This window comes from Quercus lobata, chromosome 7 (genome assembly GCF_001633185.2).
Source record: "Quercus lobata isolate SW786 chromosome 7, ValleyOak3.0 Primary Assembly, whole genome shotgun sequence".
NCBI classification, from domain to species: domain Eukaryota; kingdom Viridiplantae; phylum Streptophyta; class Magnoliopsida; order Fagales; family Fagaceae; genus Quercus; species Quercus lobata.
Genome location: NC_044910.1, coordinates 8,352,644 through 8,478,047, shown reverse-complemented (window position 1 = coordinate 8,478,047; position 125,404 = coordinate 8,352,644). Strand labels below are relative to the sequence as shown.

General features: G+C 34.9%; 8 protein-coding genes across 10 annotated transcripts; 4 read left to right on the top strand and 4 right to left on the bottom strand.

Moving 5' to 3' along the window:
* Positions 1–6,507: 6,507 nt before the first annotated feature.
* On the bottom strand, positions 6,508–7,129 carry LOC115954113 (18.1 kDa class I heat shock protein-like). The gene has a single exon (XM_031071991.1). The coding sequence runs from the start codon at positions 7,115–7,117 to the stop codon at positions 6,665–6,667; it is 453 nt and encodes a 150-aa protein (XP_030927851.1). The 5' UTR covers positions 7,118–7,129; the 3' UTR covers positions 6,508–6,664.
* A 5,666-nt stretch (positions 7,130–12,795) lies between these two features.
* LOC115953786 (putative methyltransferase DDB_G0268948) lies at positions 12,796–15,419 on the top strand. Its single transcript, XM_031071582.1, has 2 exons — positions 12,796–13,006; positions 14,586–15,419. Exons 1-2 carry the CDS (start codon positions 12,857–12,859, stop codon positions 15,225–15,227), a joined length of 792 nt encoding a protein of 263 aa, XP_030927442.1. The 5' UTR covers positions 12,796–12,856; the 3' UTR covers positions 15,228–15,419.
* Positions 15,420–18,486: 3,067 nt separating this feature from the next.
* Positions 18,487–20,523, top strand: LOC115953785 (putative methyltransferase DDB_G0268948). The gene is made up of 2 exons (XM_031071581.1): positions 18,487–18,734; positions 19,791–20,523. The coding sequence occupies exons 1-2, from the start codon at positions 18,585–18,587 to the stop codon at positions 20,430–20,432; spliced, it is 792 nt and encodes a 263-aa protein (XP_030927441.1). The 5' UTR covers positions 18,487–18,584; the 3' UTR covers positions 20,433–20,523.
* Positions 20,524–21,651: 1,128 nt separating this feature from the next.
* On the top strand, positions 21,652–22,488 carry LOC115951513 (subtilisin-like protease SBT3). The gene has a single exon (XM_031068696.1). The coding sequence runs from the start codon at positions 21,652–21,654 to the stop codon at positions 22,486–22,488; it is 837 nt and encodes a 278-aa protein (XP_030924556.1).
* An 11,862-nt stretch (positions 22,489–34,350) lies between these two features.
* LOC115953065 (mitochondrial fission 1 protein A) lies at positions 34,351–40,695 on the top strand. Its single transcript, XM_031070544.1, has 5 exons — positions 34,351–34,540; positions 35,993–36,125; positions 39,483–39,607; positions 40,154–40,217; positions 40,309–40,695. Exons 1-5 carry the CDS (start codon positions 34,448–34,450, stop codon positions 40,392–40,394), a joined length of 501 nt encoding a protein of 166 aa, XP_030926404.1. The 5' UTR covers positions 34,351–34,447; the 3' UTR covers positions 40,395–40,695.
* Positions 40,696–44,584: 3,889 nt separating this feature from the next.
* LOC115951318 (AUGMIN subunit 1-like) lies at positions 44,585–50,200 on the bottom strand. 2 transcript variants are annotated; one of them, XM_031068510.1, is made up of 7 exons: positions 50,105–50,200; positions 49,748–50,006; positions 48,699–48,831; positions 48,469–48,603; positions 48,185–48,308; positions 45,042–45,179; positions 44,585–44,936 (listed from the first exon to the last, which is right to left on the bottom strand). In XM_031068510.1, exons 2-7 carry the CDS (start codon positions 49,980–49,982, stop codon positions 44,829–44,831), a joined length of 873 nt encoding a protein of 290 aa, XP_030924370.1. In that variant the 5' UTR covers positions 49,983–50,006; positions 50,105–50,200; the 3' UTR covers positions 44,585–44,828. The 2 variants fall into 2 exon arrangements, with proteins under 2 accessions (XP_030924370.1, XP_030924371.1); XM_031068511.1 differs by lacking the exons at positions 49,748–50,006; positions 50,105–50,200 and having other exon boundaries at positions 44,595–44,936; positions 48,703–48,784.
* A 431-nt stretch (positions 50,201–50,631) lies between these two features.
* Positions 50,632–51,285, bottom strand: LOC115951512. Its single transcript, XM_031068695.1, has one exon. The coding sequence runs from the start codon at positions 51,283–51,285 to the stop codon at positions 50,632–50,634; it is 654 nt and encodes a 217-aa protein (XP_030924555.1).
* LOC115954227 (DNA-directed RNA polymerase V subunit 5A-like) lies at positions 51,220–61,666 on the bottom strand. 2 transcript variants are annotated; one of them, XM_031072138.1, is made up of 4 exons: positions 61,325–61,666; positions 59,479–59,655; positions 58,784–58,897; positions 51,220–51,308 (listed from the first exon to the last, which is right to left on the bottom strand). In XM_031072138.1, the coding sequence occupies exons 1-4, from the start codon at positions 61,568–61,570 to the stop codon at positions 51,303–51,305; spliced, it is 543 nt and encodes a 180-aa protein (XP_030927998.1). In that variant the 5' UTR covers positions 61,571–61,666; the 3' UTR covers positions 51,220–51,302. The 2 variants fall into 2 exon arrangements, with proteins under 2 accessions (XP_030927998.1, XP_030927997.1); XM_031072137.1 differs by lacking the exon at positions 51,220–51,308 and adding an exon at positions 56,138–56,537.
* Positions 61,667–125,404: the final 63,738 nt, after the last annotated feature.

Genomic DNA, 125,404 nt, shown 5'->3' with positions numbered 1-125,404 from the left:
TATAGGGAGGATGGAAAATATAGGAGGGAAAATGGGGTGGAAAACTCAGTTTTCCACCGTTTGGGAATGGAAGGAAAATCAGAGGAGTGGAAAACCGGGAGAAACTTTTCTCTCCCGGGCCCACAAAATTTTTCCTCCCAAATCGGGAGGAAAATCAGTGAGGGGAAACAGGCATGATTGGTATTTTACCAAAATACCCACCCACCAACCCTCATTCATACGCCTCACCTACCCAGCTGAAGACTTTTGCCCACAAACCCACTTTCTCTCATTTTCTCATCTCAGCTTCAAACGTCCAGTGCTCCAGGTTCTGCTCTCTTTTCTTTTCTTTTTGCAACGTGATCTATTGGTGACAAACGGATTTATAGCGTATTGAAGAGATGACAACTACTTGACAACGGATTATATTATTGAAGAGATTACAAAAGTTGGCTTTGTCCTATTCAAGCTCAAGGATGGCCAATGGCTCTAAGGTGCCGTGATGTTTGGCTTGCCATTGTCCATGTTAATGCCCAGCCAATTCTTTGTAAAGGGTGTAATGTTTGGCTGAAACGTGTGAAAAAAAAAATGCTGAAATCTGGAAAAAAGAAAAAAGAAAAAAGATTATAATGTAATTTTTACATTATAATAATAAAAATGTAAATATAAATTTATATATATGATGTGGTAGATTTTATATTATTTAATGAGTATAAATAAAATTACTTCTAATATATTATGTAACAAGGGTATAATAGTCAATTTATATAAATTATATTTTCCATCCTTCCATTTTTCTCTCCAACCAAACAAAAGAGTTTTCCACTCTCCCACTTTTCCACCCCTCCAACCAAACACATAAGAGGGAAAACTAAATATTTTCCATCTTCCCACTTTTCCATCCCCCCACAATTTTCAATCCTCCCACTTTTCCACTCCCCCATCCAAACAAAGCCTTATAGTAATTAGTAACGTTGTTTAAATGTTATGAAAATGTGTGAGTAAAAAAGTATTATAGAAATACGTGATATTATTTAAATAATGAAAACTGTTGTTCAAACAATATAATCAAACAAGTCCTAGACTTTGAGAATCGCTTTTTTTTTTTTTGTTAAGTAGCTCAAGTTGGCTTATTTTCAAAAATGCTGAAACTTAAATTATATTTAAAATAAAATTGCGATAAAAAGTAATATGAAATTCAGTAACGAGTTGAGAAATTTTTTTATAAGGAGTACAAGCTAAAATGTAACAATTCTTAAATAAAAAGAGAACTATTATATAAATTAACTTTTTACTCAACAAAAGTCGTGTTCTATTGGTACTAAATTCATTTATAATTCATCTTAAAACAAAAGAATTATTATATAAATTAACTTTAACTCAATAAAAGTTGTATTCTATTGGTACTAAATTCATTTATAATTGATCTTAAAACAAATCTTTTAGCAATCACTTTTTCTATATTTACTGGTTATACTATCCTCAAAAACTAAGTCTCATATTGGTCATTGTAATCTAGGAACGCAATATCTATTTTTTTAAGTTCACATCTTTGAGCTCTTATAAGAGTTCAAAATCTGAAGTTTTTAGTATTTGGAATAGACAATTATGCAATAGACTTCAAATTTTGAACATTTTTCTCTTGAACTATGCATCAATTGATGATGGTTTCTCCCATTAAACTACTCCCACTTAAAAAAAAATGAATATTGAATTTTACAAACTAATTATATATCTAGATTTAAATAAAAGTGTAAAAGATTGATTATATCTATGTGAAACAAGTAAAAGCAAACAATACCACTAATATGAATATACATAAAATAAAAAATAAAAAACAAATATCAATAACATAATTTAATTACGAAAACCACCATCAAGAAAACAGAAATTCCATCAGATTTTTTTTTTTTTTAGAAACTCAATCAGATGGTAAATCACTGTTAATAAATTTAAATAGTAGAAGAATATTGAAAAAGTGCAAGCTGTAAACCATAATTTTTATACATATTAGTCTCTAAGCACGTGCGTAAGTGCTCAAAGGCTCTTCTATTTTTTTTGTAAAAATTAATAATTTGCATCCATTATAAATTATGTTACTACATTTTTTAATCACAAAAATACTTAAAGGTGTGATACGTAATCTAAATTATAATGGATGTAGATTATTCACCAAACCCATATAGCTAACAATACTAATAATATCAACAAAGTGCACAAAGAAATAAACTCCAAAAAAAATTCAATTATGTCACCATGTTTATTACTAAATCCTTTAATTAGTGAACAAAATTTGTAAAGTATTAAGCATTAATTTGACTTACAAAAGGTTCCCATCAGAAAGGCATTTCCTATCAAATGAAAAAAAAAAAAAAAAAAAAAAAAAAGAAAGCCGTTAGTACAGCTCAAAGATTTTAAAAAAACTATATGAAAACCCATCAAAGTGAGAGCCAAACTAATAATTTCAACACACATTTCGCCGAAGCAAGTCTGCAAAACGTACTTCACAAATTATATGATATGGTTTTAAAAACCGAACCAATCAAATAACCGGAAAATGACTGGTTACTAATTTTATGATCTAATCAGTATTAAATTAGTGGTTGAACCGATGATCTTATAATAATTTTTAAATTATAAAATAAATAATAATTTTTTTATATATATTTAGTAAATAAGTTTAGTTAAAAAAATATATAACATCATTTTAAAGAATTTGTGTACACTTTTAGATTTTTACATCTTATATTTACAAAATAAAAATAACAAAAAATACTAAATAATAACATATTAACATTACAAAATAATCACAATTACAAAATAGGCTTTCAACAAAACCAAATAAAGAAAAATTCATTACCTCTAATAACAAATAAGTTTTAAATAAAGAACTATATATTAAGTTTTAATGTTCATTTGATAACTAAGAGTATTAGCATTAGGTGTGTCAAATGCTAAATTTTTAGCATTTGGCACATCGAACACCAAAAATCAAACTCAGATGTGTCAAAATTCTTTTTTTTTTTTTTACAACATGCTATGATACCTTTCTACTAGTAGAAGGGTATTATAGCATGTTGCAAAAAAAACATTAACCATATTTTATTCTCTCTTCTCTACTCTCTCACATCTCTCAGAGTTCATTGTTCTCTCTCGTTCCCCTCTCTCTTTTCTCTTTTCTTTCTTCTATCTTCCCCCTCTAAAAAATCTCTCCTCTTTCTCACCCCCCATCTCTCTTGTCCTTCGCCATGGTTGTGGTTTTTTTTTTTAATAGTTTGAGATCGGCTTTGTGGCGGTGGTGGGGTTGAGATCGGTGGTTGTGAGTCTTGATGTGGTTGTGGGTTTGTAATGTGGGATGTGGGTTGAAGTGAAAGTGAATTGGTGAAGCACACTGGTGAAGCCACCATCTTCTCTCTCTTCTATCTATTTCTCTTATTTTATTTTTATTTTGATGTTCTTGTTTTTTCTCATCTATGACTGAATCTCTCTCTGTTTATTGATTTCAATGGTGGTGGTGGAGGGTTGTGGGGGTGATGGATAGTAGTGGTAGTATGAGGGGTGATGGATTGTTTTGCTTGTTTTTTTTTTTTTTTTATAAATTTTTTTAATACAATTGAGTTTTTTTAGATTATTTTAATGTAGTGTAATGTTAAAATAGAATATATGATACAAAGTGTATTGTAGAATATTGTGCTAAAATTGAAAAAGTAAGTTTTGGTGTGTTAAAATGGCATTTGGCATAACACAGCTAATGATGCTGATGCTCTAAGGCTTAATATGGAATTCAAGTGCGTTTAATAACTATCATTTATCTATATTTATTCTATATTACTATTTAAGAAGCTTTCCCTATTTGAGATGAACAATTATGTGGTTCAAAAATACCTCTACACTCTACCCTTAAAAATGGACAAAACTTGAGGAAAACCTGATAAAAATATATATCTAACTCCACATAAAAAAACTAACTACAAAATAAAACCATTGTCCCATTAACCCATATCTTCAAAACTTCCCGTCCACTAAACCACGGCCAAAATTCAAATTTACAACAATCATCCCTATCAAAACACTGTAACCTACACTCTCTTTTTTTCCCCTTTAAATCTCTTTTGCAAGGTAGAAACCCACTTAAATTTTGTTTTTCATACTTACCTTCTTAAAACAAAAACAATTTATGTTCATTTCAATGAATGGTATTTGGAAAAGAAACAACTTTATCTAAACATGGATGGTTTAGACTTTAGAGCATTCACATTGCTGCTCTTAAATTACTAAAATGTTAATTTTAACAATACACACCACAAAAAACATGCTATTTCAATAATGCTATTCTTAAAATTTTTGCAAATGAGTTACAATAAATTGTCATCTATGCCAAGTCCATTGTAGCTCACAAGTTATAACAAATAATAATTTTTAATTCTATTATCTAATTAAATATTCTCTCTCTCTCCCCCCCCCCCCCACCATTCTTTCTTTTTCTTTCTCTTTCTTCTTTCTCCTCTTTTCTCTATCTCTCCATCTTTGTGGGTTAAGTGGTGGTGGTGGTTGTGATTGATTTTGGTAGTGGCTATGGGTTTCGTGGGCTTGGCTAAGTTTAGTGGTGGTGGTTGATTTCAATGTGGGTTTCTTGGATTTTGGCAATGGTGATGGTTGAGTATGCTGGTGGTTGGGTATGCGTATGGGTTTCGTGGATTTTGGTTATGCTTGTGATGGTGGTAGTCATTAATTTTGAATGTAGTTGTGGGTTTCATGGTGATGGGTTGTGGTTTGTTTGTTTTTTTTTCTTTGGTGGGTTATGGTTGCAAGTGGTTGTGGCTAGTGGTAGAGGTGGTCATGGCTGTTCTTGTGGTAGTTTTTTTTTTTTTTTTTTTTTATAATAAGTTTCTTATATTATTATAAAGAGAAGTGTTATGTCTACAATATTTTCACAACAAATTATAGGTGATTTGTTAGTATTAGTTATAATTTAAATCTATCATTAAAACTATTTTTTTAACCCACCAGTTACAGCTTACCAATAATAACCTATCATTTATAATTTGTTATGAAGACATAAAAAAAAAAAAAAAAAAAAAAAGGAACATTTTTGAGGTGTTAAAAACTAAGGCTATGTTTGGTAACTGTTTTTGTTTTTCTATTTTTAATTTCTTGTTTTTAAAGAAAAAAGCAAAAAACAATTTTCTTATATTTTTAAAGTGGAAAACATGTCTGGTTAGTTGAAAAGAAAAAAATTTTTGCTTTTTTTTTTTTCCCGAATTACATTCTCTCATTACATTCCTTTTGGAAGCACCTTCTTAAGAGCTTCAATAAAATTTACAAGACAAAATAGAGGGATCAAAACAACGCAAAATTCAACCCAAAAAAAAAAAAAAAAAAAAACAGAATTCAAATGAAATTTATTCTGGTAGTTGTGGTGTAACTCGTTAAAATGAGATCGAGCCAAGAAGCTTGAAGAGATTCCCCATAATAGAATCATATTATGTGTTATTGTAATACCATGGAAATAGATCAATATGCCCACCACTACTTCCATTCCATATATTATAAAATTACTGTTTCACAATAAAAATTATTAATAGAACCAATCCCAAACACAAGTCCTGCAATTAATTAGAATACTGATTTAGTGTTGTTTCTTACATGGGTTTCAATTGATACACTTGAGGTATTACGTAATATTCTTGTATAATTTTAAAAAAAAAGTTATGAAGTTTGAACAAATGTGAAATACTTGCAGATCTGCTTGATAGATGTGTGTCTCTGATTGATGGGCACCCAAAATATGATTCCAGAAAAATAGAAATTTGAAATTAGGGAGGTAGAGAGAAAGGAAGGGAATGATTTTGGCATGAAGAAGACGAATACCAATCTGAAAAAGATGTAGAAGAAGAACAAGAAATCTGAAATTATGAGAGGAGAGAGAGAAAGGGAATGGGTCTACGGGAAAAGAGAAAAAATATTGTAGGTAAAAATAAAAAAATGTTTAGTTGCACGGTTAGAACTAGAGCTGGTTCATTAAAGTGGTAATAGAAACTATTCTCTCCGTGTTTTCACAAGCATGAAAAAAATACAACACTGAAAATAGCCCTTTGGCTGTTTTCATTTTTCTTTATAAATTGAAAACAAAAACTATTTTATGTTTTTTTTTTATGTTTTCAGCTTACCAAAACAAGTTTTTTGCTATTTGAAATAGAAAATAGTCATTGAAAACAGAAAACTGAAAAAAAAAAAAAACAATTATCAAACATACCTTAAATTTTTTTAACACTGCTCTTAGATTCCAAAGTTGTTTACTCAAAAATTCCTCAGATTTTAACATTAAACTAACCAACCCATTTTGTCAAATCATCTTCCTAGCAAAAAAAAAACTTGTTTTCTTCACCATTCTGCCCATCGATTACAATCGGAAATAAAATAAAGCAATTTAGAATTATACACAGAACAAGTAAATAACTAATGCAAAATTAGAAAACTACTCATTCACATAAGAAGTTCTTCCAGATCACAAACCAAACACCGATTTTCACCTTAAAAAAACTAACAACCAAACAAAAAGCCACTGTTTTTTGAGAAGGAACAAAAAGCCATTGTTTACCATATCAATCAGACCTTCAAAAAAAAAAAAAAATTAAAAACACAGCAGTGACAAAGAGCTAGACAGAGAGAATCCTAAAAATTCCTAACCAGAAATCTGAATGGCCCTAACGTCAGGCTTCTTGACTTCCTCTTTGGGCACAGTGACAGTAAGCACACCATTCTCCATAGCAGCCTTAACCTCCTCGACCTTAGCGTTTTCCGGCAGCGTAAACCTCCTCAAAAACCTTCCTCTACTCCGCTCCACTTGGTGCCACGTGTCAGTGTCACTCTTCTCTTCCTGCTCTTGACTCCTCTCCCCACTTATCTGGAGAACTCGACCTTCCTCGATCTCCACCTTCACTTCCTCTTTCTTCAGCCCAGGCACGTCGGCTTTGAACACGTGCGCATTCTGGGTCTCCCTCCAGTCCACTTTAGCTGTAGTGAACGAAGACGTTTCGGAGGGGAATATGGAGTGAGAGAATTGTGGCATGTCGAGCTCTGAGAATGGGTCGAAGACGTTGGATCGGCGGTTGAGGAATTGTGGAATCGGCCACATTTTTTTTGTGAATGTGATAGTGATATGTTTTTTATTTATTTATTTCAAGCGAATTAGGGTTTTGTACGTGTAGTGGATAAATCTTGATGGTTCAGTAGAATACTATGGGGAGTAAAAATAATGAATATTTTAAACAGAGATAAAAAGTAAATAGTGTTTGGGTTATCTAGAGAGCTTAATATTTCATACGATGTTTCCAAACTAGCAAGAGTGAAGAGTCCCACCTTATAATCACAAAAGCCACACACGTCCAAAGCAATGCTATTCGACTCGGGGTAAGTGGGTAACCTTTCTCTGGCAAACTTCTTCTTCTTCTTCTTCTCAAGTATTTAATGTAGGGTCAACAACTCCAAATGCAGTAGAAATACTCCGGCAAATTCGTTGATGAGAATTTCTTTCTTTGTGGGCTTGTGGAGTAGAATAGAAAAAATATTTGCATGGCTTTACTATTTTTACTATTTAATATTTGCATGGCTTTACTATTTAGCAAAAAAAAAAAAAAATTGCATGGCTTTATTAGGAAAATATCATGCTTCAAACTCTGATACCAATGAAGCAAACTTAACATAGAACTTTTAATTAGTAAAAATAAATAAATATCTTAAACATATAATTAAAGAAAAGTACTATGTCCACAACATTTTCACAAAATTTTCACTACAAATTATAAGTGGTTACTAGTTAATTGTTATTGGTTCAAATTTGAACATACCACTAAGATTACTTTTTTACCCCAACAATAACAATCATAAATAATAACTTGCCACTTATAATTTGCTGTGAAAGTGTTGTGAAAATATTGTATACATAACATTTTTCATAATTATGGTGGTTTTTTCACTCTAAAGGATTTGTATGTAGTTGTCTTTTCTAGAGAGCTTAAGTGGAATATATATATATATATATATATATATATATGTTAGAGAAAATAAAGTGAGATATTTAAAGACCCACAAAAGTTGCCGACGTTCATTTTGATTTTAGTTCTTATAAATTAGGAAATTAACATTAAAGTCTCTATTTTTTATTTAAACTTTAAAATCATCTCTCTTGAGTTGAAAAAAAAAAACCCTTATCCTTATCCCATCGTTCATGTATTATTTTTGAGAAATGATATGTCTACAACATTTCTACAATATTTTTACAACAAATCCAAAGTGGTAAGTTGTTACTGGTTGTTATTGTTAGGGCAAAAAAGTAATATTCGTGTTAGTTTCAAATTTGAACCAATAAAAACTAACCACTTGTAATTTGTTGTAAAAATATTGTAGACGTAGCATCTCTCATTATTTTTATGACATTATCCCATATAGTTAAAAGAATTTCTAACTATCCACTACTCTTTTCACTTATCTAAATAAAATTATTAATTTTTTAAACCCTAAATTTCAGGTTATAAAATAATTTTTTTTCTTATAAACAAAAAACCCACGTTAAGTTAGATTTTAATGCTAAATTAAAGTTGAAAAAAAAAAAACCCTTATCCTCATCCCATCATCCATATATTATTTTTTTTTATGAGATTATTCTATATCATCCATGTATAATTTTTTTTTTTAATGAGATTATTCTATGTAGGTAAAAGAATTTCCAGTTATCCACCACTTTTTTTCACTTATTTAAGAAAAATTATTAAGTTTTTAAAATATCCTAAATTTTAGGTTATAATTTTATTTTTGCCAAATCATCTAGTGCAGTTACAACTTAAAAGAATAATCACCACACTTCTTCAATTATATTTTGTTTATAATCCAAACTTTAGATTCAAAGAATGAAGGTTAAGCCACAAAACATACCTTTACCTTTCTTCCTCTCTCAATTTCTCACTGGAGAATTTTGTAGAACAAGATTTGTACTACACCATTTTTTTTAGGTACCTTTTTTCATTTCATAAATAAAATCTCCACACTTCATATTATTTTTACTTTAGATTAATTACTTCAAACTGTTGCTACTATTTCAAACTGTTGCTACTATTGTTATTATCTATCTATTGCTCATCACATTTAATTTTCGATTAACTCTTATTTTGCCTTATTTTGTGGTCCATTCGAGCGAGCATATGAATCTTTCAAAAGATGAGATATCATATAAATGCATTCTACCAACTAGCAAGTACCACTGGCTTTATTTTACCATGTTTAATATCATTTGTTTTCTTATTTTTATTTGCTTTGATTTGATGGGAAAACTCTAAATTTTAGTTTTTGGTTTTGCGATAGGGATTATCATAAATTTATTCAAAACTATATATTTCTTTAGGCGTAATTAAGATACTCTTTTGTATATTTATTGTTAATTTTTCATACATATTCGATTTTAGTTTTGAAACATTTTTCCCTTTTGGTTATCAGGTTTGCTTTTTGGGAAAAAATAAAATTGGCACAAGACTTTTTCCTCCTCTAATTATAGTTTTTACAATTTTTTCCCCTTAGGTCGTGTTTGGTTCCCGTAAAATATTTTCCAAAAAATAAATATTTTCCGGAAATGCTATTTTCAGGAAAGGAAAATATTTTCAAGTGTTTGGTCGCATTATGAAAATTGTTCTAGAAAATATTTTCTGGTGTTTGGTTGTATTCTTGAAAATAATAGAGAAAACACATTTTCTACTTGATGCTCACATTTTCTCACATTTTCTCAGCTTCCAAACAAAACCCAACCAAAAAAATTCATCAATGGCATGATCTGAGTGAAAGAAAACCCATTCGTCGGAGTGGTGGGTTTGACGAATGGGTTCGTCGGAGTGGTAGGTTCGTCGGCGCGGTTCGATCTGGTGCGATCGGCGCGGTGCGAGTGGGTTCGTCGGCAATCTGGTGCAAGTGGGTTCGAGAACGATGGCGAGACGATCTCGCCGGTGGTGCGATGATCTCTCTACTCTCTCTTCTTTCTCTCTCTGTCTCTCTTTTGCGCGTGGTCCGGAAATGGTGAGACAATCTCGATGATCGGTGACTGGGTTCGACGAGGGTGGGTTTGAACGATTGGAGCGGTGCGATCGTCTTGCTCCGATGCAATCTGGTTGTATTCTTGCTCCGACAAGGCGATCTTCTTGCTCTTTCTCTCTCTCTCTCTCTTCTATTTTCCAAGGCCGGAAATCATTTGAAGTGAAAATGAAAACAGAAATCATTTTCCACCGTTTTGGCTATATTTTACGGTCAACCCGGAAATACTTTTCAGTTTGAACCAATTTGAAGTAACAACCAAACACCCACTTTTCCGAAAAATCATTTTCGGAATCAGTTTGAAGCCAAAACAAACACAGCCTTAGTGATGGCACTTCCACGGTATGCTGCTCCATCACTGAGGAGGGAACCAAGTTTCCTTTGGGATGGTAAAATGTATCTACTCTATCCATTCACGTATGGTGATTATATTATTGTTTTTTTACATAATCATCTTTATATTAGCTTTTTATGGCACTTTAAAAAAAAAAATTACAAAAGTTCATTCCTTCTTTATCATATATATATATATATATATATATAAATAAAGAGGGAAATTTTTTATTTTCCAATTCCTAATCTTATATCTATGCTTTATTTCATCCTTGCACGTTTATTTTGAAAATTTTGACTTTTGCATATGTATGATGGGTGAATTTTTTTTTAACAGGATTTTATGCTACTGATGTTCTTGAACAAATTAACAAGGAGCCCTCATTCTTCTGGATTCTACATATTAATTTTTATATTGCTCCATGCCTGCAATGAATTGTTCTTTCAGGGTTTCTTTTTACAGGGTAACTTTTGTTAGCAAGTTGGGCCACATTAACGGAGAGATTTTAAAATGAAGCAGATGACAATGTTAAATTTTTGTTGCTTTCCTTATCTTCAGTTGCAGATCAATGGAAACTTAAATATTTAAAGAAGTGGGAATTGGAGAAGTTTGGTAATTTAGTCCTGAGATAAGAGTACAAATGGAATTTGTGATGTACATGATATTGAAATATAATGCGGTATTATCATCCTTAATTTTACATTTGTACGAACATTCTTTTATTGCTTTGATCAATGGTTTGCTTTTGTGTATATATATATATATATATATATATATATATATATATAAAAGAAAAGGATTTAGCATTAATTCAAGGATTTTTTTAAGTAAGTCTTCATTAGTATTGATAAATGTAAAATTTTTCGGTTGTGTGTTTGATACAAATATATAATTTTATATCTCACAAATTCCTAAACTTTGTGCTTAAATGTATAACATGCAAGAAATATAATTAAATAAGGTGTCCTCAATAATGTGTCTTATAGGTTCACCTCTATGAGGAGTTATTTTTTATGTACTAATTTTTCGCCATTTAACAATTATTTTAAACCGGGTTTATAATACATTATTTAATCAAAGTACAACTATAAAAAGGTTTAACTTTTGTTGTTGTAGACTGGGGTTGTAAACAACGGACACTAGACACACACAACCCATGTAGGATAAACATCATTTTTTTTAGCAAACAGTTATTAGAACACATACGAAAATAGTAATATTAGTATTTTAAACCAGGTTTATAATATATTATTTAATCAGAGTACAACTATAAAAAGACTGGAGTTATAAATAACGGACACTAGACACACATAACCAATGTGAGATAAACATCTTTTTTTTTTAGTAAACAGTTATACTTACTAGTGTCCGTTGTTTATAACCTCAATCTACAACTACAAAAGTTAAGTCTTTTTGTAGTTGTACTCTAATTAAATAATGTATTATAAACCCGGTTTAAAACACTAATATTACTATTTTCGTGTGTGTTCTAATAAGTATTACTGTTTACTAAAAAAAAACAAATATTTTAATTGGGGGCAAGGGAAAACTGGGTTCATTTAGATAAAATTAAAATTAGAAACTTACCAAATCATTTCTCAAGTCATCAACTCATTCAACTACAATGACGGCTGTTCTTTTATAAATCATTACGAATTTAGCTTTCATATTGCTACATTTAGCTTAGTAAGAGAGTATAATTAAGGGTGTGTGTTTAACAGTTAGTTTGTTTCTAAAAAAAATATTGCTACATTTTAGCAAATATATAAATCTCATTAGACAAATACGTAGAAAGTGTTCAATTAGATACTAGCATCTGAACACACACTTGTTTAGAGGCTTTTTTTTCCCCTAACGTTTTATAATTTTCATTCATCATAATTCGAAGTGTGATGAAATTGAGTAATGTTGGTGACTAGTGCCACATAAAATGGCACAATTTGTGCCGTAACTCGCTATGGCGAGTTGTAAGTGGTAGAGGTGTGTCCCCCACATGAATTCACCATCACACTTCTACCACTTATAACTCGCCACATGAGTGAGTTGTGACACAAATTATATCATTTTATATGGTACTTGATGAAATTTATACATTTGTAAATGAAATAATTTTTTTATTTTATATAAATCTCATCACATCTTTAAATATATTTATGATTGAAAAATATAGTAATTTTTTTTAGAATAAAATTTCCTAAAAAAAAACTTTTAGAGAAAAAAAAAAAAGAAAAAAAAAAGCCTCTAAAGTCTAAACACGGGCGGTGCTGATAGGCTAGTATGAAATAAACAAAAACTAAGGACCAAAAATGAAAAGAAAAAAGAAAACTATGTGGCTGCTATAGTGCCATTTAGGTTTGTTTAATATATATATATATATATATATATATAAATTAAAAAAGAAGAAGCTAAGATTAAATAGATCCGATCTGAAGACTTGGAGAGAGAGAGAGAGAGAGAGAGAGAGAGATGGCAGAATTGTTCATTAAGCAGGCAGAGCAGTACGCAGAGGGTCGGCCTAGTTATCCTCAACAATTGTTTGAATTCATTGCTTCCAAGACATCTTCTCACGATCTTGCATGGGACGTCGGCACCGGAAGCGGCCAAGCCGCCCGATCTGTGAGTTCCTTTTCCCTTTTTTTTTTTTTTTTTTTTTTTTTTTACAGTCAATAGAGTTAAACGAGTTTGGATACAGCGTTTCTCTCCCAAGGTGGCGTTTGCGTTTTTTAGTAACCCACAATACTGTTCATAGAGCCGCAACTCGTAAAAAATGCACTATCAAAATTTGCACGGTATCCTGAGCCATACAGCTGGCCTACCCCTTTTGTTATTTTGTTCATTTTCCGGTCGAAAAAAAAAGTTTGCTTGCACCTTTTGTACTTTTGTGCATTTAAATATACCTATTCTACCTTTCTTTTTTCCGGTCAAAAAAAGTTTCCTACAAATTATATCTATACAGTATTTTTAACAATAAATTTTTAATTTTTAACAAAATAAACCTTATTTAAATATGTTCAGAAACCACTTAGAAAAATGTTTAACATGCATAAAATTATATTAAGAATATTATGTAAGAGCTATAATTTGTAGTAGTAGACATTATAAGTTAAAACTTTATTTAAAAAAAACATTTATTTTAGATCTCAAAAAAAAAAAAAAGTTATTAGACAGTCCCTGATACGTAGCCTACTTACATGATCCACATACTGTGAATGCCTACCTTTATACCTTAATAATAAGTGCTTTGATTGCTCCACTGGCGGCGCCAAGGGTTAATCAGGGTCCATGAATTTTTTTTTTTAATATAACTTAATAGATTGTGAGTTTTAAATTAACATGGGTCTTTTAGCCCCTATGAAAAAAAAAAAAAAATTGAGCATCCTAAAAAAAAACACTTGAACACCCTTAAACAATTGAGCCCATTAAAAATAAAATTCAACCTCTCCAAAAATTTTGTCCATTAGAATGTTGAAAAAAAGAGGTAAGAAATGTTATGTTCACAATATTTTTACAATATTTTCGTAATAAATCCTAAATAACAGGTTATTACTAATGAATATAAAATAATTTTAGTGATAAGTTCAAATTAGAACCAGTAAATACTTACAACTTAGGTTTTGTTGTGAAAGTGTTGCAAAAATGTTATAGACATAACACTTCTCAAAAATTGCTTAAACAAACATATTAGCCTAAAATCTCAAATCAAACGTTTAATTGTGATTTTTTAAATTGTGTTTCAACTAGCATATTTTAAAATTGCTATTTTTTTATATAAAAAAATGCACACTTTTCAAATAACTAGTTTGTTAGTATTTGCTTTAGCCAAATTTGTTGGATTTATGTGATAGATTTTTTCAAAAAAATAATGTATTTTTTTATATTAGTATTTATTAAGCAATATGTTAGTAATTGAATAAGAGATTAGTAACTTAATAATTGTTTAGTTGTGTATATTGAAAAAGACGTAGTTGATAATACTAATAGTGAAACTATCATATCACACAACAATTTTAAAATATGAAAACTTGTGAAAGAAAATTTTAAAACTTTATATATTTGAATATGTTTTTATTTCGTGATGTTAATATATTGAAGTTTTATTATTAATAATTTTTTAAAATTAAGTGTTTTTAATGATACCATGACAAAACTTTCTGGAGGCTCTACTGGATTGCTCAATTACAATTTCATTTTTCAGCTAGCTGGGATCTACAAGAATGTCATAGCCACAGACACGAGCCCAAAACAGCTTTCATTCGCGCCAAGGCTACCCAATGTCAGATACCAACTTACACCTCCCACCATGTCTAGTGCCGAGCTTGAACGCAATGTTGCACCTCAATCAAGCATTGATGTTGTAACTGTTGCTCAAGCCCTCCATTGGTTTGACCTCCCTAATTTCTACCAACAAGTGAAGTGGGTACTCAAAAAACCTCATGGTGTCATAGCTGCATGGTGCTACACCCCGCCAAAAATTAATGATTCAGTCGAAGCTCTCTTCAAAACCTTTCATTTCGTTTCTGTGGACCCTTATTGGGATGCATCACATAAATTGATGGACGACATGTATAGGAACATTGATTTTCCATTTGAGCCCGTGGAGGGAGCTGATCATACTGGGCCATTTGAATTTGTAACAGAAAGATTGATGGATTTAGATGATTATTTTACATTCTTTAGATCGAGGTCAGCATATCAAATTGCGAGGGAGAAGGGTGTAGAGCAATTGAGCAATGATGTGATTGAGGAATTTAAGCATGCTTGGAATGAAGATGGATTGGACAAGAAGGTTGTTAAATTTCCAGTTTATCTGAGGATTGGAAGAGTGGGGAATTTGTAAATCAAAACGCTAGTTTAGATCTTATAGGAAATTGAAATAAACCATTCTGTTTCAAAGGAGTGATAGTCTTGAATCTTGATGGATCCATTTCCTTTATCAATAAAATTGGGAGCAATAAATTAGTTGTGTTTATCACATTGCCATTGTATACAATCTAATTCTGCTTTTGAATGCTATTGATTAGAAAGTAAATGATGGCTACCGAATATAATTGTTAAGGTTGTGATTTTGTTTATGAAGCTTCTGAGAGAATTGCTCTTGATTTAGAGAGCCTTTATAAGATTTAATTTGGTGGCAGAGTTGCTGTATCCTGTATGTGCTAGTTAAACTGGATATGTTATGTCGCAAGTGCCAGTGTGCTTACCAAGGGAAAATGGAATTGGTCGAAAGTGTGTTCAACTGTTCAAGAAGAACCAGAGATCTTATCAAATCTTCAACGACACAGCAACAAACCTCTTGGTTCCTCTAAAGTTGTTTATAGTATACTGCAAAAAAAACATTTTGACTGCTGTAACTCTACAACTATAGCATTCTCAGTGGGGAAGAAGAACTAGGATTAGTGGGCATGAGAGGGATTTTTCATCTTGCTTGTGGAGGGAAATCTAAACTTGGGATTGACATTGTATTGGTACAATTTGAATTGTTGTGTCTCGTTTCTCGTTAATTATAATCCTTTTCTTAAAATGGCTTCATTTTTCTTCTAATCCAAAACTGACATGGATTAGTGGATTACACACCGATGGAAATCATCTCTTTACACAAATCCTTCCAACCACAATTCCTCAGAGTCCATGGTTTTCAACTTTGAATTTATGTTATGCTTGACGAAATTAGAGTCACCTAAAAGATGGAAAACTAGTCAAACTAAGGTAAAACATAACTTTTCTTTCTCCCATTCTTTACCAAACGATAAGGAAGTAAAATAAGGAAGCAATGTCATAGAAAAAAAAAAAACTGGAAAGGGAGTACATGTGTTTAAACAAAAGTTTTCGCTGTTTAAACACTAAAACAAATATTTTTACAATACTTTTTACATATGTATTTCCACAACGTTTAAACAAACAATACTAGAAATCTCTAACGAAACAAGCCCAAAATTTCAGGTAATCGATCATAATTTTTAAAGTTTTGAAGAGACAGAGACAGAGAGAGTTTGTTCTATGTTTTAGTGCTTTGAAGAGACAGAGACAGAAAGAGAGAAAGTTTGTTCTATGTTTTAGTGCTTGTAGGAGACTCAAAAATTAGTCTAAAGTTCAAACGCATATGAAGACTTTTAACCGTCTAAAAGAGAATAGTCAGATAGGATGCACGCCTAAGATAGAGATTGTCATGTAGTGGCTAAAGTGGTGTTGAGGCGGCTTAAGATTTGTTGCTGCGGAAGTTTTGTAATAATAATAACTTAGCACTCATGAAGAAAGTATTTTCCAGCATAAATACTTTGTAATAAATCTAAAAAAAAATTTTAATTGATACTTAAACATTATACACACATTGCTACACACACCACTCTTCACCATTTCACTCTTACTTTCTTATTTCTTTATACTTACTTGCTATCTCACTACACTTCTTGAATTACTTTCTCACTTATTTGGATGATTTGATATAATTCGTAAAAAGGCCTTACATAGAAGAAAATACATGGTATTTCTGGTGCATGCATCTTCCCTCTTATATGAGGTGCATGCATCTTCCCTCTCACCATATACCACCTAACATAGAAGAATAAGTACTACACACTACACAGGAGACAACGTCCTTAATTCACTCACCTAAGTAATTGAAATTGTAGAAAAACATGGCCAAAAAAAAAGTCAACAAAGGAAGCATCTCTTTTTTTTTTTTGGTTAAACAAAGGAAGCATCTCTTCATCCTGAACTCCTCTTCCCCAATCTTAAGCTATTTAGTCCCTAAGATGCAAACACGTGCAAAACATTTTAAGAAGTTATCACTTTAGAGCAGTGACGGTTTCAGGAATTTTGTTCAGAGTGTTTCTTAAGAAGCATAAATTACACAATCTTATTTCATTTTAGACTTTAGGTAATTAGATTTGATTCAATGTTATTAATTCCATTCTGTTCAAGCCATAACGACCGGAAAATATCGTGCCAGTAAACAAACCGGAATAGTAACCCACCCTATTCCACTTCGGAAAAATTTTTGAGTCATTCTGGTCTATTTCGAATGTTTTGGGCTGTTTCAGTAAATATCGGCCGAAATTCAAGATTCAGCTGGCATGAAGTTTGTGCTTAAAAAAAAAAAAAAAAAAATTTCTTAAAACCAAAACAAATTTGCATTATGTAAACCAAAAAACCTCAAAAGGAAAAAAAATGAAAATAAAAGAAATGAACAAAGGTACCTATACAGCTAAAAAAAAAATTGTATTGAGAAATTTGAGACTCAAAACTTGAGAAGAGGTACTGCCGCACTGGTACTGGTAAAAGATACAGAAGTTACGAACAAGGAGGAAGACAAAACGTAGATGTAAAAGTGTAGATGAAAATGTGATAAAATTTAAAAATATGAAGTGTAAAAATTGAAGAGACAGAAGACGCACAGAAGTTATGAACAAGGAGGAAGGCAAAACGTAGATATAAAAGTGTAGATGAAGATGTGATAAAATTTAAAAGTATAAAGTGTAAAAATCGAGAAGACAGAAGACGTGTGTGGTTAAGAATAAACAAGAAAAAATAATTAAAAATGAGAAGTAAGTAATATATGTCTGGTGAGGAAAAATGATATTGTAATAAAAAATAATAAAAGGTTGAAAATTGTGCTGTGTTGAGCAGTGTGTTTAGTCAAAGGAATCAAGTCAATACCAAATCTGTAGTAGTTTTATTTTATATATATATATATATATATATTTTTTTTTTTTTTTTCTTTTTAGATTTTAGTTTTTTTTTTTTTAGTTTTTCCTTTTTACTTGAAAGACTCCAATATATTGTTATTAAGTAGCTAAAATTATGAACCAAAATTTAATTTTATTGACATAAAAAAATTCAAGATGGTCCCAAAAAAATTTTTAAAGGTAAATAAATATAAAATTTTAAATTATTATATATAATTTATTTTTTAGATCAGGATGGTCTTAGGACCACCCAGCTATAAGGTGGCGCCGCCACTGCTCTGGAGTCTACATAATTATTATTCCTATATTTAATAAGCCAAAATTTTCTATTGCCGTTTTCAAAGATTTTACTGGATGGCACTTCCTTTTTTTTTTTTTTTTTTTTTTTAATTTAAAAATTTACCAACTTTGATTTGGATTTATTTATTTGAACTTATAAATGGTAGCCAAGATAAGATAAGGCTGAATAGATCCGACCTGGAAACTTGAAGAGAGAGAGAGAGAGAGAGATGGCAGAGTTGTACATCAAGCAGGCAGAGCAGTATGCAGAGGGCCGGCCTTGTTATCCTCCGGAAATGTTTGATTTCATTGCTTCCAAGACACCATGTCACGATCTTGCATGGGACGTCGGCACCGGAAGCGGCCAAGCTGCCCGATCTGTGAGTTTCTTTCCCCCTTCCGTAACTTTAAATTGTATGATCAAAAAAAGAAGTTAAACTTTATTTGGAATCTCTCTTTGACACAATGACACCTACTCTTTAAGGTAATAATAATGAGATACAGGGTTGGTGTTGTGGTAGGAAACATATAAGCAATTCAGTTATCATGAGACAAAGATGTATGCTATATTAGAATTTCAATGACAAGATTTACCAGTTAAGCTAACTAAAATCCACATGACTTAAACGATTGTAAAATTAATTAGGAAAACATTGAAAATACAGTTTATTTACTACAAATTAACATGATAATAAATAGATTTTGTAATTTCCTTTTTGTTATGTTCGAAAGTTAATACAATAGTTTGTAAGACTTGTACTTCTGTTGGCTATTCTATGTATTAGCCCCTCGTTATGGAGGGAGGTACTAATGACATTCCAAACATCACTAACTAAATTAAGTTAACAACCCCTCCTAACATTCAAGCGTGTACAGCAAAGGAATCATTGTCATACTATGCCTAAAATCTTAACATATTGACTATAAATAGTCTACTTTGCTTTTTATCATGACTTGCTATAGGGTTCAAAACAAATTCAAGGTCTCACAACAAATAAGTTTCACATCACATAAACTTGAAGATATAATTTACAAATGTAAATTACACAATTCCAGTCATAGTATTTAGAAATACAAATATTTATCCATACATACAAATTTAAATAAGTTCAAGTTGTCTCACAAGTTTTTCATATAACAAATAGTCAATGTTTCCATACAATATCCTCATCAAATATTTATAGAATATCAACATATTTATAAAATATCAACATATTTCTTTTTTATAAGCATAGTTTGATAGTCAAAACTGTTTTTGGGAAAACCCCCAAATTAGTAAACACCACTTTTGGTTCTCTACACCCTTTATACCTTAATATTAAGTGCTTTGGTTTCTTCTTGTTATTGAGTAGAGACACACCTAATTCCATCTTAAACATTTGTTTTTTTATAGACTTTTTTTCTTTCTTTCTTTCTAAGACAACCTTATTTTTCAGTTAGCTGGTATTTTCAAGAATGTCATAGCCACGGATACAAGCTCAAAGCAGCTTTCATTCGCGCCAAGGCTACCCAATGTTAGATACCAACATACTCCTCCCACCATGTCTAGTGCCGAGCTTGAATGCAATGTTGCACCCCAATCAAGCATTGATGTTGTAACTATTGGACAAGCCCTCCACTGGTTTGACCTCCCAAATTTCTACGAACAAGTGAAGTGGGTACTCAAAAAACCTCATGGTGTCATAGCTACATGGTGCTACACTCTGCCACAAGTTAATGAATCAGTCGACGCACTCTTCCAACCTTTTCATTACGTTTCCGTGGACCCCCATTGGGATGCAGCACATAAATTTATTTTCGACATGTATAGGACCATCGATTTTCCATTTGAGCCAGTGGATGGAGCTGATCATACTGGACCATTTCAGTTTGTAACAGAAAGATTAATGGATTTAGATGATTATTTTACATACTTTAGATCAAGGTCAGCATATCAAATAGCAAGGGAGAAGGGTGTGGAGCATTTGAGCGATGATGTGATTGAGGAATTTAAGAATGCTTGGACTGAAGATGGTTTAGACAAGAAGGTTGTTAAGTTTCCAATTTATCTGAGGATTGGAAAAGTGGGGAATTTGTAAATCAAAAGACTAGTTTAGATAAATTGTGGTGCATCTATAGGAATTTGAAATAAACCATTTTGTTTCAATGGAGTGATAGTCTTGATGGATTCTTATCCTTTGTCAATAAAATTGGGAGCAATAAATCAGTTGCATATCACATTGCCTTTTTATACAATCAAATTATGCTTTCGAATGCTATTGATTAGGAAGTAAATGATGGCTGCTGAATATAATCGTTAAGGTTGTGATTTTGTTTATCAAGCTTCGGAGATAAGAGTGGCTGTGCTGTATGTACTATAGTTCAACTAGAAATGTTATGGTGCAAGGGCAAGTGTGCTTTACCAATGGCAAATGGAATTAGCCCAAAAAGGGGTACAAGAAGAACTAGAGATCTCATCAACTTTTTAAAATGGCAAAGCAACAAACTTCTTTGGTTCCTCTAAAGTTGTATATACTGCAACTTCTTGGAATGCTGTAACTCACAGGTATAGCATTCTCAGTGGGGAAGAACTAGAAGTTGCAGGCGTGAGAGAGGTTTATTCGTCTCACATATTGCTTAGTTACAAAACTAGTGGAAACCATCCAGGCAATGTTGAAGGAAATCTAAACTTGGGATTGACATAGTTTTGGTACAGTTCGAATTATTGTGTCTTGTTTTGTCACGAATTATAGTTGTTTTCTTAAAATGACTTTCTTTTGCTTCTAATCCGAAACTGGCATGGATTACACAATGATGGATATAATAATCTCTTTACACAAATCCTTCCAAACCCCAACTCTTCATTGTCCAAGGTTTTCATCATTGAATTAATGTTATGCTTGATGCAATTCAAGTTACCTCAAAGACTTGTCAAACTAAAGCTTTATTAAAGAAGAATTGATGCGTATTTTCTAACTTATTTCTACAACCACCCCTTCCTATGACCTTTAACTATTAAAAAAAAGGCAAGATATTTTTTTAGATTGAAGTGACCGAATGTTTCAGTTTGTTGTACCTTACACAAGTGAAAGTCTTAGTTTTATATTTCAAACAATAACCACAAAATTTTCATTAAATTTTATAGATTCTATATTTTTGAATGTTTAACTCATGCTTTTGTTCCTATATAAATAACTTATTGCCACTTTCATCTCAAAGCAAAAATGTTTAGAGAAAAAATTATGAGAAACATTCCTCTAATTCCATCACTTTTCTTTCTTATGCGTTTCGTTGGCTTTTGGTGCTAAATCAATATTGATGCCAAAGAGGTCCACATCTATTGTCTACATAGATACATTTCTTATGCCTAAGGCATTTTCTGGCCACCACTATTGGTATTTGTCCATTATTGATTCCTTCAAGTTCACAAACCTTGAATCACCACATACCAGTCTATCCTCACCATTACTTTTATACACTAACGATAATGCTTATCATGGTTTTGGCGCTGTTTTATCTTTGGATGAACTAGAGACTCTAAATAAGTCCTTAGGCTTCATTTCAGCTTGTGCTGATAAGCCTTTCAAGCTTGCTACCACCTATTGCCCAGAATTCCTCTCCCTTAAAGCCTCCACTGGTTTATGGCCTGCCTCAAATTATGGTAAAGACATTATAATTGGTATTATAGATTCTGCTATTTGGCCTGAACATCCAAGCTTTGAAGACCATGGCAGGCCTGCTGGTAAGGTTTCATCTAAGTGGAAGGGAAAGTGTGAAGGAGGACAACAGTTTAATTCGTCAATGTGTAACTCCAAACTCATTGGAGTTAGGTACTTTAATGCAGCATTGAAAAGAAAATTTAGGTCTTCTATTGTAGACTCTGCTAGGGACACTACAGGCCACGGGACCTATGTGTCTTCAGTAGTTGCTGGGAATTTCTTAACATGGGCGTCTTTTGATGGCTATGCTGAGGGAACAACAAAAGGTGTAGCACCATATGCTAGGATTTCCATGTATAAAGTTGTTTGGGATGGAGGCATTAGATGTTATGTCGTTGCTGGTATGGATCAAGCCATTGCTGATGGTGTTGATGTGATTGCATTGCCATGGGATACAAGCAAACAACAGAAAAGCTATCATTGGAACCTATCGTAAAAGCTTCATTCTCTGCCATTGAGAAGGGCATACCTGTCACAACGGCTGCAGGAAATACTGGACCACATCTTGGAAGTTTATCAAATGGATGCCATGGGTCTTAACAGTTACAGCCGGTACCATGGATCGATTGCTTGGCGCGACTCTAACTACAAGCAATGGGCTAAAAATTATTGGAGGGTCAATGTTCTTAGGTGCAACCGTGCTAGAAAATTTTGTTGAGTTAGCGGTAACTCTGACACTAGATTATTGAACAAAACACTGAACAAGATAACTTTTATTTAAAACTTGACTCTTTAAATTACAACACTTTACAAACACTGATACTTGACTCACTAACACTAGTGCACATGCAGCACCTTTCTTTCACTGCACACACGGCACTTACCCACCAAATACACTTGCACACACCTCACGACACCTACACACACTAGCTCTTAACTCTGTTTCACTCTACACCCTTGCTACCTATGGCACACACTTCACAACTTCATATAACTTTACACATCTCTCACTTGGTGCTTTATGACACACTTCACTTACCACGTCTCTCACTCACCTCATTACATCTATTTATACTAGATGTATGTTGGTTAGGAAACCAACTTGAAGCTTCTAGCTTCTTCCTCTTTATTGGCATTAAATTAATGCCTTTCTCCAACCTTCTAGACACCTTATAAATTTGTGGCTGAAATTCACTAGTGTAGGGAAGCTTCTAGAGAAAATATGAAAACTATCTTGGAGATAATTCCAGAAAAAGAGCAAGAGAGAAATGTTCGGAATTAGAGAGAAATTTCTAGAAAAAGAGTGAGATTGTGTGAGAAGTTCTAGAAGTTTCTAGAGAGAGGCAGTATTGATTTTTAACAAATTTACCGCTAGTGTACAATAAAACCTTATCAAGGTGTGATTCTTATTCTTTGTTACATGCAGTGCCTAATGGCACTGTCCTATTATGTGACATTGGGAGGTTAGAGTTGCAAGCAAAGTCTATTGTCAGTTCAAATATAACCGGAGCAATACTTATCTCAAATGATCCTATCAATCTGTCAATCATTATAGATATTCGTTGTCCATGTATTGTAGTTCATTCAAGGAAAGCAAGGGATTTGCTCTCTTATGCAAAATCTAGGCCCATTTGGTAATGTTGTTCTAATAACGTTATTTATATGTTGTGAAAATACGTGTGAATGAAAAAATGTTGTGAAAATAAGTATTGTGTTATTTAAACAACAAAAACTGTTGTTTAAATAACGTTACCAAATAGGAGTTATCAGCCTTTGGGAAGCATGGAGTTCCGACAGACATTTACAAAATCAAAGCCTGCACCAGTTGTGCCTCCTTTTGCTTCAAGAGGACCATCATTGAGTTTTCCATGGGTCTTGAAGCCAGATTTAATGGCATCGGGTTATTTAATTTTAGGGGCTACAATCTCGCCAAATGGTATTTCTGAAAGTTACTTTCAAGTTTCAATTGACATTTGGGACATCAGTTGCTTGCGCTCACGCTGCAGGTGTGGTTGCACTTCTAAAAGTTGCACACACAGAATGGAGCCCAGCTGCTATAACGTCTGCCATTATCACCACTGCAAACCCACTTGACAACACTCTAAACCCAATTAAAGAGAAGAATGGAGCCGAAATCGAATATTCATCACCTCTAGGTATGGGAGCAGGCCAAATTGATCCCAATAAAGCACTTGACCCAAGTTTGATTTATGAGGCGACTCCACAAGATTATGTCAATCAATTATGCCATTTTATGTACAAGAGTGATACTGATATTCTTACTAGATCAAGAAGCTACAGTTGCTTAAACCCATCATATGATCTTAATTATCCATCTTTCATAAGTTTCTCCAAAAATGGGGTAATGAATCCTCAAAAGTTTAAGAGAATGGTCACTAATGTTGCAAAAGGTTCTGCAAAATACAAGGTTTTGGTGAAAGTGACGAAGAGCTATGAGGTAGCAATCTCACCAAAGACGTTGGTGTTTTCTAAGAAGCATGAGAGACAGACATACGATGTCACTATGAAGTATAAAGGGGGGGGCCATCCTAAATTTGCATTTGGTGCACTTGAATGGGTTGGGGAAAACGGTCACCACAATGTTAGGAGCCCTATTGTGCTGGTTCCTCATACGAGTGATTCAAATGTTGTTTGTTCTGTTGCTGAGTTGTAGTGTTTTGCTCTGGCTGAATTGTAGTGTTTTTCTATGCTGCTTCCTGTTCCTTTTAATAAAATTTATCCTTTAATTTTAAAAAAAAAAAAAAAAAAGAAAAAAGAAAAGTAGTGGTTCAAATGTTTGACCCGAATATCAAGCAAAATTATTATAGGCTTTTATTCCCACCTCCACTTTTTTACATCAATGTTTTTTACATCCACTTTTTTATGTTTGAATTGTAGGCATTTTTTTTATGTTTATTTTTTTGCATCAGTTATGGATATGTGTGTGAAATAATGAATGTAAATGAGTGTGAGAGAATATTTTGCTAATTATTATCATTGTATTTTATGTTTCCTGAATGTGTTGTTTGAATATTACCTCTATTGGAAGCTATAATTATCTTGTTCCCCGTTCTAATGTGATAAACTGGCAACTAGCTAGCTTATTAATGTTTTTTTGTTTTAGAAATTGAATTATTTTCATATTGAGTTCGGCTTTGATCAGTGGTGGCGCCACCTTATGGTTCAAGGTGGTCCTGGAACCACCTTGACCTGGAAACTTTTTTATATATATAATAATTTAAAATTTTATATTTATTTACCTTCAAAAATTTATTTGGGACCATCCTAAATTTTTTTATGCCAATAAAATTAAATTTTAGTTCATAATTTGAGCAACTTAAGAATATATTGGGGTTTTTCAAGTAAAAAGGAAAAACTCAAAAAAAAAAATTTTGAACTAAAAAAAAAAAACTACTAAAGGCTGGGCAGTGACTTGATTCCTTGACCAAGTACACTGCCCAATACAACACAATTGCCAACCTTTTATTATTTTTTATTATTATTTTTTCTCACTAGACATATATTACTTCTCATTTTTAATTTTTTTTTCTTGTTTATTCTTAACCACACACGCCTTCTGTCTCCTCGATTTCCACACTTCGTGTGTGTTTGGATAAATTATTTTTAGTCAGTTTATTTTACTATTCAGCTTATTTTTACTACTATTCATGAGCTATATTGTACTTTTTAGTACTATTCATGGACCATACTATACCATTTCAACTAACTTTTGCCTTTATTTACAGTATTTTGAGCAAAAAATTTTCAGTTTTAGCAAAATAAGTAGTTCCTAGACACTTTTACATCTACGTTTTAAATTTTATTACATCTTCATCTACACTTTTACATCTACGTTTTGTCTTCCTCATTGTTCGTAACTTTTGTGTCTTCTACCAGTACCAGTGCGACAGTGTCTTTTCTCAAGTTTTGAATTTCAAATTTCTCAATATGATTTTTTTTAGCTGTACCTTTGTTCATTTCTTTTCTTTTCATTTTTTTTTTTTCCTTTTGAGATTTTTCGGTGTACAGAATGCAAATTTGTTTTGGTTTTGAGAACAATTATTATTATTTTTTTTAAGCACAAACTTCATGACGGTGTTTACCGAAACGTCCTGAAACACCTGAAATAGACCAGAATGACCCAAAAAATTTTCAAAGTGGAATAGAGTGGGTTACTATTCCGGTTTGTTTACCAGCAATGTATTTTCTGGCCGTTTCAGTCGGAACGGAACGAAATTAATAATATTGAATCAAATCTAATTACCTAAACGCTAAAAGGAAATAAGATTATGTAATTTATGCTTTTTAAGGAACACACTGGACAAAATTTCTAGAGCCAGCACCACTGGCTTTGATCAGAGGTCTTCCTAAGTCCAATTTGAGTGATTTTGGTGTCATCATCATAGAGCTCTTGAACTCTTCTTTCAAATACGAATAGACTTGCATCATTTCAACCATTGGCTAAAATTCCTTCTATTTTAAGAAAGCCGCATCTTTTTGGATCTATTTTTCGAGGTATAAAGCACATTTGTGAGCAAATGTTGTCCCAAAATTAGTTTACGCGCCCAAAGTCCAAGTGGCAAAGTATTCTAAATTTTTTGGCCATTTTCTATTGACTCTGCAACATCCTACTTGTTAGAGCATTAGCATTGGGGAATGCTAATGCCATATCTAAGAGGAATTTGACATTTTAAACCTAAAAACCTCCTGCATCAGAGAATGTTAAACAGCAGTATTGCAAATTTTTTTGCAATTCTGCTACAGTACAATTCTAAACATAGAATTGTACTGTTCACAGAATTGCAAAAAAAAAAATAATTTTTTATTCTCCTATTTACCCCGGAATTTCTCTCTCATCCCTCTCATTTTTCTGTGCTCTTCTCACTCTTCCTTCTCTTTCTCCATCTGCTCTCTCCTCTCTGAAACTTCATCGCCAAAATTTCTCACCCATCTTCGAAATTTCTCACCCATCTCACACGGCCACTCTCTCATCTCTCATCGCACGGCCTCTCATCTCTCATCGCACGGCTTCTCTCTCATTGCACCAGTGCTAGGTTTTGGATTTTTGAGGTTGGAGGTTGGATCAGCGTGGATCAGCGAGCTGGGTTTGGATCATTGGGTTTGGATCGGTTGATCGGTGGGTTTGAAATGGTGGATCCTTTGATCGGTGGGTGGATCGTTTGGGTTGATCATCGGTAGCTCCGGTGATGATTTTTGGGTATTTTCGACGGCCTGGGTTTCAAATCGGCGGCATGGGTTTGTTGATCGGTGGCTTGGGTTTGCTGATCGGTGGCTTGGGTGGTGGGTGTGGTGGCCGTTGTTAGCTCCAACTAGTCTGATGGTTTGTGTGTGTGTGTGTGGCTCTGTTGATGGTTTGTGTTTGTGTGTGTGTGGCTTTGTTGTGGTTGGGTTGTGGCTGAAGTGGCTGGTTATTCTGGGTTTCCGATGGGTTTTTTTTTTTTTTCCTTCTGTTGTGACGCTGGGTTTTTTTTTTTTTTAATATGGGTTTTTGTTCCGGTGGGATTTTGGTGAGCAGTGGGCAGTGGGCAGTGGTGGCTTGGGTTTTTCTGGGTTTTTGTTCCGATGGGTCTATGTGTGTCACACAGGTGTTGAGGGAGAAAGAGAGGAAGGCTCTGTGTGTTGAACCGGTGTTGAGGGAGAAAGAGAGGAAAAAAAAGACTGTTGGAAAGCCTAGGAAAACAAAAGTTTCGGTTAGAAAAAAAATAATAAAGAAAGACTAAAAGATAATATTTTAATAAAAATAGAAGTTTGGGATGTGGAGGTATTGTAAAATAAGATGGTATAAATGATAAAGTGGTTTTTAGAATTGTAAAATAGAATAGCATTAGCATTTTCCAATGCTAATGCTCTAGCTCTAATTCCTATCCATGGACAGTTGATTCAAAAGTTTTTCCATGCTCTTTAAAATGGCAACAAGTTTGCTTCTACCGAACAGTCAGATTTCAATTAAAACTCAAGCAAACCTTGGTTAAATTTATCCAAATTTGGTCAAACTTGGTCTACCAAACTTGACCTGTAATTTGATTGACCAGATAGTTCTTTTTAACTGGAACCTGTTTTTTATATAAACCCGATTGACCCGACACTTCACCCATTAGCTAGGTCTAAATATAAGTTTGAAAGAAACCTTTTAACCAAAAAATTTGTCAAAATAAATTATTTAGCAAAAACAGTAAATGAACCATGCGTGAGTTGCTCCATTTGACTTCCTCAAAAGACCCTTGGGTGACAAATAATACAATTGTTGTATTGACTACGGTATAATGTGTACATCTCTCTTAAGAACAATGCTAATTACATGAATATATTTCATTCTTTCTTACCTAAAACAAATTATCCTTGAAAGTTACCACTTATCTCAAAAATTAAGGTTTAAAAAAAAAAAACAAAATTAATACTTGTAGTATTATATTTTAAAATAGAGGACACTATCACATATAATAATATTCATCAAAAAAAAAAAAATTCGCATATAATAATATGATAAAATGTTTAAAGTAGAATTTTATTTTCTCATTAAAAAAAGTAGTATTTATTTAAACTCTTTTACCAACGTTTGGGGGGTGGGGGGTTTGGAGGTTTTATAATCTATTTTAAATTATTTGGTCCTATACTTTTAAAAAAGAAAATAAAAACTACAATAACAAGTTGTGCATCCGTTGTTACTAAATTTTAAGAATTTTAAAATACTTTTTTTTAATAATTAAAACTCTATTATCAAAAGGTTTCAAAAGATTTATTAAAAAAAAAAGAGTTTAATCATTTATTTTAAATTATTTTGGTCATATACTATATATTTTTTATTTAAAAGAAAAAAGTTAGTTTATTTTAGTATTAGTCTTTTGTATTAAATTCTAATTTTTTTTTTCTACGAACTTTTTTTTTACATAGGAATAATACTATAAAGTTTATCAAAAAAGAGAAAATGTAATGTGTAGGGACAAAGTTTGGAGCCCAAGCCCAAGTGTATGGAATCCTGGTCCAATAAGCCCAATACAATGAATTTTGTAAAGTATGGGTCAAAGAACTAGGTCTAGATGAATTGGACAACGGCTAGCATGGAGTTAAGAATCAACCAAACACGAATAAAAGCTATTATGACTAGAGGACCTTTCGTCCGAGGAGACCATACATATATATAGATCACAATATTAGGATTGTTTAGTATGCTACAGTATTCTCTCTCACTCTTTTTTTGCCTCCCCATTTCATGGGGGCTCTTCTACATTATATAGGTCTTTCCTGATCATCTGGATCTTACACTTGTTGATTACCTGGATCCCTACTTGAGTACTCATCCCATCAGACACCCCTTTCAACCCTTTATGGGTTAATGTAGCCAGAAAAGTAGCTGTAGTGCATTTAATGTAGTGGTGGCAGCTTTTCCTTAGATATTTTGAGTTTTCTTCTCTCTCATGTGTTCAAGGGGTGCACTTCAACTGCTTGAGTATACATTTGGTCTACGTTTGTCGTGTACGAGGAGGAGCTCCTCCTCGGACCTTCTTCCCTTTGTCTCCCACTGATGAGACTTGCAACGTAGATCATCTAAGTCGTGTTTCTCTCCTCGGACTTGTTAGTGTCCTCAAACAAGGCCTAAGGCCCAATACATTATTTGGGCCCTAGCCCCCACATAATGTTATAAAGACAGTAATTTTCAGTTTTTCACAATTACAATTTTGTAAATTTTTACTAGTTTTTAAATATTTTAATATATTTCTAGACTTATTTTATTTTATTTTATTTTTTTAAGGTTTTACTAATATATGCCCTTAAGGTATATGTTAGTAAACTATTTTAGAATTTTTTTTAATAAAAAAGTGAAAAAAATAATTAACTTTTTAAACAAAATTTTCAATTTCTTATAAAATATTTCTTAAAATGAATTATTAATCGGACTATTTTTTAAATGCAATGTGCAAGCAAATGTGTAGCTACTAGAATCTAGAAATGTCATTTTTTTTTCATCATAATAAAAATAAATCATATTATATATAATAAAAGTTGGCTTAGACGCCATGGGTGCGCCATGTGACTTCACAAAATTGCATAAATTTTATCTAATTTTTAAATTTTTAAAGAACTAAAAAAGAATAGTATACTACAAGGGCTCTAATTTATTCTTATCATTAAATAAAATTAGATTGACATTATTTTTTATTTGTTAGGATATATTTCTTAAATTAATAGATAATATTTAACATACAAAAATTTAATCTAGATAATGTAGGGATAAAGGCCCAAAATGACATGTTGGGCCTTGGGCCTTTGTCTAGAACAACTGAATTGTCCGAGGAGAAACAAGTCGTTATCAGGATTTCCCATTGAGAGACATACAAATGAGGGACGAACGGAATATGATCCGAGGAGAGGTTCCTCCTTGGATATGATAAAGACAGCTCAAACACATATTCTAGCAACTTAGGCAACCCTTCAAGAAACTCCAGTAATAGGAACGTGTCTCATGAACGTGCAAGAAGGAAGGGAACTCAAAAATATCTAAGAGAAAACTGCTACTATCACATTAAATGCACTACAGCTACTTTTCTGACCACATTTATGTAGAGAAGACCTCTAAACAGTGTTATCTCAACGAACGCAACTCATAGAAAGCCAAAGAGGGTGGCTGATAGGACAGGTACTCAAGTAAGGGCTTAGATGAATAACAAGTGTAGAATCAAGATGATCCAAGAGGGCTATATAACGTGAAAGACCCTCCATGGGAAAAGGGACGGAAAAAACTGTAAACAAATCTGTAATAGAGTTTTAAGCAGAAAATATTTAAGAATCAACGTCCTCGAACCAATCCGAGAGCATTATTCCTTAACAAGCTTCTGTTATCTTTCTCTTTTTAGCATTAAAATATGTTTTTCAGTTACCTGGTTCATGCGAGCCCAGTTTCCCAATCCACTCTCTACAAATTTATTGTTTTTGGCTGTTTTGGGTTTAAGCCCATACATCCGTGGGGCTAGAAGCCTAAAGCTAGTCTATATAGATAATATTTATCATCTAATTAACATTATTTTTTTATTTGTTAGGATATATTTCTTAAATTAAGGGATAATATTTAACATATAAAAATTTAATTTAGATAGTATTTATCATCTAAATTTTCAAAATTTAATATTACTGAATTAATATTATTTTATCAGAATATCAAGCTACAAAACTTGATTATTAAGGGATAAGCACAATCCAACCTCTTCAAGAGGTGATTAATATAAATCTATCCCAAAAAACAGTATATATCTCCAATAATTTAATAATCTCTATCTATCCCAAAAAACAATATATATTTCCATTAATTTAATAATTTCTACGTTGATGCAACCACGTTCTCTTTCTCTTTTTTTTTTTTTATTTTTTTTTATTTTTTTTATTTTTATGTTACGTTATGTTGAATCAACTCTCTCTTTTTTTCATTCTATTCATATGACCTTTTTATAATTCCAATTTTTATGGGATAAAAACAAACACATTGATTAGATATCTTTAATTTCAATAAGATTTAAATGAATTATATTTCGAATGGAACTCTACCAATATATATAACCCTATATATCCTTTTTGGAATGAAAATTATTTCAATATGTAAATGCCAAAATCCCATGACAATTAGGGGTGTGCGCAGAGATGCCATCACCGATCCAACCGACCGGCGCCGATTGTCCCACATCGTCGCTGCCATTGACCAATAGAGCCGATGCCCACGATTGAAGCTCGAATGGACTTCCGATGTCGGTGCAATGCATTCATCGGATCAGAGAGCCTAAAACCGAGCCCCTGCCGAACCGAACCGATATGTTTGAAGCATGTCTTTCAGAGGTTTGGTCCGCTCTTCATACGACGCCGTTTCGAGTATGTCTTTTAATTTTTTTTAACAAAATGGTGTTGTATTGGGTGTCGTAAAAAAATAACAAACAAACAAAAGTACAAAACAATGTCGTATTTTCTATTTTGCTAGGTTTCCAAATTTTTCCCTCACTATATATTCTTTCTTTCACCCTCAGAGCCTCAAAGGTCCTTAACTCTCTCTCTCTCACTCTCGCCTCTTGCCTCTCACCGGCCTTAGTAGGTGCTCACCAATCATTGCCGCTCATCAAGGAAAACCACCGGTAAGGTTTATCCGTTTGAGTTGGTTTATCTGTTTATAGCCATAGGTCCATTGTATTTTGTATGTTTATACAGTTATACTAACATTGTTTCAGCGTTTTGTATTTGGTTTATATGAAAAGTGGACAAACTATTTTATATTTGGTTTATACTAAGTTACTAACACTGTTATGGGTTACCTATTTGTATTTGGTTTATACTAATACTAATACTGTTACTAAGTTTATAGTTTATACTAAGTTCCATTCCCCCCTGTTACTGTTACCTATTTGTATTTGGTTTATAAATGCTCTGTTTTTTTTTTTTTTTTTTTTTTTTTTTTTTTTTTATTAATGTTTTTAGTTAATGAAATGATAGTATCCACTAAAATGTGATATATAATAAGTAGTAACAATTTATATGATTTGGGTTTTGGTTAATAGTTTATACTGTTTGGATTTTGGATCATTACTGTTTGGGTGAACATATTTTTTTTATAAAGATTTTGTTGAATAGATTTTTTTATAGATTGAACAAAATTTTTTTTTTTATAAAAATAAAAAATAAAAACAAATTGTTAATGTTTCAAATCAAACCGACCAAACTGATTAAATTGAGCCGATCAAATCGCATCGCTATAGGTCGGAAAACTGACCCTAATTGGTTTGCATCAGTTTTAATTATTACAAAATCAATCCCTATCGATTCAGTAACAAATTTGAAAAAAAATCGAGCCAACTGAACCACGCACACTCCTAATGACAATGCAAGTATGCATTCTTTCTTCTTTTATTATTATTATTTTCATTTTGTTTATTGTCTTTAGTGTTATTATTGTTGTGGGGCCCAATAATCCGTGGGCCAGGCCCATTTACTTGTTGGGGTCCAAAGGCCTAAGTCGAGGAAGGTGATGGTCCAAGCTCGGCAATACAAATACGAAGTAGCCTTGGGACACAGCCGAGGACGACTCAGTCCTCGGCATAACCGAGATCTCACAAGAGGAAATGGCAAAAATGATATAAAAATAACTTTGGAAAAAATCTAAAATATCTATGACATTTAGAAAAGGGTACGCTGGGAAATATAACGACCCAGGAAAGCTGCTCTTATTGCCATTCAATGCTCTGCACCTGACAGAGCCGTACTCTTCAGCTTTTACAACCACCCCCAACCACTCTAGGTATGGGCTGATGGGACAAGTATCAGTCTTGGAATGCCGATCCTACACGTGGACGAGGGATAATGAACACAGGCTAGTATAAAAGGAAAAGTAAGCAATTCATAGAAGGGGGGCGGGAAAAATGGCCAAAAACCAGAGCCTCCCAGCCCGCCTCCAGGAGAAAGACTCCTAAGGCGAAGACGACTTAACCATGTATGTATATCACGTAAAACCCACCGTTTGGCGACCAAGGCCTAACCTCTCAAACCCACGCTCTACAAATGATGTTGTTTGGGCCTTTTTACGTGCGAACCCAACACTGTTACGGTCCGTCACGAATCGTGTCCTTACAATTGTTTTTTTTTTCTTCATGTGATTTTAATTAATGAATTTAAAACATTTGAAAACATTGTCAAGTTTCTAAAGGCTCCTTCTTTGTTTTTGTACTTTGTTTTTATTAAATTGATTAGATTTTGTGTATTGGTTGTTTTTTATTTAAACTAATTTTCTTAACTTTGATCTAATTTATATGCTTAGGGTTATGGTCTTAGAAATAATGATTAAATATGGTTAGAATTAATAGATTAATTTTAACAATTTTCTTATTTGATTTTTATGTTACATCAAATTATCAAGATATTCTACACATGTATTCTTGAATTATCAACTTTAATTTTAATTTATATATGATTCAGATTATATTAATTTTAGATTTATCAATTGTTTAGTACTTTTTTAAAATAATTATCAATTTAAAATTTAATTTGAAATTATCAATTTAATTTAATTTTAGGAAGAAATCTTACTCCTTATTTTAGTGAGTTAATTATTTACGCTTAATAATTTTATCTTTATTGAATCTATTAAATTATATATAATTATTTATACATTTATCTTATAAACTTTTTTATAAAACCGAGCAACACTATAACTAATAAATAAATAAAAACTAGAAATGTCATGCCACGTGGACCAGGTCCTTTACACTTCTGAGTCTGACACGTGTTAATGTAATATCCCGAAAAAATAAAATAAAAAAAAAAACTGAGAAAATTAAAAAATAAATAAATTTTTTGTTTCTTCCAATTCACCGAATTGAATAGGCAAAAACATAAAATCAAGATATTTAAAAGGTACTGAGAATTTTTTATTTGTAACCAAAACTCTTAGCAAAGAAGCAAACACTATGGAGGCCAAGATCGGCAAGTTCTTCGATTCCGTTGGCTCCTTCTTCAGCGGCGGCGATCAGATCCCTTGGTGCGACCGCGACATCATCGTCGTAAGCTTTCTTTTTTCCTTTTACGGGTTTTGGGTCACAGATATATTGGGTTTCAAATTTTACCGGGTTGTTCTATTTTGCTTCTTTATATAGTCTTTCTTTATCTGAGAAAGAAAAAAAAGCATTATTAGTTTGATATTTACTTGAATTCATGTATGAGTTTTCCTTATTGGGTCCTCACTTTTAAGTGTAAAAGATTTAATTTGATAACATGTAAGTGTTCATTTTGGATTTGAGGTCTGAAGTGGCTGAGTTTTGATGAGATCATTGTTATTTTCAGCCAAGAATACTGAATTTTGGGTCTGTTTTCTATTTAAACTTTTTTATTCTGTATGCATGGATCAGTCCTTCCATTCCATTAGTTTAGGCCTTTGTGTGTTTGAAGTTTTACTAACCAAATTAAATCTAGATTTGAATTGTGATTGTTAGAATATTGGTTAAGTGATTAAATTCACGGTTTCCAATCCGCTTATGCTTTTGGGAAAATTGGGTAAGTTATTGGTGATGTTGGATTAATGAACAAATGGGGTTTGTTGAAATTGACATTTTGTAAGGTTTTCATTTGGTTTTTCAAGCAGTCATGAATCGTTTGCATCCATGTTATTTGTGTTTCATGTGATGCAATGTGTATAATGGGAAATTTTATGTGGATATATGGTGCCCTGATTTTGTTGAGTAGTTAAAGGATAGTTAACCCTAGAAGGGTGTTCAAGCCCTTCATGAGAGACAGGGTGTCCAGTTAGTTTCTCTTCCTAGCAATACATCTGTAGAAATACCTATAAATAAAAAATAAAAAAGAAGAAGCAATACATCTGTAGAAATGACTACATGCTTGCTGGAGATTCTTTATCTTGTTGCTGCAATCAAAAGAGACATGCTGTGGAAGAGGGTGGGTTGGGATGAAAGCAATGCTAGAGTTGTGGACGTTAATCGATTTTCTCTACTTCTTTCAATCTTATGGTGATGGCTATTTATTTGCTTCCCCGTGAGCAACTTCTTGATGCTATGGTAAGTTTCTTTGAACTGTGATTTCATTGGTGGATCCCAAATTGGTTTTTCTAGGCATAAGTGCATAACTGCAAAGTAGGGATTTACAAAGTTGGTGCAGCCCTTTTTGGCTTAACTGCAAAATAGGGAATCACAATGTGGAGTTGGAACTTCCTATTCCAATATATTTTTCCCACTTGTGTCATGTCAAATTTTCATGTGAGAGACGTGAAATATGTTAGGGGAAAAATATATGTATTAATAAATTTTGGTGATTATAATGGAATTGGCCTTTAACATTTAAGTGTAATCTATGCCGCTCAAAGTCAGTTTCCGTGTTTTAAGGATATAAGAAGCAATCATTTGATGTTTACTTTAGTCTTCATACTGCCATAGTCACATTATTTAAATCCTTTTCCATTTTTTCATCTATTCTTTGGTTAAAACTCTACTGTGTCTTGGCAGGGCTGTGAGAGAGAAGTTGCAGAGGCTGGTGACTCAGATGAACGTAAGAGTGATAGCATTATGAGGTTGTCATGGGCTCTTGTTCATTCAAGGCAGCCAGAAGATGTGCAGCGTGGGATAGCCATGCTTGAAGGTACATAAATCACTAAAGTAGTTAATGTTCTTTGTGCCAAGAGTCCTGTGACGCAATGGCACTGCCCGGTTCTTCCCATGGGGAGAACCTAAGTTCAAAGTCCCCCCTCCCCAAAAAAAAAAAGTTCTTTTCTTTCTTGGTTCAAGGTTTTCTAATGTTTGCGTCCTTGATCATTTTTTTAGAATGTTTGTCTCATTCTGGTTCCATTTATGGTCTTTATAGGCTTCCCCGGTGTTGGCATTCTTCCTTTTACACACCCATAAAGTCTTAAGTTTTATATGTATGTGTGTGTTGCATGTTTGTTTATTTATTTTTATTTTTCCCTAGTATATTAGGGTTACTCAATTGCTTCTCCTATGATTATTTCTTTGATCTTCTCTGTTCATATAGACATCTTCTCAACATCCTCTCCTTGGCTACAGTTTTCTTGGAAATATGTGAGAGAGTTATACACACATGTAAGACTAATGGGTCTAAAATCTTTAACATTCATGAAGAGCAATAAATGTAGCATTCAAGCCCTTTTCAAACAGATTGCTTTTATGGAAATACTTGAGGAAAGTTACTAAAACTTCCCTTATGACGCTCCAGAATACTTGGGAAAAAGCCATGCTATAGCCATCTAGGCCCAGTGCCTTGTCCCCATTCAGACTTTTGAGGGCCTGAAAAATTTCTTCTTCAACTTGCAGTTGTCTAACATATATATAAAACTTGCAGTTGTCTAATATGATTGTATCATCGGTGTGAAATGGCAATTTGATAAAAGAATTTGGTATTGCAATCACATTTCTTTTTCCAAATTGATCGTATTTTTAATTTTTGTCTCCAAATTATTTCTTCCATCAGAATGAGTTTTTCAGACTCTGCCTTAGCAGAATCTAGTTTCTCTTCTCAACAGAGAGTGGCCTATCGTCCCCCTATTAATCAGATCTAATGATAACATCCATGAAGAATTTTTTTTTTTTTTTTTTCCTTCACATCACCAAACGCCTCCTTATTCCACTGCATCAAATCTTGCCTCAAAAGTTTAGAGTTTTCTTGCCAAAATGAAATTGGGGTTGCCTTGGAAATTATAAGTGGCCGTCCATCGTTTAACCTCCTCCTCAAATCCTTCAGCCTTAAGTCACATGTTCTTGAATTTAAAAGACGCACTACCTCTTGTAATACCATTATCATTAAGTATGGTAGGGAGTGATTAGACAAAAATCTAGGCAGTAGTCTTTACAAAAGACTACTGAATTGCTCCTCCCATTCCAAGGAAACCAAAAATCTATCTAAGCGTGATAACGAGGATCATGATTATTAGACCACATATATGAACATCCTTCCAAGGGTAGGTCAACCAAGTTTAGCTCAGAAATAAAATATGAGAAATCCCACATTGCAGATTTGTCTCTAGCAGATCCCACTATCTCGCTTTGGAATATGGTTACATTGAAATCCCCCTTTTACACCCTGAGATCCCCACCAATTGTGCACCCTTGCTAACTCCTCCCACAGTATCTCGTCCTGCGTCCTCATTGGCTTTATAACACCACAGAATGCCTAATAGAAATCATCAAGTACATTTTTTAATCTGCATGATACGGAAAAAATCACCAATAGCTTCGTCAACTTTAGTGACTACCCTTGTGTCCCATGGTACCGAAACACATCCTGAAGCTTCCCCAGATGCTTCTTTTTTCTTTCTTCTTTTTTAATGAAAGCTCCAGATGACTGCATCTAATTTCCATTCCTTCAGTAAATTTCAAATCCTCTCATGTCTCTCCCACACATTCATACCATGTAATATCATGACGCTATTTTAGCTACATGATGGTAGCAACAGGCTTTTCCCTTTTCATATGGATCTCCCAATTCTTCTTGTGATTTTAGAATCATGGTTTAATGAGCCAAAATGAGGTTCTGCCCAAGAATTTGATCCTTGGAGTCACCATTAGCCCCTTCTTCTCGTATATCCTTGGATTCCATTCCAGAATCTGTGGAGTTTGTCTTTGCTTACCTTATATACCACGACCGCATAAAATGGATATACTGCCTGCCCTGATCTCCCGCTGGATTTAATTGCCCTCTTTCTACTGGTTTGTGTCCTTGTGGTTCCTCCTCTTATCTGGTATCTAGCAGTTGTGAATTTTTTTGTTTTGTCCCCAGTCTTGTTTGGTTCATTGTAACTGTTGCTGGTTGGTCAGGTGCTTTCAGATTGGCATAACACTGTGGCTCTAGCAGTTTCCGCACTTCTATTCCAAAATTTATCCATCCTGAGTTGCCTTCCAGGATAACCACCATCCCTTCCATACTTTGTTTTGGTTATGAAATTGTCAAATGTGTTGGTACGTTGTTGGACCATGAGGAGGCCTCACAATTGCTCCTCAAGAAAACCTTAGAGCTTTTTTCTTGTGTAAGTTCAATGAATGTATTGATAAGCCACCTCGCACTGTCTCGTCGCATGAACACTGAGCATAGGAAATATTTCCCTCTTTAATGAATTCTTAATGTGAAAATGTTAAACACCCACCCCCCCCCTTCTTTTTTTTTTTTTTTTTTTTTTTTTCCTCCAATACAATTTCAAACGACTGGGATTCAATTTGGATGAGTTTGAGCCCCCCATGACCTTTTTCTATGGGGAACAACCCTGAGTGACTACCACCCCTCCTCCCTTAGGACCTCCAGTTTTTCCCTTTTGCCAACAGCAGATGAAGTCCTGTGGAAGTGCTGGTGATTTAGTTTGGATGAGTCATGCTCTTTCTTAAATTTTAATTTGCAACAATGAGAGATATTCTTGTACACCCCCTTTGTAATTGTTCTGTTCTGTGTTTTGTTGTTAATGAACTTCTTACCTATTACCCAAAAAAGAATGAACTTTTTACTAAGCAAAAAATAGTAAAGTTGCATGTTGCTAGTCATCTCTTGTCTGGATTTCTTATAACCCCTTAAAAGTCAAATGTACTCCTACATTTGCCAAGGCCCTTTGCTCCATACATTGCCCTGAGACAAGCAATTGGAACCTGATCCTCTACAAAGTGCTAAAAAGAAAAGGCGGGGTAAAAATAATGTAAGAGGCGAAGTTGAACCTTTGTATGTATATATTTTTAAATGTTTACTTTTGTCTGTTTAATATTCATTTCTTTACTCCACTGTTTAATTGAATTATCTTTTCCATTTAAAAAAGAAGAAAGATTAATCCTGTTACCTACTTTTCTCCTGTCATGCAATCGCTTCTTTGGCTTGTTTACTGAAGGACCTCATGTTTTTGTTTTTCTTTGATGCTATTGAGCTTTTGATATAAGATATTAGGAAATGCAGGGGTTTGCTAACCTGAAAATTATTTTCTGTACTATGTAACATTGTCATTTGCAGCTTCCTTGGTGAACAATACAAGCAGCCCTTTGCAGCAGAGGGAGAAGCTCTATCTGCTGGCTATTGGCTATTACAGAAGTGGTGCATATTCCAGGAGTCGGCAGCTTGTGGAGCAATGTTTAGAGGTTGGTGTTTTCTACTTTTTAGATTGCAACTAATTAATGTAAAATCCTATTCTTAGTTGTATATACCTCCCCTCTTCTACTGCGTGTGCATTCGTGGTTTACATTTGGCATTTGCTTGAGTTAACAGTGTTACATTTAGTACAAATGGGCAGCATTGTAGTCTTTTTATGCTTTAAATTTAGTACAAATGTAGGCAGCTTTGGCCAACAGTCGTAAATTTCATTTCTTGAATAGTCAACAACGCATGTCTTCTCTTTTGCTGGTCTGCTCACAATGTATGGGCTTTTTTTCTTTACCTTAAACTTTTGCATGTGCATGGAGCTATACCATTTTCATTATTGTACCAAATGTTTGTGATTGATTGTAATAAGTAGGAAAATTTCATTTATTAGCTTATATGATATGATATTTTTAGGACATTCATCCTTTCATCATTTATATATTAGGGTTTTGATTATTGACTGCTTGATTATTTTCTTATAAATAATGCATGCTCCTTTTTTTATTACTATTATCAACTATTATCTGAAACCATTGATTTTGTAGATTGCACCTGATTGGAGGCAGGCTCTTACCCTTAAGAAGGCTATTGAAGATAAAATTGCTAAAGGTAAAGACTGGAATTTCCATCAACATATTTTTTTAATACATAGTAAGCATATTAGACTGAAGTAATATTAAACACTTTTGTTGGAATGCAGATGGTGTTATTGGAATTGGCATCACTGCCACTGCCGTTGGACTTATAGCTGGTGGTATTGCTGCAGCATTGGCTCGCAAGAAGTGAAATTTTATTTTTAACAATGTGCATAATGACCTGCTTCCAAATTTGGCTTATTTTAATGGTTTTGAGTTCCCCAACCCCATCCCCCCCCCCCCCCCCCCCCCCCCCCCAAAAAAAAAGAATGTATTAATTGACTATACTTAGAATATAAATAATTATCAAAGTTTGACACCGTTTATGTTATGGAAGTAGGCTTTTTGAATATGAACTTGTAAATTTGTGGAAGTAGGCTTTTTGAATATGAACTTGTAAATTTGTGTGTGTGTGTGTAAGGCATTCATTTTCAAGTATATTGTGTTTTCTACTTTCATGTAATTCAGGCATTATCTGTTTAGTCGTAACTGGTATCATGGTTGCTATTGGTGGATGAAGAAATTTACAATGATTATAGTATACATTACAGAAACCAAAATGCCCTTTCATGTGCCCTGGCTTCGTTTTTGTTACCATGAAAAGTGGATGAATTTAGTCTTTATAGAAACTCAGATTCTCTACAATTATAGCAAAGACCAGGAAACCATGTAAAGTTCAACATGATGGGATGCCCAGCAGTCTCTTGAACTTACAGACGAGCCAGATATGCATTTATAGAGATATGAATGCCAGAATACAAAAATTTTCACTTGTTAAGGTTGCAGTTGTAACTGGTGATCGAAGTAATATCACTTTTATAGAAGCTCATCAACACTTTATTATGTATCAATCACAATAGAATATAGATTATGTTAGCAAATATGAAAAAAAAAAAAGGGTAATTACACTCTTTTCCCTTGAGGATTGAGAGAATGATTCTCAACCGTAAACCTAAATTGGGAAAAACACTCTTCCCCCTCTTTTATTTATATTAGTAACAAAATATTCTAAATTTTTATAAGAATCTCTTTACAAAAGTTTAACAGGACAAAACTTAGGTACAGTACTTAGAAATTGTTCCTTAAATTCCCCTTCTCAAGATTTTGCCATGTAGCTGTATTTAATTAAAAATACACTTCTACCTCATGAGAAAAAAAACCATATGGCTGAATATTAAGAGATAACCTAAAAAACACCTAAGTACTGTATCTAAGTTTTGTCCATAAAAATAATTGTTAAATTTAGAATAAAAATGTAAAATTTATCAAGCACCAAAGCACTTGTAACGGAAAATCTCTCCATAAGCCATTGAAAAAGGAAAAATTGTACTTTATATTTTAAAATATACTTCAATTAAAAATTTAATATAATGAATTTTAATTTTGAAATGGAGTATAATTCTTGAAACTTGCCCTTAAACAAAGGATAGGCTAGTACATAACATTTTTAATATTAATTTAACAAAGTTTGGTCAATCAGATGTCAAGGAGGGGGTGTTTTTCTTTTTTCAAACCTCATGAGAGAGAAGTGTTATTATCCCAAAGAAAATTATTAAACCTTATCAAAAATTTGTAATGACATCATCATTAGAAACTACTGCCCTAGGTGGCAAATCTACACCATTTTAGATCTCCATCGAAAGGTGCTGCCTTGCTAAATATTCTCAAGGGAGAATCTAGTTGGCCTGCGCATCTTAATAAGCATCGAACATTTGTTTGCCATATTAGTGTTCAAACAACCGGAACCGAACATAGTGTTGCCCTTTAAAACTTGTATTGGTGGAACCAATATTACCTTTGAAAGCCATTTTATTTTTTTAAAGAAGAAGAAGAAGAAGGTAATGCTATAAACACAAACGACTATTGTGGTCAATTCTTATAGATTCTCATCTGAATTCACAACTAGCATTACTTTTTTACTTTTAAAAAAAAATTGAAAATTGAAAATTTTCCCAAAAAATAAAATGTGGACAAGATGGCTGACCTTTCAGCCACAACAAAATTAGACCTTTTGCCAACAATTAAAGGATTCAATTTTGTTAACAAATGATGTGTAAATGATTCAAAGAAGCACATGGGGAAGATATGCTGGAATTCTGTCCAATGCTCATACTGTTCATTGCTTATATAGGAAAAAGGGACAGCTTGTAGGGTTACCCCAAGGGAACTTCCTAGCGACTTCCTAACCCTTACTAGAATTGTACCACATATATAACACAAGGTAAATTGATCTTATTTGTCTAACAAATTTCATAAAATACACATTTCAATCCTCAACCTCCCTTTAAATTTTATCGTTTGTCTTCTTTGCTCATTGGTATGCACGTGCTAGGTCTATGATGAAGTAATGAGACGACTTCTTTCTTTTAAGACTAGAGATGTCATTTCCTCATTTTAATGTCATGAAACCTTAAGGCCATGTCTGGTTACTCACTTTTTTGTTCTTAGTTTTTATTTTCAAAACTTTGTTCTCATAACCCATTTTTACAACTCAAAAGGTCACTTACTTTTGTTTGGCATCAATTAAAAATTCACAACCACATCAACATCATCAATCACAACAGCACTAGCACTAGTATTAGAGGTGGCAAACATGCGGTTCGGGTCTAGTTAATTGGGTTGCAGGTAAAAACGGGTCATTTTAAACGAGTCAATCGGGTTTCGTGTTAGGTTGACCTGTATTTTTCAAACGAATTTTTTTTTTAATTACAAAAATAAATCAATGACAACTTTTTTAGAGAGAATGAATAAAATTAATTAAAGAAATAAATTGCACCTAATGCCAATTGTTAATATCCTTCCAATTTTGAAAATTTTGAGCATGACAGTTTTAAGGAGCACCAAAAGTATATATTTCAAATTTACACCACTAACAATATCATTCCCACAATAAAATAATTAAAATTAAAACTAAAATTTTAAAAAAGAAAAAGAAAAAAAAGAAACTATGAAGTAGTGGAGGCGTAGGTGTGGTCTGAAGATTAGGTGTTAGGTTTGCTTGTTTGGCCCTTTATTTATTTTTATTTTTTTTAAGTTTAGTAGCTTCAACTTGTTTTGTCACTTTTTGTAAGTAGACAAGGTTACTGTGTTAGACTAACATATGGTCAAATCAAATGTCTTGTTTTGTTTACTTATTTTCGGTTTTCCTTTCATTTTAACTCTTTTTTAATAAATGAGTTGTCAACTTGTCATATGACTCTTATTGACTATTGAATAAGTAGTACTCTGCAAGCCGACCATACGTTGTGCTTTATGCACCTAGTACCCATGGCATAGTCTAAATATTTTTTAGTGAATTTTTTTTATTTATAAAATGGTCGGTTCATAGGTTATTAGGTTAGTCCGTTTTTGCTTCAGGTCAAAAAATCCAGGTTTAGGTCAAGCATTTTTCGGGTCGAGTCAGCAAATTCTAACCCGTTTTGTCACATCTGAGCACTACCAATAGCCACACCCACACCCACACCAATGAAAAAAAAAAAAATTCCACCCTATTCTACAACATACTTGATTAAGGGATTGAAATGCAAGCAATGGGAGGAGAGCATGAAAAGGCACAAGGCTGGAGGCGAATTTTTCCCTTTTTTAAGTCCAGGATTTGGCAGCACCTATTGTAAAATCCCAATGTTTTAACTACAAACATTGAGCTTTTTCATTACTTTGGCATAAGCTACAGGGACAACCCCGCAAACTCAGCAACAACCACATAACCAACCCATAAACCCACTCAAAATTCAACCCAACAGCAAACCCATCTCTACCACAAATGGCAAGACCTACACAAACCCCACCACAAATGGCCACAATCACACCAAACCTAAACCACCAATTGAACTTAACCAAGAGAGAGAGATGTGAACTCAACCGAGAGAGAGAGAGAGAGAGATAGGCGAACTGTTGAGGAAGTTCAAAAATAAATAGATAAATAAATAAAAAGATCCATTAGGCTCAATTAACGGCACAGGTGTTAGTATTACAAAAATGGCACTTAACTCAGTTTTCAACTTTTTAAAACTCCAAAATGTTGTTCTCATTCTCATTTTTTTTGGGTGATGGGTTCCGAAGACTGAGAATTAAAATGAAACCATACAAACATTGAGTGGTGGGGCTCACAGCAAACAAGAAATGAAAACTGAAAATGAAGTGTTCTCAGTGAAACCAAAAAAGCTCTAACTGAGTAAGTACTGGCTTTTATTCAACTAGCACCATTTGTGAGGCATTCAGATTACATGCCCTGACTGGCATTAATAGTGTTAATTCAAGGAGACTTGATATGGTACGAAGTTGATAAGCCAAAAATGGTGGGTTTTTTTTTTTTTAATGAATAAAAATGGTTCAAAATTCTTCAGGAACATATCAACAATTTGTTATAACTTATAATAGATACAATGTAGTCTCCATCAGTTTTGCTCTTCCACTAAATCTATAATAATGAAAATTTCATTGTTAGAAGCCAAAGACAATTGGGTAAATTCAACAAGGCAACATCCTTCACTAGAAATCATCAGATCAACAATATATACATACTCATCCATTGTCCAGACATAAGCCACAATTAAATAATAACAAAAGCTATCCCTTAGTGAGTTTACTCTGAAGTGGAAAGAGCTGAATGCAGTACATCTTCAAGATACTTCTCAGCAGCAGCATACTGCCTTTTCTTGTCCTCAATTGCCAAAGCAGCCAAAGCTTTATCCTGTATGATAAATAATAAAAACAAATTAAAATTTCACAATCTTTCCAAAAATAAAAGAAATCCAACACATGCCAACTGTTCTTTGTTACTGAAATAGAAACTTACCGGCGGCAAGTCCTGGTAGCTCCTCAAGGTTTCAAGTATGGGCTTCGTTTTCTTCTCCAACTCCTTCCTGTGCTCATCCATTTCAACCAGCATCCCATGGCTAATTTCTGGGGCATAGCCCACACGATTGAGTACAGACTGTCCCAAAAAGTGTTAAACATGAGTCGCAAACAAAATAACTTTAAAGAAGAAAAATGTGCGTTAAACCAAACAATAGCATCCTCAAAATATGTAGATAAATCAAATTCAAAATAAATATTGGATGAGAAAGTTCATTTTAAGTCCAATCTACTTATTTTCATCAACAAAAACTGTGACTGCCTCCTAATGTCCCAAAGAACTCAGATAGAGGTAACATGTCTGTTAGGAGCCCAAACAAAGCCAAAACAAATAATCGAAAACACCTAACCAAGGTGGACTGCCGATCAGGAAACAGTTTGCTCTAATAGGCAGCCGAAGCTTCCAATCGGCATTTTGTTGTTATCTAAGTGCTGATTGACAGTTTGATACTCTAGCTCATGCCAACTCCTTGCACACAGGAAGCTTCTAATAACAACCATGTACTTGATTTTGAATTGTAACACATGTTGTAATTGATTAGGGAAAATTTAGCACGTCTAAATGGCTAGGAGCTATAGACTTATAGTGAGTTAGGAGATAGTCAGACATTTCATATATAGACTTATGTGGAAATTCATTCAAGCACGGGTCTAATGAGTTAGTTTGGCAAAAGCCAAATGGAATGAAGCATGTAATCGCCAATGGGAATGAGGCATGAAAGTATATAAATAGAGCATTGTAATCATGTACTAGTCATAATGAAGAATAATAAAATTGATGCATTGTTTCTTGCTTAAGTCTCATTCTATCTAAGTCTTGCTCATTCTTTCTCCTCCCAATTTCTAATGGAGGTCGCAACTCCCTTGAAGTAGTCAACTAAGCCCATTTCCACTCAAACTCTCATGGAACCCATGACGTGACTGAAATACTAGAAGTTCCACACACATACCCTTAACACTTTTCACCTCAAGAACCCACTTGAAACACCAAACTACCCTAACCCTAACTGAGCTCTGATCAATGTCTTAGCCTCTGCATTCATCTAAATTTTCAAACCTACACTTCTAAATAAACTATTCCCAATAGCAGTTAGAAGCCATGGACTCCTTTTAATACTATGAAACAATGCTGTAACGTTGCATAATAATTAATAAGTACTCCCACAACTCAACTAGAACTTCTCCAGACATGAAGTGACTGACTTGTATGAAGTTTCTTGAATCCCTTCTAAAATCTTTATAGATTCACTTTCCAATGCTATTAAGAATAAACCTAAAATCCATCTCTGCCTAGACGTTGCAATAGAGATCACTGGCATAACCTTCATTCACGGTTCTGCAGTGACTCAGCATTCTTCGATTCAACCAAATACTAAAGAGAGTCAACACAATTTCCAAATAGGCATAAATAATGTCAATATCAAGTATTTATGCTTCTAAATCAGGGAACAATGTGATCAAGAGAAAGAAAGTTGGACCTAGAACTAGCTTTCTTTCTTTTTTGATAAGTAAGAAAAGGCTGTATTAATTAAGCTACTTTATGCAAAAAGGGCACATAAAAAAGAGCACAAAAGAGGCAAAATGTACAAAGAAGAAAAGAAGAAAGAAGAGAAAAGAAAAGAAAATTAAATACCAAAGAAAAGAGAACTAATGAACCAAGGGAGGGAATCACTAGACGTGAGTCCCTAAGCCTGAGACCAATCAAACAAAGAATTACTAAAAGAAGAAAGCAACTAGTCTCCCAAACTCTCCACATCCTCAAATGTCCACCTATTACGTTCCCTCTATATACACCACATCAAACACAATGGAACTAAATACCAAATGTCTAACGAGTGCTTCCCCAACCAATTCCACCAACCAAAAAGAATATCCGATAACATACTTGGTAAGACCCACAAGACCCCAAAAGATCTAAAGACAAAATACCACAACTGATGAGCCCTCTCACAGTGATGCAGTAAATGATCCAATCTCCCCACAACAACGGCACATGACACACCAGTCCACAAAAGCAATAACCCTACTTCTCAAATTGTCACCGTGAGTATATTATCCCAAGCTGTGGTCCAAACAAAACATGATGGAGAAACTTGTCGATGTGCCTTAACTCTCCAAATACCTTTCCAAGGAAATACAATGGAGAAAGGACCTCACAGCTCATTATAATACAAACGGATATCAAATTCCCCATTCTTCTTCAACGTCCATCTCATGCAATCCCCATTTTGAGTAGAAGGGATATTGGATTCCAAAATATGAAGGAATTCCACCACTAGATCCAACATTCACACACAACATATTCACCTAATTTTTAAATATGTCTACTTCTAACTAGCAGACTCCATTCTTTGGACTCATATATTTGTAACCTTGCTTTTTAACTGAGGCTCGAGTATAAGTGTAATGGCACCCCATTTTTGCATCCCAAATGTCTGCAAACAAGAGTACCTCCACAAGTATTGAACAGAGTCCTATGCCATTTCAGAATCATCCACAAGGACATAAAACATCAGTCTGAGAACAAAACACTGTCAAAGAGCATAAGGCAGCTAGGAGTAGTAGAGGACTGGCTAAGCTTAACAGGAATTCATTATTATAGCTAGTTTTTACAAAAAAAATCAGTTCTACAATCTCATCCAACCAATCATGTGGAGAGTTAGAGAACACACACAGTTTGAATCCAAAAACCAATGGGCTCATCACAACCCTATACAGATAGTTTAACAACTCACTATCCATGCAATTACATTCAGTTTCATCAATAAATTTAAAACAAAAAACAAAAAATAAAAATAACAAACAAAAACAAAAACAAAAAATCTGAAGTTAAATCTGCACTCAGAATGGTGCCCTCATTTCATATTAGTTTTGGACCATGTGAATTTCTGTTAATATTACTCAATCCACATAGGCTTTGCATGAAACTTCACCTCTTGTAAATGCATCATACCACCAAAGGACTCACATTTTTTGTCATTAATTATGAAACTTAATGTCCCCTAGATAGTGCCCAACGATTTTTTTTTCATGATAAGTGACCAATACTGAGAACAAAGTGTTAAATTTATAATACTTAAATACCTTGTAGTTGGCACACTGTTGCAAGTATTGCCGCTCCTTCGCAGCCATAACTTGCAAGTTTGTCTTCCAATTTTCCATTTGAGCCTCACACGGAGCTACATCATCTTCTAGCTGTGCCAGTGTTCTAAAAAAATGGATTTTAAAAATAAAACAGACAATCAACATCACTTTCATAAAGTGAACTACTTTTCGAAATACCACATAAAAATTTAACAATATAAGAACATTACTTGCAATGCTTTTAAAAGAAAATATATAAATATGTATCTCCATTAAAATTTTACCTTTTCAAATAAGTTAGCCTAGATATTGCCTTTCGAGTAAAATCTAGAAGAATTTTGGACTCCTTTTGTACTTTAGCCCTCTTTTCCTCCACACCAGTCTTCCTCAAAGAAATATCCCCCATTGCTACAAGAAAGCTATAAAAACACATTTGTCCTCGTTAATCTCCAAAAACTAAATGCAGAGATTAAAGGACAACAAAACTTACAGAAAAACAACAAAGAAAACCCACCTACTTAGTTCAGTGTCTCTTATATTCAACAAATTAGACACATTTGCAAGTACTTGGGCAGATCCAACCACATTCGATGGCAAACTCTCCTGCGCCAACCCCACACTCTCCAATATCTCCCTGATCCTAGCAGCTACAACCATATTAACAAAACAACAGCTTTATGAGACTAGAAATCCAAGTAAAACAAAAACAAAAACAAAAAAACTGCTACTCCAAGTATTACAAGTTTCCTACAATACGGCAATCAATTCATGTAATAAATCTTAGGCAAAATTACAATTTACACCCTATAAGTTTGGCGAATTGTCATTTTAGTCCACTAGGTTTGAATCTTGTCATTTTTGGCCTATTAACCTTGTCAACATTGTCATTTTAGTCATTCCTTCTCTTGCCCTTTGAAAAATTTCGTTAACTTCCCCTCCTAAAACGATGTCTTTTCAGTTTGTAATATTGAAAAATGATTCAAAATGATGTCATCTTAAAAGAGTTAACAATGTTTGTCAAATGGCAATGAACGGAGAGACTAATGCCCATTTGGGATACGCTTATAAGTAAGCTTATAACTTATTTTTCCTACAATTTGCAAATCCCGTGTAAGTCACTTACTTATTTTATTTAACTTTTACCTTTTATTTACAATACTTTCAGTAAAATAAATAAGCCGTTTCCAAACAAAGCATCCATTTGGGTACCCTGTAATTCCCAGTAGCTTATTTACATAGTGTTTATCAAAAGATATAATTTTTAGTAATGATAGCTATTTATCATCTGACAATAATTAGTTTTTGGAGTAGGCGAAAATTTAACATCATATCTCTTATATAATTATCAAAAACTTTACTAATTGAGTTAATTAGAACCCACGCTAAATAGCTAAATCCTAGCTTATATTTGCAACAACAACAAAAAATCAAATTTTCAAAGTTAACAGTTCAAATGACAAAATTTAAACTTAGAGGACTAAAATGATAAATCAATATTGCCCAAATTGTATAACATTCTAAGCATCAATGCCAAAAGAGAGAGGGAGAGGGAGAGAGGTTGACCTTGAGAGCGATATTCGGCGGCTTTTCGGCGAAAATCTTTGGCGACAATATCGGCGGATTTTTCTTTGGCTTCGGAGATGGTGATGAGATTGTGTAAATAAGAGACACTTCTGGGAGTGTACTCGAAATCGGGGACTTCTTTGCCGGCATCGCCGAATCGAGCAGCTAGCCATTTCTCAACGTCCGATATTCGCGTCGCATCGGATCCACCACTCTTCGTTTCGCTCTCACTCATCCCTTTTCAAGAAAAATGTAGGATCTGATTCGATCGCAGAGTTAATTATTGGAAATAATAAATTTTTGATTTCGATTTTTAAATTGGAAACGAAAAAGGAAATGGAAGGTGAAGAAGAGTACCTTTCGAGAGTTAGCTGGCTGAGTCGATTCCGTGAACCGTTAGTACGTTTTTGAGTTTTGAGTTCGAGATGTTTTTGAATGTGACTCGGTCACAACTTTTTCTTTAACGTAATTGTAAAATAATAAAATAATAAATAAATAAATTAAAGGATAGTTTATTTTTATTTAATAATTAAATTAAAGTGTAAATTTTCATTTACACCACTGAGGTTGGGTTACTGTTAATAAGGTCTAAAACTTTTTAAAACTAACCAATTTAGTCTCTAAAGTCAGTTTAGTCCCTAAAAAAGTTAGGAAAAAAAAAAAAAAAAAAAAAACCTAACGGTTTAGGGATTAAGTTGGTTTTAGGGACCAAACGGGTTAGTTTTGAAAAGTCTTGGACTTGGTTGGTATTAAATTAAATTTAGTTGGTATACATTGGACAGGACAATTTGAATTATGGAGGTCTCTATTAAAAATATTATGAAGTGTCAACTAGTTGACTTACAAAACACTTTTTTTTTTTGGAGAAAGAGACCAATATATTATTACTGAAGGCTAGTGAAATCAGCCTCAAGTACAGATAAAAGGTCTGGTGGTACATCTTCCATCCAGACTGACATATGTGATAAAAATTGTGATTTTCTTGCTAAAGAGTGCGCTAAATTATTACCCTGTCTACGTACGAGAGATATTTTAAACTCAGACAGGTGTGTACTGAGGAAAATAATATCTTGCACTAGATGTCCATACATTGTAAAGTTCCTGCACTCCATCTTCAAGGCATTATCCAAAGACTCCGAATCTCCTTCCAGAATAATCCGCTCAAAACCCAGCTCCAAAGCAAACTCCAGAGCCCGTCTTGCAGCTAGGGTCTCGACTTCTATAACTGAAGGTGGCAGTGGGATTTGTTGAGCGAGGGATGCCATGACGAGGCCATCACTGTTGCGCACCATGATCCCAATTCCTGCTGTGTCTTTGTCGGCAAATGTGGCACCGTCGAAGTTTAGTTTGTACCAATGATCCGGAGGCGGTGTCCACCTAGCTGGTTGCTTTGTCGTCGGCGTTGTTGATGTTAAGGGGCTGGAGTGGGACTCAAACCGTTGCTCCCAAGAGTGCTCCAATACCTTATCGAGAGGTATTGTAGGTTTGCCCAAGCGAAGGTTATTCCTACGCCTCCACAAGTTCCATAATACCACCATGAGAAGCTCGGGTTCTTTCAGACCTGCAAAAACACTTGGTTAAGTTAGTAAAATTATTAAATTAGGAACTTAGGATAGTTAACAAAAAAAAAAAAGTTAGGATAGTTATTGGGGCAAAGTATACTTTTTCATCTTAATCTTTCACACTGAAAACACTTAAATCTTTGAACTATCGAAATGCACAATTGACCCTCCCTCCCCCAAAATTATAATCATGTTTCAATGTTCCTTTACCATCAATTTTTGTATTAAGTATGATGGAATTTTGTATTGAAGATCCAATTTACCCCCTTTAAAAACCAAAAATTACCAACAAAGGTAAGTTGGTTTTAATGACTAAAAATTTCATCGAACTTAATAGTAAACAAGTGGTAGGGGTTAAGTGTAACATATTTTGAAAATTGGGAGTTTGATCATGTGTTTTGATAGTTTAACGGGTTTAGTATAAAATATATTATTAATAATAATTAAAAAAAAAGTGTATATGACTCCATTTAAATAGGTTTGTAGGAATTTTTGTCCAATTCATTACATAGAGATTCATAAAACTAACAAGTTCAAATTATTTAAGCGATTCACATGACTCATGTTACAAAAAATATGCGTGGATAATCTTGATTGAATTTCCATACAATGTCTTCTAAAAAAGAAAAATGTAAAACAAAAAGTTTGTCATATGGTGGATTTGAGGAGATAAAATTTGTCCCTTTTAAAAAAAAAAAAAATCACTTAGGGGCTGTTTGGATTCTGGTGTTTCTATAACTCATCACCTTATTTTCATCGCTCATCACTAAAAAATGGTGAGACTCATGGAGAGAAAGTCTGTTTGGATTTGTTTTCAAGTTTTGTTTTCAAGTTTTATTTCCATCACTCAATTCTCTGATTTTTGAGTAATGGGCTAGCAAATCTAAAAACAACTTTTAGGTGTTTTTGAGTTATATAAACTGAGTTATGATGGCATTTTTGTAAATACACACATATGAGGGACCCACAGTCAGAGTATTGTCACTTCCAGGCACTACTTTTCACAACCCCACCAATGGCTCCTTTAGCACCAAAACTCCTTCACAATTCACACCACAAACTCCAAAACACATCCAACCTCATACCCTTTCACGCACACCCTCAGCCCAACCACGCCCACCGAGCCCCACCTTAGCCAACCCACACTGCCCAAAGCTGATGGAAATATGCATATACACAGCCGAAAAATAACGGATCTACTTCATTCGTTATGGATAACATGTTCTATGTAAATTTCAGAATATAAGAATAAAATAGTGTACCTTGGTGTGGTGAAATTAAAAAACCAAAGATTGAAAGTTCTTGAGAACACCTTTAGTCTTCACTCTAATTCCACTAACGTTCAAGAAGTGTGGTTTCTCAATCAGTTTCTATGAATTTATTCAAAGGAGAATGAGAGAGTGTCCAACACTCACATACACCATTTCATGTTCTTACAAAAATTTTGTATGTTTCTCTCCTTATAACTGATTATCTAATTAGGCTAGCCTTATGGATCTTTCCAATTGGACTTTAATATGTGGCTTGGAGTGGGAACCAAAAGGGAACAAATAAGACACTAGCTCTAATGGGTCTTGGATTTTTCTATCAACTCTTGACAAGTCTAAAGTTACCATTAATTATATTTAATACTATTATATAAATATAATTGCACTCTAAGCCTTATTAATAAATTATATCCCAAAACTTTATTGTACATGCGGCCCCTTCATAAAATATTCGTAGTAATACAAAGTCATGAATGTAGACTGCCACTTTGTAAATTACTACATCTTAATCCTTGAGTACCCGATTTAATCCTTTAAGTTATTCGTCATATATTTATGAAATCCAATTTCATAAATATATACTTTAATAACTATTTACTAAAGTAGTTAGGCCTAACATTCTGAATAACAAACCCATTAAACTTATCTCAAGGGAATATTTTGTATCTTCGTTAAGAGACTATGAATTTCTTCTTGAGAATATATGTTCCATCAACACAGGAGGAGGGAATGGAATGGAAAGGAAATGAATGAAAAGAATCATTTTAGAATATTCTTCCCTTCCCTTGTTTGGGAGTTTTAATGGAAGGAATGGAAAACTCATTTCCTTGTTTGGGAGTTTAAATAGGAGAGAATGAAATGGGTAATAGGGAACACTCATTCCTCTCCATTCTCTTAAAACCTCAAATTTTCATTCCCCCCGAAATTGGGAGGAATGGGAGAGAATGAAATTAGATTTAATATTTTTTTACTAAAACTCCTAAAATACCCCTATATATTCAATTCTTTATTTTAGAATAGGGATCTAATAGTAATATTATCATAAAATGATTCTATTTCATTCCCTCCATGTTGCTTCCAAACAAGATTACTTACATTCCATTAATTTTCATTCCTTTCCATTCCTTTATTTTAAAACATCCAATCAAGATTACTTAATTCCATTCTTTTCCCTTACTTAAATATATTCTATTCCATACCATTCATTTTCATTCCCTTATGATCATTCAATTCCATTCCATTCATTTCCCTTCTCTTATGAACTCCTAAGCAGAGCCTAAATGTGGCTGCCTAACATACTGAGATTTTGACCATTACTTTAGATCTCACTCCTGATATATCAAAGCAACCTACACCTTATGATCAAGTCCACTATTCTCTCAGGATTAAGAGTTCATGCAAATAGAAGTCATGAGATTTATTATTCATTTGATAGTCGTTAGGAGAATAATAAATCTTACAGCGGTCCGGTTCAATATGTCTTAACTCTTAAAACATATCAACATATCAACTAGAAGTCACTACTTCCATGATCCAGACAAATCATCTCAGTTAATATGTTATAGTTTTCGCAGATGAAATGCCTAATTTCACCACCGACTACGAACTATAATTCTAAGTTTACAAAGAACTTGTGATTTATATCTTCTATGACTTTTCACATAAATCACATACTATGCATCTCATGGACTACATGATAATGTTCAAATATTCATGTTACCATTATTTTAGATAATAATAAAACAACTTTATCAATTACAATATTAAGTCATACATAATGTTATACTTAATATCATACATAACATCATACAATAGGATTTAAGGGCACTAATCCTAACAAAAGCTTAGACTGTTCTTCATGACGCCGCCCCAAGCTCAGGCCATTTTTTAATGTTTCAGGTCCCAGAAAACCCAGATTTAGCACCAAATAGAAACTAACGAAACCTAGTAAAATAAAACTTAGAAATCTAAACATATCAAGTCAAACCAATTAGAAATCTAAACGTTGGAAGAGATCAGTTCCGCTGGGTCACGATGGATGAGATCGGTGCTGCTGCTACATGTTAGAGGAGATCTTGCGACACTGGGTGACAATGGGCACGAGATAGGCAACTCTGAGTGACGTGGAGATCAACGTTGGGTGATGGTGGATTTCCTTTGCTAGGTTCGTCGAGGGTTTTGGGAGAATAATAGGGTTGAAAGGGTAAAATAAATGAAATGGCTTTGGGCTAGTGTGTTACGCGGATATGCTTACCATGAGCCTAACAAGGTGTTCAGGTAGTGGGTCCCACAAAAAATAATAATTTTGAGTTATCAGAAGTTGGAAACAAGTGCCAAACATGCTACCTTAGGAAATTGAGGTTTTTTCAATGATAAGTGAAGAGTTATTGAGTGATGAGTAATGAGTGATAATATTTCAGTGATGAGTGAGCATTTTTTTTTTCATCCAAACAGTCCCTTAGTTTTCTATGTGAAATCACGTTACCAAACGAGATCATGTGGCAGCATCTATTGCAAAATATGCATACGTTGCATATATCTCTTGATATAAGTATTCTACATCATTATGGATAGATTCTTTTGTAAGAAAAGTATCTCAGAAATCTTTTCGTTTTGATAATGACATATACACAACTCATGAATGCACAAGCCAAGTTTGATGATTCCTTAAATTCAAAAACTTGTTCGAGAGAGACCATCACCTAAATCAGGTCATATGCCATGTTCAGTTGGGATATGAACTATGAAGCTCAAAAAATTACTCTAGTTTGGACTTTGTACTAGCTGAAGCCATTTTTTTTTTTTTTTTAATCTTCAATAGTATTTTCCTTCGTATAGATTCCTTGCTACAAATGCACCTTATAACACACCATATTACTTTTTTTTTTAGATAATTAAAATATGCTACTAACCCCACATCTTAAACCCCTTTAACCCTAGATCCCTAAACATTTTGTACATGGAAATGTGCCAATTAAGCTACAAACCCAAAGAAAAAAAAAATAATAATAAAGGGACAAAACTTAAATATAATTTCTTAAGCATTAATTATTTCATGGGACAAAACTTAGATATAGTTTTTTTAAGCATTAATTTTTTCACCAATTAAATTCAACCATATGACAGTATTAGACGTTATTTTTGCTCATAGACAGTTAAATTCAATTATATGACTCAATGGCCATTACAACTATATGATTAAATTTAATTAAAAAAACGTAAAATAAAACACTTAAAAAATTGTATCTAAGTTTTGTATTATCTCAAAAAGCTTCACATTACAAATTTCTGCTAAATCTTTTCATTAGCTGAACTGAGAATAGAGAACAGAATGGGTCCTGCCATTTGGGAATAAACATGGATCATTATGCCCAATTTAACAACTGAATTATAATATAAAAGAAAACAAAAAAGCTTAATATGTTCACAGTTATCTTTAGACCAATGGGTGCATTTTGCCATTCCAAAATCATAAATGGTTGATTTTGGAATGGTTAGAAAATAATGAATTTAATCATTTAACAGACCTTCTAACAACTTCAATATATATGGTATTTTTCTTCAATTTGCTATGCCTTGCGTTTTAGCTAGGACTGGGGATGCAAAATCTTTGTAAAGCAGTAAACCATATTAAGAGATCCAAATTGACATGAAAATAAGACTGTTAATAAATTACAAAGGATCATAGTAACCCAAACTGTTTCATAAAGCACACATCACTACCAAGCATCATAGGTAGTGTGACCTGAAGCTTTCATAAAGCATACATCAGATGATACGAGAGAACTTAAAGAGGAAGATACATAAGAAAACTGCATAATGAAGGCATCAGCATCACCAGACACATCGGTAAGTAACATGCGACTGGGTGATTTCACCACCATAGGTAACCTTCACCACCTGCCCTTTCTCAAGGGCAAAGTATCTTGCAATTGCATCTTTTTGCAACATTCGAGGAAGTTGAGGAAAGAAAACCAAAGTGAAATATAACACTGACTTTGAGCAATTTAAATAAATCAACACATAATCATAATTCATATGCCTTAAATGGGAAGTGGTAAGTTTTTGGCATAATCTATTGGCTACATAGAGCAGTTTTCCTCTATCAAGACACTGCAGACAACATATTACATGCTGGCTATATTAATAATACCTATGTCAACTTTGAGTTGGCCAACAAACGACATTCACAACCTAAAGGCATAAGTTCATTGCCTTATTTTATTATCAATTACCATCAGAAGAAACAAAATCAGCATTAAGAAGAAACTGTTCCATTTCTATCTTGTCAGACAAAAGAAAGCTCAAGGATTATCAATTCCATCCCCAAACTAAGAAGCTAAAACAGAAACAACTTAACCATGAACCAACTTTACGTGATGAGAAAGCATTATAAAATAGTAGAAGTAACATTCCTTATATGTCTTCTCTCTCTCTCTCTCTCTTTGGGGGGTCAGGCCTTTTAGTAAACTATTATAACAGAATGTTTGAATTTTAGTTTCTGTTTAAATGGTTTCATTTGAGTAAGAAAACTCTAAGATTCTTAAATTGATTTTATCATGGATAGAATTATGCCTTACTGATATGAGTTTGAAATGATCAGGTGTGAGATGTTAGTTCAGATTCATAATACAATCAAGGCAAACCTTAGTAACCTAAATCCATCATATGTTTGTCGTTAGAATTTTGATGAAGCAATTTATACTAATATGGTTAAATGATTTCCTTGATTTTAAATCCTCAAATCTAAATGCAATACCAGCGCACCCAATTATTTGAGTTCCTCACATAATGGAAGTTTTCAAACTCTTGTAGCCCAAAGAATGGAAATTGAATCAATTTCTTAGCTTCCTGCTTCAAAGAGGAAAACGTTTTATTTATTGGGGATTAGAATGAATATTCACCCTTCAGTTGTGCTATGCTTATGGTTTGTAGCTAGTACAAAGAGCAGATCAAGATGGCAATACCCCACTCTTAGACGATAAAATCCTGTAGTGCACCCAGCCAAGCCAACATACCGCTATATAGCAGTTGTAGCAGTTACTTCATTCCACAATTCAAAAGCATAAATTCTATAAAAAGAGTATCTTAAGATGGAAATACCCCAATAAGGTTTTCAGCAATTGTTGTGGAGGGAAATATGAAATTTGAATCACATTTCCAACAAAATATAGCTAGAATGATACAATAGAAATAACTCTTTACATTATTTAAAAGCACTTCAGGAGATTTGTGATATACATGGTCACCCCGAGAAGTAACATACTGTATATTTTACTTGAAAGGGTAGAAGCATTGAGAATGCCATATATTTGGGGCAAAATCCTGAACCAAGATAGATCTTTCAGATCTGAAAGTTTGGTAATAGTAAAAATGTTCTTCCTTCACAAACAAACAAAGAACATTGACAGGAAATATGAAATTTCTGCATAGCACCATTGAGACCATATGAGGTCACTAAAATTTATGTCCTAATGTCAATCAAATGACTACAGCTAAGTACCTTTACTATGTACCTTTTTGTAACACAAACCCTTATAGCATGAGAAATGTAAATTGCAGTTCAGATTTATCATATGCTAAATTGTTGTTCTTGCTTTAGCATATTTCATAATATACCATCTCATAATTCTAAAAATTTCCAAACAAGTCCACAATTAATATATATATATACACACACAAATAAATATAACAATTTCTTAAACTAAGATAAAGCAATACACCTACGATAGCCACAATTCTTAAGTCTTCCTCTTATTTTCCCCTGCCTATCCACCAAAGAATCACAACATTTTTTAGGCACACCATACAATCCATTTATTGTGGAAAAAAATTTGGATGATGAAAATTAATCCACTTCCTTCCAAAAGGAAACCCCATTTACACGGGGCTTAGGATCAAGAGTTAGTTGAATTGAGTAGTCTTGAAGAAGCATTAAATATTTGCACGACTATTCCAGAAATCAAAGTATCAATACAGGTACATCAGATGCACATATGCTCCTATTAGCACATTTGACGTAAAAAATAATTTCATTATAAACACACACAAAGCAATAATCCACTGCCAGATTTACCAAAGAAATCAAACAAGCTCTGTTTCCTGAGATATCTCCCCTGTAGCTTTTCTAGATTTTATTTTAATTTTACTGATAAGTGCTTTTCTAGATTTTATTATCCAAAAATAAAATAAAATAAAGAACTGACCTGCTTTTCATCTATGTTGTACTTTTTTAAGAGCCTTTGTTTCTCTTGGTCAGTCAGAACGCGATGCTTTGGCTTTAACACATGCTTTGTAATGTTAACCAGCATGTCAGTGATCTGACAAAATACAAACCCATGGTGAAAATGTTGGCAAATGAGATCATAAATGATTAAATTTAACATTTCCCATCAACTCAAGCTTTTGGAAATATTAGATTATTAACTTCAGACTCAAGGATTAGTAAACAAGTTTAATAAAAGTGAGAATATTCAAAAGAACTTCATGCACGCAAAGCCACATAATGCAGTCTTTTTCAGTCTTAAATAATAATAAAAAGACAGGGATCTATATGTGCCTTAAACATCCATAACTGAGGTGCCCAACAGTAGTTTAGGAACTCTATGTTACTTTGAAGAATAGAAGATTTTGTTCTAGACAAAGTATCTTTCTAGATTGTTGAAGGCACAATGTGGAGACAACTTTTTCTACGTGGTCAAAAAAATAAAATTTTACATTAAATTTTTATATCATATACACTCATTTAGTGAAAAAGAAAGCACCAGATTTTAAGTGTGTACACACAACAACAGTGCATATGACCCATGAAAAACCTAAGTTTTCTGAAACCAGACCATAGAAAAAGGATAAGTAGATCAAGACAATAGATGGCATATTAAAAGGCAAAGGGATAACTAACCTGGAATATTTCAACTTTAAATGGAAGAATATCCACAGCTTTTAAAGCTTGGTTTGTTATATGGTTTTGCACTATTAATATCAACCCACTTAAAGTCTCCTTGTTGGCAATCTGACTTGTAATGAGACGGATCGAATTAACTTTTACCATACTTGGGTCACAAAAAATGACCAAAATCTGCAATTAAAAATGAAAATAAAAACCATCATTAGATTTATCAAATAAGGACTGCTTGATGTATAACTAAAATCAAATCTCAAAAGAAAATAAAGTGCCAAAAAATAAATAACACAACATTTCCTATTGCTGCCTTTTTTTCTGACACTTCGCTCTGTTTGTTTTGACTTTAATATTTTCTGGAAAATTAACCATTTTTCAAAAAGCATTTCCTAGAAAACTATCTCATTTTCCTATATTTGGTAGTAACCTTAAAATGAGTCGAAAAACTATTTGTTAACTTCTCTTATTTAACTTCGCGTGAGATATAACTGTTTTTCAAAAAATTTTAGCAGAAAACAACTCTATCTCACGGCAAGCTAATTAAGGGAAGTTAAGAAATAGTTTTCCATTGACCCTTTTTTTTTTTTTAAGATACTACCAAATACAGAAAAATGTGGAAAACTATATTCACATAGGGTTTTCTATTAATACAAACGGCGTGTTAAGCCTATCAATAATTCATTTCTGCTCAATAAAAATTCTCATGTCAAGAAAATCTAGCATTACATTTTGTCATCAAACACCAGTACTTACACCCAAAGAAAAAGACTAAAACGAAACACAGCTCAAAAATTAAGCAGGAAAATCTTAGCCAATAACAGAATTAACAACAAAATCTATACCAATTTGCACCATGATCAAATGCTATTTATATTTACTGTACCATATATCAGAAACAAAGTAAACAAATGCACTATGAAAATCCATACTGAAGTTTATAAAAAATAACCACAAGAAACAGATGGCACATACTGCATGTTGGCGTGAAAGGTGATGAAATTAGCTTCTAGCAAAATTAAAGGTACAACAAATTGGGCTCAAAATGAGAGGAAGAGTTTAGTGCGGCTAAAGAAAGTGCAGGCAAATTAAATAGAGGGTGAGAATGACTAATGCAACAGACCTCAACATGAACATGAAAACAAATACTAATTTAGCTGAGCTGAGTGTGATTTTAATACAATCTGGAGTTTCCTTTCATCCTTAAATCCTCCAAACTAAAACCTATTATGTACATGCAAATGTGTAGTTCACCTAATGAAGAACAAGGTGCCTAGCATACACAGCAACCAAACAATCAGAAACGCAAATAAAAAAAGGCTAAAACTTACAAAGTGAATAGTATTTTTAGCACACCATTACTATTTTGTATTAACTAGACAAAGAAAAGTAACAAAGATTTTTTTTTTTTTTTAAAGCTTAGCTCAGCTGAGTGTTTTTTTAATATAATCTGCAGGTTACTTTCATCCATAAATGCTCAAAACAAAAACCTGATGTACATGCAAATTTCTGGTTTTTTTTTTTAACCGATGAATATACATGCAAATCTTTAAGTTCACCTAATGAAGAAACAAAATGCCTAGCCTACACAGAAACTAAGAAAAAAGGGGCTAAAACTTAACATTTAGCACCCAAAGAAAACACCAGAAACTGAACTAACTGAACCATATTTCTAGCACTGTACTATTACTATTTCCTAGTCCAAGACTTCATTAAATCGAAAAACCAAGACAAACCCAGAAAAGGCTTACTACTAGAACTATTTGCTAGTCCAAGACACAAGAAACAAAGAATAAAAAAAACTTGATTCATTGGAAAAACCAAGACAAACCCAGAAAAGCATTATTACTCTTTTGAGAGGGTCTGTGCGATGAGTAGCGGAGAGGCGGAGGCGCTCAATGTCGGGAGTTTGGCCATGAATGGCTCTGAAGTCTTGGAGAGAGAGCTCGATCTCTGAAGTGGGTACAGAATAGCCTCGGTCCTTGATCATTTCCAGCACAGTTCTGCGAGCTAGGTAGTATCTGTGACTCTCTGTGCTTTCTTGGTCCACATAGCTGCTCATACAAGGTCCTAGAATCTCCTGATCCCCATTCATTTCACCCTGCCCCTCAGCTTCAGTACCAGCACCCTCTATCTCTCTCTCTCTCTCTCTCTTTCTGAACAAAAATGCCAAACAAGCTCCCTTTGTCTGTATTTCTACATGTCTCACCAAAATGACTAATCTATAACCACAGTTTACTTTGGAGGAAAATACTACAATGAGGGCAAGCCCACCAACCTCATCATGAGCTCTAATATATATATATATATATATATATATATTTTTTGAGGTAATATTTTTTTTATTTAACAGCAACAAAGATTACTACAATATACCGAGAGAATGTGTGTGAAATTATTATTATTATTTTTTAAATTGTAGTAAAAGTTGCCGTAACTTTTAACTCCAAAAACTCTTAGAGCATCCACAGCAGTGGAGTTAAAAATTTAGTTTTTTAGCTCTACCAAAAGTTAATTTATCTATTTTACCTACACACATGCCGCAGCAATGGATCTATTTTAGCTTTCAACATAATAAAATAATATAAATATTACAATAAAATAATATAAACACTACAATAAAGTAATATATCCCACTACTCAAAAAAACATCACAGCACCGACCACAACCACTCTACCATTAGCCACAACCACAACCACATTCACAACTACCACCACAGCAGGAAAAAAAAAAAAAAACAAACAAACAAACCCAGAGCACCACAAAACACGGCACAACCACCGCCAACACAGCACCACAAAACAAACCCACAGCACACCACAAAACAAACCCACAGCCACAAATCACAAATCGGAACCACAAATCACAAATCAAACCCACCAAACCCAAATCCAGCTACCCAAACGTCGAGGGATCGGAGTTGAGCTTCGGTGGGAGTTAAGAGACTAGAGTTGAGCTTCGGCGACATGGGTTTGAGGGACTGGAGTTGAGCTTCAGTGACGTTGGGCTTCAGTGGGAGTTGAGAGACCGGAGTTGGGCTTCGGTGACATTGGGCTTCGGCGGCGTGGGTTTGAGGGACCGGAGTTGAGAGAGTGAATGGAGAGATCGGATCGGAGTTGAGAGAGTGAATTGAGAGAGATGAGCTTCAGAGTCTTAGAGATGAGATGAGAGTGAATGAGAGAGAGAGAGAGAGAGGCATGGATAAAAGAATGAAAAATAAATAAGCAAGTGGAAGCCAGTGGAATAAAATAATAGAAGTTGGGTGATAAAATAAAATATTTTTTTTAGCTCTAATGAACAATGCACATCTATCTATAGATATGCACTGTAGTAGTGGAGCTAAAAAAAATGGATTTAGCTCCACTGCTGGAGCATCATTTGAGCAATAGTGTAACTAAAATTTAGCAATATAGCTACACTACTGCAAAAGCTCTTATTAGATTCGAAATTTTTAACTAGCATCTTAAGGCAACATAAAAAATATTATTTTATGTAATAAAACAGCATGTGTAGAATAGGAGGACTAAACACACCCAAGCAAATAATTAAGGGCTTATTTCGTAGCAGTGTTTAAGTGTTGTTGTTCAGTTTTCAGTGTTGTGAAAATACATGTTTGAGTATTATAAAAATACGTGTTGGAAGTGTTATTGTTATTTAAAAATTGAAAACTGTTGTACAAACAACAATACCAAACAGCCCCTAAGTACTTAAATAACTCTGAATATCCTATTTTTGTTTTTAAGAAATGGTGATAATTTTCATTCCAAAAATATTATACTCCAACCGTTCCATTTTGTTAAGGTTTTATTCCGTTTTATATTTTTTAATGATAATAAAAAATAATGCAGTAATGTGTTTGAATTTAACATAAAAATTTAACATATTAACTAAACTCTATTTAGGAAATAAATTTTAACTAACTTAGCTAATAAAATCTCTTATCATCAAATAAAAGATATAATAATTTAAAAAAAATGAAGCTAACGCCATCCACTAGAATTAGCACAACAGAAAGAAAAAAGAAAAAAGAAAAAAGAAAAAAGAAAAAAAGAGCCTCCATTCATAAAGAGTCTCATTGGAGCTCTGCAAAGTCACAAACTGACTTTTCCTTTTATGTTTGGAAACTACCGTTTCAGTTTGTAACTGAAAAAGTAAAATGGAGTTCAGGGATTTCGTGGTGTTTGAAAATTGAAGGCAGTGTTGCCGTATTGTATTGGCCAATGAGAGAGAGTCAGTGGGTAAACTAGTTAGGTCATGTAAAAAAAGTTATAAAATGATGGGAAATGTTTACGAGTTACGTGTGGTGTTTATTAAGGTTTTGAGTCGTAATAAAAAATGAGATAAAAAAAAAGATATAAAAATACTTATAAAACTGAAAAAAAATATAATAATAATAAAGCTGAAAAAAAAAAAACAAAAAAATTGTCAAAAAAAAGTGTAAAAAATTGTTGTTAATGGGTAGCTTGTAGTGAGCATTTGGATTCAGAGGTTTCACATCTGCGTTTTGAGTTTTCACATCTCTCTTTTTTTTATTTTTATTTTTTTTTTATAATTTTTAATTTTTTATACCAGAAGTTGGTTTCACGTGGGACACAGACCTGCTAGTGGATCCTGTGCACTGTGCACGAGACCCACTAGCACTTTGAACGTCCACACATTGGTCTGAAATGGCACTGTCAGTGGGTCCTGTGTACTGTTTACGAAACCCACAAACATATTTTTTATCAAAATTTTAATTAAAAATGGGTTTCACAGCACTATTCACACATTTAAAAATTATTTTGCTACAGTATTTTCAGTTTTCAGTAAAATAAGTTGTATCCAAAAGTAGGGATGACAAAATTGGACACGACCTGCGAACTCGACACGACACGCGAACCCGACACGACACGACATGAAATTAGTAGGTTATGAATTGAGGTTTAACGGGTTTGTGTTATATTCAGGTTGACATGGCCGATCCGTTTAATAAACAGGTTGTGTTAGTGTTGAACATATAGAACCCGTTTGACCCATCTGACCCGTTTAATTAAATGACATTTTAACAATATGCACTTCAAACTCTAGGTATATAAACTTATTAGTTGTTGTAGTTTATTTTCTTTAACATATTGTGATTGATTATTTGTGATATTGTGATATGCTTTAATTTTGAGTGATTATTTGTAATGCAATTACTCGTTAGTTTTGAATTTTATATTAAAAAAATTTATTTGTTTGCTTTTTCATTTTTTTTCTTTTTCATTTTGATAAATTTTGATAAACAAGTCGACACGACTAACTCGTTTAAGAAATAGATCGTGTTAGGGTTGAAAAATCTTAACCTATTTAATAAATATATTAGATTAATATTGACCTATATAATTAAATACTCATAAATTGACACGACACAAATATGACACACGAACATGATGGCCACCCCTATCCAAAATCCAAAAGGACCCGTAGTGTCGCTTAACACAGCCCCTATTTCAGACAAAGGAATTGACGGTTTTACTGACCGTAACACTAACTGCTCGTGGTGCGTGCGTTACTTTCACTTTCCTGGGCAATGGACTTTGCCTTATATTTCTGTCTCTGCTTTCATCGAACACCACGCGCAATATAGCGCGTGACATATACTTAATTCAACATAGCTTTTTTTTTTATTTTTTATTTTTTATTTATTTTTCTTCTTTTGGTTGGATTGGATCAAGTGATGTCCACTCACAAAATGGCCGGCCCACCAGTGGGATTGATCTTTGATGGGCTTCACCCTTTTATTCTACTTTTGTGTTAATTGGTCTGATTTATTAAATAAATAAAACAAGAATAATTTTATTTTCACAATATTTTTATAACACTTTTCATAATAAATTTTAAATAACAGATTATTATAGGTTGTTACTAATGGTCAAGAAATTAATTTCATAGAGTATTTAAATTCGAACTAATAATACTGTAACTTACTATTTAAAATTTGTTATAAAAATGTAAAAATATTACGTTTGCCATAAGTCTTATAAAACAATTAGTTATTCATTGGTTCGGTACAGGTGAGTCATGATACTACTATGGAAGGAAAATGAGTACTAGTAAAAATGCTCATTGGTTTTGTTTTGTTCAATTTTTAGCTAATAGAATTATTTAAGTGAAGAGCACTCTCACGCCTTTCTTTGTTGGATCAACCCAACATACCATTTTTGTATTCCTAAATTTTTCAAATGATTCTCAAAAAATAAAAAAAATAAAAAAATCAAGCGGTAATAAGTCTTTCTTATCTGTGAGCAAAGCACTCAAAGAATGAACCCAAAAAAGAAAAAGAAAATGATTAGGATCATCTAAGTATATTTCAATAACATTTTTTTTTTTTCGCAATGAATTAATTGGATATTTTTCTTTCAAATTTTTTTAAAAACTAATTCACCATTTGCAGGTTAGAAAATTTTCAAACCACTGCTGACTCACCAACCAACAAAAATGGCGGCTTAATTGAAAATTTGGGTGGTTTCAACTAGGTGGATTGGGTGAATTAGGTGGGTTAGTTTTAGTTATGTATTATATACTAATTATGGTTTGTTTATTCGTTGAAAAAAAAAAGTTTTACTGAAGACATTTTTGCAGCATTTTACTATATTTATTTCATTGCAACATATAGTTAAATTTGAAAATGTTTTATGTTGATCATAATTTTTTTTGCAAAACATTTTAACATTAAAAAGAAGGTAAAACATTTTATAAAAACACATAGTGGCTCTCTCCCTTACCACCCCCCTCCCTCCCAAAATATCTGGTGGCTAGATGCCTAGGTCTTCAGTGACAGAAGTCGATAATCGAGCAGCCGATGCTAGCGGCTCTAATGGCTTAGCCATTAATTTTGGTGGTTTGTGCTTAACAAATTTTACATATTGCACCAAACACCTAAAAATATTTTACCAAAATTGATTTCAAATGTAAAAGATTTTCAATGAAAACATTTTATAGCAAAATAAGCAAAGTGTACACTTCAAATTTTATTTTACCATTTGCAAATAAAAATTAAAAATTATTTTCTCTAAATCCTATAAGCCATAGAAGAACTTGCAACAAAAATATAAATCATTAAAGGAAATCATAGGAAGTGTCCACTTTCTCGTAAATCAAAATACACACGTCTTAAGGTATGAATACTTTCTAACTTTTTCTCAACAAAAAAAGGCTATGCTTAGTTTCTTACCATATCCATGTCATTATGTATGTTTATAAATAATTTGAAAAAGTATCACATTTTTCATATTGACATGTGTAGATCATGGAGTTAATTTTTTATTTATTTTAAAAATACACTTTAAATTTGATATGAGATAAAGTTTAAAAAAAGATGGATATTTATACACACACATATACATAGGTAGTTGGGTCGAGTCTTGGCATTTGAAAAAAAAAAAAAAAAATCAACTAGCCACTTTAATAGTTGAACCTACACAATTTGGTTGAAAATAAATATCATATCCATACGAGGCAGTACTAGTCACTTTAATAGTTGAACCTATCCAACCCACTTGAAAATAAATATCATATCCATACGAGGCAGTGCAGAGCGGAGTGAATTGAGTGGTTTGGTCGGATTGAAGGTTTGTTGCACAGGCCTACATTCATATGAATCACAATTCGTTATCCTTTTAAAAGCTGCAATAATATTGATAATAAACCATGGTAAATGAGGAGCTAGTAGGTCATGGACTTCGCATTCAATTGGAGCTATTAGTTGATCTGATTTGCAATTGGTGCTTTGAATGGGGTTAATGATGCGGACTACATCTCCTTCCAGGGTTATAGCTGGCAAATTCAATTTAACATCTACTCTTGCCTCAGCCTTCAGCCCAGATAGGATAACCTGGGAGATCTTTATCAATCCAACTATTCACTGTCCCCATGATTTCTGCAGATCGTCGCTAGATGACATGATTCTGGCATATTGCCTTGCTGTGTCAAAATTGATTTTGCGGCAGTATGATTCTGGCATGGTGCCTTGCCATGTCGAAACTGATTTTGAGGCGGCAACATGGCCTAAAGCAGGAAGAAGGAATTTCATGTATGACAAGTACGCATCCTTCCTCTTATAGCATGTAAATCCCATGTATTAATTTTGAGGAGGCCCCAAAGCGGGGATTAATGTATTTGATTGATATATTAATGAATTTGATATATGTATTGGATAGATGAGATTGATAATTATTGCCATAAGATTAGATGAGGCTTTTCTACAGCCGCATGCTAGAAGCATACCATTCGGAAGTGATTTAGGAATTAAACTTTCATGTGTGACTTTTTTTCTCCTCTCGTAGGAGTGTTTCCTCTCACCAAGGGTGAGCCCTCCTTCTCTTATCCTTTGACCGGGGCTCTACTGGTGGAGAGTAAGAGCGGATGTCTTCATAACCTTTTCTTCCTTATTCAGTATACTTCCTTTTCCCCGCCCTCTCTTTCTTCCTAAATGGAGTCTGACTTCATTGAATGGATCCAAAACATTTCATTGAAATCTGAAGAGGAGGAGCCTATCACCATTCGAGCGGCCCATAGGGACGAGATTCTTGAGGTATACTCCCTTAGCCTCATTGGAAAATTCTTGACCACTCGCCCATTCAATGCAAGAGCTGCAAAAAACCTCCTACGGTCTGTGTGGAAAATGGGTAGCAACCTCAAAATCGTAGACGTTGGGGAAGGATTGTTTCAGTTTAGGTTCTCAATGGAAAGCCAACTACAATGGGTGTGGGACAACGGTCCGTGGAGCTTTGAGAACAATATGTTGGTGTTGCAGAGATGGGAGAAGGGTTTGACAGCCAGGTCAGTTCGGTTCACGTTTTTGCCGATATGGGTTCAGGTATGGGGTCTACCTTTTGATCTCATCAACGAGGAAGCGGGGCTGGATATCGATCGGGGTATCGGCCGAGTGGTGGAAGTAGACTATAAGGCACTCGAGTCAGACCAGGCCTGTTTTCTGCGAATTAGAGTGGAGATACTATTTGAGAAACCAATACGGAGAGGCGGTCAGGTGGTCAGTCCAGAAGGCGACCGAGTCAAGGTTGCTTACAAGTACGAGAGGCTCGTTGGAATGTGCTTTCAGTGTGGTAGAGTGGGCCATGATGCAAACCGATACCCTCATCCGTACGAAGCAACCACCGAGAGCAGGCCATACGGAGAATGGCTTCGCGCTGGTAGTCGAACAAAGCCAGCTGGTCCACGAAGTACTGAGGACAACCCTCCACGGCACAGACCAGCGCCGGCGACTTCGACGTCGCCAAGGGACCCACAGGTCACAGAAACTCCAAGGTTGAATCTGGGAGATGTGACTAACAATACTGATTTTCGAGGCATTGCAAACGCAGACACCTGCAAAGGCGGCAAACCCGAAATTCATGGAACTGACAAAGCCGGATTTTCTCCACAGATCATGCAAGAGTTGCCACCTGAACCTGACACCTTGAAACCAAAGCCCATGGAAGCCGACCACACACCGAAACAGACCTGCCATCCCCATGACAGCCCACACCGACACTCTATGGTCTCAGACATACCAGCATATGACCTTTTCACTGTACCTATATTATATAGCATGGATAAACAAGAAACTATAGAAGGTCACGTGACCCAAACCGTGCAAAAAATGAAACCACATCCACGTGCATGGGAGAAGGGGTCTACTAGTAATTTTCCACAAAAAGCAACTATGTGGAAAATAACTTCACAAACTCAATGCAAAGAAAAAAAAGACAAACCCACCACCTTTTTCCCTCGAGTTGGTACTAAGAGAGTTGAACGAGACTACAAGCACAAAGAAGATTTTAACACAGAGAAGGAGAAGAATAAGCAGCATAAGGTTTTGGCCGATGAAACTAAACCAACTATCCCAACGGCAGCGGCTGCCTCTCAGCCCTGCCGAACACCATGATCATCATGAGCTGGAATTGCCGGGGGCTTGGGAACCGCCGGGCAGTTCAGGTACTTACCGATTTGGTAAGAAAAAAAGGACCCACAATTTTGTTTCTTATGGAAACGAAATTGAAAGTCAGTGAGATGCAGTCTGTTAAAAGGGAGTTGGAGTTTCCCTCGATGCTAGTTGTGCCTAGTGTGAAGCGTAGTGGTGGGCTTGCTTTGCTTTGGAAGAATGAAGTGGTGGTCTCTACCCAGACCTACTCACCTAACCATATCGACGTTTATATTTCTTCCCCATCGCAATTACTTTGGAGACTGACAGGGGTTTATGGGCACCCTGAAGAAAGGCTAAAGTGTGAGACATGGCTTTTGATGAGGCATCTAGCAGGTCGGGCATCACTTCCTTGGGTGTGTCTCAGCGATTTTAACGAAATACTCAGCTCTGATAAGAGGAACAGCTGAACTCCCAAACCGCTACGGCCTATGCAGGATTTCCAGACCACACTTCTTCAATGTGGACTAGTGGACTTGGGCTTTCAAGGCTATAGATACACATGGAGAAACGGAAGACGTGGGGTTGACTTTGTGGAACAACGACTTGATCGAGTTTGTGCATCGGAGGATTGGTGAGAGCTTTACCCACAGGCAAAAGTCCTTCATACGATAGTAGCCTATTCTGACCATGACCCCATATTGTTAACTACTGAGCCCACTGGTGTACGCCATCACTGAAAATCAAAGCTTCACCGGTTCGAGGAGAAGTGGGTGGCCCACCTAGAGTGTGAAGACCAGATTAGAACCTCTTGGACACAGAGTCAATCTACAGGTAGTCCTATGTTTTGTTTGTTTGAAAAAATTAAAAGGTTTAGGATGGACGTCGTGGCTTGGAGTAGGAATACCTTTGGGAACACCTGGGACCGGTTAAATGCCAAACAGGGTGAGCTGGAGGAGCTAAGGGTAGCGGGTTTCTGGGAAAATTTGGACAAAATAAATGAGGTTCGAAGAGAGATTAATGACCTTCTACACCACGAAGAGGTGTTCTGGAGACAACGATCTCGGTCCATCTGGCTTCCCACTGGAGAAAAGAACACGAAGTATTTTCACCAAAGGGTTAGCCAACGACGCAGGAAAAATACCATAGAGGGCCTACATGATTCAAATGGGGTTTGGTGCACAAATACAGGGGAGATAGCAGCCATAGCAGAAGCATACTACAAAGATTTGTTCACTGCTTTGACGGAACTTAGCATGGAGAATGTGCTAACCTCTGTGAATAGTGTAGTGATTGAAGAGATGGCAAGGAGCTTGACGTGTTCATACACTGAGGAGGAGGTACTGGCAGCCCTCTTCCAGATGCACCCCTCTAAGTCATCAGGTTCGGACGGTATGTCTCCTTTCTTTTTCCAAAATTTTTTGCACGTTGTAGGGCACGACGTCACTGCAGCGGTTTTGTCGGTGTTACACTCAGGGAGGTACTTGCACAAAATGAACTATACACATATTGTGCTAATACCTAAAAAGAAGGATCCTCAACTTATCACTGAATACCGTCCTATAAGTTTGGGTAACGTTGTCTCAAGGATTATCTCAAAGGTACTTGCGAATAGAGTGAAACCTATATTATCAAATGTTATCTCGGACTCCCAAAGTGCATTTGTACCTGACCGGCTTATCACAGATAATACTTCTGTTGCATATGAAATGTTACACAGGATGCGGAAAAGGCGGAGAGGAAAGGTCGGACACATGGCAGTCAAGCTTGATGTTAGCAAGGCTTACGATAGGGTGGATTGGGAATTCCTAGAAAAAATCATGTTGAGAATCAGTTTTCCAGTGCAGTGGGTGAACCTCGCAATGCTGATAGTATGTACAGCCTCTTAATCCATCATTATTAATGGCGAACCATGCGGATATGTCTCCCCCTCTAGAGGTATCAAGCAAGGGGACCCATTGTCTCCTTACCTCTTCCTTTTTTGCGCCGAAGGGCTCTCCTCCTTGCTGCGAAAGGTGACTGAAACCCGCCACTTGAGAGGACTTACTTCTTGTCAGGGTGGGGTGCGCATCTCTCACTTTCTTTTCGCTGACGATAGCCTACTGTTTAGCGAAGCAAAAACGGATGAATGCCTTCGGTTGATGGACGTGATAGCCCAGTACGAAAAGGCTTCGGGGTAGGTTATTAATCACCAAAAGACTGCTTTGTTCTTTAGCAGGAACACATGTCGAGAGGTTCAAGAAAATATTCGGTTTATGTTTGGGGCGCAGGTAATGACAAGCTGCGAAAAGTATCTAGGTTTACCCATGATGGGGGGTAGATCAAAAGTCAGTTCCTTTAAGGATCTCCAGGAAAGGGTCTCTAATAGGGTGATGGGGTGGAAGGAAAAAATATCTCTAAGGCTGGGAGAGAAGTCCTCATTAAGAAGGTGGCCCAAGCAATTCCTACATACTCGATGAGCATCTTCAAAATCCCTAGAGTTGTGTGCGATGGGATGAACTCAGTATTGGCAAAGTATTGGTGGGGGCAGACGCGGAATGAGCGAAAAATTCATTGGATCAACTGGGGCAAGCTGTGCACTCCTAAAAATAGAGGGGGGGGGGTGGGCTTTTGTGATATTCATGCGTTTAATCTTGCGATGTTGGCTAAGCAGGCATGGAGGCTCATCCATGGGACACACTCGCTGTTCTACCGAGTGTACAAAGCAAGGTACTTCCCCACATGCTCATTCATGGAGGCCAAACTTGGGTGTAACCCCTCTTACGTGTGGCGTAGTCTCCTCAATGCTAGGGAGCTGATTAGGATAGGGTCCATATGGAAGATAGGCGATGGGTGCTCGGTTGGTATTTAGTCTCACAAGTGGCTACCTCACACCCCAACTTTTCATGATGGAGTGGACTTGACGTTGAGGGTGGTGGATTTTATAAACCCACAAACTAAACAGTGGGACAGGGAGAAGGTCAATGCTTGGTTTCAACCACTGTCGAGAGATGAAATTCTACGGATTCGCCTGGGGAGTTTAGAGGGTTGGGATACACTGATATGGAATGAAAATAAGGCCCAAACGTTCTCGGTACGAACTGTTTATAAGTAGAACTCCGGATGAAGGGGACAGGGAATGGCGAACACTCCAGGGTGCAAGAAGATAAGCCCGTGTGGAATCGGCTGTGGCAGTTATCTATCCCTCCCAAGGTTCGGAACTTCGTTTGGCGGGCTAGCTCGGATATCCTACCCACTCGAGCAAACTTAGCACGTCGGCGAGTACCCATTGACCCTAAGTGTGCGGTGTGTGGTTCGAGTGATGAGACAGTTCTCCACATCCTGTGGCAGTGCCCTCTAGCGCGAAATGTATGGGCTCTTGTCAAAGGAAAACTGCAAAAGAGTGACTCCTCGGCTAGGACGTTCTTCAGCTTAGCCCAATCTTTAAAGGGTAGATTGTCCCACAAAGATTTTGAGTTGTGGACCATGGTGACATGGTCCATATGGAATGCGCGAAATAAATTTTACTTTGAAGAGACTCAAACCCCGCCGCATGCAATACTCAAGAGTGCAGAAACGTTATTGGATGAATACCAATGGTTTACTCGTAGCATGCTTACCATCTGAGCACCTGAGTGTGCTACCCTCACGGATTGACTCTTGCATACTTTTTACTTTACAGTTTTTCTTTTCCTTTTGGTTGTATTGGCTGTTAGGGTCTGGTCAGTGGGAGCCACCCTTTCTGCACACTTTGTACTCCTTCAGTTTTTTAATATATTATACTCCTATCTATTTTTCAAAAAAAAAAAAAAAAAAGGAATTAAACTTTCATAAATCCATGTTTCTCTTTAGTATTTTATCATGGTGTTGGGTCCCAAGTTTCAAGCTTAAAAATGGAAGAAGTAAGCTTCCAAGATATCTGCTGCTAAAGACAAGTCTTCTGAGAGTTCCAAATGTTCTCCTTTCAAAATTTAATTCTAAGAATCTAGATTTAATCACAAAATACAGCTAAAAATAGAAGAAGGTTGCTTGCTTCCAGGGATGGAACCAGGATTTTGATTAAGGGGGGGGGGGTCTGAATATGAATATATATATTTTTAATGAAAATGAAAATTACTATCCATTTGGCACTAACAAACTATCAATGTGCTAATATGCAATTAGAAAAATGCTAAAACTATTAGAAAATTTTTAGCAAAAAGTTTACAAATTGATGTGGTAATTAATGTAATTAGTGTCATTTTAACAAATAATAAATTAGTATTTGTATTAATTTTTGTAATTGATGACGCATCAATGTGCTTGGTGCATTCATGGAAGACATTGTTATGAGCAATGTAGATAGCACTACGATTATCACAATAAAGTGGAGTGGCAGTGGGCTGTGGAGCATCCATGTCAGCCAAGAGCCATCAAAGCCAGACAAGCTCACAGGTGGTGTCAACAAGAGCACGATACTCAGCCTCAGTTCTAGAACGGGAAATCACGTCCTGCTTCTTGCTATGCCATGAGACAAGAGAAGTACTTAACAGGAAACTAAAACCTGTGATGGAGCATCAATCAGTCAGATCACCTGCCCGATCCGCATCTAAATAAGCATGGAGCTCGAGAGAAGACCGACAGGAGTAGTGAAGACCATGATAAAGTGTGCCCTTGACATATTGGAGAATCCGAAAAACAGCAATATAATAGGCAGAACGAGGGGCGTCCATGAACTTACTAACCATATTCATAGCATGTGAAATATCCGAGCGAGTGACAGTGAGATAGATCAGACTACCAACCAGTTGATGATAACGAGTAGCATTTGATATAGGTTCACCATCCAAAGGTGTGAGCTTGGCATTGTATTCCAAGGGAGTGGAAACAGTTTTTTTGTCTATGATACCAGCCTTGGAGAGAAGGTTAGAAGCATATTTAGCTTGGAAAAGATAGTATCCATCAAAGGATGAGGTAACCTCAAGCCCAAGAAAATAGTTGGGAGTGCCCAAATCTTTCATCTCAAAATGCTGACTAAGGAAATGCTGAAGAGAGCGGATACCTACAGAATCATCTCTAGTAATAATAATCATGTCATTGACAGAAAGAAGAATAAAAGTAATACTAGCAGAGGATCTTCGAATGAAGAGAGAAGTGTCATAAGGACTCAAAGTGAAACCCTGTTGAGCAACAACTGAGCTAAACTTTTCAAACCAGGCCTGAGGAGCTTGCTTGAGGCCATAAAGAGCACGACAAAGGCGACAAACTTGACAGCCTTAGTGAGTATAGCCAGGGGGTGTTTTCATGTACACTTCTTCTTGGAGGTCTTCATTAAGGAAAGCATTCTTCACATCCATCTGATAAAGAGGCCAACGACGAATGACAGCCACAACAATGAGATATCTGACAGATGTAAGGCGAGCAATAGGAGCAAAAGTTTGCTCATAGTCAATGCCATATTCTTGAGTAAAGCCTTTCACAACGAGGAGAGTTTTGTATCGTTCTGCCCTACTACAGACTGATTAGGAGGCAAATCAACCATATCCCAAGTGTGTTTGTGAAGGGCATCTAGTTCTTCGGACATAGCTTGCTGCCAAGAGGGCCAGTATGGGCCTTACGATAGGTGTGAGGCTCATAAAGGGTGGTAAAAGCAAAAGAGCAATGATAATCAGTGAGATAAGGAGGAGGAATGCTTACCCGAGTAGCGTGATGAAGGTCAGGACCAACAAAAGGCTGAGGGGACGGTGGTGCCACAGGATCCAAGACAGGTGGGTTATGTGCCGAGGACAAAATTGGAGATGAGTCTTCTAGAGAGGTAACCGATTTTGAAGAATCCTCCACAAATTCAAGATAAAGAAGGAGGAAAAGATCAGTAAAAATGGGAGACCTTGAGGAAGAGGACACAGGAAACTGCTAAAGACTCGTGGAAGGACGATGTTCTCAGAACTTAATATGACGGGAGATACGAAGGTGATGAGTGATGGGGTCATAGCAGCAAAAACCCTTTTGGGATACACCATATCCAAGGAAGCAACAGAGACGAGCACAAGGCTGGAGCTTTGTTCGTTCATGAGGAGGAAGAGAGACAAAACAAGCATAACCAAAAACCCGAAGAGATAAGCAGTCAGGGGTTTGACCATAGAGGAGCTCAAAGGGTGATTTGTTGTGTGTGGTCAGTGATGGAACACGTTTAATGGTGTAAACAGCAGTGAGTGCTGCCTCACCCCAAAAGCGCTCAGGAATAAAGGCATAAATGAGAAGGGTGCGGACAACATCAAGAATATGACTGTGTTTTCATTCTGCACAACCATTTTGTTGAGAGGTGTAAGGACAAGACCGGTGGGGGGAGAGTACCTTTGCTATCTAAAAAGGATAAGAAAGATTTATCATTATATTCTTGAGCATTATCTAACTGAAAGATCTTAACAGTGCGATTGAATTGTGTTTCAATCATTCTATGAAATGTTTGGTAAATGGATACAAGTTCAGACCTATGGTGAAGCAGATAAATCCAAGTATATCGAGAAAAATCATCCATAAATATGACAAAATATTGAGATCCCCCCTCAGTGGGAATTGGTGCCAGTCCCTAAATATCAGAATGTATAAGATCAAAAGGTGCAGAAGAAAAAGAGTCACTATTATTAAAGGGCAATTTTTTTTGTTTGCCCAAATGACAGGAAGTACAATCAAATTTTGGAAATTGAATTGAACCTAAATGACCTCAAGAAGCTAACAACTGAAGACGAGATAAAGATATATGACCAAGACAAGCATGCCATAAACCAGGTGAGATGGTGGTAGTAGCAGCAGCAGCAGAAACAACTTGTGAAGGAATTTTCAAGTCGTGAACCTCAAACATACGTCCAACCTTACGGCTTGTCCTAAACACTTGACCCGTCCAGGGATCCTGCATATCCACATCATGATTAGTAAATAGAATATCTACTCTTAATTCATAGAGTTGACCAATAGAAAGCAAATTAAGGGACAATTTTGGAATATGAAAAGTGTCACTAAGGGATAAACTAGGAGTAGAGATTGTTCCTTTATGGCTAGAGTTCCATCAGTAGTGTAAATAGAGATAGGATGTGCTAAATGTGCCTTATTAGAGAATTGTGATTCATTAGGGGTTAGATAGTTACAACATGCAGTATAAAAAAACCAAGAATGGTTACCTGAAGTGACAGAAAGGGCAGTGGAAGTTCGGGATAAAACCTGTTAAACTACTGCCTCGATATCAGCTGTAGTAAGTGAGGAAGCCAAAGATGAACCTATAGGAACTGATAGATCTAAGGGACACATAGCAGTTGCTCGAGGAGGAGGAGCTTTATTCTGCTCTTGCATGAATTTCTGCTGTTTGAGACAAACAGAGATATCATGGCCCTTGGCACGGCAAAACTCGCAGCGAGTACCTTTCGAAGATTGAGAGGAGGGACACCTAAAGGTTAATGTTGGAGGGGCAGTGATAGCAGCAATGGAAGGTCGTGGAGGAAGAGAGGGTGTAGCCAACACATGGTTAGAGGATGACATGTGATGAGTAGGCCAACGATTCTCCTTGGAGATGAGCTCCTTAACTGCAGCATAAAGAGAAGGAGTAGGAGACTGGCTAAGCAAAGAAGCACTAGTAGGCTAAAAATCCTCATGTAAACCCATCATGAAATACATAAATCGATGACGATCCTGATATTTGACAAAGAGCTTAATGTCCTCAGGATATCGTAATGGAGGATCTGCAGCAGAATGTTGTTCCCATATTGAAGAAGTCTGAGAATAATAATTAGAAATAAACTAACATGTCTCTTGGCGCATTTGATAAAGCTTTGATTCAATGTGAAACTCCAGGATTGAATCATTAGTGCAATTGTAGTGATTGGATAGAAATATCCAAGTAGCTGCAGTAGTACCAAGACGAGGAAAAAGACTGTGAATGGAAGGTACAGAGGTATTGATAAACCAAGACAAGATCTTACTTTGAATACTTTCCCATTCCTTTAGGCGTGCTTCATAATCATCCTCTGCAAGAGTAATCTTAGAGGCATCGGCATCAGTTGCAGCTTTGGACTTAGGTATTGGCACTAGCTTAGGAATCGAACTAGTTACATAACGCCATAGTTTGCAACCCTTGAGAAAGACAATTATATTCTGAGACCATGCATGATAGGTAGTAGGACCATCCAGGATAACGGTGATAGGACGTACAATGTCTTGTTCATTTTCTTAAGCCATAATGAAAAAAATGACCAAAAAGAGGGATTTAGATATCGTAAATGAAGAAAAGGAACCCAAAAAAAAAAAATTTACGAGAAAAACTGAGCAAGATAGGCCTTCTCAAAAAATTTTGACTTTGGTTAAAAAGTCAACGATCAACAGTGCAAGTCAATGGTCAGAAGTTAACGGTCAAAGTCAACTACTAACATGTGCTGACATAGGCGGATGATGCAATACGATGACATGGCAGGATGATGTCACCTAGGGCTGATGTGGCTTCAAGAAAACTGAATCAGGCATGTGGCAGAGCGTGAAGCGCGTGACGGCGCAACACCGGCGCGTAGAAGCGCGTGAGTGGCATCAGTAGTGCGTGGCAGCATGTGAGGCGATTGTTTGACTCGCATAAGCTTTTGGAGGAAAGTGTAGGGGCGTGACAAGTCGGACCAGGATGTTTTTGGCTGGGTTTTTCTCATAATAGTCTGATCTATCAATTTGTGGCCATGGTTCAACGATTTGATTAGAGAACAAATTGGATTCGAGGATTGCAGTGGCTTGACGGCAGTGACTCGCTTCTGAAAATGGTTATTGGATGAAGGCAAGGGCAGCGGAAGAACGCTAGGGATGACCACAGATACCAAATAGTCAAAGTAATGGCTCTAATAACATGTTAAGAATATAAAGTAAGAGAGAAAAAGACTGAAAAATTTGTATATTAATGTATTTTCTGTGTGTATAACACTGTACAATAAAAGAGTCTTATATAGGCTAAGTATGTGTAAAGTACAAGTAATATGAGTGTATTACAAGTACAGTATATTAGGCTAGGCCCGATGGACTAGACTAAACTAAGCTATATACTAACATGTTTCATAAAGCACACATCACTACCAAGCATTATAGGTAGTGTGACCTGAAGTGTTCATAAAGCATACATCTAATGATACAAGAGAACTTCCAGAGGAAGATACATTAGAAAATTGCATAATGAAGGCATTACTAGACACATCGGTAAGTAACATGCAACTGGGTGATTTCACCACCATAGGTAAACTTCACCACCAGCCCTTTCTCAAGTGCAAAGTATCTTGCAATTGCATCTTTTTGCAACATTTGAGGAAGTTGAGGAAAGAAAATCAAAGTGAAATATAATACTGACTTTGAGCAATTTAAATAAATCAACACATAATCATAATTCATATACCTTAAATGGGAAGTGATAAGTTTTTGGCATAATCTATTGGCTACAAAGAGCAGTTTTCCTCTACCAAGGCACTGCAGACAACAAATTACATGCTGGCTAAATTAATAATACCTATGTCAACTTTGAGTTGGCCAACAAACAACATTCACAACCTAAAGGCATAAGTTCATTGCCTTATTTTATTATCAATTACCATCAGAAGAAACAAAATCAGCATTAAGAGGAAATTGCACCATTTCTATCTTATCAGACAAAAGAAAGCTCAAGGATGATCAATTCCATCCCCAAACTAAGAAAGACCTTTTGGTCAAGCTAAAATAGAAACAACTTAACCATGAACCAACTTTATGTGATGAGAAGGCATTATAAAATATTAGAAGTAACATTCCTTATATGTCTTCTCTCTCTGTTTGGGGAGTTAGGTCTTTTAGTAAACTATTATAAGAGAATGTTTGAATTTTAGTTTATCTGTTTAAATGGTTTCATTTGAGTAAGAAAACTCTAAGTTCTTCCATTGATTTTATTATGGATAGAATTATGCCTTACTGATATGAGTTTGAAATGATCAGGTGTGAGATGTTAGTGTTGTATATACAGGTATATACATGGATAGATTGTAATAATGTTGTTTGAGTTTAGAGAATATTGTTTCATAAAGTTGTTAAAGTGAAAATTCGAAATCAAGCATTTTCCATCGGTTGAAACTTTGGCTCGATCGATCGAAATGGTAAAAAAAAGATCCTGGAGTCTCTGGATGTCTTGATCTCTGCTCGATTCTTGTTCAATTGATCGAAAAGAGCACTTGATCGATCGAAAGTAACTTTTGACTGATCAAAAATAGTGAAACAGGATTTTTCTGCAAAATTTAGTTACTATTCAGAGAGTTTGAAGAGGTTTCAAGCCTTGTGAATAGTTTTATGAAATATTTTAACTCTTCATACGTGCCTTTTGATGAAATATAACCCTATGGGTATAAATAGAGGCTTATTTTCACTTGAAATCCTGTGGTCATTCTCCACAAGATAGTAAATTAGAGAGAAACACAAGAAATCCTATGGTCATTCTCCACAAGATAGTAAATTAGAGAGAAACACAAGAAATCCTATGGTCATTCTCTAGAATTGCTCTCTGTAGAATCAAACATCTTGGTTGTATCCTGAGGACAAATTTGCGTTAACTCTTTAGCAACTATAGCATGGGAGGCAAATATTGTCTAAGGAAAATGACTCCAAGTTATCTATTTTCTATTTGTCTTTTGTGTTAACCTTATTTTTCCATTATTACTTTATATAATATCCCCAACAATCTTAGACAATATTTCCTATGATGGAAGAGAGAAGTGATGTTTTAGCGTTGAAGATGTTGAATCATGAGTTGGTGAAATTGGATCGCTTTGATGGAACCAATTTCTCTCGATGGAAAGACAAAATGAAATTCCTACTTATTGCACTCAAACTTTTCTATGTCTTGGACCTGAATTTGATGCCTTTTCCTACTGTGAGTGATGAAGACACTGATGAAATAAAGGCACAAAGAAAGAAACGGGATGAAGACGGACTGATTTGCAGAGGGCACATTCTCAATACTCTTTCAGATCGTCTCTATGATCTTTACACATCAATGAAATTACCGAAGGAGATTTGGAATGCTTTGGAAGCAAAGTAGAAAACTGAGAAAATAGGTTTGAATAAGTTTATTATTCAAATGTATTTTGATTATAAAATGCTTGATAATATCTCAATTTTGGATCAAGTACATGAGTTACATATTTTGGTCAATAAACTTTGTAATTTGTCAATCAATATTCCTAAATCATTCCAAGTGGGTGCAATCATTGCGAAACTCCCACCAAGTTGGAATAATTTTAGGAAGAAGCTTCTACATATGTCAAAAGATCTCACTTTAGAACAATTCGGACATCTTCGAATTGAAGAGGAAAGTCGGGTTAGAGACGGGACTAACATCGATTCTAAAGTGAATGTGAACAATGTGAGCAATGTTCAAAGTGAGAGTTCGAGTAAGACTGATAAGTACTTAAAAATGAACTAAAGAGGGAGTGGTTTCAAGAAGAACAACTCCAAGAATCCCAACAAGGACAAGAAAAATCGGGTTTGTTTCCATTGTGGAAAGAAAGGCCATTATATTCGCGAATGTAAACTCTTAAAGAACAAGAAAAGGGATGAAGAAGGCAATACCATTGAAACAAATGTCATTGAGGACATTGTTGCTATGGTAAGTGACATACATATTGATATGATCACTGAAGTTCATATGGTTGTGATTGCAAATCCTTTTGATTAGTGGTTCGATTCGGGTGCAACGGTGCATGTGTGCAACAACAAAGAACAATTCAGGACTTATGATGAGTCTTCCATAGAACAACAAGTGCTGATGGGCAACCACAATAAAGCAAAAGTTCTTGGAAAGGGCATCATTGAAGTGAAAATGAGTTTCGATAAGATGCTGATCTTGATCGATGTTTTTCATGTACTTGATATCAAGAAGAATCTTGTGTTTGCCAATTTGTTATGTAAGAGTGGTGTGAAAGCTGTACTTGAATTGGACAAGTTAATCTTGTCCAAGAATGGGATATTTGTAGGAAATGGATATGCTACTGATGGCATGTACAAACTAAGTATTATTAATAAAGAAGTTTTTGATTGTGCTTATATTGTTGATTCTTCATATTTGTGGCATGCTAGATTAGGGCATTTAAATTTCAAATACTTGAATTTTATGTCAAAGCATGGTATGATTTCATATAAGCATGATGATGAAAAGAAATGTGAAATTTGTATTCAAGCAAAGATGACAAAGAAACATTTTTCTAAGTCGGATTGAAATTCTATTATGCTTGAACTTGTACATTCCGATGTATGTGAATTGAATGTTGTATTAACTAGAGGAGGTAAAAGATACTTCATTACGTTCATTGATAATTTCTCTAGATTTACATATGTGTATTTAATGAGAAATAAAGATGAATCCTTTGACATGTTCAAACGCTATAAAACTAAAATAGAAAATCAAAAGGATAGGAAAATAAAGATCCTACGAAATGATAGAGGTGGTGAATATTCTCCTAATGATTTTTCTACATTTTGTGAGGAACATGGTATAATACACCAAAGTTCAGCCCCTTATACACCTCAACAAAATGGTTTGGCTAAAAGGAAAAATAGGACTCTTGTAGATATGGTAAATACCATGATATTGAGTGCAGAGCTTCCTTTTAATTTATGGGGAGAGGCATTGCTTACGGCATGTCATGTGCATAATAGAGTACCTTTCAAGAAGATTAAAGTATTTTCATGAGTTATGGAATGGGAGGAAACCAAACCTTGATTATATCAAAGTGTGGGGGTGTGTGTTTAGCCTTTTAAAGAGTTGTTGATCCAAAAAGAACTAAGTTAGGACCAAGAGCTACGATAAGTGTGTTTGTAGGATATGCTGAAAATTCAAAGGCATATAGGTTATTGGACTTAAGCTCTAATATAGTGGTGGAATCAAGAGATGTTGAGTTTATTGAGGATAAATTCAGTAAAGATTCCATGTATGCTTTGATACCTACTCAAACACAACAAAGTGACTCTAATCCTAATACTACTTTGGGTGGTACTAAGAGGACGGAAAATGGTTCACCAAGTGAACAAAGAAAGAGTCAAAGGATAAGAAAAGTAAAGGACTTTGGTCTAGACTTCATTTCTTATTAAGCTCAATTGTTTCTTATTGAAGGAAATAGACAAGTGGTCCAAAATAAAATACCCATTGTATTTAATACAGAGGATGATCCTAAATCATATGAGGAAGCTATGGCTTTTAGAGATTTAGCTTTCTTGAAAAAAGCTGTAAATGATGAAATTGACTCAATATTATCCAATAATACTTGGGTTCTAGTGGATCTACCAACTGGTTCTAAACCAATTGGTTGTAAATGGATATTTAGAAGAAAATATAATACTAATGGGTCAATACAAGCCTTTAAAGCAAGGTTAGTGGCAAAATGCTTTAAACAAAGGGAAGGAGTAGACTATTTTGATACCTATGCACCGGTGGCTAGGATCACGTCTATTCGTGTGTTTTTTAGCTCTTGCATCCATATACAAGTTGATTGTACATCAAATAGATGTTAAGACAGCTTTCCTAAATGGTGAATGATGAGGAAGTTTACATGGAACAACCTGAGAGTTTTGTACTTCCTAAAAATGAAATGAAAGTTTGTAAGTTAGTCAAGTCTATGTATAGCTTGAAACAAGCTCCAAAACAATGGCATGAGAAGTTTGACTCAGCAATTTTGTCGGATGACTTTGTGCACAATAGTTTCGACAAATGTATGTATTCCAAATTCACAAAGGAATATGGAGTCATTGTATGTCTTTATGTGGATGATATGCTCATATTTGGTACGAATATGAAAGGTGTATGTGAAACCAAAAAGTATCTTTCTTCTATATTTCAAATGAAAAATTTAAAAGAAGTAAATACTATTTTGGGAATCAAAGTTAAAAGACATAGTGAAGGATTTTCATTGTGTCAATCTCATTATGTTGAGAAAGTGCTTCAAAGATTTGAACATCTTAATATAAAGGAAGCAAATACACCTTTCGATCAGAGCATAAAGCTGGGTGAGAATACTAGAAGAGCAATTGCACAGCTTGAGTATGCTAGTGCTATTGGTAGCATGATGTATGCTATGCATTGTACAAGACCAGACATAACGTTTTTAGTGGGTAAACTTTCTAGATCACTGGAAAGAAATTGGTAGAGTTCTTAGTTATTTAAAAAAAAACGTTATGTCTGGAGTTTGACTCAGCAATTTTGTCGGATGACTTTGTGCACAATAGTTTCGACAAATGTATGTATTCCAAATTCACAAAGGAATATGGAGTCATTGTATGTCTTTATGTGGATGATATGCTCATATTTGGTACGAATATGAAAGGTGTATGTGAAACCAAAAAGTATCTTTCTTCTATATTTCAAATGAAAAATTTAAAAGAAGTAAATACTATTTTGGGAATCAAAGTTAAAAGACATAGTGAAGGATTTTCATTGTGTCAATCTCATTATGTTGAGAAAGTGCTTCAAAGATTTGAACATCTTAATATAAAGGAAGCAAATACACCTTTCGATCAGAGCATAAAGCTGGGTGAGAATACTAGAAGAGCAATTGCACAGCTTGAGTATGCTAGTGCTATTGGTAGCATGATGTATGCTATGCATTGTACAAGACCAGACATAACGTTTTTAGTGGGTAAACTTTCTAGATCACTGGAAAGAAATTGGTAGAGTTCTTAGTTATTTAAAAAAAAACTGTAAGTTTGTGACTCTTTTATTCCGAATTTCCAGCTGTGTTGGAAGTTTATTCGGATGCTAGTTGGATTACTAGTATAAGTGATAACAAATCCACATCTGGTTGGATATTCACTCTTGGTGGGGGTGCCATCTGTTGGGTATCAAAGAAACAAACGTGTGTTCCTCACTCCACTATGAAATCAGAATTTATAGCCTTGGCGGCAATAGGCAAGGAAGTAGAATGACTAAGAAATATGTTGTTAGACATAGAGTTGTGGCCACAACCAATACTAGCTATTTCATTATACTGCGATAGTGAAGCCACCATGGGCAGAGCATATGGTAAAATGTATAATAGTAAGTCTAGACATATAGGTCTAAGACATGATTACATAAGACAATTAATAGAATTTGGTACCATTTCAATTGTCTATGTAAGGTCAAATAGTAATTTGGCAGACCCTTTAACCAAAGCAGTGTCTCAAGTTATGGTTGGGGTAACATCTATTGGAATAGGACTAAAACCCTTCTTTTAAGAGAATCACCAATAGTGGGAACCCAAGCTATTGATACGTGGTTAGTAAGAGCATTAACCACGTATGTAATTGAGGATGAGTTTAACACTCTTAATGAAGTTCATGAAGTATAAATGTCTATGTAATAGGGACATAAGAAGGAACTTCACCTTTGTAAACATAGAAGTCGTGCCGCTTCTAGCAATAGTAAAAGGTTTTCTCTTGTAAATGTACACTAAACAGGGAAGAATACAAGGCCATAATAGTGCTAACAACAGTGAATTTCTAAATGTGTTGTGAATGTTCTCATGTGTGTGTTGTTTCCGATTTCAACACATAAAAGTTTTGGTTTAAGCACCAAGACACCATTAACTCTGTTGATTTCTTGAACAATTACACTAAAGGGAGATTTAAGTTGAACGACACCTTCCATTATGCATGATAGAATATCAATCAAGTGAGATATATATTATTACAATCTAGTGGGGGATTGTTGTATATATAGATATATACATGGATAGGTAGTAAAAATGTTGTTTGAGTTTGGAGAATATTGTTTCATAAAGTTGTTCAAGTGAAAATTTGAAATCAAGCATTATCGATCGAAACTTTGGCTCGGTCGCTCGAAATGGTAAAGAAAAAATCTTGGAGTTTCTGGATGTCTCGATGGCTGCTCGATTCCTGTTCGACTGATCGAAAAGAGCACTCAATTGATTGAAAGTAATTTTTGAATGATCGAAAATCGTGAAACAGGATTTTTCTACAGAATTTTTTGGTGACTGTTCACAGAGGTTGAAGAGGTTTCAAGCCTTGTGAACGGTTTTATGAAACATTTTAACTCTCCATACGTGTCTTTTGATGAAATATAACCCTATAGATATAAATAGAGGCTTATGTTCACTTGAAAAATCCTGTAGCCATTTTCCAGAATTGCTATATGTAGAATCCAACATCTTGGTTGTATCTTGGGGACAAATTTGTGATAACCCTTGATTAACTATAGTGTGAGGGGCAAATATTGTCTAAGGAAAACGATATTGTGCCTCCAAGTTATCTATTTTCTATTTTTCTTTTGTGTTAACATTATTCTTCCATTATTACTTTATATAATATCCCCAACAGTTAGTTCAGATTCATAATTCAATTGAGGCAAACCTTCATAACCTAAATCCATCGTATGTTTGTCGTTAGAATTTTGATGAAGCAATTTATACTAATATGGTTAAATGATTTCCTTGATTTTAAATCCGCGAATCTAAATGCAATACCAGTGCTCCCAAGTATTTGAGTTCCTCACATAATGGAAGTTTTCAAACTCTTGTAGCCCAAAGAATGGAAATTGAATCGATTTCTTAGCTTCCTGCTTCAAAGAGGAAAACATTTTATATATTGGGGATTAGAATGAATTTTCACCCTTCAAGTTGTGCTATGCTTATGGTTTGTAGCTAGTACAAAGAGCAGATCAAGATAGCAATACCCCACACTTAGACAATAAAATCCTGTAGTGCACCCAGCCTGGCCAATATACCGCTATATAGCAGTTGTAGCAGTTACTTCTTTCCACAGTTCAAAAGCATAAATTCTATAAAAAGAGTAGCTTAAGATGGAAATACCCCAATAAGGTTTTCAGCAATTGTCGTGGAGGGAAATATGAAATATGAATCTCATTTCCAACAAAGGATAGCAAGAATGATACAATAGAAATAACTCTTTGCATTATTTAAAAGCACTTCAGGGGATTTGTGATATACATAGTCACCCCGAGAAGTAACATACTGTATAATTTACTTGAAAGGGTAGAAGCATTGAGAATGCCATATATTTGGGAGGAAATCCTAAACCAAGATAGATCTTTCAGATCTGAAAGTTTGGTAATGGTAAAAATGTTCTTCCTTCACAAACAAACGGAGAACATTGACAAGAAATACGAAATTGCTGCATAGCACCGTTGAGACCATATGAGGCCACTAAAATTTATGGCCTATTGTCAATCAAATGACTACAGCTAAGTACCTTTACTATGTACTTTTTTGTAACACAAACCCTTATAGCATGAGAAATGCAAATTGCAGTTCAGATTTATCATAAGCTAAATTGTCGTTCTTGCTTTAGCATATTTCATAATATACCATCTCATAAGTCTAAAAATTTCCAAAAAAGTCCACAATTAATATATATAAAACGTTAACAATTTCTTAAACAAAGATAAAGCAATACACCAATGATGGCCACAATTCTTAAGTCTTCCTCTTATTTTCCCCTGCCTATCCACCAATGAATCACAAAATTTTTTAGGCACACCATACAATCCATTTATTGTGGAAAAAAAATTAGATGAAGAAATTTTATCCACTTCCTTCCAAAAGGCGCCCCCATTTACACAGCGCATGGGATCAAGACTTTGTTGAATTGGGATCAAGAAGCATTGGATATTTGCATGACTATTCTAGAAATCAAAGTATCAATACGAGTACATCGGATGCACATATGCTCCTATTAGCACATTTGATGTAAAAAATAATTTCATTATAAACACACATAAAGCAATAATCCACCGCCAGATTTACCAAAGAAATCAATCAAGCTCTGTTTCCTGAGATATCTCCCCTGTAGCTTTTCTAGATTTTATTTTAATTTTTTTGATAAGTGATTTTCTAGATTTTTTATCCAAAAATAAAATAAAATTAAGAACTGAGCTGCTTTTCATCTATGTTGTACTTTTTAAAGAGCCTTTGTTTCTCTTGGTCAGTCAGAACGCAATGCTTTGTAATGTTAACCAGCATGTCAGTGATCTGACAAAAAACAAACCCATGGTGAAAATGTTGGCGAATGAGATCAATAAATGATTAAATTTAACATTTTCCATCAACTCAAGCTTTTGGAAGTATTAGATTATTAACTTCAGACTCAAGGATTAGTAAACAAATTTAAATAAAGTGAGAATATTCAAAAGAACTTCATGCACGCAAAGCCACATAATGCAGTCCTTTTCAGTCTTAAAAAGAAAAGAAAAGACAGGGATCTATATGTGCCTCAAACATCCATAACTGTACATTATAAGACGAACAAGTTAGTCAATTAATTTTTTGACTTGTGGTGCCCAACCTAAGTTTTCTGAAACCAAACCACAGAAAAAGTATAAGTGATGCGAGATACGCAAGAAGATTTTTATTTAATATTATTTATGTTTGCAAGTCAATTGTATTTTTATGTTTTAAGTCCTATTAGTTTATTAGGCTATTAATATTTTAATTTAGAAGCAAAGTTATTTTTGTAATAAGGCAATTAGGGTTTCCTAGCCAATTAGAATTAGGTTTAGCAATCCTTTATAAGCAACCTATTATACTCCTTGAGAGATAGTTGATATTTTGATAAATGAAAAAAAATGGACATTTGGTCTCTTTTGGTCTGGTGCTGACTCTAGGTCTACTTTAGGTGCTGACTCCTAGGGTTTATCCTTTTGTTCTATTGTTGTTTAATTGCTCCATTGAAATAGTGTGGTTGTTCTACGTTAGTTTTGAGAATTATTAAAAACGTGTGTTTTCTTTTCACTGGTGCCGACTCCAATTTTGCTTGGTGCTAACTCCAAGTAGCCCTTAATGCTAACTCTCAGAGTTTATCCTTTTGTTCTATTGTTGTTTAATTGCTCCATTGAAATAGTGTGGTTGTTCTACGTTAATAAGTAAATCAAGACACTAGATGGCATATAAAAAGGCAAAGGGCTAACTAACCTGGAATATTTCAACTTTAAATGTAAGAACATCCACAGCTTTTAAAGCTTGGTTTGTTATATGGTTTTGCACTATTAATATCAACCCACTGAAAAGGACTGCATTATGTGGCTTTGCGTGCATGAAGTTCTTTTGAATATTCTCACTTTTATTAAACTTGTTTACTAATCCTTGAGTATGAAGTTAATAATCTAATACTTCCAAAAGGTCAGAGCAACCTTTGCAATATCCTCTACCAATAGGCCCCACATGGCTCACCTAGCTTAGTCAGTCATTCAGTCATATGTGAGCAACCTTTGCGATATCTTCTTCCAAGAGAGAAGATGATTGGTACCCAGTGGTACCACGTTGCACACCAAGCATAATTTTGACCCTTGTCATTTTCCTTGGGGCCACTACGTCCATTTCATCAGGAAGAGCTGTCTGGTTTCACCCTTATCGCCAAGAACAATCCTACAAGAGCCATCCATAAGCACCTCTCGAAAAATATGTTTTGAGACGAAAGAGATATAAAAGGGTAACAAAAATACAAATTTATCTATGTTTTTAACTGAAGTAGGTAATTAAAGTCAAACGAAATTAACTTTAAGTAGGTAAAATGTCAATTTTTAAATCACAGATAAGTAAAATATTTTTTGAACAAATCATAAGTGAGCAAACTATAATATTCCCTTTTTTTTCAAGTCTTCTTTTGGTTAGAAGAAGTCAAGTTCACTGTTCACAGAAGATTTTGTCTCCAAGTATTCGCAAAAAATGACGTGAATTTTAAATACAGTTCTCCGTAAAGGAAGCAAGTTTATTTTATAAGTGGATGTTGTTAGATTTTGCTTTTCTAACTCTGTTCTAACTGGCTTGTTCATTATTCAAGCATGTCTGATTGGTAGCAATTGAGTCCAACTTAGCATTCCTGTCAACAAATTATTGTCGCCCTATGAGTCTAAGACCTTAGTTTTAGAGTGTGCAAAGGTTGGATCGGAGATTTTCCAACCCAATTCAATGTTTTTAGGTTTGAGAAATTTCTCAACCTAACCCAACCAATTATATGTGTAGAAACCATCTCAACATATAAATTTCGAGTTGAGCATAAATGTTTCATGCCTTGTAAAATTGGAATTTTATAAATTATTTAATTTTTTTTTTCTTTTTTCAATACATTATTATGATATGACTAAATTATATTCCAAATTCGTCAAAAATATTTATCAAAATACCAAAATTTTTTTGAGAGAATCAAAATACCAATATAAGTTAAATAAATAAATAAATAACTAAAATAAAGTTAGTAAAATTGTAAGGTTGAATTTAATTAACCATTTTGTTGGCTTTATTCCGTGCCAAATTTGCTTGTATTTCAGCATTTAGTAACCCTGTATTTAGGTGGGTTTGTTGTAAGGGTAGTGAGTGAGATAGAGTGTTGAATGCTCAAGAGTGCAAGAAAACAGAGTCTCGCGGCTGGATCTCACGGGTGACTCACGGCTGCAAGCCACCAGATGCAGCACACGTGCCAAGCATGCCAGAAGTTGAACAGTCATGCTAGTTGGAGCACTACAGGACAAAATAGGCCAACTGGCCATACGGTTATCTCGCGACTGGATCTCGCAACTAAGTCAAGTCGCGAGGCCAAGCCGTAAGCCAGTCCTGTTTTGAAAAACCTGACATTTCACATTCTTCTCTCACCCTAGTATATATACCCCTTATACCTACAAACGAAAGAGAGCTTCTAGAGAGAATTTTGAGAGAGAAACCCTAGAGTAAAGAAAGATTGATTCATCTACAATCTTTACATAAGAGTCTCTTCAAATTCCTCAACTCTCTTCCTCTCCATTGTCAAACCCTTGAGAGACATTTTACCAAAACCTTGTTCTCACCATATTCATTACTGTGAGAGGGCTGTTTGGTGTTCTGGGAAGCAGTTAGGAAGGAACTAATCTACATTGGTTGATGCTATGGTCAAGTAGCGGAATTCGGGAAGCTAGAAAATAAAAAGGTTCGGCGCAACCTCGTTGGAGCAAGAAGCTTGGAGGGCTTAGGTGCACTGGGTAGATTAGGCTTGGGGGGTCTATTACTGTCCATGTATCCTAATTACATTTTCTAGTGGATTGTTTACCGCTTGGAGGGCGGCAGAGAGGTTTTACGCCGAGGGCTTCAGTTTCCTCTTCGATAACACATCGCGTGTTGTCCTTGTGTTTGCATCTTCCTTCCATTTTATCTTTGCCTTTTATTATCTGCTGTGGGTTGTGATTTTAATTTGGCTTAGATAGTTTTCCAATTCTGTGTTATAGCTTTTGTTCATTTTCCGCACACTAGTTGTTTGACATAAAGATTGAATTGGTTAATTTGTAAATTGGGGGTCTAAACGTTCAATGGTGTTTTTACACTATTTGAACTTTCATTTGGTATTAGAGCAGGTGCACTTGTTGTGATTTATTTACCGAAGTGCGATCCTAGACCCCTTTGTTTTGGTTACTGGTATGGAAAATACCATGCTGAATTGTAGTTTAAGTGTTTGTGAAAATGACACTATGAGTATGTTTGAAGGGTGTCTTAACAATGAACTTGTAGAGTTGTTAAAAACAAAGAAACATGCTAGGATATTTGTTCACATGCTGGAATATTTTGAAAATCAGAAACACATCTTACACAGTAGCATAATTGAATCTAAATCGTTGATTAAGAAATACAAAAGAAAGAATAGAATGTTGTGTGAGATGATAGAGAGTCTGAAAATGAAAGGTCAATCTAACAGAAGCATGAAAACTGATGATAAGTTTCTGTTTGAAGGTCAAGAATGTTTGTCTCATGTGAGCTTATTTGTGCATACCTCATTGAAGGTATTTAATTCATGCTTGTGGTATCTTGACAGCGGTTGTTCTTGTCATATGACAGGGGATAAGTCACTGTTTAAGACACTCAAAGAAAAGGTTGGTGACTATGTGACTTTTGGTGATGGAAATCATGCTCAAGTTCTCGGTAAAGGGACTATCGAGATACCTGGATTACCTCTGTTGAAAGATGTGTTATACATCAAAGAGCTGAAGACAAATCTTCTGAGCATCACTCAAATATATGATGATGATTTCCTGGTACAATTCTCTAAGAAGGGATGCTTAATCATCAATGAAGAAGGGATTCAAGTCTTGGAGGGAAATTGGACTACAGACAATTGCTATGGAGTAGTTCCCATGGCACCCATTTTGTGTAGAAGTGCTCGTGTTGACATGTTGGAACTTTGGCATCACAGATTTGGGCATGCGAATTTCAAACAAGTAGCTAAAGTGTCCAAACTTGAAGCAGTTGAGGGACTTCCTAAGTTTGGAAAGGTGAAGAATACTATTTGTGGTGCATGTCAAATGGGAAAGCAAACAAAGACAAGTCATCACAAGGAGAATGTGATTGCTACTTCTCGGTGTTTAGAGTTACTTCATGTTGATCTAATGGGACCTACCAGAATTGAAAGTCTAGGAGGAAAGAGATACATTATGGTCATTGTGGATGATTACTCAAGATACACTTGGGTTGAATTTTTGAGAGAAAAATCAGAAACATGTGAAAGGTTGGAAATTCTGTGTAAGAAACTACAAAACGAGAGAGGGGTCCCTATTGCCAAAATAAGAAGTGATCATGGGAGGGAATTTGAGAATGCAAGATTTGAGTCTTTCTGTGAAAAGAATGGAATCAAAAAGGAATTTTCAGCCCCCAAAACTCCACAACAAAATGGAGTGGTAGAGAGAAAGAATTGGGTGATTTAGGAAATGGCAAGAGTCATGCTACTTAACAAGCAAATACCTCAAAACTTTTGGGGAGAAGCTGTCAACACCTCGTGTCACATTGGCAATAGAATATTTTTTCGAGTAGGAACAAAGAAGACCGCCTATGAGATTTGGAATGGAAAGAAGCTTAGAGTAAAGTATTTCTAAGTGTTTGGAAGCAAGTGTTATATCCTAAATGATCGGGAGAATCTTGGGAAGTTTGATGCGAGAAGTGATGAAGGTATTTTTCTTGGGTATTCTACTACGAGTTGGGCGTATAGAGTTTTTAACAAGAGACCTAAGACAGTGATGGAGTCCATCAATGTCAAGATTGATGATGCCTTATCTAAGGTGGAGATGATTGATGATGGAGAAGGGCCGAACACCAAAGAACCCGATGTTGAGGTCGAAGCTCTTGATATAGAAATTGAAGAATCTACACCAGAAGAAGAATCAACTCCCATGAACCCAAGAATGGAAACGAGATCGATGTCTAGAACATCAAGTCCTCTTACTCCTCCGGAAGTCCATCCTCCCATCTAACGAAGTGATGAAGTCTCCACATCAAAGAAGCCATCTTCAAGAGTAATTAAGAACCATCCAGAAAGCAACATCATAGGGTCTCTAGATGAAGGTCTTCGCCTCAGAAAAGGAAACATCCTTTTGGCCAATCATGTAACATATCATTGCTACCTTGCTCAATTTAAGCCAAAAATGGTAGAAGAGGCTCTTTAAGATGAGAATTGGGTTGAGTCAATGCATGAAGAGCTAAATCAGTTTGTAAAGAATGATGTGTGGGAACTTGCTCCAAGGCCTGAAAATGTTCATGTCATAGGCACGAAATGGATATTTAAAAACAAAACCGATGAAGATGAAGAGATAATACGGAATAAATTTCTGTTAGTAGCTCAAGGATACACTCAAGTAGAAGGAGTAGACTTTGATGAATCCTTCGCTCCTATGGCAAGACTTGAGTCTATTCGAATTCTCATGTCCATTGCATGCACTATGAACTTTAAACTCTACCAAATGGATGTAAAATGTGCATTTCTAAATGGATACCTGAATGAAGAAGTGTTTGTTGAGCAACCAAAAGGATTTGAGGATCCTCACTTTCCTGATCATGTGTTGAGATTGAAGAAAGCCCTTTATGGCTTAAAACAAGCACCTAGAGTTTGGTATGATCGGCTTACACATTACCTCCTAGATAGAGGATTCAAAAGGCGATATACCGACCGGACTTTATTTGTCAAAAATGATGAAGATTATCTCCTAGTGGCACAAGTTTATGTTGATGACATAGTGTTTAGGGCTACCCTTGAAGATCGTGCTATTGAATTTTCTGAGGAGATGAAGAAAGAATTTGAGATGAGTATGGTGGGGGAACTCACATTTTTCTTGGGTCTTCAAGTCAAACAACAGAAGGAAGGTATATTTGTTTCACAAGAGAAGTATGCTAGAAACATTGTCAAGAAGTTTGGACTAGACTCCAAAAAACATGCCTCCACTCCCATGAGCTCGTTTACTAAACTGAATGTTGATTCTTCTGGAGTAGAAGTAATTCCTACCTTATATAGGAGTATCATTGGGAGTTTACTCTATCTTACAGCTAGTAGACCGGACATTGCATTCAGTGTTGGTGTTTGTGCTAGATATCAAGCTAATCCAAAGGAATCTCACCTGACTGCAGTTAAGCGAATCATTCGATATGTTAATGGAACTTCAGACTATGGTCTGTGGTATTCAAAAGACTCAAATGCTTGTCTTGCCGGGTATTCAGATGTTGACTGGGTTGGTAGTGTGGACGATCGGAAGAGTACTTCAGGAGGCTGCTTCTACCTTGCTAACAATCTTGTCTCGTGGATGAGCAAGAAACAAAATTCCGTGTCTTTCTTTACTGCTGAAGCAGAATACATCGCCGCTGGAAGTTATTGCACTCAGCTTCTTTGGATGAAGAAATTACTTCATGATTATGGAATTCCTCAAGAGACGATGTGTGTCTTCTATGACAACACTAGTGCCGTCAATCTTTCCAAGAATCCTGTCCAGCATTCAAAATCTAAACACATAGAGATACGTTACCATTTCATTCGAGATCTAGTAGAGGAAAGAGTTGTGTGTCTTGAGTTCATACACACCGAAAATCAAAAGGCGGACATCTTCACCAAGCCTCTCGATGGTCCACAGTTTGAATCACTCCGTAAGACCATTGGTGTTGGTACAATTCCTTGACTTTCTTGTGTGATGTGTGCTTTACATATTTACAATGTGTTAATTTTTTTTGTGTTGGGGCACACACTACTTTGTTAGCTTTTTATATAGCATGATTCTGTTTGTTTGCTTTTGTTGTTTTTACATTGTTGTCTTTGATCAATCTTTTTCTTCTTATGTGTCAAAAATCCAAAAATCATATAAAAATTAGAAAATGAAAAAGTTTGATTGACATTGTTGAGTTTTGTCTCAAAACTTGTTTTGCCTTGTACCTTTGTGCTAATGGCTTTGTGCATTTTCGAGTATAGCTTGTTTCTTTACATTCTTATCACTGTGGGAGAAATTTTGAAATCTATGTGATTGTTGTAAATAGATCTTCAAACTTGTCATGAATGATTAGTGAATGGTTATGTTGATCTTAAGACATGCATAGACTTGTGTCTATATATCTTCCCACTCTTTATTTTTGTTCTTGCTAAAAAGAGCTCACCAAATGTAAATCTCCAAATGAAAAGAGATATTGAGCTGTAAAAGCCTGTCGTACATACTAGTATTCGACTAGGAAAAAGGGAAAGCGAGCAAAAATTAAAGTGAATATTTATTCAAAAAGCCAAAGGCTATCTCATCAAAGTGAAAATATCAAACATCACTTTCACAATAAGAGGTGATTGTCTCAATAAGATCAAAAAGATCAAATGGTATGATTGAAAGTAGAGTCAAATGTAAAACTCCAAATTATGTTATCAAGTCTTGTGGGAGGTCATATATGCATACTTCTATAATTGAGATGGGTCACATGATCTAGTGCTAATTATGTATGCCTTGGTTGAATTGATCATTGACGTTTCACATTAGACTAAGGACTATCTCATTGTTGATATCCACACATAACACACAAGTTTATGTTCAATAAATGTCATATTCGTTTGTGTGATTGTACTTGATGAAATGTGTTTTCACATGGTCAATCTTTGTTGATTCAAGCACAAAAAGATTTTTGAGTGTTTTAGGTGTTTTTGGAAAGTATTTTGTTCTTAAAAAACTGAAAAATTTCAAAAAAAACATTTTTGCCCTGTTTTGGCGACTCAGTCGCGGGTAAGTCCAGTCGCATGCCACAGTCGCGAGTTCGAGTGTCAATTTTGGCGACTTGTTCGCGAGTGGAAGGTCCAGTCGCGAGGGTTACACAGAGATTTTCGCGGCTTAGCTCGCGACTCCCTCGCGGGTAGACCTTCCAGTTGTGAAAAATACTTAGAAAATTTTTCAAACTTTTGTCTTTGAGTGTTTTGGCGGCTTGACCTAGCGTCTTGTTGGCGACTCATTTAAGTCGCGAAAATCACGTGTTCTGCAAAATGACCTCATTTTCAATACTTTTCTCAAAAAGGGGTCTCATTTGCTTGTCTTGCACTCTGTGTCTGTTCATTTTTTTGTCTTACTTTCACTTATTCAACATCACTGTGGTAATTTTCAAATTCTTTCACCAACTTGTTACCATTCAATCTATTTTCAAGGAAAGGTATGGGTTTTGTCCTCTACTCTTTGTTTTTCTCAGTTATTGCCTTTTAATCATGGTTTTTGTGTTCTACTTGGTAATCATATTTCTCTTACCCGTGTTTGGTTACTTGAGTGTATAATGTTCTCATTTTTGTGTGGGTTTAATCTGATCCACTCTATTTTGTAGTTACATTTGGGTCATGATTGTCCCTCATTGTTATTTTCTGGTCATTTCCATCTAGCTCTTAGGGTTTTCTTCATTATCCCTAATTTGCCACTAACCCACTGCTAATAATGTCTGTTGGATTGTGTTCTTTCTTTTCCTCTATTCATGATACAGACTGGAAATGTCTCCATTCAAGAAAGCAGCTGTGAAAGGAGGTAGTTCCAAAGGAAAGGAACCTGTCATTGATGTCGATGACTACTCTCCTCAAACGAAAGGGACTCGTTCTTCATCAAAAGGGTTTGATCCCAACAAGTTCAGATCCTTTACTGCCTTTCAGTCTCATGAGAATTATATCTGGAATGCTACACCATTACTGGAAAGACCTGTTGACCAATCATCACTTCATGACACTGACATTCCGAAATGGTTTGCTCACAAGGATTGGAATTACCTTCTCTCTGATCTGGATGATGCGTATGAGAATTTAGTAAAGGAATTTTTTGCCAACGCGATTGTGGAAGAAGATGAACTTAAGTGTTGGGTTAGGAAAAAGAGTTTTTCAGTTTCTCTTGCATATTTGGCAGAGATCCTTCACATCAACCGACCAATGCTTTGACACTCACCGGTTTATGTTGATCTTTGTCCTGATGAGGAACTTCTTAAGGAGGGTCTTGGACAAGACTTAGAATTCTCATCCAAAGGAAACTCCGTCAGTGTTTCCTCTCTTCCTCCAAAACTGAAGGTGCTTACAATTGTGATGTTTCACAATTTGTACCCCTTATCAAGCACTGGGTATATGAACTTCGGACGTGCCTTGTTTCTTTATGACCTAATCTTTGATGTAGAAATTGACATCTGTGCTCATATCTTTCATGGTCTACGCAAAACGGTTCTACGAACTGAGTCCCAAACATGTGTTCCTTTCTACTGTCTCATTTCAAGGATCTTTAAGCTCAAAGGAATTTATCCAACGGCAGATGAATCTCCTTACTCAAAATTGAGTCCAATCAACATGCGTACATTCAATGCAAGTATTGGACATAGTCGGAAGAGAGCCAAACCGGAAACTTCCACATCTCCCAGTGGTTCGCATTTTAGCACTCTCTTCCTTGACGAAAAACTTGATCACATTGTATCCTCTGTACATGAGTTGAATACCAAGATGTCCGAACTCACATCTATTCTACACCATTACAGCACTCAATGGGATATGAAGTTTACCTCACTCCAAACTCAATTGGATCAGATTCAGAGGAGGCTAGAAGAGAATGTGTAGCTATTCCATGACAAAAAGGGGGAGATGATGTCATAAAGGATGAAAGGGGGAGTGATAGCTTGATCAGAGGGGGAGGATATTACCTAAGGGACAGTGTTTCTGCTTTTTTTTTTTTAGATTAAGTTGTTATATTGTTTTTGTACCCATGTTGCTTATGTAAGCTTTTAGGGTTATGTTTTATGCATATCTGTAGGCTTTATGGTCTGTACCATATTTTATGCAACCTTTTTATACTTTGTTTAAATCAATACTTCTATCTAAATGTCATGCATTCTCTTTTAAGTACTGTCACTCTTGTACCCTTGTAGGATTGTTCCTAGATGCATATACTTAGTGTATTATGCATTGGTTGAGTGTTGGGCATACAAGTAACTTGCATTGCTCTCGTTTGCTTGTATGTTCAAGTGTTCATTCTAAGTGAGAATGAGCATTGTGTTCACTACCTTGTAGTGATTACTTGTTTGATCATGCCATGATTTGGTTCTTAACTTCATCTTTGCTTGATCACTTTATTTCCTGTTTCATATGCATTTCATGCTTTTCTGCATACAATGATCATGGTGTATTGTTGTGTTTCAGGAGTTTCATGTTCATATGATTCAAGTGCTTCACAGTTTCTAGAGTTAGGTGTGAGTGAGTTTTGCTCAACTGTTCCCAACTCACATGTTAAGTCTAGAGTTTGTTTTAGGGTTTTGTCACGGAATAGCCAAAGGGGGAGATTGTAAGGTTGAATTTAATCAACCATTTTGTTGACTTTATTCCGTGACAAATTTGCTTGTATTTCAGTATTTAGTAACCTTGTATTTAGGTAGGTTTGTTGTAAGGGTAGTGAGTGAGATAGAGTGTTAAATGCTCAAGAGTGTAAGGTTGAATTTAATCAACCATATGTTGGCTTTATTCCGTGACATATTTGCTTATAATACAGCACCTAGAAACCTTATATTTAGGTGGGAATCATGTAAGGGTAGTGTGTGAGAGAGTGTGAAGAAATGCTCAAGACTGTGCAGTGAAGCAGGGACTCACGGCTGCAAACCGCCAAAAGTTGCACACGCGTAGAGCATGTAGGGGAGTTGAACAGTCATGCCAGCTGGAGCACTACAGGACAAAAATCCAGACTGGCCACTCAGTTAGCTCGTGGCTTGAACACGCGACTCAGTCAAGTCACGAGGTCAAGTAGCCAGCCAACCCTGTTTTGGAAAAACTGACTCTTTGCATTCCATTCTCACACCAGTATAAATACCCCTCATTCCCACAAAATATGTGTGGCTATTCAGAAAGAAAAACCTTAAGAGAGGTTTCTTCAAAACACCCACCCAATTAGAGAGAGCTACTCATTCTTAGAGAGAAATCTTTGTAGTCTCTTCTCATTCCCTCTCTCATTGTCATACCTATTGAGAGGAGATTTCTATCCAAACACTACCCACACCCATTTAGAGTGTTGAGTGTTTTTGGAGTTTTGGGAAGCATTGGAAGATGCCAAGGATGGCGGATGCTATGGATTATAGCGGAATCCGGTAAGTTAGAAAAGAAAAAGGTTTGGCGCAACTTCATTGGAGCAAGAAACTTGGAGGGTTTAGGTACATCAGGTAGATTAGGCTTAGAGGGTCTATTGCTGTTCATGTATCCCAACTACATTTTCTAGTAGATTATTGACCGCTTGGAGGGCGGCGGAGAGGTTTTACGCTGAGGGTTTCGGTTTCCTCTTCGATAACACATCGTTGTGTTCTCCTTGTGTTTGCATCTCTCTTCCTTTTATCTTTGCCTTTTATTTTCTGCTGTGGATGTGATTTTAATTGGCTTAGATTGTTTACCAATTCGGTTTATAGCTTGTGTTCATTTTCCGCACACTAGTTGTTTAACATAAAGCTTGATTTGGTTGTTTTGTAATTGGGGGTCTAAACGTTCAAGGGTGTTTTATATACTATTTGAACTTTCATTTGGTATCAGAGAGGGTACACTTGTTGTGGTTTAAATTCCTAAGTGTGATCCTTGACCCTTTGTATTTATTTGCCATGGATTGTGTTTTGTATGCCTCTTTGTATGATTTGATTGGTGATAAATGTAACATGCCACGTGTTTGTGAAAATGCCTCTATGAGTGTTAATCCTCATAAGTGTGATGACATGTTATTTGAATCTATGGGTGTTGTTGACAAACTCTTGAAGAAAAATGCTAAGAAGTTTCAAAAAAATTTGAGCAAGTTATTTTGTGAAAATGATGATTTGATTGCTAAGCTCAATGAATCCAATGAATTGGTTGAGAAATATAAAAAACTTGCTGAAACTTCTCTTGAAAAGCTGAAAGAGTTTGAATGTTTGAATATGGACTTGGATGCTAAACTTGTTTTGTCTAACAAACTTGTTGATGAGTTAAAATGTGAAAATGAATCTCTTAAGATACATGCCAAGTGTTTGATTGCTGAACCTACTGCTAAAAAGGATGATAATATTTATTGCAATCATGTTGTGGTACCCGATTTTGTACCTAGTGTGTGTTCTACCTTAAAGGACAAATCGGTGTACATTCCTCCACATAAAAGAAATCAAAAGGTGGAGAGAAATACTGTTAAGTTAAAGCCTCCGTTTAGGTCTCAACTTAAGGCTTGGGATAGATCTAAGTTTGTTCCAACTTGCCACCATTGTGGTGTGATTGGTCATATAAGACCTCAATGTCATAAGTTGAAGAGGGAGCAAAACCATATTGCTAGATCCCTTCCCAAAAGGCCTAGTGGACCTAAACACATTGTGTGTCATAATTGTGGTGTCTTTGGTCATCTAAGACCTTAATGCTCTAAGTTTCATGTTGTCAAAAGAATCAAAAGAAAAGAAAAACTTGAGCTTCATGGAAGTTGTGCTAAAAAGAGTAAACTGGTTTTGAGTGAAAATAGTATGTTGTTAAAGAAAATGTTTAATGCTCTTAACTCCTTGACTATGTGCATCTCCGGTTCTCATTCTTCCAACTCTCGTCTCACTTCTCTTGAGACACTCATTCCAAACAATCGTTCCGTTTGGATGAGGAAGGGTTCATATGGTTGGGCTTTTGCTCTTTCTGGTCCTTGATCTAATTCTTTCGATCTTTATAGGACCCTCCATGCTTTATATGTCATATCATCATGCATTTTGTGCATCTTGTATTTATTTGTATGCATTGTTTTGTTCTTGATCTTACTCTTATGTTTCTGCTTTGTGTGAGTAAAAAATCCAAAACCACATAAAAAGTGAAAAATTCAAAAAGTTTGATCGTATATGTTTGAGCACATATCGCATGTGAGTTTGGCCTTGTACCTTTGTACAAATGGCTTTGTGCATTTACGAGCTTAGCTTGTTATTTTTGCACTTATATTTTTGTGGGAAAAATCTTGACATCTTTGTGTGATTGTTGTAAATCGATCTTCAAGCTTGTCATGAATGATTAGTCAATAGTCATGTTAGTGTTGATACATGCATAGACTTGTGCTTATATCTCTTCCCACTCTTTTATTTTTATTGTTTAAAGAGCTCAATAAATGTAAATCTCAAAATGAAAAGAGATAATGAGCTGCAAAAGCCGTTGCACATATCGACTATATCCCAAAAAGCCAAAGGCTTGTTCATCAAATTGAAATATCACAAATTTCAGGCATATCTCAAAATGAGATTTTTGATTCAAAATGATCAAATGCTTTCATCATATGTAATCGTATCATATACGAGCTTGAAATGCTTGATTGAATTGATTTGAACACTCTATATATTTTGATGGCCGTTAGCTCTTGTACATCTTACTGATTGTATTCACTCGATCTTACAAGCTAAGGTTAGTGTCATGTTAAAATTGTATGAGCCCGACTCAGCACTCTTTTCATTGTCAAAGAACCCCAAATTTCAGCTCAAAATCTCAAGATAATGAGCTTTTACTAGTATTCTCTCCCAAATTGTTCATCAAATCTCTAAAGACCAAATGATAAAGCCTCTTCATCATATGTAATCGTTTTCTTGTGGGAGATCATATATGTTTATTTCTATAATTGAGATAGACCACTTGACTTAATACTAGTTGTGTATGACTTGATTGAATTGATCATTGAACTTTCACTCTAGACTAAGGACTATTTCACATTTGATACACACACACAACACACATGCCTAATATTCAATGAATGTCTTATTCATTTGTTAGATTGTACTTGTCTAAATGTAATGTGTGTGTGCTCAATCTTATATGGATTAATCCAAAAAGATTTTTGATCATTTTATATGTATTTGGAAGTGATTTTTATCACTCTTTGTGTTTATGTTTAGTACTTACTTTGTTTTTCATTGTTTAAACATGTTTTGTGTTGAAAAATAGGTGTCAGAGTTTTTCACGACTCAGCTGGCGACTCGCCAGTCGCGAAACCCCAAAAATCAGCTTTTTATAGAGTTTTTTCATGGGAAACTTGTTTTAAACCTCTCCCATCTTCTCTAAGACCCCTCTTTCAATATTTTTACATCAAAACCCAACCAATTTGAATGATTTTTCATTCCATTAACATTTCTAAGGTAATTATAAACTCTTTTCATTAATTTTGATCCTTAGATTATGTTTTGGAGAGTTTTGTACTCTTGGTTGGGATTCTTATCATAGGGGTTGGGAAACTTATATTTTTGTCAAATTTCTTCATGGGATTGGTGTCTTTTGCTGATTTGCATTGGATGTTGGTCCCTTGTGGTAGAAAGAACATGTATTAAGGGTGGATTTCATGATGTTCATGCATTATTTCACATTATTTTTCATAGTGTGCATGCTAGGTGTTTGATAAAATTTCTCTTAGACATTTTCTTGCTTGTTTGGACTCCGATGACAATCACACTTGGAATGAACACTTGAACACACAAGCTAACAAGCTCAATGCAAGTCACTTGCATGCCCAACACTCAACCAATGCACAAATCACTAAGTATGTGCATCTAGGAACAATCCTACAAGGGCACAAGAGTGACAGAACTTAACAAGAAAATGCATGACATTTAGTTAAAAGTATTGATTTAACAAAGTATAAAAGCTGCATAAAACATGGTACAGACCATAAAGCCTACAGATAATGAAAACAAACCCTAAAAGCTTACAAAAGTAACATGGGTACAAACCGCAAAATACTGAATTAAAAAAAAACTTAAACAATATAAGCAAAAAGTGTATAAAGTTTCTCCCCTTCAAAGTGATGAGAAGCTATGATGCACTTGGAACATATATAATTGTAACCTGAAACACTTGCACAAAACACATTAGACCCTTAAGTTAAAACAAGTAATAAAAGGACAAGTATAACGTAACAAGTAAATCGCTATCAAGTAAACATGATGTGAAACATGTGAGCAACTTGATCATACACTAAAACAGTCATATAGAAATGACTACAATGATCACATAGCAAAGTAGATGATCATCCGAACATGCATTCAATGGAGCACAATAGCATAGGGATAAATGCATGTCCAAAACAGAAACATGATGCGATGAGAATCACAAAGCATAACTCAAGGCACCATAAAGCCAACAAGAAAACAAACAGAACAAAATTTTCTTATTATCTCAATGTCTTCTCCCCCTTGGTATATGCATCTCCCCTATGGAATATCTCTCCCCCTACAAATATGCATGAGAAATAGAATTTCTCCTCCTAAGGATGTGCACAAGAGTCATATAGAAATGACAAAACACTCTAGTATACACTCTAGAGTATAAAGAGTGTGCAAGAAAACAGAGTCTTGCGGCTGGATTTCGTGGGTGACTCAAGGTTGCAAGCCGCCAGATGCAGCACACGTGCTAAGCATGCCAGAAGTTGAACAGTCATGCTAGCTGGAGCACTACAGGACAAAATAGGACAACTGGCCATACGGTTATCTCGCGACTGGATCTCGCGACTCAGACAAGTCGCGAGGCCAAGCCGCGAGCCAGCCTTGTTTTGAAAAACCTGACGTTTCACATTCCTCTCTCACCCTAGTATATATACCCCTTATACCCACAAAAGAAAGAGAGCTTCTAGAGAGAATTTTGAGAGAGAAACCCTAGAGTAAAACAAGATTGATTCATCTACAATCTTTACATAAGAGTCTCTTCAAATTCCTCAACTCTCTTCCTCTCCATTGTCAAACCCTTGAGAGGCATTTTACCAAAACCTTGTTCTCACCATATTCATTACTGTGAGAGGGCTGTTTGGTGTTCTGGGAAGCAGTTAGAAAGGAACCAATCTACATTGGTTGATGCTATGGTCAAGTAGCGAAATCCGGGAAGCTAGAAAAGAAAAAAGTTCGGCGCAACCTCGTTGGAGCAAGAAGCTTGGAGGGCTTAGGTGCACTGGGTAGATTAGGCTTGGAGGGTCTATTGCTGTCCATGTATCCTAACTACATTTTCTAGTGGATTGTTTACCGCTTGGAGGGCGGCGGAGAGGTTTTACACCGAGGGCTTCTGTTTCCTCTTCGATAACACATCGCGTGTTGTCCTTGTGTTTGCATCTTCCTTCCCTTTTATCTTTGCCTTTTATTATTTGCTGTGAGTTGTGATTTTAATTTGGCTTAGATAGTTTTCCAATTCTGTGTTATAACTTTTGTTCATTTTCCGCACACTAATTGTTTGACATAAAGCTTGAATTGGTTAATTTATAAATTAGGGGTCTAAACGTTCAATGGTATTTTTACACTATTTGAACTTTCAAAAATAAACTTATATATGTTAAGTCGGGTCAAATAGCTTTTAAAAAATATATATAAAAAAAAAACTAGCAAAAAAATTGCGAACGTCAAACAAAGAGAAATGTGACCATAAGATTATGGCATAATCTTAACCTTTACCCAATACGCAATGCTTTGGGGAGGAAAGTTCTATTTGGACCAAAAGCCATTGGCTAATACTTAATACATTATCATCACTTCCATAACTATCTTATTACCTATCTCATTCTATTAAACTAAATGAGTCATTTGAAATGTCAATATGTATGATTTAGTGATACTCAATATCTTTATAATTTATTGATACTCACTAGTTTGTCAAAAAAAGAAAACTTGGGTTCCAATTTGTACACTTAAGATAAGAATAATTTTGATGTAAAGTTACAACATCATGTTAGGACTTTCGATATTACATAATTGTAAGATCAAACATTCAACCCAATTTAACATGACCTTGTTGTTGTGAACTACTTTGTGAGTTTGTGATGACAAATTATTGTCATCCTTTTGGCAATGTCTTGTGGAAATGATTAATGTGTTATGCTATCTGTTCTCAAAGAAAGTGGCACTCATGGAAGTAAAAGCAAGGAACTGTTTCTCATGAAAGTTTTAATTTTCCCTACAACATCTAGATATAGCTAACGCCTTAATGGATTGAATTGGACATGAACTGAAAGTTTCTCTTCATTGATTATTTAAAAAGAAGAATACTTTAGTCAAGTCTAATTCGTGTTGCAAATTGTAACAGGGTTGTTGGATTCATTAATAGTTTAAAAAAAAAAAAAAATTAAATGTCGAACTTATTGAAACTTTGCAGGAAAAAAAAAAAATAAACTCATTGAAATCTTGAAAAATTACACCAACACATAATTACCATTTGAGAAGAAATTATATATCCGCCCAAGTGCTATAGATAGAAAATCGAGTAATTTAAGTATACCACAATTTATAAGACTTAAGGTGTCAACTTTCAAGTATAAAACCAAAAAAAAAAAAAAAAAAATTTAATATATGTATATATTATTTTTCATCTCATTAATCAGGTGAAGTTACCAGTGAAGTGGTCGGCATTTATAAAACACTAATTCCTGATCACATGAGCTCTTTCTAATTTTTTTAATAAAAGTTGTTGGAATCCTGGCAGCAGCTTATTTTTGAACATTTACTTTAATCAAGCACGTTGTTAGGACATATGTGTTTCACTTATTAAGAACATATGTCATGATTTTATGTAATTGGCTTATCCTTTGATAAAACGCACTTTACTTGTATTTGAGTAGATTTAGGATGTTTTAAATACTTCAAGAAACCTTATTTCAAGATCAAGTAATGAAACTTTCAAGTCTGTTCAAGAAAACAAGTTCAGAGTGCAAAATCATTAAAGCTCGACAACTGGTCGACAACTGCATCTATCGAGCTTAAGGAAGCTGTTTTTCATTCGGTGTGCTCGACAGCTGCTATCTGTCGAGGTTTAAGATTTTCTGAATTTCAATATGATTTTCTTGAGATCCATGAATGTGTCTTTGAGCCTTCTTTTCTCCTAAATCTAGATATATAAAAGGATCAGTTTATGGGCCGTCAAAGTGTTCACAAGTTGCACTAACTTTGAGCAAACTCTGTTCAAGCAAATTGTGACCAGAGACGAAGTTCTTACTCTAGTTCATCTTTTTCTCTTGAAGAAGTTGCTGTGTATATGCACTATAGGGTTTTGTGACTAAGCATCTTCTTGATCTTCATTGTGTGGTTGAACTGAAGAACTTTGCAACTAACAACCTTCTTAGTTGGTGATTGAAGTTGCGTACTAGGATCCACGCAATTGGTAAGTCACGTACTAGGAGTCATGCATTTGAAAGGGGAACTGTCACTACAGAACAAATCCAATTGGGTATTAGGGTAAGGGTTTAACTGTAGGTTGGTAAGGTACTTGGATTCCTTTACTTGTAACCGCTTGTTGTGATAATAGTGGAGTTTCGGGAGTAGTGATTTGAAAATCATTCGGTGAGGTTTTTTGTCGTTAGGTTTTCCCATTTGTAAACAAATCACCGTATCTTTTATTTTCCGCTGTATAATTAGTTTATTGGTGATTTGTTTATGCTACTATGCATTTGCATGATAAATTGATTAATTAACAACTTGACTAACTAATTAATTAATTAATTTTTACCACAAGGGGTCATTCTGTTTGTGACTTTTCACACGTGCATCACAAAATCCATGATTTAAAAACATTTAGCAAAGAGCACACGGGGGGCGGTCAACACAATCTTTTTTCACTGAAAAGATAGATAGCCAACACAATCTTGGATCCATATATAAAAACAAAAACATCAATATCAAATGAAGAAGTGCTAGGTTTACAACAAATATATATGTTATATCATTTTTAACAAACATATATGCTCCGCATATACAAAAGTAATTAATTTCAGTAGTTGTTGACGGACTCTGCAGTCTCCGGGTTAACAACGTGTGCCCCCTGCGCATTGACAGTAAGAGGCAGACCAGCTTGAGAAAGGTTCAAATCCAGAGGAGCAAGACCGCCTGCTCCTTGTGGCTCTGGAGCAAGAGGCAGGTTCAACCCCGGAGGAGCAAGAGACAGGTTCAGATCCACTCCCAGATGAGCATGGCCGCCTGCCTCCTGCGGCTCCAGTGCAAGATGGGGAGCAAGAGCCAGACCCAAATCCAATCCCGTTGGAGAAAATCCCCGATAAGCACGGCGGGCTGCCTCCTGTGGCGCAGGTGCTAGAGGAGAAACAGGGTTTCTCTCTTGTGGATCCGTCATAGTAATCAACAGATTTCTCGTCTTCAGAAAAGCAGAGAGATCCGAAGAAGCAGAGAGATCTCTCGTCTCCAAAGAAGCAGAAGAGGAACTCCTGCTTAGAGAAGGAAACAGAGGCAGCGTTGGGCTGGCCATGAAGTTTCTGGAAGTTCTGAGGAAAATTTGAGCATTTAATTTGATAGGAAACCTAAAGTCTGTAGTCTGTATTTATAGTAAAAAGGGCTGAGATTTTCTTCGACGTTAACCTGTGTTCCCACCAAGAAAATCTACCAATTACAAGTTGAATACATCATAATTCCATGATGATGGGACCAAAAGTCAATTACCTGAAATAAATATAGGTGACGAAGTACAAAACAACCTAATAATGTCGAAAAAAGAGCTGAACATTCCATCATAAAAGTGTACTTTCGGAAGTCACTACTACCGTACTACGGATCTTTATATCTATATAAAAAAAAGGAAGTTTGAGTGGTATTGTTTTGGACGTTGATAACGGTTTTGTCAAGTTATTCTGGTTTTGTAACCTAGTCAACACAACTGATGGTTTTTTTAATATTTTATGGAGAGAGAGAGAGAGAGAGAGAGAGAGAGAGAGAGAGAGAGGTGATATTGTGAGGGAAGGGAGATAGCGTAAAAAAAGGAGTGATTGGACGTGATTTAACTAATAAATAGTTTAACTAATAAAACTGTAATTATTTTATTACCTCTACATATAAGTATAGTACAAAATATTGTGAGGTTTTTTGCTCACAAGTAAATAGCTTAACTAAGAGTATCTCTAGTAGTGGGGTAAAAAATTTAACTTTTTAACTTCATTAAAAATTACTTACTTTATTTATTTTACTTACACACATGCTGTAGCAATGGATCTATTTTAATTTTTAACACAATAAAATAATATAAATATTATAATAAAATAATATAATCACTATAATAAAATAATATATCTCACTACCCAAAAAACATTTACAGCACTAACCACAACCACCTCTACCATTAGCCACAGCCACAGCCACAACCACAGCTACAACAACCACCACCACTATCACCACCACCACCAGCAGTCCACAGTAGGCAAAAAAAAAAAAAATCCAAATCTCCAATCTTTTTCCTCAATCCAAACCAAACAAAATCACCAATCACAAACAAGCACAACATCGGCGAGCTAGGTCGGCAGAAAGGGTGGGTCGGCGAGCTCTATAGGTTTCCCAGTTAGGTACCCAATATCCACGAGCAAGCACCACCACGAGCAAGCACTCTGATCGGAGGCGTGGGTCTGAGGTGATCGGCGATGTGGGTCTGAGAGAGATGGGCGGTTGGGACGGCTGGTGGGTCGGTGACGTCGAGCTTCGGTGGGAGTTGAGAGACTGGAGTTGAGAGAGTGAATTGAGAGACCGGAGTTTAATCACCAGAGTTGAGAGAGTGAATTGAGAGAGATGAGCTTCAGAGTTCAGAGCCAGAGATGAGATGAGAGTGAATGAGAGAGAGAGAGAGAGAGAGAGAGAGGCAGGGATAAAAGAATGAAAAAAGAAATGTGCAAGTGGAATTATTTTAATCACCGGTAGAGTAAAATAATATTTTTTTTAGCTCTCATAAACAGTGCACATTTATTTATAGATGTGCATTGTAGCAATGGAGCTAAAAAAAAATAGATTTAGCTCTACTATTGGAGTATCATTTTAGTATTTGAGGAGCTAAAATATAGCAATATAACAATATATCTACACTGCTGCAAATGCTCTAATAGGACTATAATTACTTTATTACCCCATATATGTATAGAACAAAGCATTGTGAGGTTTTATTTTTTATTTTTTTTGTCTCATACTTACTCCAACTACTCTCAAATCCCAATGATTCCAAAGAAGATGGTTTTATTTTGTCTGATTTTTTAATTATTTTTTTTAATTTTTGACTTGAAACCAGATATAACTTCGTCAAATATTTTTTAAGGCAGTTATGACATGACCTTAGGATTTTCACATTATCTTAAACTTTTTTTTGCTAAATACGTAATCTTAACCTTTACTTAATCCGCAATGTTTTGGGACATGAAAGTTCCATTTGGACTTTTGGGACATGAAAGCTCCATTTGGACCAAATGTCATTGATTAATACTTAATACATTTTGATCACTCCCATGACTATCGTATTATCTATCTCATTTGGGGCCTATTGGAAGTGACTCACCTAGCTTAGTCAGTCATTCTGTTATATGTGAGCAACCTTTGCTATATCCTCTTCCAAGAGAGAAGATGCTTGGTACCATGTTGCACACCAACCATAATTTTGACCCTTGTCATTTTCCTTAGGGCCATTACGTCCATTTCATCAGGAAGAGTTGTCATGTTTCACGTCACTACAAAAAACTTCACTTTTTTCGGCCCTCTATTTTCGAGGGCCTTCTAAAAAGGTCCAAACAGACGCTGAAAATAGACCCTGAGCGAATACATATCTAGCTTTATTTCAAGGTTCATTAAAACCCTTTAAATAAGCCAATACAACCGTTTAAAAAAAAATGGTATTTAATTAATACAGCCTCCCTTGGTTCATTAGTTCTCTTTTCTCTGGTATTTTCTTTTCTTTTCTTTCCTGTTTTCTTTTTTGTACATCTTGCCTCCTTTGTGCTCTTTTTTATGTGCCCTTTTTGCATAAAGTAGCTTAATTAATACAGTCTTTTCTTACTTATCAAAAAAGAAAGACAGCTCGTTCTAGGTCCAACTTTCTTTCTCTTGATCACATTGTTCCCTGATTTAGAAGCATAAATACTTGATATTGACATTATTTATGCCTATTTGGAAATTGTGTTGACTCTCTCTAGTATTTGGTTAAATCGAAGGATGCTGACTCACTGCAGAACCGTGAATGAAGGTTATGCCGGTGATCTTTATTGCAATATCTAGGCGGAGATGGATTTTAGGTATATTCTTAATGGCATTGGTAAGTGAATCTATAAAGGTTTTAGAATTAATTCAAGAAACTTCATACAAGTCAGCCACTTCATGTCTAGAGAAGTTCTAGTTGAGTTGTGGGAGTACTTATTAATTATTATGCAATGTTAGAGCATCCACATCAGATGTGGCAAATGTGCCAAATGCCAAATATTTGGCACATTTACCCCACCAAACACAAAAATGAAACTTTATCAAATGTTCCAAATTCCAAAAATTATACAACACCGCTACAGTACCGTCTCAAATATGAGACGGTACAGACAGATGTTGCAAAATTCATGACTATCGTATTATCTATCTCATTTGGGGCCTTGGTTCATTAGTTCTCTTTTCTCTGGTATTTTCTTTTCTTTTCTTTCATCAGGAAGAGTTGTCATGTTTCTCACTACAAAAAACTTCACTTTTTTCGTTTTCTTTTTTGTACATACATATTGCCTCCTTTGTGCTCTTTTTTATGTGCCCTTTTTGCATAAAGTAGCTTAATTAACACAGTCTTTTCTTACTTATCAAAAAAGAAAGAAAGCTCGTTCTAGGTCCAACTTTCTTTCTCTTGATCACATTGTTCCCTGATTTAGAAGCATAAATACTTGATATTGACATTATTTATGCCTATTTGGAAATTGTGTTGACTCTCTCTAGTATTTGGTTGAATCGAAGGATGCTGACTCATTGCAGAACCGTGAATGAAGGTTATGCCGGTGATCTTTATTGCAATATCTAGGCGGAGATGGATTTTAGGTATATTCTTAATAGCATTGGTAAGCTAGAAAGCACGGACGCGGCTGGGAGGGTGGCGCACCCGAGTCCGACGCGGCGTCCGACGCGGTTGACCGCGAGTCCTGCCGCATCTGAGTTTTTTTTTTTTTTTTCCTTTTTTTCTCGGATTCGAGCCGAATTGGCTGGATTCGCGCCGACGCGGCTCGATTCGCGTCGAATCGGCTTCGATTCGCGCCGAATCGGGCTGATTCGGCCAGAATCGGGCCGTATCGGCCATATCGGGTCGTATCGGCCGGCGACCAATACGGCCGATACGGCCGAAACAGGCCGAAAACGGCCGAAATCGGCCGAAAACGGCCGAAATTGGCCTTAAAACTCGCCGGAGCAGCCGAAATTCTGACCTCAGATGTGTTTTTTGCCTTCTTCTTTCTTTGTTTTATGAATCAAGTATATTAATGTGTTTTTTAAGAATATTTTAATAGTAAAAATATATAGAAAATATAAATAAAAATATTTTTAATAATTTTTTAATCGCCGAGTCCCGCCGCACCCGCACCCTACTTTTTCAAAAATTGCTGAGTCCCGCACCCGCACCCGCACCAGCACCCGCACCCGCACCCGAGTCCCAAAACGCACCCGTGCTTCATAGTTGGTAAGTGAATCTATAAAGGTTTTAGAATTAATTCAAGAAACTTCATACAAGTCAGCCACTTCATGTCTGGAGAAGTTCTAGTTGAGTTGTGGGAGTACTTATTAATTATTATGCAAAGTTAAACAGCATTGTTTCATAGTATTAAAAGGAGTCCATGGCTTCTAACTGCTATTGGCAATAGTTTATTTAGGGTCCGTTTGGATATAACTTATTTTGCTGAAAATTGAAAATACTATAGCAAAATAATTCTTAAATGTGTGAATAGTGCCGCAGGACCATTTTTAATGAAAAAGTTATTGAAAAGTGAAGTTTGTAGGTCTCGTGAACAGTGCATGGGACCCACTGATGTGCACTGTATACTGCGTAAAAGTCAACAACTGCAGCTAAAAAAAAAAAAAGAGAAAACACGCAAATTGAAAACACAAACGTGAATAAGCTGAATCCATACTGGGCTTTAGAAGTGTAGGTTTGAAAATTTAGATGAATGCAGAGGCTAAGACATTGATCAAAGCTCGGTTAGAGTTAGGGTAGTTTGGTGTTTCAAGTGGGTTCTTGAGGTGAAAAGTGTTAAGGGTATGTGTGTGGAAATTCTAGTATTTCAGTTACGTCATGGGTTCCATGTAGTAGCGGAGCCAGAAATTTAGGTTAGGGGGGCAAGATTAAAAGACAAGATTGAAAGTAAAAAAATTAATCTAAAAAATTTAATCAATATTAATAACAAAATAAATAAACAACTATATGATAATGTAATTGTCATACAAAATCTAACATAAAATGTAAACTTTAATTTATTTTTTCACACTTAGCTTATTTTACTCAATTGCCCTGGACGATTTTTCATATTTTGAAACCGTTGCACAATTTCTTCACACTCAATAGTCTTGAATATATCTTACTAAGCAATCATTCATCCATTGATCTCCTATTCAAAATTATTACCCAGTAAGTTCTATGCTAGTACTGATTTCTATTCCTTGTAGGTGTAGCAAAGTTGTTATTTTTTTATTTTTTTTAATCATTACCAAGTGGGACCCACGGTTTTATATTATAGTTGTAGACTTGTAGTACGTTTCTGTCTAGTCCATCAAGTTTTTGTGTTCAGAGAGACTACTGTTCAATGAATCAATGTAGAGATTTTTGTTTATTTATTTTTAATCATTACTAGTGGGACCCATTGGTTTTATATATAGAATTGTACTAGGAGTAGAAGTCTACTATTACTACTACTAGGAAAGGTACCGTGAATTCACTGAATTGAGATTTTTTTTTTTTTGTCTTTTGTGTAGGGGGGGCAAATAAGGTATTATTCTTCATTATGACTAGTACATGATTTCAATGCTCTATTTTTATACTTTCATGCCTCTTTCCCATTGGCTATTACACGCTTCATTCCATTTGGCTTATGCCAAACTAACTCATTAGACACGTGCTTGAATGAATTTCCACATGTCAATGGATTATATATGCAGTGTCTGACTAACTTCTAACCTAGAAAGCACGGACGCGGCTGGGAGGGTGGCGCACCCGAGTCCGATGCGGCGCGACGCGGGACGCGGCGTCCGACGCAGTTGACCGCGAGTCCGGTCGCGTCTGAGTTTTTTTTTTTTTCTTTTTTTCTCGGATTCGAGTCGAATCGGCTGGATTCGCACTAACGCGGCTCGATTTGCGCCGAATCGGCTTCGATTCGCGCCGAATCGGGCCGTATCGGCCATATCGGGTCGTATCGGCCGGCGACCGATGCGGCCGAAACAGGCCGGAAACGGCCGAAATCGGCCGAAAACAGCCGAAATTGGCCTTAAAACTCGCCGGAGCAGCCGAAATTCTGACCTCAGATGTGTTTTTTGCCTTCTTCTTTCTTTGTTTTATGAATCAAGTATATTAATGTGTTTTTTAAGAATATTTTAATAGTAAAAATATATAGAAAATAAAAATAAAAATATTTTTAATAATTTTTTAATCGCCGAGTCCCGCCGCACCCGCACCCTACTTTTTCAAAAATTGCCGAGTCCCGCACCCGCACCCGCACCCGCACCCGAGTCCCGAAATGCACCCGTGCTTCATAGCTTCTAACTCACTATAAGTCTATAGCTCCTAGGCATTTAGACGTGCTAAATTTTCCCTAATCAATTACAACATGTGTTACAATTCCAAATCAAGTACACGGCTGTTATTAGTAGTTTCCTGTGTGCAAGGAGTTGGCTTGAGCTAGAGTATCAAACTGTCAATCAGCACTTGGATAACAACAAAATGCCGATTGGATGCTTCAGCTGCCAATTAGAGCAAACTGTTCCTGATCGGCAGTCAACCTTGGTTAGGTGTTTTCGATTATTTGTTTTCGCTTTGTTTGGGCTCCTAACAGACATGTTACCTCTATGTGAGTTCTTTGGGACATTAGGAGGCAGTCACTGTTTTTGTTGATGAAAATAAGTAGATTGGACTTAAAATGAAGGTTCTCATCCAATATTTATTTTGAATTTGATTTATCTACATATTTTGAGGATGCTATTGTTTGGTTTAACCTTCATTTTTCTACTTTAAAGTTATTTTGTTTTTGACTCATGTTTAACAATTTTTGGGACAGTCTGTACTCAATCGTGGGCTATGCCCCAGAAATTAGCCATGGGATGCTAGTTGAAATGGATGAGCACAGGAAGGAGTTGGAGAAGAAAACAAAGCCTGTCACAACCCAAATCCATGGAACATGAATTTAGATACATGACTAATTTGCTGAACTTATATAACTCACTAAACATAATTAATCCAAAATAAATTAAAACTCCAAAGAAACAATACTCTTAAATAAAACCTCTTACAAAAAATCTAAACTCCACAAAATATGAAATAATCTCCACTATAGAAAACATGAATTACAAAATAAAGGAAACTAAAATTCTATAAGTTACCAAGTAATACTGAAGTCGCCTACAACTTCCACACTCTACCCCGCATCTTACAAAGCAATCCGAAGGTTTTATATTCCCAACTACACTTTAATCTGAAAAATAGTAATTGATGGGGTGAGACACACATCTAGTAAGTAATTATACAGAATACACAATGGAATAGAGTCAAGCAAAAACATGAGTATTTTGATTTTTCACAAACTCATTCAATGATATCAAAATAATTATTCCAAAACATATAATGAACCACTTAATACATATGTTATTGCATCTTAAAGTCATTTTAAATCACATACATATAATTGATCAGAGCACAGTGTCACATATACACATTACATATTCTCACATACAATCTTGTGAGCGGATACCAACATCTAACCCTTACTGGTGAGGGATCAACACATATTCTCAAATACAATCCTGTGAGCGGATTTACACATATATCTGATATATCTGGTCAATTCTAAAAACAATTATTTTGAGTCACATATCACAAAGCAAAGTTTATACAAAATATAATAATTTACTTGATATTAAAAATTTCTTTTCAAATACAGAGGCATATCAAAGATCACAATATCGAATAGAACATAAATCAAAGGATGCTTGACCCTCTTAGGGAGTGAATAAGAACTGAAGAGTTTATATAAATATTTTAAAATTCTTGAGTAAGTCTGAAAGCTCAATTTTGTAAAAGAGGAGTTTCAAACGCCATTTGGAGAATAGGAATATGACTTTGAAATCACCTGGTTTTACACAATTTAAAGAACAAGAACCTTTTTCAAAAACTTACTTTGAAACTCAATTATTTTTAGAAAATAATTTAGTTTAGAAATCATCTTTTAAATGAGATTGAGACATTCAAAACGTCATTTAAAATTTGAAGTTTCTCTTTAAAACATTGTCTAAAAGTCGAAGTTTCTCTTTAGAAGATATAAAAATAATGCTTTCGATAAACTTTAAAAAATGTAAGATTTAGAAACATAACTTTTGACTTCTAAGAACCTAAAGAATAAAACTTGTGCATATTATGCATAATTACTTACAACACTTAAATCACTCTGAAAGTCCAACTGAAACAACCTCCAAAAAACCTCAAAACACTCTTAAATAGGACCTATAATCAATCATGGAAATTACTAAATATCCTGCACAAAATATAAAAATTAAAAAACTATACAAATGGACTCACTAGGATTATACCTTGCTGAATTGATAACACTTTTAACACTAAATTAACGTTTCTCTACCCAATGATATTCTAACCAATAATATTCCATTGCATTAATCGAAACTCATATTGCCATGAGTAATGCAGTAGCAACACTTTAGGATTTAATATATAACCCCAATGCAAATAGTGGGCCGAAACTAATATGATCCTGTTCATAAACTTAACATTCATTGACCTACGGATTTAATATGAGAATTTGGTATGAAAATCTAAAATCTGTCCTTATCCTTTTTAAAATATTTGTAGACGAGTTGAACCCTTAAATGGTTCATGGTGTTTGGAAAATAGTGAAAGCCTAGGCAATAGACTATTAAAGCTATCACTCCATCCATCAGGGAACCTGGACTTTGACAAAAATGAGTGCTAAATAGTGGCACATGGGTGGGGTCGGGTGCAAATTCTCCAGCAAGTTAGAATTAATGTTATCAACAGCCCAAAAGTTTTCTTATAGCCCTAGTAAGGTGATGCTAGCCTTATACATGAATTAAACAATTTCGACTTTTGTTCTAGGGTCCGAATAGTGGCAACTTAAGATTCCAAAATAATTGAAATAGTACAAAATCATAATCTAAGAAATTACCAATTCAACAATCTACACCTCACTGAAGTTTTCCATGATAAAATTCTAACTCCTTAATTCTTTATTTCTAACAATTGAAAAAAATCATACCTGGAATCCTTTGGTTGTCTCTTTAATTAACTCCAAGGAAAAAATACACCTTCTAGCCTCCTTAGTGATGAAACCCTAGCCTCCTTAGTGATGAAACCCTTCTTATCCCTAAACCCTAATTATCTTTTCCTCCAACTTATATTTTAACACATCAAAGATGTGGGCTTGGTGGGGTAGTGGGCTGGAGTTTAAAATCCATTTGAGCTTATCTCTTTAGTCTCCAAGAAGCCCATAAAACATCTTCATCTTTTATTTATTTATTTATTAGTTTAGTTGCCGCACTAAATTGTATGCACTAAAACTTTGATTTTTCTCGCCTATTTGTAGCACCACAAAATTGTCTACTTCCATCTTACTATGCACATATATATAGTACATCAACTCTATATTAAAATGGTAAGGTACGGTGATAATCATAAAAACAAAATTGGGGTATTACAAAGCCCATACTTGAAACCTTGAGGAGCTACCAGGACTTGCCACTGGTGAGTTTCTATTTCAGTAACAAAGAACAGTTGGCATGTGTTGGATTTCTTTATTTTTGGAAAGATTTTGAAATTTTAATTTGTTTTTATTATTTTTCATACAGGATAAAGCTTTGGCTGCTTTGGCAATTGAGGACAAGAAAAGGCAGTATGCTGCTGCTGAGAAGTATCTTGAAGATGTATTGCATTCAGCTCTTTCCACTTTAGAGTAAATTCACTAAGGGATAGCTTTTGTTATTATTTAATTGTGGCTTATCTCTGGACAATGGATGAGTATATATTGTTGATCCGATGATTTCTGCTGAAGGATGTTGCCTTGTTGAATTTACCCACTTGTTACTGATATAAACAAAAGGGGGAGGGGGTGTTAATTTTTTCAAACCTCAAGGGAGGGAGGGTGTTTTTCCCATTTAGGTTTAGGGTTGAGTATCATTCTCTCAAACCTCAAGGGAGGAAAATATAATTATCTCATTTTTTTTTCACATTTGCTAACATGATCTATATTCTATTGTGATTGATACATAATAAAAAGTGTTGGTGAGCTTCTGTAAAAGTGATGTTACTTCAATCACAAGTTACAACTGCGACCTTAACAAGTGAAATTTTTTGTGTATCCTAGCATTGATATCTCCATAAATGCATATCTGGCTCGTTTGTATGTCCAAGAGACTGCTGGGCATCCCATCATGTTGAACTTTACATGGTTTCTTGGTCTTTGCTATAATTGTAGAGAATCTGAGTTTCTATAAAGATTAACTCATCCACTTCTCATGGTAACAAAAACAAAAGAAATTCCCAAAGATTTAGAAGTGATAGAGGTCGGAGTATAAATCTATTGAGTTTAACTCATTTGTTTAGTCTTAGGGAATAATCCATGAAACTACTCCTCCATACTCATCTGCATCTAATGGTGTGGCCGAAAGAAAAAATAGAATTTTGATTAATTTAACAAATGTCATGCTAATTGAGTCAGGTGCTCCCTTAAATCTGTGGGAGGAAGCAATTTTAACAGCTTGTCATGTTTTAAATAGAGTGCCACACAAAAAGACTAAACTTACATCTTTTGAGTTGTGAAAGGGGCATAAGCCAAATTTGGGATATTTTAAAGTTTGGGGTTGCTTAGCCTTTGTAAGGTTAACGGATCCCAAAATACCTAAATTAGGTGTTAGAGACCTATGCTTTTCTTGGATACGCAATAAACAATACAGCCTATAGATTTTTGAATATTGAAAATAATGTGATTTTTGAATCAGTTGATGTCATCTTTCATGAGGAAAAATTTCCTTTTAAATCTAAAAATCGTGGGGGCAAAGAAGTAGGGGTGACAATGTTCGACCCAACCTGCGAACACGACATGAACCCGACACGGGTTTTTGCGGGTTAGGGTTGGGCCTTAGCAAGTTTGGGTAATAAATGGGTCAACTCGAAAGCGACATGATAAGAAACGTGTTATAAGCGGGTCAACCTTCGTAACTCACAATAGACACGTTTGACACGTCAATATTTGTGTCAACCCAAAGTGACCCATTTAACACAACCCATTTAGCTAGTATAACAAATAAATATTTATTTTATTTTAGATTTGTCAAATAACTTTTATATTCAACCTATATTTTAAATTTAAAAAGAAAAGTGTGTCATTACAAAAACTTACAAGGGATATAACTGGAAATTGAAACTTTACAAACCCTGGAGATATTAAATTTTTGTTGAACTATGTTATTTTATTTTTGTTGAACTATGTTATTTTGAATTTGGGTTGAAGTGTATGCATTTCTTTTGGGGTGTAAAGAAATTATTTATAGATAGATGTTATATTTTTGTTGAACTATATTATTTTGAATGTGGGTTGAAGACTTGAAGTGTATGCATTATTTTTGGATATAAAAAAAAAATTTCTAGATGGATGTTATATCTAATATTATACAGGTTGAAATGGGTTGTGTTATATTTGTGTCAACCCAGCATGACCCGTATATTAAGCGTGTCAAGTGGGTTAGGTCAGGTCAACCCGCCTTATTAACAGGTCGGGTTAGGGTTGAAGGATTATAACACGATTATTAAATAGGTCGAGTTCGGGTTGAGCCATTTCTACTTCGACATGACACGCTAACTTGACACGCTAATCCGAATTGACACCCCTACAAAGAAGTTAGAGAAAATGTGTTAGCTCAGCCTAGTTCTTCTACTCCTCATTCACAAAATCAAGAAAATCTTGAAATTGAACTTAGAAGGAGTAAAAGAGCTAGAGTTGAAAAAGATTTTGGTCTTGACTATTATGTTTTTAATGTTGATGAAAATCCTCTTACTTTGAAAGAAGCTTTGTTATCACTTGATCATCTATTTTGGAAAGAGACTGTGTATGATAAAATGGATTCACTAATTTCTAATAAAACATTGAAGTTAGTAGATTTACCACCTGATTGTAAAACAATAGGTTGTAAATGGGTCCTTAGGAAAAAATACTTAAAACTTGATGGCATAATAGAAAAATTTAAAGCTAGACTTGTTGTAAAAGGTTTTAAGCAAAAAGCTGATATTGATTTTTTCGATAGTTTTTCTCCTGTTACTAGAATTACATCCATTAGATTGCTAATTGCTATTGCAGCTATATATGATTTGAAAATTCATCAAATGGATGTAAAAACAGCTTTTTTGAATGGGGACCTAGATAAGGAAATTTATATGGACCAACCTGAAGGCTTTGTAGAGTCTGGTCAAGAAAGTAAGGTGTTCAAGCTAACTAAATCTTTATATGGCTTAAAGCAAGCTCCTAAACAATGGTATGAAAATTTGATTCTTGCATGATTGAAAATGGCTATAAGTCAAATGAATGTGACAAGTGCATCTATTATAAAACTTGGGAAAACTCACATGTCATTATTAGCCTCTATGTAGATGACTTACTAATATCTGGCTCTAATTTGCATGTTATAAATGAAACAAAAAATATGCTTAGAAGCCATTTTGATATGAAAGATCCTGGTGAGACTAATTTTATTTTGGGCATGAAAATTACAAAAATATGTGATGGAATTTATCTGAGACCACTACTAACTCTAGAGTAGAGATTGTTGTTTCACTAAGTGAAGGTTCAATGTAGAGCACGCCTTCATGATGCATAATAATCCCTCTTTGCCTGGTAATCTCTCATTTTTCTAATTTAATATTAAAATGAGTGGGGGAATGTTAGTGCATTTTAAATTAAATTATGTTAAAACTTAAACCAACTGAAGATTAATAAAGAGATGAGTTATAGTGGAATTTGTTAAAGAAAGAGTTAACTTGTATGTAAGTTAAATTAAATAAATTAAGAGGAGTTATCTAAACTAATAAATAACATGTAGGTTATGAGAAGGATTGGAAGACTATATATATGGCTATGCTACAGACTAATTTTATATCAAGAGTGAATGAAGATAAATAGTTAAAGTAAAGAGTATTGTGTGAGAGAGTGAATTCGATAATACTCCTAAATATTTGAGAGATTTTGGGCCAAAGAAAAATGTTTCTTTTGGTGGAGCTTTGAGCTCAACCACTTATGCATAGTTGGTCCGAGGTACACAACGAATTGTTGAGTTGTTGTATTTTGGAAAGGACAAGTCAGAAGTGAATTTCTGCTGCATTGGTTCTAGGTTTTGCCAACCACAAAGGGCTTGAATCTCCTTAAAGAGAGTGAGATTTTCGTGTCTCAGTCCGACATTGTTCGTTTATATTTCTATTTGTATTGTAACCAAAATAGCATTTTATTGGTAATTTCTCCAACATTTCCTAGCTTTTTTTGTACAATATTAGGAGTCTTTATTCATAAGAGCATTCACATTGGGCATGCTAAATGGCATATGTAGGAAAATTTTAGCATAAAAGCATAAAACAACCCCTCCATCGGGTCTTCCAATTCTAAAAAGTTTTATAATAGTGCTATAGTACAATTATCCTTATACAAGTCACTGTTCACCAATTGTAAACTTAAATTTCATTTTTTTATTACTCACTCTCTCTCCTCTGTCTCTTACGCTCACAGATACTCCTCTCTTCTCCCTCTTCTCTATTTGTGCACTGTGCTTTTCATTTCTCCCTCTTCTATATATGTTTAATTTGCTTGCCGTGGTCGATTTCTCTCTCTAGTTGCCACCATGGGTCTGATCAGCGTAGCGGGTTTCCTAATAGGCGTGGTGGCATGGCGAGGTGGAGATCGGCGTGGCGGTGCCTCCCTTTATCTGTGCTTTTCATTTCTCCCTCTTCTCCCTTTTTTCTATCTGCTTGCCACCGTGGTTGCTTTCTCTCTGTGGTTGCTACCGTGGGTTTGATCGGCGTAGTGGGTTTGTTGATCGGCGTGGCAGTGTGGTTGAGGTGTAGATCAGTGAGGTGGGTTTGGGTGGGTTCCGATAGGGTTTTGTTTTGTGGTTGTTGTGGTCTGTGGCTGGGTTTGGTTGTTGTTTAGTTTCTGGGTTTAGTGGTGGCATGGTGGCCGGTTTCTTGTGGTTGTGGCTGTGGCTGTGGTGTTTGGTTGGTTTTTTTCGCGGTGATTTTGTGGGTTTTGTGGGTGGAGGTGGTGGTGGGTTTCTTGTGGCAGATGTGGTGGTGATGGGTTTTTTCGTGGTGATAGTGGTGGGTTTTTTGTGGCAGATGTGGTGGTAATGGGTTTTTTTGTGTTTTTTTTTGTGGTGGTGGTGGTGGTGGGTTTATTGTGGCAGGGGTGGTGGTGATGGGTGGTTGAAAGAGAGAGCCTATGAGGAAAAGATAAAAAGTGTCATGGGAGGGGAGAGAGATATTAGATTAGATTATTTTATTGGGTAGTGTATATTATTTTAATGAGTTGAATAGGAAAATAAAAGTTGGGATGTTAGGTGTATTGTAAAATGGTATGGTATAGTAGATAAAATAGTTTTTGAGATGATAAAATATAATAGTCTGAAAATACCGGATGCGAATGCTCTTATAGAGATGCTACACATACTAATTTCATTGCATACATACTAGATAGATAATACATGCACACATATTTAATAAAAGGTCTTGTTAACGGGTGCTGCACAGCACTCCTTAATATGGAATAGATAACAATAAAATACTCATGGTTTTTGGGGAGTAGAAAAAAAAGATGGATATAAGTATTAAGCTCGTGTCAGCTTTGATGGAAAGACCAAGTCATTTTGCAATTGGCCAAACTACCCTTTAAATTTTTGTTGTACCCTCATCTAACCTATTAGAGCATCTCCAATAGAATAGCTAAACCCCAAATTCTCTCTACGATGGAGAATAAAATCATAAAACATTGCTCTAATAGTCTCTCCATATCTCAAAAAAGTTTTTTGCTCATGTATAGTACGTCTCCATGTTTGCACTGCTGGCTTGAAAAATTTTGTTCAAGGTGGTCATTAAGAAATTTAAATTAAACAAAATTTAATAAAAATAAAACTTGAATATATTGACATAAAAAAATAGTCGCAAATACATAAAATTTTAGAATTTCCTTCTACAAGTTTTTCATATTTTGAAATTGTTATATGATAACTTCATTATTAATACTATCAACTACATCTTTTTCATAACCAAGTAATCATAAAACTACTGATCTCCTTTTCAATTACTAACATCTTACCTAAATAAGTAACAATATAAACAAAATACATCATCCTTTTTTATGATATGTTCCAACTAATATTTTGTATTCTTTAAACTAATCAGGATTAAATCAATTCAATGCTCTCCTAATTTCTTTTTTAGGGAAATCATGGCTAAGAGGTTGACAAGAACATCTTTGTAAATATGCTCTTTTTATTTTCTCTTGCTCGTTAGGATGAAAAGATGATACATTTTCTCATAACCTTGGATCTAAAAGAAGATCATTCAAGTGAATACGAATTTGCTTAGAAGATAAATTTTGCAATAAAAGTGATTTCCTCATAAGAATTTTGTCTGTAGTGCTAACAAAAAAATAAAGGGTAAGCTACAAGTTCATTCAACATATTCAACTTAAGCATTAAACCATTACATTAATCATGTTCAATGATAGGCCAAAAACGAATTGACCCCTAGCGATAAATTAATCAATTAATTTAACCAAGTGAATTAATTAAGTTAATTAACATGCAAATGCGTGATAGCACAAACAAATCATTAATAAACTAAGTATGCAGCGGAAAAAAAATTTGATACGGTGATTTGTTTACGAATGGGGAAAATCTAACGGCAAAAACCCCACCAGGTGATTTTCAGGTCACCATTTCCAAAATTTCACTATTATTACAATAAGCGGTTACAAGTAAAGGAATCCCAGTATTTTATACCAACCTATAGTTGAACCCTTACCCTAATACCCAATTTGATTTGTTCTGTAGTGACAATTTCTCCTTTCCATGCATGGCTCCCAAGTACGTGACTAACCAATTGCGCGGATCCCAGTACGCGACTTAATCACCAACTTGAAGAAGATGTTGGCTGCAAAGTTCTTCACTTCATCAACAATGAAGATCAAGAAGCACTTGGTTACAAAAACCTAAGGCGCAAAAACGCAATAGCTTCTTTTAGAGAGAATAAGGCATCGATTACCTTTTTCATATGTTCTCCTTTTTATTCTCTTATGTGACGACCTCTAAAATAAGCTTTATATATGTCTAGGATTAGGAGAAAAGAAGTCCCAAAGACACATTCACGGATTCCAAGAAAATAGATTAGAATTTCTGTTTCTTTCTTAAACCTAGACAGATAGCAGGTGTCGAGGGGACAGAAATTTGCTCGATCGATCAACCAGGTGTCGAGGAGGTGTCGAGATTGCGATAAGAAAAAGCTTGGAAGCTCGATAGATAGCCAGGTGTCGAGGAGGTGTTGAGCAGCTATTGAGCTTTAAAATTCAGCACTTTCTCACTTGATTCTTAGACAGACTTGAATGACTTCAGCACTTGATCTTCAAACAAGGTTTCTTGAAGCATCAAACACAACCTAGATCTATCCAATTATAAGTAAAGTGCGTTTTGTCAAAGGATTAACCAATTACATAAAATAGTGACATATGTTCCTAACAAGTGAATCACATATGTCCTAACATTTAATAAAGTATTGAGGTATTATTTTAGTGCATATATGTATGTACAAGATGTATCACATGACTAAAGCATGCACTAACTGACTAGCTATTGGAAAATATGCATTTTTTTAATAAAAAAATAGCAATTTTAAAATGTCTTTTGAAAACACAATTTAAAATATCACAATTAAACATTTGATTTGTGCTATTAGGCTAATTTGTTTATTTGGACAATTTTTGAGAAATGCTACGTTTACAATATTTTCACAACAATTTTTCAATTGCTACTAGTTCTAACTTACATATCATTAAAATTGTTTTTTTGTCCATCGGTAACAACCTACCACTTAAAATTTGTTATGAAAGTATTGAAGACATGTTGTGAACATAGCATTTCTCGACATTTTTTGGTTCAATCTTCAATAGACCAAAATTGTGAGAAGTGAAATTTTATTTTTAATGGGCAAATTTTTATTTAGGATGTTCAAGTTTAGATTGTTTGACCCACCTCTAATATCACTTTTTTACCCAATAATAATAGTTTGCCGCCATGAATTTTTATAAAAATGTTGTGAAAGTGTTGTGAACCCAGCATTTCTCTTTGATAGAATTGTTGTTTACTTTTAAATATTATACTTCTTGTGCCAACGATAATTATGTTTACCTGTAATTGCTTTTGCTGATGAACACCTTACAAATTTTTTGCATTTTCGTATTTAAGGATCAAGGCAATCAAATTAATGCAATAGCGTGACAATATCATTTGATAAATACAGATAATAGATCTAGCTGACTTTGCATTTAAGCATTTCACTAAAAATTTTATTTAAAGAAAGTTAACTTTTATTGAAGCAAGTTCTACACACATTGTGTGGAATTCAAGTAAAAGCCAATTGTGAAGAATTCAAACGCAAGTTTGTGCGCATAAAGGATTATTCATAAACTAGAGAGATGCAGATCATGATCATAGAAAGGATCGCTACCACTCTAGCAACAATGATAGCATCTTTAGATTAAATTCAGCTTAAAGGTCTTGTATTTGCTCGCTATTATATGTTGTAGGAACTGTAGATTTCTGGTTATGTTTGTAATATTAATCACTATTGCACGCCAAGCTACTCTTGTATATAAATTATTAGTGTTTATTCTAAATGATATAAAGAAATTAATTTTAAATTAAAAAATGATATGAGAAAATCATAATATTATTTATTATTAATATTCTCTCAATAATTTACACTGCCTTGCACGTGCTTTAAACTAGTTATATATTAATAAGAGTAGTGTTAATGGGTACCATGTGGTGCCCGTTAAGAAACTACTTTATGTTAATAAAGTTAACTTTTTGTCATATTTTTGACCAATTTAATAAGGTGTAGAGTCAATAAAGCCAACTTTTTGAGTTTCACTTGTTACTTTAGTATTATTTTCAGTCATTTCATCAACTTATGCTAATTTTTTATTATGTGAATCTCACAATAAATCATCCTTAATAGACACCTTATCGTTTGTTAACATTTTCCTATTAATAATTGGTTACCGTATATAAAATGAAAGTATCGAAAATAAGAAACTGTCTTTGGGCACGAATATAAAATGCAAGTTTTACCAACCTTGAAAATGATTGATTGTTTATTGTGCGGGTTCACATAGGCGCATAAAATATAAGTGTGTTTGTATATTGTTTATATTCTTTTGTTAATAGGAGGCGGCCCGCTATATTGTTAAGGATGCATTTTTTAGAATAAAATAATATTAGAGCTTGTTTGGATAGGTGTTTGTGTGGAACGAGTGCGTGTTTTCAGAAGAAAATGCAAAACAATATGGGGGGCCTCACGTTTTCAGCAAAATATGTTTTCTAAAACACCATTTTAAAACCGTGCCTCCAACTAGCTTTTTATGAAAACGCTAGTTTCAAACTCATCACTCAAAAGCAAGACAAATGTTTTAGGGGTCTCAACACCTAAATTGCCCTCAAGTATTTGCTTAATAAGAAATTTATTAGCCTGTAAAATTCTCACCTGTGTCTGATCTGACTCTCCAGCGCCTACAACTTCTTAGCACAAGCTGTTTTGTTGGAAAGAATATCATGCAACACGCACTAGATGCTGTGAGAATGAGT

What these genes read in the sequence shown, in the direction of transcription:
- LOC115954113 (XM_031071991.1), bottom strand. Translation starts at nt 7,117, where the DNA reads ATGTGGCCGATTCCACAATTCCTCAACCGCCGATCCAACGTCTTCGAC.
- LOC115953786 (XM_031071582.1), top strand. Translation starts at nt 12,857, where the DNA reads ATGGCAGAATTGTTCATTAAGCAGGCAGAGCAGTACGCAGAGGGTCGG. An exon ending in GCGGCCAAGCCGCCCGATCT is followed by an intron (nt 13,007 to 14,585) that starts GTGAGTTCCTTT and finishes TTCATTTTTCAG; the next exon opens with CTAGCTGGGATCTACAAGAA.
- LOC115953785 (XM_031071581.1), top strand. Translation starts at nt 18,585, where the DNA reads ATGGCAGAGTTGTACATCAAGCAGGCAGAGCAGTATGCAGAGGGCCGG. An exon ending in GCGGCCAAGCTGCCCGATCT is followed by an intron (nt 18,735 to 19,790) that starts GTGAGTTTCTTT and finishes CTTATTTTTCAG; the next exon opens with TTAGCTGGTATTTTCAAGAA.
- LOC115951513 (XM_031068696.1), top strand. Translation starts at nt 21,652, where the DNA reads ATGCCAAAGAGGTCCACATCTATTGTCTACATAGATACATTTCTTATG.
- LOC115953065 (XM_031070544.1), top strand. Translation starts at nt 34,448, where the DNA reads ATGGAGGCCAAGATCGGCAAGTTCTTCGATTCCGTTGGCTCCTTCTTC. An exon ending in TGGGATAGCCATGCTTGAAG is followed by an intron (nt 36,126 to 39,482) that starts GTACATAAATCA and finishes TGTCATTTGCAG; the next exon opens with CTTCCTTGGTGAACAATACA. An exon ending in TTGTGGAGCAATGTTTAGAG is followed by an intron (nt 39,608 to 40,153) that starts GTTGGTGTTTTC and finishes TTGATTTTGTAG; the next exon opens with ATTGCACCTGATTGGAGGCA.
- LOC115951318 (XM_031068510.1), bottom strand. Translation starts at nt 49,982, where the DNA reads ATGAGTGAGAGCGAAACGAAGAGTGGTGGATCCGATGCGACGCGAATA. An exon ending in AGGCTAACTTATTTGAAAAG is followed by an intron (nt 48,309 to 48,468) that starts GTAAAATTTTAA and finishes CCATTTTTTTAG; the next exon opens with AACACTGGCACAGCTAGAAG. An exon ending in AACAGTGTGCCAACTACAAG is followed by an intron (nt 45,180 to 48,184) that starts GTATTTAAGTAT and finishes TTTTTGGGACAG; the next exon opens with TCTGTACTCAATCGTGTGGG.
- LOC115951512 (XM_031068695.1), bottom strand. Translation starts at nt 51,285, where the DNA reads ATGGTGGTATTATGGAACTTGTGGAGGCGTAGGAATAACCTTCGCTTG.
- LOC115954227 (XM_031072137.1), bottom strand. Translation starts at nt 61,570, where the DNA reads ATGAATGGGGATCAGGAGATTCTAGGACCTTGTATGAGCAGCTATGTG. An exon ending in TTAAAGTTGAAATATTCCAG is followed by an intron (nt 58,898 to 59,478) that starts GTTAGTTATCCC and finishes GTATTTTGTCAG; the next exon opens with ATCACTGACATGCTGGTTAA. An exon ending in ACAACATAGATGAAAAGCAG is followed by an intron (nt 56,538 to 58,783) that starts GTCAGTTCTTTA and finishes TTCTTTCCTCAA; the next exon opens with CTTCCTCGAATGTTGCAAAA.